Source organism: Helicoverpa zea, chromosome 19, assembly GCF_022581195.2.
Source record: "Helicoverpa zea isolate HzStark_Cry1AcR chromosome 19, ilHelZeax1.1, whole genome shotgun sequence".
Lineage (NCBI taxonomy): Eukaryota > Metazoa > Arthropoda > Insecta > Lepidoptera > Noctuidae > Helicoverpa > Helicoverpa zea.
The window spans coordinates 473,562-579,730 of NC_061470.1; the positions used below are offsets into that span (position 1 = coordinate 473,562).

Below are 106,169 nucleotides of genomic sequence, written 5' to 3' on the forward strand. Positions count from 1 at the left end.
GAACTGGTTCACCCGGCTTACAACTTGTAGGTATTACTTTTAAGTTGTGTCGTTTGAAATAATTATAGACAATCCAATAGGTTATTACTATTAAATGTTTTTTTTTTTAAGAATACTTAGGGATATTTAATGTACTTTTGCATACGTTCAAAGCAGTTTTTGAAATATTTATTCCATTCCAAAGTGGGACTAGTCAAAACGGCCTATTTGCAAGCGTCAACATCTTCTTCAGGTGTGCTGAAAGGTAGACCACGAAGAATTTGCTTAATTTTAGGGAATGTAATAAAATAGTTAGAAGCTTAAGTAAGGGCTGTCAGGTAGATGATCCAAAATTTCAACATTTTGGGAATTCAAAAACGTATTTGTTTGGCGGGCGGTGTGCGAACTTACACTGTCATGGTGCAGGATCATTCGACGTCTTGAATATTTTTTTCTTAATTCGGTGATGGCTTGTGGCAAACAAATAGTGGTATACTAGGCAGCGGTAACCGTTTTGCAATATTCTAGTATAATAGTGGCGAGGTGGCCACTGGCCACCCGTTGCCACAAACGAGGCAACCATTTTTTTTTAAGTGATTCTTGAACGAACGACTCTGGTCGGTTTTGGCTTGTCTTGGAAGACCCAGACAGTTGACTGCTGCTTGGAATATGGATCGCAAGCATATATCCAAGACTCGTCACCTCTGACTATATCATAGACATGCTTTGACTCTCCTCGGTTGAATCGTTGCGGAGTTTTGCGACATCAACTTACACGGGCTGTTCGTTGGTCGCCGCTAAGCAAATGGGGTATCCAACGAGAGATCAACTTTTTTACGCCAAGTTCTTCGTGCAGAATTTTTTGGATAGTGGTCCCTGAAATGCTCACGGATGCCTCTATTTCACAGTATGTTACATATCGGTCTGCGAGAATTAGTTGCGGCAAGGCGTCGATATTATCTTCCGTCATGGCGTTTTTTGGACGACCTTCACGTGGCTTGTCACTGAGGCTAGAGTGGCCACGCTGAAATCCTAAATATTAGCGTTCTACGGTCCTAAGGCATGGTGCTACATCATTAAATACAGAACTAATCTCTTCAAAGCACTAGTAAGTCGCGACAACCCCCTTTTAAAGTTCTAGAAAATTATCGCTCGCAAATTTTCCTTAGACATTTCCATTTTTACAACCGACCTGCCACGTTTGAATGGACGATACAATAAAACTATTCGACCATTCTTTTGTTTTCGAATTCTAAATTCAAGAAGATGAAAGTGGCATATATTTTTTTTCTAATAATCGCGGGAAATCAGCAAACGACAGAACTTAAAAGGCAGCCTCACGTATGTAACGAAGAAGACAGTGGGGAGATCCTCGGCACAGGACATAGCTCTGAGGTCTGAGGTCCTTGCGTAAGACAGGTGTCAGACGCAGCAGAGTGCGATACTTAGTATAAATATAAGGAAACTCGTCGGCGCAGCTCATTTATACAAAATGCACTAGCGTTTAGTGGTCAAATCTTAGACTGAGAAAAAGTAAACAAAATAAATAGTATTATAATATATTATTTTTAAATAGTGTGTGGTGTTTATATGTGTTTGTTATAATAAGTGTCAGTGATGGTCACATGGCTCCTGTTAATAGTGCTGGCGGTTTCCGCCGCCGGCCTACAACTCAATGGTAAGGCGGTTTACTGTCTTTTCGAAAACTCTATAAATGGCGTGTGTAAATATGTGTCAAAAAAGTAAATATCTGGTAGATATACAACACATATTGTGGTGTAAGTACTGGTAACCTTTAGAAAATAACTTCCGCGCCAAAGCTGAACTGCAGAGCTTGAGCTACGGTCATTCCACTCACACAATAAATCCATACAATAAAGTTTATACAGTAAATAGTGCCTTTCTTTTGTTTTTAATGTAAACGATAAGTTCTATTCAATTTCAAAGATTACCCCTGATCATCTTCTATCATTCCTATAAACGATTTTTGCATAACGTATCCAGTACCTATCCCCTTTTTTCGCATAATTTATTTTGTCCCAAATCTAACAGTTACAGTTTTTTGGCATACTTTTTTGAGACTTATTTACTACCATAATGATACAGTTACCGGCACGGATGTCGAGCCCTGACCTTCACCTGCGCACAAGCGATTTACTGCCTTAGTGCCTCATGCGTACGGGTGCGCAAAGCGATCCCCACTCTTCCGCCGAGAGCCCGACATCCGTGCCGGTAACTGTACTTTGATCGTAACTCACTCTCACTCGTCGAACTGTACTTTTTTAACTAATAATTAGCATACTTTCCTGATGTATAATGGGTCCTTTTGGCTATAAATTAATTATCATCCTACCACCTTTCTTTCCAAAAATACAATCAATACACGGCTTAATTACATTATCATTATCTCAGAGAATAATAAATAAATATTAATAATCATTTACAGAACCTACAACTCTCTTCGACATTAGCAATGCTAATTTGTGTGATCTGAAACCCAATTGTATGATCGCTTCCTCATACCCAGAAGCACTTGCGTTTAATAATTAATCCAAACGTAGGCAAATATTATTACCTATTACCGATAAAAAGTATTGCTAATCATTTCATTATTAAACACTAGTATTATATGCCACCCACTAAGGAACACACTTACAATAGACTATAACATTAAAGCGGCCATATTGTCCATTTCCCCATAGCCCGGCGACTGGCGGTGGCCACCCATCGCTTTTCCTGCAATGTTGTCACTTTACCGCTCATTGTGATCCACGCTTACCTACTGTCGCTGCGTGACCGCCAATATTACGATGCGGATATTTTCATTTATAACGATTATAGTAATCTTTTATTAGTTCCTAAATGCAGCAAGTAAACAATTCTTTTCTTAATGTTAAGTTAATATCCTAAAGTTTTTTTATTAAAAACATGGACTTGAAGCTTTGAAAATACTTGGATATTTTTATAAACTTTCTGTTGGAATCACGGAAGGCGTGTCCCAGGTGACGTCAATGTGACGTAAATCTAACCCATCATAGCCTCTAGACTTCTAGATAATTAGGTTTTTTTTTCATTTTATTTCTGTCTAGATGTAAATCTAGTTAATACGAATTTAAGAACAATAGTTAATGTTACAATGTAACTAAGTAATTATTTCATAATACGTGTTGCAGTTAAGTTAATTAAATAACAAGGAACATAATAAACACAATGGGTACAGACCTCTTATTACTTGATATAACATAAAAGAAACAACTACAAACAACATAAAATAATTACAAATAACATAAAATAATAAATTGTATTTACCTTTTGCGCCGACTGGGTGCAGGTAAGCACGACAAAAGAGGTTCGTAATAACGTTCAGGTTCACCGGTAACTCGTCCAAAACCTTTCGGTCAATGTCACGCTAAAAATACTTTCTTTTCGAATATACAACAAGTACATACAATAACTATAAATATGACAGTATCTGGTTATTACTATATTAAGTTATCAATCAATCCGGAAGAATGACCTTATTTATGTTATTTAAACATGACAAATTATTATAACTGAAACACTGAAGTTTTAATGAGAATTTTATTTGCATGCTGAGAACTTTTTTTTTTTACGTGCTGCTGATTTTATTTATTTTTTTGTTTTGGAATTTTATAGTGAATCCAAAAGTCCGGATGCAAAAGTTGGTGGCTTTCAAGCCAGCGGATTTTCGGATTTTTCGCTCGTTCATCCGGTCAATATTACCGCGTATTTCCATACAACTGACAGCTACCGGTTTGTACTACGGCACCCAAACCGCGCTCTTTGCGAAAACAAATCATATTCAAGTCATTGGACTTAATTATGTCGCTATTTATATCGCAACGTTGTGATAGCGTAGGTAGGTATACCGAATTTCATGTTCATCTTAACGATGATCACCAGAGGTATCTCTTCGTACATGGTTCATACTGATTTTATAGGTAGGCCATTTCTGTGTACAGCAAATACCTACCTACTGGATGGATTTGCTTTATGTACCTATATCATCGGTCTCCAGCCAACATTGAGCACGACATGCTGGTTAAATGTCCAAGAGTGGGGTGATAAAAAGGCTGATAATGATGATTACGTGTTTTAATAGTTGCAATAACGGTTGTTCCCAGACGAGGAGTACTTCTCTTTGCCGCGGCTGTACGCGCTGGACGACTGGGAGGCGTGCGCGGCGCGGCGCGGCACCTACTGCCTCGGCGCCTTCGAGCTGCGCGCGCACAATAACCCGCAACTCTTGCATGTCGCACGGGTAAGCAGACAGACTTAAAAAAAAACGTTATATGAATATTAATTAACTAGATATTGTCTAAACTATTTGCGCAAAAAATTAAAAATCAAACCAGAAAATATCTGCTGCCAAAAACTCCCCTCACTCGCACAAGACGTGCAGTAAAGGTGCGTCTACACGGCACAAGTAGCTTGCGCATGTTGAGGCACATGCGCGGGTTACATGCATTGTAAAAACGTGCGGGTCCACAGCCACAGCAAAATACCCACCCGCGTGGTTGTCACTTGTCACTTGCGCATGTTAACTTGCTTTAGCTGCATGCACCGTGTAGACGCACCCTAAATTAATGCATGAGAGGACATCACAAACATCTTAATAAGTAGTAAAGCTTTTGTATTTCATTTTCGTGATATCTAAAAGAATTCCGAATAATTTTGTTGAATTTTCATTGTTTGTTTTGTATTGTCTGGTTAAAATTTTTATAGGATTTTATTTAGACATCTTTATTTTTAAAGTTTGCATTGTAAACCACGTGACATTGGGTTAATGAATAACAAATTGTCATTACTAAAAAATGTTTTCTCATTTTCAGCACTTTTCCGACGGCCCATACCAATACAACCACACGCTGATCCACCGAGGACTATGTCTGTCCACCTCCTGCAAGCACATGCCCCCCACAACTCCTGGAGAGACGTTCAGCCGCTGCGTGAACAACTTGACGATCGCCCAGTATGGCCTCGGCACCAACCTGACGACCTTCAACTACTGCAGCAGACCAGGCAGCGAAGGGAAGCCGGTGGATACCTGGGACATGGCTTTCTTGTACATCACGGGTCTGATACTGCTGATGAACGTGGTGGGGACAGCTTATCATGTCTTCAGAGTCAAGGACACAGAGAACGAGACAGAGAAACGTAAGTGTTTTTTTTTATTATCTGTGTTTACACTAGCTCTTATTCGCGGTTATTGTTCTTGTATGAAAAAAACAAGTGCGAATCGAATTCGCGCATCAGCTATTACGTAACATTGTTTATAAATAAGCAAAAATGCAGGTTTTTAAACGAAAGCTACAATATATTATAATTAGCATAAAGTATATAAGTCGCCAACACAGTGTATTTTAAATGTTAACAAATATTATGCACATAATAAAGAGTGATATCTATAAATACATACTTAACATGATTCACACACACCCAAAACTTTTGACTTTAAGTTATAGGTAGGTGCCTAATGCCTAATTTATACATAAATTCCTAAAAGATAATTATGTCGTAATGTGCTCTACCTATTTACCATCATCATGCCAAAAGAAATATTTCATAAAGAGTATGTCAAAACAAGGGATATAATAATACTTAACTTGACGTGTTGTTATCATTTTCAATGTATAAAAAGGCCAAAAACAGCGTCAGTTATTCGACTCGAACTTCTGCGATAGTTGAGGTTCGAGCGAGCGGAGTATAATCACTTAGATCATTTCCTAGTTCATCACTCGCTGTTCAGTCGAGTCAGTTAAGACCCTCCCGATGGCAACTTGCGCACTGCGCGCGCGCCGACGTCGTGTTGCCGCGGTAACGAAACCATAGCGCGATCTAACTCGATCCCAACGCCATCTATCGAGCCAAGGGGAAGCTTGAGATATTTTAGTTCACACATTTTTCGCAGTCTTGAAATATCAGTACAAAACAGGGATGGCGAACCAATGGCACGCGTGCCCGTGGTGGCACGTAGCTAAATAATTTGGGCACGCCATTAATTTGCAAGTTTTCAATTGTAGTTATGACCATAACGACGTACTATTAAATATGAGTTATTCCCAATTTGTCATTATATAGTACCGATTGGTCACCAACTATTTTTTCCATACACCAAATCCCAATTGGTCATTCGAGCAAAATAAATAATGATATAAAGGACATTGTTCAATTTTGGCCTAAGAACCGATGTGAATATAAATTATACTATAATTTTTATTTATTTTTATATTGTTTGAAACATATTTTAGTATTCCACGGACACTTCAAATAAAAAAATTCCAAATAAAAAGTAGGGTCACAATTATTGATGCCTTATAAAATGTTTCCGTCGGCCAGTGCTGCCAGTTTCGGAAGTTTTCGGGATTTCGGTAAATACGGATCGAATTGAGAACCTCCTTTCCGAAGTCGGTTATTAAAATTAGTTGCTAACACTTTATTCATTTAAATACCTAAACTGACTAGCTAGAAAAAAACTAGTATTTGTATAATGTTTTAAGATGGTTTTGAGCGAAATCGCGAATTTCTAGCTTGGCACTCGAGTAGGTTTATAGTTTTCGTAATTGGCAACACTGGTGTACTTCAGTCAGTTTGCTAGAAGTCAGTTTGATAGCTTTGCGACTATCGTTTCTTTTGTGATTTTCTATGCGTTTCATGGTTTTATTCTAACAACTTTGGCTTGATTACGGACTCCGATTAGATTGCGTACTTGGTAGACTCGGCTTTGTGTGAAGAACTGGATTTTACTAGCATTTTCGGATATTGCTCTGTCTGTGATCGAATTTAGTTATATTATAATTACAACAATGGATGCAGAATATAGTATATTGTATAAATTGTGGATCTGCTGGAGGTTCTTTGGTATTAGAAAACGAAGATATACTTCGTTGCATACAACAATGGACCGTTCCCCGTATGGTAAGTGGTCTACGAAAGTGTTTTTCTAATTTTGATAAGAATGTTACTACCTACTTATGTTTTCATAAGCACACAATTTCTCGGTTTTCAAATCAATTGCCACAATTGCAAGTTACTTGATATTTACTAATGTTTTTTGTATTTATTATTACAGGTTGAAGCTCATGACCTTATATGTACGACGTGTTGGTCTCAAGCAGTCGAGCATAATAAGATGCAATGCACTGTTGGACGCAATTGTGTACTTTGTAAGAAGCTCCTACCATCAGGCATACTGTTGCAATTGTATCTTTGGGCGTAGAACAGTGGGCTGTTGTGCCCACATAATGACTATTATCTGGTATTTAAGCTGGGCGAGATACCAAAACTCAATTGAACCCCCTGCTCAGTTCTTAGATAATATATTATTGAGAAATATTGATGATTAAAAACCTTTAATTGAATATAAATATTGTTTTTATTGCACATCCTCGAAAACCTCTTTCATTGTTATTGGTAAACCTTACTTTAACTGTTAAATTATTTTGTGTGGTAATGACATTTTTAGTATGGTCTGTACCTTCTTGGTAATAGACCGCGGGTTCGATTCCCGCCTTATGGCATGTAGATAGCTAGGTAACTGTCTAATATAAAAGTAGTATCAATCATTTAAATAAATAATTCTCTATCGTAATAATATCGATATTTTATGAATTGTGGTGAATGGAACTCTTCCATTTTGGATACGTTTTATCACAAATCCAAAGTGGATTCACTATATATTAAGAAACGTAACGTTGAAAGCAAAAGCGTTTAGGTAGTTGTTTTTCATAAAAATTCTAAGCATTTATGAAAACTAGTCACACGCCCCGTCTTCGCACGGTGGCAATATAAAACCTTGGTGTTAACCTTCCTCTTGACCTACTCTATCTATTAAAAAAAAATAAAAAAAAATCGCACCCAAATCCATCGCGTAGTTTTAAAGATCTAAAGCATTCATAGGGACAGACAGAAAATGCAACTTTATAAAATGATCATTGTCAAAGAATTATCTTAAACTTGACTATTTACTATCTCTTTTCCTAGTATCTAGTAGAGTAGTCTTTTCCTAGATCTAGAAGAGAACATATAGAGCTGTACATAGTATTGTTGATATTTTGTATAGTGTAGTTTGATAACACTACTCTGATATTTCACGCAAGCTTGGTTATTTTTTATTTATAACCTCAAAATATTAACTTTTTTCGTAATTATTTTAGTTTCCTGAAGTGTCCGTTCGTGAAAACTTATTTCATAGGATTCCATATAATTTTAAGAGTTTATAGAAGTCACTTTCCATTCAAACGGTTCTTAGGCAGAACATGTATGGAGCCGGAACAATGTCCTTTGAGTTTCATTTCGTCACCCGCATAAAATTTCACGTAGCAGAGTACCGTCAGAAATAAAAGTGTTAGAAGAAATTTTAAATGAAAAGCTTCGATGTAGGTAAAGGCTTCTCTATTCTCAACGATCCCTGTGCTCCTGATTATCTTCTAAATTATTTTAAGTTATTGGGCAGTTCTCATAGCCGTAACCTGCGTTCCTCTGAGAATTTGTTGCTCGAAATTCCATGTCACCGCACCGGATTTATGGCTAATTCTTTTGCTGTATCAGCAATTAAACTCTGGAACGCTCTTCCCCTTGACATAAAAAAGGCACCCAGTAAGTATTCCTTCAAGCGTAAAGTTCGCCATCATTATTTAAACTCTTTACCTAATTGAGTCGTCGTCACTCTTATCGATTTGATATTTTATTTTTATGTATATATATATATATATATATTATTATGTATTAAGTATTTATGTATTGTAATATGTTTTTATTCATATCTATTCATGACTTTCTCTTTTTTTTTTTTTTTGTACTACCTATTTATTTTCTCCCTTTAACCCGATGGTTGACTGGTAGAGAATGCCTTGAGGCATTAAGTCCGCCAATGTACCTATTTTGTACATAAAGTATAAATAAATAAATAAATAAAGGTTTTAATAGCTCTCTTATAAATAATAAAATAATAAAATTTACATTAAAACACAGGTGAAGACAACATGGGCATTTTATAAATCCGAAAATGTGACTCGATACTTTTTGTACCGGTAACAAAAGTACCAGGAGCCCATAACTAGCAAAGAGATTGTATACATAAAAATATTCACAAACAAAAATAATTTGAATCTAGTCAGCAGTTGTGTTGCACATACTGCAGTTTTTTTTTTTTTAATTCAACCTTGTTCGTATAAACAGAACGTTTCAGTTCAATTATCTTCTTAAACTTCTTGTTCTTACTATTTATTTAAAATAATTTTTGCACATTGTACAACGGCGGACTTAACGCCTTAGGCGTTCTCTATCAGTCTACCTTAGGGTGGTGGTGAAATAGACAATTACCATCCATACACAATTAAGAAAATATATTTATTTTATTTTATTTATTTAAATGTGCTTAAGTTTTGGTCGCAAATTGTGCTATTTACTGTTTTTCCGGTATTCATTTTTACTAACTCAACAACCAACTAGTAGTGCATTTAGACCACATGTTTTTTTTGCTAATACCGATAATAGTAAATAGTTACTTACACAAAACAATAGAAACCGGATCATACTTTGTCCCTTCTTCTATATTTTGTCTCTTTCTAGAAAACAAAAGGCTTCTATTTTATTACCTGATTTTATATATCGTAAAATCGTGACACTCTTGACTGCTATACTCCTGTAAGTTATGCGGTCCTAGTACACGGTGGGCAGTTCCATGGACACTCGTTGATTGGTATATTACTCATCTGATTTATGCGATCCTGGTATTTTGGTTTTGGCTGTGCGTTGTGTGACGGCGTTGAAATCGCGATTTTATTAATAATTTAATTAATCTTGCCATATTCGGAAAAAAACATATACAACATAAATTACAATATTGTAAAGCTTTTCTTGTTGACAGTACTTTTTACAAAATAAAGTACGGATGACGAATTGAGACTAAGCAAAATAAAATATTTTATCGAATGACAAATCGGGACACGTTTTTTATGGATGCCAAATCACTAAAATGACGAATTGGGCATAAACTCTTAAATATTGCTCGTGGATTCAACCGGATCACAAAGGAACTACGTCCTATATTCAGAATAGAGCCTATTTTATTTAGAGATCTGAGCTGATGTTCAAATATGTTAATAGGCGAATCAAAAACAAGTCCCTTCTTGATAAATGTTTTACTTTTTCTGTTAATAGAGGGGTAAAGCATTGTGTTTTTTATTTAATTTGGCACGTAAGTCAATAAAGGTTCGCCATCCCTGGTATAAAACAATGTCGCTTTCTCTGTCTCTATATCTCTATCTATGCTTAAATCTTTAAAAATACGCAACGGAATTTGACGCGGTTTTTTAAATAAATACAGTGATTGACGAGGAAGGTTTATAATATGTATAATAACATTTAAATTTTATTTTTCTGTAGTGTGTTTAGTATCAGCATTGCACCCGTCCAAAGCCGGGGCGGGTAGCCAGTACCACTATCATATATTTTTACATAGGAATGAAACGTGAATGTACGATACATTTTTGCAGCTTACAAGCAATTAATGGCCTGGTCCGTCGTGGCGAGCTGGCAGCGCTTGACGGCAGATTATGGAGACAGCGACCCAAGGCTGAGCGCGCTTCAACCAGTGCATGGGGTCAAGTAAGGAAGACATTACTACATTCCTTTTGTAACTTAATTATTTTATGATACAGTGTTTCAGATTTTTCTGTATGTTTCAGAGCCTTGACGTTGATACTAGTGATCCTGGCTCACTCAGTTGTGGCCTACCACGGCGCGTATCTTTTCAACCCTCAATACTTCGAAAAGGTTGGTAATTGAACTCTATATTTTTGGCCTGATTGGTGAAATTGGTAAAATTAAAATAAACAACGATGCGATCTACAAAATTAAGTCTTAAAAAAATATATGAACAAAATGTATTGCCTCAAATGAAATCATTATCTTTAATCCCAATCATGCTCCAATTACTAGAGGACATAATTCAAAGTCAATCAATATCGTCCTCGTATCTTCCAGGTGGGTCCCCATGCCCCAGCTGCCTTCATGCAGAACGGTACCTCCATCGTGCAGACCTTCATGCTCATCTCCAGCTTCCTGCTGGCCTACAACCTGCTGCTGCAGTCAGACAACCCGAAGAAACAGCTCAGCATCACCATGCTGCCACGCTGTCTTATGCATAGGATCGCTAGGTTTGTCACTTATAAACTTTCTTATGGATTACGGTCTTGGGAAATGAAAAGGCAGCGAGCAGGAACCACTTCAGAATGGGTGTAACGTCTGAATCTGCACCATAGGATTCTTAAAAATAATCTACTTACATCAACGCGCTGTTTTAGATAGTTTACCGATGGAACTACACCTCAGAACGTCAAGGATGAACTTATGTGTAAACTGATGTCTTATAACCCGGTGTACATCTCCCGCCTACACTACACCACTAAGGCGGAGGACATCGTGGAGTACGTGCGCCAGAAGCTGAAGTACGCCCCGAGAGTGCAGCTGCTGGAGTCGCGCCATAACGTCAATTTCAAGGCGTTCGTGGTGCGAGTGCCGACGTGCTTCCTGCACCTCGTGTTGGACGAGAACTTCTGGCCACAGGACGTGGTGTTCCGTCGCTTCCGCGGACAAGTGCCACAGGACCGCACAGATAGTAGATAGTGCATTAAGTGAAGTGCTACTAACATAGTTTTAAGTTTTTATTTACTAACAATTTTTGTATAACATATGTATGCTATATAGTTTTAAGGTATTTATCTATGGGCCTTTGATGCCTGATAATAAAGATGATTTGATTTGAATAAAGATGATTTGATTTGATTTATAAAGATTACCTGCTTCATCTAAGTCCTTTTTTGTTTCCATTGTTATTGCAATAATTTGCAGACTCTTATTTACATAATACCTGGCCTGGTAGTGCTTATCAAATCAAATCAAAACATAAAAATAATCTTTACAGTTACCTTACCTCAAACCAGAATCACAACTTTCTAAATCAGTTGACACTACTGAATTGAAGGGATCAGCGAATTAGTTCAGTAAAATTCGTTTAAACTTAAATCGACGGCAACATAATTTCTAGTGTATAGCTATAATCATAATTTTTAGTGTACCTATGCAGATGATAGCTAATGCTTTTTTCGTCAGGATCTCCCCTCTGTACCTGTTCGTGCTGGGCGCGGCGACGTCGTGGTGGGCGCAGGGCGGCGCGGGCCCGCTGTGGCCGCCGCTCGTGCTGGCCGAGGTGGCGCGCTGCCGCCACAAGTGGTGGACGCAGGCGCTCTTCCTCGACAACTTCCTGCAGACACATGACAAGTGTCTCATTCATACCTGGTGAGTGTTTCACTGCTGTACTCCTCACAAGATGCAATTAATTACGAGTTTCACCGTTCTTTTCGATTCATTAATATGTATCAATGCTGATGCATCATTACAGCAGATTTGTGAGTTTTATTCGTAAGGATTATTATCTCTTTGCCCTTTATGGTTGATTCATCATCATCTTCCCCAGGTTCCTCACAGTGGACATGCAACTGTACGTGGTGTCAGCGATCCTGACGCTAGTGCTGGGCAGATGGCCGCGCGCCGCGCTGAGGGTCCTGCTGGCACTGACGCTCTGCGCCGTGGCCGCCAACTTCGCCATCATATACCACTGGCAGCTGCAGCCCATGGTGCTGCTCATGACTCCTGAGTGAGTAGGTCACACTACGTTAAACGAAAATAGGATCTCAGCTTCATCTTCCGAGCCTTTTCACAACTATGTAAGGGTCGGCTTCCAGTCTAACCGGATGCAGCTCAATACCAGTGTTTTACAAGGAGCGACTGCCTATCTGACCTCCTCAACCCAGTTACCCGGGCAACCGAATTCCCCTTGGTCAGACTGGTTGTCAGACTTACTAGCTTCTGACCACCCGTAACGACTGCCAATGATGTTCAATGACAAACTAACAACTAACTGATCGTTCCTCTCGTGTGTCCAGGAACATGCGGACCCTGTTCGTGGGCTCGCGCTCGTTCATCTGGCTGTACACGGCGCCGTGGGACAGCGCGCCCGCCGCGCTGCTGGGCGTCGCGTTAGCCTTCCTCCTCCGCAGCCAGCACAGCGACGGCTACCGGCCGCAGAATAGCCTGGTATGCTCATGCTAGTCATGCTTAGGTACATTATAAATCAACTGTCGCACCACAGGCGTCACTTGGAACTTGTACCTAATGTTGTATTAGTTAAAAAGTTGTTTAACAAGAACTTCAAGATCCACCATCAATTTCAGACAACTATTTATCGCCTTCATAAATTACTTTCTAAGTCAACCACAGCTTTAAGTGGTGAATAGGGTGATAGATAAAAGGTTTGCAAAGTTCTGCTCTGTATTCTTTGAAGAGTTAGGCCAAATTAAATGTATATAAACCCACATAAGGGTTCATCTACACGGTGCAAGCAGCTTGTGCATGTTGAGGCACATGCGCAGCTTACATGCGTTTTAGAAATGTGCGGGTGCGACTCGTGCATGTACCACAGCAAAACACCACCCGCGTGCTCTTGTCACTTGTTCCTGCTACTTGCATTGTGTAGATGCACCCTAATAAGAAGCAGACGCGTTATTTAGTCGCGTGTTGATTGTGTTCCAGTGCATCCGCGTGCTGTACCGCGTGTCGGTGCCGGGTCTGTTCGCGTGGGTGCTGGCGGGGCACGGCATGAAGGCCGTGGCGCACCCGCTGGCGGTGAGCGCGTTCGCGGCGATCGACCGCCCCGTGTTCTCCTGTCTCATCGCTTGCGCCTTGTACGGCTTCTTCAACAAGATTGACAGTGAGTACACCCACAGATTACCTTAATAGTTCTTCGTAAGTACAACTTTCAACTAAATGGTACCTTCATTGTAAAAAGTCAGTTCCATGGAAGATGTCAAAGTACATGGTTGGTTTCCGGATTAGGTACCGACATAATTTACTTTTGTCACTCTGGTTTTAAGCTTAATGGAATGTCAAAAACTTGCTCGCTGAAACCCCTTCGAAGTCTATAATTTGCCGTCAAAATAGCCCAGCGACTCGAGAGACATTATATTATTATCCTGTAAAATGAACCTTCTGCTTAAGCCACACTGATATTCCTCAGGACTCTGGTGGAAGTTCCTGTCGTGGCGCGGCTGGGCGGTGCTGAGCCGCATGTCGCTGTCCATCTACCTGATCCACTGGCTGTTCACCCTGACGCTGCTGGCTCAGCGCACCAACACCACCAGGGCTTCCGCCTTCGATATTGTAAGTTTTCAAGTCATCAGGAGTTACGAAGTCAAGGGGTTTTCTTTATTACACTTACATTCGGTTGGACTATGTATGCAGATGAAACATTGAGTGAGTTGGGACTCTCTTGAGGAATTAGTAGAATTTTTATCCCAGTTCAGAACGAAAATACACAGTCATTTGTTGCTTACAAAGTAATGTTGAACTGGCGTTAAAGTTTCGTATAAGAAGAGAATATCAACTAAATATATATTTTAAACAAATTAAACATATTATTACGTCTCTTGCAGGGTGGACACTGGCTCAGCACAGTTTTCCTGTCGTACTGTGCAGCGTTGCCCCTGCACTTGCTCATAGAAGTACCAGCGATGAAGTTCCTCCAGTCTATTAGTCCATAAGTACTAGAACTTCTATAATGTACATTACATACAGGTATTGTTGATTTCTCGGCAATATACTTACTCAGACTCCGACTTTACAGGGTAGGCCATCTATGCCAGGCTGGAAACTGATATCGATTTGTTTTTCTGACTGGTTGGCTGACTCTTAGAGCCGTGCTGTGTCTTCGTGATTGTTATCTAAGGAATATCTACCCAGACTAGAATAATATAGCATTTATAACGGGATGAAAATGTTTATAATGTCAAGAATTAGTACCGCTTAAAGCAGGAAAGCTAGCCTGCTTAAAGCGGCCTTTTTACTTAGGCATTTGAACGTCCGACATTAACGTCCCCACTCAGAAACATTTGATGGTCACTTAAGCCATTCCTTAGTGAAGGATTTGTATGACATTCCTGCCCGTTTTCACCAACTATCTCTTAACGTTTCCATAACTAAGTGTCACTTAGAATAGGGGCTCCCCCAATTATAAACGTTATAAGGGGCACTTAAACTTTGGTGAAAACGAAATTCGTATTAAGTGTTCCCTAAATGCTCGTAGGGGATCCCTAAATTTAGGTATTTGTTGGCGAAAATGGGCATCCGTCACTAAGGAGTGACTTAAGTAATCATTAAATGCCTCTGAGTGGGGACGTAAGTACTTACATATAAGTAAGTAAGTAATGCATATAATACCTACTGGTGTATAAAATGTAGGAAGCAATTCAGTGCATTTATTTAATAAACACTATGAGCATTTTTATTGTATGTACGTCTCTTCCAGACCTCGGGACTATAGAGTCCCGGATTTTTGGGAGGCGAACGTGGGGCCGAAGCCAACACGCTGAAGCCCTTTTGAGACAACTTTAATGAAATGGTGACACAAAACCGACGATTATTCCTGTATACACTATAGAAATGTACCCAAGGACAATCCCCGGTTCCGTGTTATACTATTGCTAACTGTGGATGAAAACTACTTGGGCTATTGTGATGGGATGCTATTGGACTGGTAATGGGGATAACTATGGGAACTATGGCACCTGCCGTTAACAATGTTTGCACACGTAAAAATGGCAGGTGGAGACTCGCCAACTCACTTACTGGGCCCCCGGGAATCACTGAATAGCAACAAGAGGGCAACAGGTACATGAGCGGCTGAAGGGTGAGGATACCTCGGCGGACTTTAAACGCAGATCACGCGCTCCCTGTGGGTCCAGCATCACCGGCCCACTCGCCACTTACTACGAGGCACCTACCCTCCGAGCGGGCTGCTAACCCTGCTCTAGCGACTCCACTCTGACCGGCCGATGAAGGCAAGCCAAGAGGCGGGAGACCTATCCCCCGTCATGCTTCACTCCGGCAGACCGGAGATGGGGGACAGTATACTCTCCCTGGAGCACTCGGGTATATAGCCCCGCGGGGTCGCTACTCCCCGCCATCCGCCTCAGATGCCCTGCGGGGCTTATTGTATGTACATATTATTATTATTTTAAACTAGCTGATCCCGCGAGCTTCGTATCGTTCAAACCTTCCCTGGACCTCTACAAACATTTTAAAACCAAAATTAGCTCAATCGGCCCAGCCGTTCGCGAGTTTTAATCAGACTAACGAACAACAATTCATTTTTATTTATATAGATAGATTACTCGATGACGATGAGCACATTATTATAAAAATCGGTACCTTATTGTGTATAAACTCGTAGCTGTAGATATGTAGGTATAGTTTGTAAGATAGGTATTATTGGCTGTGTAAGTGGTAAATTAATTTAAGATGGAAATACTGAATTTTGTAATTTATTGAATAAAAATAAACGAAACAATATAGTTTAATGAAAGTGCAGTTTTATTATGGTTTTATTCAACTCCAAATCAAAATATAACTTTAAAATGAATTTCAAACAAACCAGTGTTTCAATTTGAACTGTTTCTGCTATTATGTTTTACGTTTTCATCGCACACGTGAAATACTATCGGTCTATTTTTGAGCTATAATAAAAATGTAGTTAACTTCTTCGCTCTCTGCGTAATAATAATAATTCACCACTTGTGTGATATCCGAACGCGCCTTATTGACATTGACAGCGGACGTCAGTTGTCTGTCATCTCGTGCGTGACGTTTGTTCGTCTGATCACCACTCACCAGTTTATCAAGCTTCGCCAATATCTCGCAAATAGTTGTGATTGCAGGATCTGATCCTGCCAATATTGTGTTGTTAGGGTGCTAAAAGTGTGGTGAAGTGATGGGGAACCACCACAGTCACGAGACTAAGGTCGGTGGGGAGCAATCGGGCAGTGGCACCAGCACGCCGCGAGGCTCGCAGCGCGGCGCTGGCTCGCGCTCGGGCTCCGGCGGTGACTTGCAAGGCTTGGCGGAGGCCAAGGAGAAGGCGCCGCCGTCTATGGTGCCCGTGGAGAAGCTCGGCAAGGTGAGGATGCACTCGAGTGTGCGGTTAATTGGCGAGGGTCATCGTCAGGGTTACGTTGACGTTTCCTGTTGCTGTTTGTTTTGATTCGCGTTGATAACGATCGTATCGGTAAATCTCAGACGTTTGACAGATCGGGATTGGGTCGTCGACTGATTGAATCACGGAATGTTTTCAGAATATCAACGTGACTAATGTGTTAGTTGCTAAAGATTTGTAAATATGTATGATTGTAATGCGAGCGCTTTTTGGAGACGTCACGTATCATCGTAGTTAAGTGTTATTTATGAGTGCTAGATAAAGATGATTCATAAAGATTCTGCAAATGTTCTTTATCTAAAGCTGGTAGGTTTTCTTCAAACAAAAGAGAATGATCATGATCCTAACTAGGAATAAAAACGATTACACTTGGCAATGTACAAGGCTGTTTAGTGTTTGTATTGAAACAACAGAATGAATGTTGTCTATGACTTGTAAATATTGTACAAAGACTCCTGGTGAACTTGACCTTGGTCAACAGCCTCCTGAGGTTGTTGTTGTGACCTCAGGTGCCAAGGTTGTCTACAATTGTGGATTCATTTCAACTTTGCGAAATCATAATGATTTATGGCTAAGTAGAGTTTCTACTTAATATTGTAAAAAATGAATAAGTAAGTAGGTAATTATTTATTTATTTATATGCTTTGCTGTTTATTTTAAGTCATAAATTTACCCATGAGAAAATAAATCTTCTTATATAACTATGACATTAAATAACAATAAGTAGCTTGCCTTACCATTAAATATTAACTGCCATATTTTTTGGGAATAAAATGTTATTTCTTTATAAGTCAAAGTCAAAATAAAGACTATGAAAATTTCCAAACAGCGATAGATCCTATTAATAATTTGACAGTAAATCTATAAGATTTATGCTTGTGACCTCAATCAATGAGATGTAAGACAAGCCCCAGTGGAATGTTCCCGTCGCTCTATGATGTAAACTGTCAGTAATTGGCGCCCCAATCATAATTACATGCATTGAGTGTGAATATAGAGTGGCTTCAGCGGGCAGAATAACACAGAAGGTTTACCTATGTAAACAATAGTAATGTGAAAGATCTTAGGAAATCTTTTATCTTGAAGCCAATATATAAATTAATTAGCAACAAAACTTTTAAAATATCTTCTAAAATGTTAACGAAGGCAAAAGTAACTTTTTAGGTAAAGGAAAATATCCAGCTTCTGACTTAACATCAAAATATCCAGCTTCTGACTTAACATCAAAATATCCAGCTTCTGACTTAACATCAAAATATCCAGCTTCTGACTTAACATCAAAATATCCAGCTTCTGACTTAACATCAAAATATCCAGCTTCTGACTTAACATCAAAATATCCAGCTTCTGACTTAACATCAAAATATCCAGCTTCTGACTTAACATCAAAATATCCAGCTTCTGACTTAACATCAAAATATCCAGCTTCTGACTTAACATCAAAATATCCAGCTTCCGACTTAACATCAAAATATCCAGCTTCCGACTTAACATCAAAATATCCAGCTTCTGACTTAACATCAAAATATCCAGCTTCTGACTTAACATCAAAATATCCAGCTTCTGACTTAACATCAAAATATCCAGCTTCTGACTTAACATCAAAATATCCAGCTTCTGACTTAACATCAAAATATCCAGCTTCTGACTTAACATCAAAATATCCAGCTTCTGACTTAACATCAAAATATCCAGCTTCTGACTTAACATCAAAATATCCAGCTTCTGACTTAACATCAAAATATCCAGCTTCTGACTTAACATCAAAATATCCAGCTTCCGACTTAACATCAAAATATCCAGCTTCCGACTTAACATCAAAATATCCAGCTTCTGACTTAACATCAAAATATCCAGCTTCTGACTTAACATCAAAATATCCAGCTTCTGACTTAACATCAAAATATCCAGCTTCTGACTTAACATCAAAATATCCAGCTTCTGACTTAACATCAAAATATCCAGCTTCTGACTTAACATCAAAATCAGCTCAAGATAGTTTCCCTTTAAAAGTAATAGAACTACAGGCACACAATAAATCCAACAGTCAGTCAATCTTAGAACACCCCACATATTTGCCACGGGCCAAAAACTTAAAATCTAAAGCATCTGCTGTATGCAATCAAAAATGCGTTTTTTTGGCAATTAATGAAAATCTTAAGAACACTCAGTGATCAGGGACATATCAAATGAGGTTGATGAATATTGCAATTTATTTATTAAGATCATGTCTAGAATGCCTGTGCCCCGGTAGCAGGAAGGTGTGCTAAATGACATCTAATTTATCACAACAGAGCAAATAGACACATCCTGTACCAGATGTGTTGAATATTTCTGTCTTGCAGACCATTAATATAATTACTGTAGTGGTCTTAGTACAATGAGAATTATTTGAAATTAACTACTGAAAGTTTATGAGACGTTTCTTGTACTTCTGACTTCCAGTTTATTGAGCATTTAGTAGCTGTGTTGTGGATGGAAATTAAACTTTTTGATTAGGACAAATATCATGTTTGATGTCAGTGTTGCAATATTTTTTGTAATATGTATAAGACAACTTATATTGCATCTATGTAGAAAGTTACTAAAATTGTTATATTTTATGAGGCTTAATTTTAGGGTTCCCTACTCATTTAGCCACGCATTTAGCAGACAATTCTAATCTTCCCGGATGAATACATATGTAAGTTAATGTGGGTAAATGTCATAACAAGCACGAAATCAGATAATTAAAGAAGATTGGCCACTATTGCCAGTTCGCAACCCAAAACACGACGTCTTACCTGTGACCGTAATATTAGCACGCATTACTGCCGGCTATCATGTGACGGTATCACATGACGGCCGACCGCCGACTCCAATTGATACAGATGCACTAATTGTCGGCGACGCTGTCACGCAGCTAATTACTTTATCGATTATTTACATTCAATCGATTAATTTGTATAAGGAACTTAGTACGACGTGAAGTCTGTCTTTGCAAATGAATCGAAGATATTTAGCTTCGTTGCTGTAAGGAACTCATATAGCATAGCTAGCTGTTTCGAATAATGTGGAAGTTACCCTTTCTGTTTGAGGTGGTAAATCATCAAAGGACGGAAAGCGAGCCACTCATTACCTACGGCGGACGCAAGTCGTCTTTTGACACCTGACGCTCATGGTGTCACTCACTACTACCGGAGCTTCCGGGATGAGATGAAAACTATTTCAAAGCGTTTGAGCGTCTTCATGACGTAAAACTCGCAATAGTCCCGCGTTGTTCGCTACTTTAGCAGGTAATGGCCCAATAGCCTAAGAAAACCTGTTCTTTTTGATCCACCACTACACACAGTTCTTACCTACTACGACGCATTAACGCTCAGTATTTACCAGGAATTCTTACCGCCTGCAGTTCTACTCAATAAGTTAAAGTATAGATGTGGTCAGGACCGCAGAAGGCTTATACAGCCGTTGTGAACATGTCACATACATCCTACACACGGAAATTATTCGTTTTCCTGCCGATTTTAGATCCAACAACAAAAAATCTGGACACGTAATCGATTTAATCGGAATCGTGTCCACTATTACCTGCCATCACTATGAAATATCTTAATGTTTGTTAATATCGAGTAATTCGGCCGTGACAATCTTATCAGGCGTGCGTCGATAGATAGCCGTGATTCCATGCCCTCGCGACTGCCACTCACCACTCTGTTTATGTGGATAAATAAATACATTGCGTAAACTATACTCATAATAGTGGCACTAAGAAAAACTTTTGTAATCCAAAGAGTTAAGCCGTAACTCCGAGGTATTTTCAAGTTAAAATAACCGCAGAATCTATATGTAAAACAATCGTTTGAAACAATACAAGTGATAAAATATATAAACAATACTGAACCTTTTTGCGTGTGTTTAATTTTTTAAATAATAGATAGCTGTGAATGACTGAGGAGTAATAAGTAGAAGTCTGCGTGACAATGGATCAGTGGCAGAGCTTGGTGAAGAACATGCGGTTCTCCATTGTGGGCATACAAGTGAGCAGGATCAAGAACAAGAAAACTGCCTCTCCTACGTGTAAAGTACGTATATTTGCTGAAGACAGGTAAACACAAGAAGCTCGAAAGGGCAACTGTGAAGCTAGGAACAGCAAAATACATAAACGAAGTCCCAGAAGTCAAATGAATTCGTTAAAATCTGTCGTGAATTCAGCTAATTTAATTCCTCCCATAGCTTTTTATAGCTAGAGGAAATGAAACGTCAATAAACACCAAATGTATAATATTCCGCGCAGACAGGTGGCGTAGGTGCGGCCTTATTGCTTTTGGGAAACTTTACTGTTTCAGCTAGGAATGATGACGTTATCACATAAACAGTATTACCAATCGCAGTAAATAATTTACGTCAGTAAAATCTCCATTTCCTCAATAGTATGAGAGAAGTTTTTGATCCGTATCAGAACATATTCAGGACTCCGTTGAGCTCATAAGTCCGTTTTTGGCAGATTTAAATAACAAAATTTTGATATTTTTGTTCAAAATTGCTGTCATTATTATGTTTATCAACTAAAAGCTATGATGGATGGCCCTTAATCGTTGTTAATGACTGATAGCGAACCGATATTTGCACATGCACTCACTTAGATAAAGCAATACCATTCAGCATTGATTTTCAGACTGTCTGTATTTCTAAATCTGTATAAAGAGGTCAACAAGCGAACATCCGCAGAATAAAGATGGAAGTAGGAAATGATAGTTTAACACAGTTGCTCCACAAAGTGGCTTTCTCCGCTCCAGCGGTGCACGTTTCCACGGTGTGACGTCGCAATCAGCTGACTAGCGCGTTTCCATTGTTTGACGTGACGCCACAACATAATCTAGTGTAAACCGAACGTGGCGTAGCGTGCACTTGACATAAATCACCAATATCACCATTAAGCTATTAAGACGCTCGGATTATAAACAGATTAGGCTGTATGGTAATGGCTATCGGTAATGTGGAATATAAAATGTTTATTTTTGGATTTACCAGCTGAACTGGAGCGCCATATGCTTTTATTTTATTACAAAAAGAATATACCTACATCTGAAGATGTTTACACACAGTAGCCTTGAGTGCGGTCGGATAGTGGTATCGCTAATAAAAATTGGATAACTCCTGTCCGTCTAGGACACTACACTCTCATTCTTCGTATTCTAATAAATTGAAGATATCGTCCCGTAAGAGCATTTCAATATTCATACACTGTATGTTCTTTTCTTGATGTAGATTTAATGTATGATTACAACCTGTGAATCATATTCCCCACTAAACAACCTCCTCGGCGTTACACATTTTAGCACATTTGGAGTTGTTGATCTTGCGCGGATATACCTAATTGTTTGTTTACGTATATACACGTTTGTGCGCAAGTTGCGTGTCAGTTTGTATTGCCTGTAAAATATATTAACGCTCTATTGAAATTTTGCACTATTTTAAAATACGAGCCGGATATATGATGTTTACCTTAGTATATTGTATATCTCCTTAAGTAAATATGGAATTTAGAGCGTCACTAAAACAGGAAAGAACCTTGATTGATAAGACTAAGTTATGCTTTGTGATCCTACTTTATTACGAAGGACGGCAATCCTCTTGTCCAATCTCTATTTAAATGAAAACTGTTTGTTGCAGTTGCTGGTGCAGAGGTCACAGAAAGAAGATGGAGTTAATGGTGTCACAGAGAAATCCTTCACAGTGAGTAACAAACGTATTCTACCTAGCGATGACAGAACACTGTAGTTCTATAAGTACCTTGTAGTAGGATAAGTAAATCAAGTGCCATTCAGAGTGTAGTTCCGAGCATATTACGCATTCCCTTTGCGCGACTCAAGCGATGTTCTAAAAAACCATCCACTTTGGCAAGAACCACTATATACACAATATACTTTCAAATGGGCTATGAGAGTGAAGGAATAATGAGTGCACCTGTGTCTGCGCAAATGCTTGTGCAGTGTGCAGTTGTGCACTACAATATGTCCTGCGCAGTTGGCTAATCTCCTTATATGACAACAGCCGCCATAGCCTTACTTTCAAGACCCCTTGTCGTATTGTTGCCTGACCCACAAACCTCTGGCTGTGATCTCCAGAAGTACCTGTTCCCGATGTACCCGGAGCTGGCGCGGCAGTTCTTCCGGCACATCCACCGCGCCGCTAAGTGCAAGAACAAGCACATCCCGCTCACCGCCTTCCGACAGCAGTGCGAGAAGATCCTTGCCATGCTCGACGACGCGCTCATCATCGAGACATATGTCAGGTAACCGATGCATAGCCAAATAATCGAAGGTATATATACTAGTCAAAACAAAATAAGGGCCACCATGTTTTTTTAGTATTCTTATTAAGTTATTAAGTTTGGGGGTGGGAAAATTATTGAATTTAATTAATTGATTAATTTTTAATGTAATTAACTTAAAATTAATGTTTGGAATAAAAAACAAACGTCAATGTTAATTTTTTTAATAAAATAATCATTTTTTCTTAAAATTATGCATGACAAAAAAGGGTTTTCTTAAAAAAGTAAGTTTTTTTTTAGTTTTTTTTTTTACTTTTATCAATACCGTGTATGGCCTCCCCTCTTCTGAACACATTCTTGAAGTCTGGATGGCATACTCTCAACCAGGTGTCGCACCGTTTCTTCTGGAATTTGTTCCCAGCTGGTTTTGAGCACATTAATGAGTTGTGCTTCGTTGTGCACAGGCTGATTTGTGTTCCGAACGCTTCTTTTCAACAAGTCCCACATGTGCTCAATTGGGTTAAGGTCCAGACTGTTGGCGGGCCACGGTAACACCTGTATACCAGCTTCGTCTAGAGCTTCCCTGGTGGCTCTAGCTGTATGAGCGCGGGCATTATCGTGCATTAATTTGAATTCCGCACCAATTCTTTGTGCGAATGGCACCACATAGGGTCTTATGACCTGCACAATGTATCGCTGAGCCGTTACTGTGCCTTCATTGAGAATTACAAGCTCTGTTCTACCAGAAAGTGAAATTCCCCCCCACACCATTACATTAGGACCCCCAAATCTGTCACTTTCATGGATGCAAGCATCTGAAAATCGCTCACCTTCTCGTCTCCAAACCCTAATACGACGATTATCACTGAAAAATTTCACTTTGGACTCGTCTGTGAATAATACCGTGCTCCAATCACTCATGTCCCATTGCTGGTACTGCCTTGCGAATGATAATCGGTTTGCACGATGCGCACTTGTCAATGGAATGCGTACTACGCGCCTCCTAGAGAATTGTTGATCTTCATGCAACCGATTTCTGATCGTTTGGTCACTAACGCGGGTACCCGTCGCCTGCCGCAAGCGGTTTTGTAAGGAGCGAGCGGTAACAAATCGCTCTCTGCGGGCAGTCAGGCGTATATAACGATCTTCCTGTGATGTGGTTGCTCGAATCCTGCCTGATCCTCGTCTCCTGGTGACACTCCCAGTCTCTTGAAATCGATTCCAAACATTCTGGATCGCACGTCTTGAAAAACCTAGCTGCAGAGCTACAGAACGCTGAGAATGGCCCTCCTGAATCAATGTGATGGCTCTAGTTGTGGTCTGCAGGTCCATATGTCTTCGAATCCTCGGCATTGTTCTCTCAAAATGTTAATTCACGCTTAAACTTAGCAAAGTTTGTCTAATCACGAAGCAATCCAAAGTTGAACTGACTCAAAAGTTAAAAAATAAAGTCTTAAAATAAGGTAAATTCAAGTGGTTAAACAAAACTAACACATTCTACCCACTTAAAAAAAAGATGCAAGTGGTATTGTCGCATTAGTGTTTGTTAACACTTTAGTGAACACCACAAAAAAGAATTAGCCACTTAGGATCGCTTTAAAATTATAAAATTGAGTGAGACTTCAAAATAATCAAGTGGCCCTTATTTTGTTTTGACTAGTATATCTAGAAAATCTAGAAAATAACAATAATTCAGAGACATTGTGCAGACACAATTTCTCTGAATTATTGCTCAATATGGAAATATCAAAGACTAGCCGTTTTCCCGCGGTTTTACCCGCGTCCCGTGGTAACTACTGCCGGTACTGGGATAAAATATAGCCTATGTTACTCGTGGATAATGTAGCTTTCGAATGGTGAAAGAATTTTAAAAAACGGTACAGTAGTTTTTGAGCCTATTCATTACAACCAAACAAACAAACAAACAAAGTTTTCCTCTTTATAATATTAGTAAAGACTAGCTGACCCAACAAACTTCGTATCGTTTGCCTAAACCTTCTCTAGACCTCTACAAACATTTTAAAACCAAAATAATCCAAATCGGTCCAGCTATTCTCAAGTTTTAGTGAGACTAACGAATAGCAATTCATTTTTCTATACAAATGGGAATATTAAATATACCTGCCATTCATTTATAAGGTGGAATGAAGCTGACCACAGTGGGACCAGAGCAGAATTTGGTGCAAGATTTTTTACTCGGACAAACTTTGTAAAACTTTACATATATTAAGATGTAGGTAAATGCGTTAATAATAACAGTTGCAGATTAGAATCGCATGTATCCTATCAGAATTACGGAAACAAACATCCGCCATGACTCATCACTTAGCTACTTTGATGTCTAGACTTGTCGACTTTAAAGTACATACCTACACCTATTGCTAACTAAACCAACTAGGTAAATCATTTATAGAAATAATGTACAGTCTTTACATTTATCAGTTTTGCGTATAAAAACGTACACCTGTCTATTGATGTCCAACGTTACACCGTCTGCATTGTGCCTCAACATCTGTCAAATGGTTAAACTTACAACAATTGCCTTCAGTTGCTTTTGTTTCGCTTCATTCACTCTTGAAGACAATACGACACAAATAACTGCAAGGTCGTTATATCAGATTCGGTTTAGTTCGATATTTGTTCACTTTACAAGACAACAATGCCTTTTGCAAAAATTTTGGAATTCGCTGTCGCAAAAGAACAGACTGACCAGGTTGAAGAGGCTTACCTGGCTAGGACTAGGAAATTCGCCATGGCTAGTATAAAAAATTGACACACTAACATTAGGAGAACCCTAACGGGTCTCACTTGTCTTGACAGCAGAAACTAATGAAGTTTGAAGAGTATCAAAAACACGTAATGTTATACACGACAATTTATGCAGAAATAACAGATCCTCACATACATAAATCATGGCCTATATTAAGGCCGCTACGTAACATAAAATAAGAAAAAACAATGAGTAACAGCGAAAAGACGCCCTTATTTGTAAGCCTATTTATTACATGGGCGTGCTCATAACGCTCACTACGGTAGATCCGCCACAAAGGTTTTAAAACTATTAGTTCAAGTGTCCGTTCCGTTTGTCAGGATGTTCGCTGCGGAGACGGACGACAACATGGTGATGCCGGAGGGGCTGCGCAGCCTGCTGTACACCAGCTACAAGCTCTCCATGGACCACTACCCCGAGGGCCCGCAGACCTGTCTCATGGTGAGGTCACATCATTACAAATACTACTAACCAATAGTGTTTCCTCCTTCATATCATACATCTTTTTATCATCTATCTGTCCACTATGTCAAATGTCGATCCCCAATTATATTCAACCCTCTCTTTTTCTCTCCAATTTCTTCGGTGAATGCCAACATCACCTTTTCAACTGCAGTCCAATTGCCTCAACTCTTCTGTCTGATGTTTTCTCCTATACATTTAACCAACCCTGTTATTCCATTCCTGTTATATGAGCTTGCATTACTTTGAGGTGTTATGTGATACTATAATAGAAGTGAATGTATGCAGATCAACAAGACGCTATCGTCGGTGGTGAACGGGTGCTTCAACAACAAGGACATGCACAGCGTCGGCTTCGTGGTGCGCTGGCTCGAGGAGCACTGCCACAGGCTCATATTCCCTGTACATAGGTGAGGTATTTAGTTGCTTTTTGCATTGCAAATATATAATTTATTACAGGTACAGAAATTGGATGTATCAGGCATTTTTTAAACTAATTCACAAGTATATTATTGCAAGTTTTTTCATCCGCAACATTGCAAACCATGTGGCAGCACGTGTGACTTCATCTGTCAAATGAGAAGATAAAAAAAATAATTGGTGGATGTATCCCTACTAATATTATAAATGCGAAAGTAACTATGTCACTCACTTGTGTCCTGCAGCCAACATTTCAGTAGATGAACTTACCACTCGAGGAGACTATAAGTCGTACAAAATTGGTGTTACCGATGTGTTCTACGATATACTTTATTCTGCTGACGTCTGGCCAGTAAATGCAAAAATAAAGCCATGGATTAACTACAGAAAACGTATTTCCAATACTAAGACTAACGATACAGCAAACATGTCATCGGGTCAGCCACTGCCCTTTCGTCAACCAACAGCCTCACAGCAAATCTAAGAATGTTCAAATTATTAGTATTCTCTACCAGAATGTCCGCGGTTTAAAAACTAAGCTTCCTATATGGCGTAACAACCTCGCCTTATTTGAACACAACCTGGTTGCTGCTACTGAAACATTTCTTGATCCTTCGGTAGTGGACTCAGAACTGGAAACAGATGATTGGAACGTCATGCGTCGGGACAGAAACGCGCCCGGTGGTGGAGTTTTACTAGCAGCACGAACTCCTCTTGTACTTCACAGGAGAATGGAGTACGAAACCGACTGTGGCGAGGATTTGTGGGCATCCTTCACCTGGCACGGTCGTTCATATCTTGTGTGTACTGTGTACATCAAACCCAGCGCTAGTGACGCGGAATATATGCGTTGGTTTTGTAAAACTGAAAGTTTCCTGAACAATTTCAAAGGCTTTGTAGTTATAATGGGTGATCTCAATTTAAAAAGTGCTTCAATAAATGTCACTAACTACTACTGCTACTTTTTATCATTCTGTTCACTGGTAGAAAAAAATGCAATTTTAAATCAGCACGGTGGAATGCTGGATGTAGTACTAGTTCGGGAAGGCTCTCATGGGGTATGTGTTTCTAGTACGGATGGCATTGTTCAACCTGATGCATACCACCCTCCGTTGGAAATGGAGGTAAGAATAGAATCAGCTCATTATTCAGATGCAATAGAACCAAGTAACATAAATCCCGCGAAAGACTGGAATTTCAACAAATGTGACTACGACCAACTCTATTTGTTATTATCTGAAGTTTCTTGGGACCTGGTATTGCAGGCTACTAATGTCTCTGATGCTGTCAATGTCTTCTATGATATAATTTACGACATTTTTAATAGCTGTATGCCTAAAAAACGCCGCTCAAAGACCTCCAATAGAAGGTACCCTGTATGGTTCACATCCGATATAATTAATGACACCAAACATAAAATGACATTGCATACAATCTGGAAGCGCTCCAAATGTCATGATGACTATAAAACTTATTCAAATTTAAGAAATTCCTTAAATAGTAGGGTTGCGGATGCTTATCGTTCATACGTTAGACGTATTGAAAATAATATTAAACTCAATCCACGTGAATTCTGGCGACATATCAGTAGCTTACGGTCTAAGGGTGGGTTTGAACCTCAAGTGAACTACCGTGGTGAAAGTTTCACAGGTGCAGCTGCAGCTGAGGCTTTTGCAAAATTTTTCGCAAGTGTGTTTTTGACAGATGTACCTCGGTTAAATGCTGATACTGCGAATAGTTTTGATGTTAATCACAACAGCAACTACGTCAATATTTTCCACATTACCTCGGAGGATGTTATTAATGGAATAGATAAATTAAAGACAAGTAGTTCTATTGGCCCGGATTGTATACCAGCCCAGCTTCTCAAGTATCTAAAACACTCATTCGTCTCACCTTTGTGTCACATTTTCAACTTATCCTTAAATAGCGGACTGTATCCTCTACAATGGAAAGTCTCTCGTGTAACACCTATACCTAAAACTTCTAACAAACTGTCTGTAGAGGAATATCGGCCCATTGCTATATTATCTTCACCAGCCAAAATATTTGAAAATGTCCTTCATAAGTTAATTTACTCTCAAGTAGAAAAATATCTCAGTAATGCCCAGCATGGATTTAGACGTAAGAGATCCGTGGAGACAAACTTACTAACCCTAACTGAATTTATCTCTGTACAGTTAGACGAGAGAAAGCAGGTAGATGTGCTGTATTTCGATTTCCAAAAAGCTTTTGATCGGGTTAATAATGATATCCTGCTTTTAAAGCTTAGCACCATGGGCTTTTCTCCTAACTTGCTTCGGTTACTGGCCGACTACCTTCGTGATCGCCAGCAATTTGTTCGGTTGGGGATGTATGACTCGTGTGCCTATCATACTCGTTCTGGCGTAAGTCAGGGCTCAATCCTTGGACCATTGTTATTTCTCATTATGATTAATGATCTGCCATCTGTTCTCAAACATGTTAAATGCCTCCTCTACGCAGATGACCTCAAACTATACGCTAGTGTCAGCACTATATCAGATTGTGAAGCCATTCAGAGGGATATAGATGCTATATATGAATGGGGAGTTACAAATAAGATGACATTCAATCCCACTAAATGCTATGTCATGTCTTTCGGTCGCATGCGGCACCCAATAGACTTCAAATATACAATAAATGGCACTGTTATAATAAGATCGACCACCGTGAAAGACTTGGGTGTCGTGTTTGATCGGAAGCTGACATTCCATGACCATATTTCTACTGTTGCTAAAGACTCGTTTAGGCGACTGGGGTTCGTTCTAAGAAACGCACGAGATTTTCAAAACGCGCATGTCGTGCGGCTCTTATTCTCGACGCTTGTCAGAAGCAAATTAGAAGCGAGCTCTTGTGTTTGGAACCCGTATGAAGCCAAATATATACTAATGCTTGAAAAAGTCCAAAAGGCATTTTTGCGGTTCTTTTATAAATTTCGGTCTGGATATTATCCATATTTATATCCAACCAAATTTCTTGTTGGACATCTAGGATTTAATATGTTGCAAACTAGAAGAGCCTATGACCAGCTGAGCATCATGCTTAAAATATGTAGAGGGATAACAGATGCCCCTGATCTGCACAATGAGCTGATTCGTCTCTACGTCCCTAATAAGTACCTCCGAGGTCGAAAACACCGTCTACTTGCCGCACCTACAAGTCGCACAGTGGCCCGCGCCTCATCACCGGTTCCCCGTGCTCTAACTATGCTCAACGACCTCATGGAAGCTGAACCGAACTGTGATTTATTCGCTGATGATTTTAAAATAATAATGTGTTTTTGTCTTAGCCTATGTGAACGTGTTTAATTTGTGTAGTCTAATTTAAATTGTATATTTACCTTTTGTTGTGTTTTTAATATTTTATTCTGTAATATTATTAAGTTTTATTTTTATTATTTTATAACAATATGTTCTTTTGTTTTTCTTTTCGTTTTTTTTTGTTTATGTTAATGTAATTGGTGTGTAAACCGTTTTAACATAATAAATAAATGTCTGTTTGTTATGCTTTCACGTCTAAACCATTGAACTGATTTTAATAACATTTGGTACAGAGATAGAGTTGACCTTAAGAAAGAACATGTTCGCGACAGACGCATCCGTGCGCCGCGAGTGCAAAATCATAATGCCTGAGTGTTCGTGTATGCGCGTTACTATTTATACTCTAACAATTTTGTGATGAGGGTAATGAGCAAAAAGTGCCTTGAGCCGCGCCAAGGTATGTTTTTTACGTGCACCCTCCTTCTAAATAGTTATAGAATTGTGTTCAGATTTTGATAGTGATTTAATCTGTAAATTATAGTGTTTTTTGATAGCAAATTGTAATAGTTTTGTAGCGGTAACCTTAACCTACATAATTGTGTATAATAAACATAATAGTTCTGCCGTTTAAGGCCTGATTTGCCTATGTAAACATTTCTCGATAGCAAAAATCCTAGACTTTCATTAGTGAAATAGTGTTTAACTGAAAGCCTAGGTCTCAGTGTATAGAAAACAACTTAATTTATAGAAATATTGTTAATAGTTTAAGTTATAGAACAATAAATAATGTCTGTGTTTTGACTTTCATTTTCACATGCAAATTAACAATACTAGGGCTTAGGTCACATTGTTAGGATTACTATCGCCAGATAGCCCATGAAATGCCCTAACCCACACTGCCTTCCGTATCGAGATAACCCCCATAGTTTGTTTTTTATTTCGAGATAATCTTCATACAAGGGCTGGTTTCACATAGTTTTCATAGTTTATTCGGTTATAGTGTTTCAGCCCTGAAGATATGCAGGGTGTGTATAGCATAGTTCGGTGGCGCACTTCATGGGGGGTCTGACGCTATGTGTCCCATGATGCTCTCATGTACCATAGATGTGTAATATTGCTGTAAAATTGAAAGGTCAATAAAACTGAGGTTGGTCGGAGGGACGAGAAATCGAGGCGCTCGTTACGGTAAAGTTTCGAGCTCATTCGGTGCGCAAGCGCCGCCATACAATCGTAGTCATCGGTATAGATATTTAATAGTGCAAATAGTAAATAGTGAAAAAGTAAATAGTGTAATAGTAGTATACAGTAGTGCGTCGAAGCTCGTCCCTTCAAGACTCCTGAAAAATATATGAAGACTTATTATTTCGCCGGCATTCCTGAACCCACAGTAGCAGGGCGTACTAAAACCAGTCTAAACGTATTCTTGTTTCTGATATTCCTGTTTCTCGCCACATCGTAAATACAGTCCACTCGCCCAGACGTCCACGAACCAGCGACCGACGGGGCGTCAACGTCTCGAAGCCACCCATAGTACCTGCTTCTGAGCTACGTCCGTCCCGCACAGAACATAAGATAGTTTTTATCCCGGATTCTTGAAGAATTCTCTTGGAAACGCGGTATAAGCGAACACTACGCGGGCGAAGCCGCGGGCGGAAGCTAGTTAGCTATATTTTATAAAGGCATTCAAGATCTTCTTTTCAGCCCATATAACAAATATGTTTTTTTCTACTCCCTACTTAGATACTGCGTCCACATGCTAGCCACCCGTCACCGGGACATCGAAGCCTCAGTAGAATCGAGCGGCTCCGGCGCCGGCCTGGAACTAGGGACTCCGGTCCTGGAGCGTGGCAACTGGGCAGCTGGGAGTGCCCTGCTCCCAGTGTCCGTGGCGTGGCTGCTGGCGGGCACGGCGCCGGCGCTGTACTCGCGGCCGGTGGCGGCGCCGGGCGCGGGGCTGGCGTCGGCGGCGTGGCTGGCGCGGCTGGTGTGCGCGGTGCCGTCGCACTGGGTGCCACTCTATGCTTCCAGGGATCATGGCTTAGGGGCGAACCGGTTCTTGCATCATACGCTGGCGTATAGGTATGTGGGTGGAGTTGGTTGTAGTTTTTCTTTTGTTTTTTTTTTAATTGATTTGATATTTTTGCACTAATTCAACATATTATTTGTATGATTGTGACCAATATTTCCTCATCTCCCCATGTTTAATATAAACTGCTCTGTAGGTAATATTTTTGCATTTAACCTTCTAAAAATGCATCATGTTCCTCCGGGGACACTAACTTTTGAATGGGAATCACAGAAATTTAAACTTATAACGCCAGAAGACTTACAATTTTCCTTGCTAATAGCTTGGTAATTGTCATTATATTCTCTTGTCCTTCAGAGGTCCGACGCTGGTGCTGGTACAAGCCGGCACCCTGGTGGTGGTGATATGCGCGGCGGCGGAGTGGCGCGAGACGCACCAGTACTGGGGCTCGCAGGACTGCGCCCTGCTGCAGCTCATGCCCACGTCAGTATGCCCTGAAGATAGATCCAAGGGTTGACAAGCTCATAGGATACTGTCTTCGGAATTTTTATATAAACTTCTTAGGGTCCGTCTCGGAAAGCAGAGCCAATTCTTAACACATTGAAAATTGAGTATTTAGTATTTGAAGTAAGGTTTATTTTTGCATGCGCTCTTCTTTTGTCATTAAGAATGCTCGAATGCATTCGGTGTGAAATAATAAGAGGTATCGTGTATTTTTTCTTGACGTTTGGCTCCGATTGCATGCTTTTTAATGCTCGCGCAGCCGATCAGCTCCGGTCTGTGTGAAAAGAAAAATGCACGCCGATGCTAACCGACCAGGTCTATCTGAACGGACTCTTAGTGTGCTGATGCGCAAAGAGTATGGCGCAATATTTTATGATCCAAAGAATAAATTGCTTACCTAGGAGTTACATCCCCTTTAGTTAAGTAACAATAACACATCATGCTTTCAAATTGTACACTTAAAAAATATTGGTCTCACTACAAAAACTTAAACATGTGTCAAACACTTGTCTAAAAAAGTGTGGCTGCATAATGTTTTAGCCTCAATAATCTTATGTCACAACTACTATTTTTATGGCAAAATGTTCAATACAAGCTTTCTAATGTGCAGGTTCGCTGTGGTAGAGAAGGCGCCGAAGATGTTGTACCTGAACACGTGCATCCGCGGGTACCCCAAGGGGCTCCGCGCGGGCTCGGACCCGCGCAAGCCGCTGCTCAGCATACCGGAGGACTTCGACTCGCTCGTCTTCAAGGGGGTCCCCTACGAGCTGCAGTCTATTGAGGTAACAAAACTTATTTAATGACACAGGAACTTGTCACAAAGCATTTATTAAAAAAATATCTAAAAAACAGCACTTTTCGAACGTCAAAATTAGGTTAGTTAAAACCTTATGAACATTATGGAACACAATAAATGAATATGAAATTACATGATACAGCCCCCAAAGACACCCGCCCTTTAACATTTTCTACGTGTTTTTATTGGGAAGAAGTGTCAGTTTTGGCTGTAACCAAATTACTCAATTGCCTCCTTAGCTTAATATAGGTGTATACTGTTTTATTTCAAAAGTTAGATCTATTTCTGCCCATCATAAAGTAAACAAGTTGAAAAACCTATTTGTAAATTCATATTCTCTTATTAAATTCATAATTAAACCATGTATTTATGTTGTAGTTTACGTATATAAAACGGATGTAATATTTGAGCAGCCGTTAAATAGTCTTGAGACTGAAAGGCTTACATGTATAATCATCGGCAAGGATATTGAGCCCTGACCTTCACCTGCGCCGGAGCGATTTATTGCCTTAAGTGTACAGTGCGCAAAGTGATCCCCACTCTTCCGCCGAGAGCTCATTATCCGTGCCGATATATATATGGCTAAGGCTTACATGTGTATGTCCGCAGGTGTGGGGCTGCGGCGACACGGCGTCGCGGGAGACGCAGCTGGAGATCAAGAAGTGGCAGGTCAAGGAGGCCGAGCGACAACGACATGTACGTGCACTTTATACTTCCAAGCATTGGACACATAACAACCAAGTTTTATAAATTCAGTTCGGAAACTAGTTATACTTGAAATGCGCTTCTAAAATTCATGTTTCTACTCCACGGTGTACGGAACTACGGACGACTCGCGCTTCACTCGTTTTATTTTACCCTGGCGTAGCAAAACGCCATTTCAACTTTAATTCAATTTCAAAATCTTTATTGCAAACTTAGTAAGTAGGTATAAAAGCATCCTACCACTAAGTACGTGCTTAAAACTTAGTTGCCTGTTAAGGCATTGCAATATATGTACATATATTTTTTTTATGTTTGTTTTATAAATAAACCAACTTCAATTTATATCGATATAGCTACACCATATTTTCACATCACCAATCTAGTTCTCAAATTATATTTTTCAACTTCTAGGTGAAGCTGTCGGCTGCCGACTGGATCGAGCATCCCGACAGATACCTCCTGGAGCTGGCCGGTCGGCCGCAGTACAACAACTCGGCCAGCTAGTGATGTCACTCTCGGCCAACTAGTGATGTCACATACTCGGCCAGCTAGTGATGTCACACACTCGATAGTTAGTGATGTCACCTCGACACAGTGCTAGTGACGCGCCTTAAACCTCGGACTATACTTGTAACCACTTATATGTCGGTAACTCATTATTAAGGCATACGGTGGTATAGCCCAAGTGACTAGTGATGTACACTGCGGTATCGATAGTCGCAAGTGTTGAACGCTTTACTACGTAAGTAGCGCACAAATGTGCCGTCTATCATATCATACATTTGCTATTGTTTTTCGACCTTTCTATCGATTTTTATTCAGAATGTCTAATTTATAGGGCCCAAATTATCCCTTGAAATCATGTCTTATTTGTGCACTTTTCAACAATGTGCTTTAGGAAATTAAAGCCACAGGACCTAGTGGATCTATCCTACTATATATTTATGTTTAGCGGTGCTTCAAAACTTGTGTGAATTGTTTGTGAATCGAAAATGCACAGTCAAGTCGTTTATTGCACTTCTATGTTACAATCTTCGACACGTACTTATTGTTCGTACTTAAACCTTATTTATTTCACCTCTGTATCTATCAACTTAGTAATTTAAAAACTTTAATTCTTATTATTTAACATTGTCTCGCTTGTTTCCTCGAAACTAATAAATCTTTGCTAAATAAAAACCTTTTTACAGAAAATCATAATGTTGCTCAAAGAAAATTATATTTTCGTATGAAATCATTGCTTCATTTATATGTAATGTATCAGGCTGGGAGCCGAGGCGATTTTGAAGTGCCTTTTTCATATTTTATCAGTTTTTCAACGAAATCTAAAACAGGATTGATTTATCAGATTGAATTCGGCCTTAAAAATGTAGTAGTCTTATATTTTATGATAAGCCTTGCCTGATAGAAGAAAAATATTTTTATTGTAACACATGAATTATATAACAAGTTATTATATATTGAACTCATAATATTTGTATTTATAATTAAGTATGGGTTTGTATTCAAAGCCTAAACATTTTGATATTGAAGCTCACTAATATTATATCGTTATTATAAAGTACCTACAAGTTGCTTTTAACATGAAAATGAATTTGCTCATTCAACAGTCATCTACATAAGGCCTTTTAGATACAGATGCATTTTACTGTATGATACCAAATAATATAACTAACTGGTAGAATGAAAACATGTTTGATAATGAATAGAGCACGAGGTCATTAAGAAGCATTTGACGCAAGCTTCATATTAGTTGTATATCGTTCCTATTGTATAAGCCATATTCGCGAGTCACTTAGGATCTATGTAATTCTCATAAACGGTGTTTTGTTATATTATAAATGGACCAAAATGTTAAAATAATATTGTATTTAAATGTAAGCAGCCAGTTTACGTGTAAATGTAATATGTTGGCGTGAAACTAATCGCGATCTCAACTGTTTGGCGGAATACAAGATGGCCGCCACGAATAATCGTATTTTTTATGTTTTTGAAAATTATTGACGAGATCTTATAAGTTTAGTATGAATTTAGGCGTAAACCCGTTTTGTCATTATAACGAAGCAGTGAAAAATAGTAACACGAACAGCAAAGTTATTCTAATTTAAAGATTTTTCTCGATCGAAAAATCTCGATTAAAATTCGCTGTCGTTATTGATATTATAAGAGATCGCGAGTAACATATGATCGTGTTCAGTATAACAAGCTGTATTGCTATTTACATTGTTAAGGTTTATTGTTTTATGTTAGACATCACAGGCATTAGCTTGACGTAACACGCAGTCAGTAACATGCGCTTTGTAATTGTAATATAGGTGCTATTGAATGCTTTGTAGATAGGTAAGAATTTTGTGTATTATAAATGTAAATTATATTAATAAATGAAATATTTTATTATGGTCTGGTTTTGTTTTCTAAGAATAATGTGTCCTGCGTTTTTATCTTCCCTTACAACCTCTGTGGTGTTGTCCATATTCTTGAAGCGACAGTATAACTTGAAGCATAGTTTAAATGTTTTAATATAAATATTATGCAAAGATGCGTTGGCTTTAACCGTTAAGAGTACGGTATCCCCTATGCCTGTCACCAGGCAGAGGAAGTCTATGAGGATTTTCCCAAGTGGAAAAAAAAGTTAAAACACCAACCAATGTTTGAAATTCAGAAACAAAAATAAACTTTGTGAACGAAGTTTACATTCGTATTTGACAGTGACACGTTAAATCTGTCAAAACAACTGCCACTGTCACTTGTTGGCCGAGATAATCGTCAAAAATGATAAACAAACTTTGATTGTGATTATATTGGTTAGCAACAATTAGCTGCAGCATGGCGGTGTACGCGGCGCACTTGACGAGGACCCTGCAGGGCACGCCGACAGTGTTCCAAGTCACCGCGCAGGAAGCCCTCGGGGCCACCGTCAAACCGGCGCTACGGAAAGTTGCTGAGGTGAACTTTCAACCTTGCTTTAAAACTTTTTTGTTGAGCTGCCATTCATCATCTATAAGAAAATATTAAGATATTATATTAGTGTGTTTTACTAGCCCACCAAAATGTTGTGCGAATGGAGTTTGGACTTCAGTATTTCATTTTTTTTAATAGAATCAACTTTGGTGTTTGCTAAAGGCATTGAAAGAAATTTGTTTTGAGACTCTACTTAATAAGTAGAGAGAATATGTAACAGACATATTCACCAAGTATATTAGGTATAGCTGTCGATATTTTTCTGTCTTTGTAAAGAGTTATCTCATTTATTGTTCATTTTATCTTTACGGTTGAGATATGATCCACCGTAAACTTAGCCACTTATTAATTTCATGCAATAAAAAATTCTAAGGTTGGTCAGTGGGTTGTCGTAGAGTAGTGGAGTTTATGTTATATTCTAGTATTCATCATCATCATCCTGCCCGTATCCCAATTTTATTTGAGGGTGCACCATGTATTTCCTTCCATACTCTTCTATCTGCCGTCATTTTATGAGTAACATTGTAGTATTATCACTACATAGTATTAAAACGAAGTCTTTTTCTGTCCCTATGACCCTTTGTACGCTTAAATATGTTTTTAAATAGTTAGTGATTAAAGGGGAAGGTTTATATGTATTATAACATACATTAAATAGTAGGGAAATACTGTTATCCCGAGCAAAGCCGGGGTGGGTCACTAGTACTGAATATAATTTACACTTAATTTATTGTCTATACCTATTATAATTTTACCTAAAACTTCTGTTCACAGTACCTAGCAGCAGTATACCCCAACAAGTGTGGGTGGTGTGTGCGCTGGTATGACGAGGTGTTCCTGCTGTTTGACTCCTGTCTGCAGTACTACTACCTCAAACATTATGGTCAGTAACCCTTCACTTAATACACTATGCTGGTAAAAATTTGTTTTACTGTTAACTCCTTATTTATTCTAAAATTATTTGTTTACGAATTTGTGTACACCCACAATATACATAGAAACAACAGGAATGAAAGAATTTACAAAGGTAAAGTTATTTTTAAAGAAATCTCTTCCAGCATAACAAAGAAATCATGAAGTCTTGAATAAACAACTTAAATATCAAAACATTTGTGTTCAGTTAAAGTTCAGGCTATTGTGAAACACAAAAGTCAGAGAATACATTATTTATATTGCTTTTTTTAGCTGCATCATTCTCGGAAAGTTTCTATGACCTGATCCGAGTGCCGACATCTTCATCGAATGAGTTCAGCAGTGGACAGCAGCTGCCGGTGTACCTGGAGCGAGCCTCGCTGGCGCTGCTGGTGCTGCTGCCCTATCTGAAGGACAAGCTTGAGGCTGTGGTGGAACGCTGGAGAGAGGACGATGAGGATGGACGGTTGGGGAAGGTAAGACTTAGTTATAAGGTTAAAGTTATATGCAAATCTTACTGGAAGTTTTTTTTAAGGTCAAAGTTAAAAACGTTTATTGAAAGTAGGCTAGTTTTTAACACTTTTTGACTTCAAACTTACAAGAGGACAGTACCTTCAAAACGCCCACCTTTCACTACTTCCTAGTGATAAAGCCATAGCTGGGAAGAAGAAGCGGTGAAAAACAAACTTCCCAGCGACACAGCTGTCTATTACAATTTATTGAAGACCTAAATCTTTTTTTTTTTTTTTTTTTTTTAATTTATGTCCTGCAATCTGTCTGTCTTTCTGACTTGACATTTAGCTGGATGTTATGAATGTGGAAAGGGGCGTGCGTGTCATGCATCCAGTGATGCATACACCTGTGTTATTTACAGTAGATCTTGGGGTGCTTTTCTGTTCAGTCTTTTAAAGGTTGGGCCGGTTTCCATGAGTCCTTGTGCCAGGGTGTTGGGATGCTGAGAGAGTCTCTTTTTGTATTTTTTAAGTGTTTCTAGGATCTCTTGTTTTACACTCATTATTTTCAGATCACGGTGTATTGCTTCATTGGTGATGTACCAAGGTGCGTCTGCTATCATGCGCAGGGTTTTAGATTGATATCTCTGCAGTATTTCTAAATTCGAATTTGCGGCGGTGCCCCATAGTTGCAGCCCGTATGACCATATCGGTTTAAGGATACTCTTGTAAAGAATTAGTTTATTTTCCAGTGTGAGGTGAGATCTCCTTCCCAGAAGCCAGAACATCTTTCTTGTTTGTAGGCTAAGAGCCTTTCTTTTTGTGAATATGTGTTTTCTCCATGTAAGTCTTTTATCCAAGTAAATGCCAAGGTAGCGAGCATGGTCAGACTGAGGTATCTGTACTCCATTGAGTTTTACGGGGGGACATTCGCCATGTCTGAGGCTAAAAGAAACATTTATTGACTTGGCTTCGTTTGCCTTTATGCGCCAGTCCTTCAGCCAGCCTGATATGTCATCAAGACCTCTCTGTAACATTTCTGAAGCTCTGATAGGATCATTACTTGACGCAAGAATGGCTGTGTCATCAGCAAAAGTACCGATAAGTGATCCAGTTGGCGTTGGTAAGTCTGATGTGTAAATCAGGTAGAGGATTGGTCCCATGACGCTCCCCTGGGGTACTCCAGCGCTAGTTTGGTGTAGTCCAGATATATCTTCACCATGTTTTACATAGAAATGCCGTTGGGTGAGATAAGACCTTATAAGTATGTAAAAGTTGATAGGTAACGCATTCCTGACCTTGTATAACAGTCCCTCGTGCCAGACGCGGTCAAATGCTTGTGAAATGTCGAGAAACGCTGCGGAACAGTACATTTTATTTTCAAAGCTATGGTGAATTTTTTCTACTAGTCTGTGTACTTGTTCGATGGTACTATGTGCAGCACGAAAACCGAATTGATGATCAGGTAGAAGCTTTGCTTTTTCAATTTCAGGCAACAGTCTTTTTAGGAAGATGATCTCAAAGAGTTTGGATGTCACAGGCAACAGGCTAATTGGGCGATAAGACTTAACATCATCGGGGCTTTTGCCTGGTTTTAGTATAAGAATGATCTCTGCCACTTTCCATTGGGGAGGTATGAAGGCCCTTCGTAGGATAGCATTGAAGAGATAGCTTAGGAAGATAATTGCCTTGTCTGGTAGCTCCCTTAGAATTTTTGGAGTAACTAAATCATATCCTGGGGCCTTGTTTTGGTTTAGCTGTCTGATGATTCCCAATATTTCCTTATGTGACGTTTTGTTAATCGGTGGATCTAGTTGGAAAAGGAGATTGGGCAAGAATGTATGAAGTTTGGTCCAAATGTCCACCACGAACGAGACCTATATAATCAAATAGTCCACTTAATTTAGAGTAACTTTTACTAAGAAAGTGAAAAAAAAAACAATGCCAAAAAAAAGTTGTAGCCAAAAATGTATTCTTAATTTTCGGTAGTTTTTGTATGTTATCATTATTATTTTTTATTTTATTCCACTTCCATTTCCGCACTTTATCTAAAACTAAGATGAGCAAGACACATTTGCATATAAACAGCTCATATTTTTTTGCCCGATGGATGTACGAATCACTAACCAATTGAGGCGCCAGACGTGCTTGAATATACTCAGCGGTGCCTGGATCTAAGAAAGTTCGATGTAACTGGTGGTGTCTTCTCTCTGATAATGAACAATTCTATTTTGTCAGAAGTTACAGAAAGTACGAAAATCAAACATCACGAAATGTAATTGAAAAAATGGTGTGCGTTCGCGCAGCGGAATGTTGTTGAATTTAAAGATTTTAATTATGCAGATAATTAGTGTAAGACGTCCTATAATTGTGTATGGTAAATAAAAATTTGTGTATGCAGCCATTGTGGAGAAATTCACCAAAAACAGATTCCGCTGGGCGAACGTTGGCGAACGTTGTCCTGGCGGAACTTTTTTTAATCCATAGACTTTAGAAGAAAAGAGATGTGTCCGAAAATTAGTGTGTATTTGTGTATAATTGATTATGTATGAATGAAATCAGTGCATGCATAAACTTCGGAGAAATTCAAGTTTCCGCTACCCGAACGTTTGGCCATTAGCTAGTTTTCATATAAAGCGCTTACATAGAGAGCTGTAGATTTTTACATACGTTGTTTTGAATTTGTTTATATTTGTTTAAAAAACAGATTTAGAAAAAGTCGTAGGGTTTAAAAGATAAAAATATAAACGTAAAATACACTTATTAGGTCTTAGTTCTTAAAGTATGCAGTTTGGGGTCTAGATTTTCACGTTTACACAAACCTTGTAAGTGTCTCCAACATGTTGCCAAGTATCAATGATGTTCCGTTAGTAATTAAAAAGTTATAGGATATTTTACCATGAATAGATCACTGTTTACAAAGCAGTCGAATATCACGACGTTCTAAAGGAATTGCATGGTAAAATGTATGCCAATAATTAGTTTAATCATTCAACTATTCACTTGCAAAATTTCATGTCATTAAATTCAGTAATTAAAGAAAGACAATTATAATACTGACGGAGCATCGAAACCCTACATAATCCGACCAAGTTCGGATAGCTACAAAAAAGCGGCCGTGCCATATGTCTAAGCAACGTTCTTAACTTGGTAGGTTAGTATTTATTAATATGGTACAGTTGCGTACACAAGCGTTAGGAAAAAATAAAACAATTGTATTTCTTGATTGAAAAATATTTTTTTAATAATAATGCCACTATCTACGATAAAAATAAATCTTCAATTAACAAGTACTTCTCTATTTAAATATCCGTGTACAAAAATATTTTTATTATTATTACTTACATAAATTACTTAACTACGTGATTAAAAATAACGTTAATAAACGTTACGTATTTTAACTAAAATGTCGTAGATAGTGGCGTTATTATTAAAAAAATATTTTTCATTCAAGAAATGCAATTGTTTTATTTTTGCCTAAAGCTTGTGTACGCAACTGTACCATATTAATAAATATACTAACCTTCCAAGTTAAGAACGTTTCTTAGACATATGGCACGGCCGCTTTTTTGTAGCTATCCGAACTTGGTCGGATTATGTAGGTTTTCGATGCTCCGTCAGTATTATAATTGTCTTTCTTTAATTACTGAATTTAATGACATACAATTTTGCAAGTGAATAGTTGAATGATTAAACTAATTATTGGCATACATTTTACCATGCAATTCCTTTAGAACGTCGTGATATTCGACTGCTTTGTAAACAGTGATCTATTCATGGTAAAATATCCTATAACTTTTTAATTACTAACGGAACATCATTGATACTTGGCAACATGTTGGAGACACTTACAAGGTTTGTGTAAACGTGAAAATCTAGACCCCAAACTGCATACTTTAAGAACTAAGACCTAATAAGTGTATTTTACGTTTATATTTTTATCTTTTAAACCCTACGACTTTTTCTAAATCTGTTTTTTAAACAAATATAAACAAATTCAAAACAACGTATGTAAAAATCTACAGCTCTCTATGTAAGCGCTTTATATGAAAACTAGCTAATGGCCAAACGTTCGGGTAGCGGAAACTTGAATTTCTCCGAAGTTTATGCATGCACTGATTTCATTCATACATAATCAATTATACACAAATACACACTAATTTTCGGACACATCTCTTTTCTTCTAAAGTCTATGGATTAAAAAAAGTTCCGCCAGGACAACGTTCGCCAACGTTCGCCCAGCGGAATCTGTTTTTGGTGAATTTCTCCTCAATGGCTGCATACACAAATTTTTATTTACCATACACAATTATAGGACGTCTTACACTAATTATCTGCATAATTAAAATCTTTAAATTCAACAACATTCCGCTGCGCGAACGCACACGAAAAAATGAAATTGAAAAAATCTATAAAATGTTTTATTTGATTTTGCTATACCTTTTTTCTGGCATTATATATTTTTTTACTTTCATAACAAAAAATGTTCTATATTTAACGGGCTATCTAGCCATATAGGTCTCGTTCGTGGTGGACATTTGGACCGGAATCGCCCATTGTCCTTTGGCTTAGTTTTTCGTTGACTAGTGATGTTTTAGGGCTTGTGTCTGGATTTGGTGTGAATACTCTTTTCAAGTGTTCTGCGAATAGGTTTGCTTTTTCTGAGTCGCTCTTTGCCCAGTTTCCGGTCTCTTTTCGTAAAGGAGCTTGAAAGGGAGTGGGTCTCTTTAATATCCTAACTACTTTCCAGAGAGAATAGTCTGTTGCAGCAGTTGCATCCAGGTTTTTGAGGTGGTTTGAGATGTCTTCGTTCCTGTAGTTGTTTAGCAGTTCTTTTAATTCTGTTGTTAGTTTGTTGTAGATCTTCTTGTCCTCGGGATATCTAGTCTGCTGCCAAATCTTTCTGGCTCTTCTTTTATTTGCAACTGCTTCTTTAATTGTTCTGGGGTATCTAGTGGCCTTTTGTGTAGCATTTAGAGTAGGAGTAGCTGCCCAGGCAGATTGTTGTATGCAGTTATTAAAGTATTCAACAGCTTCTGTGATATTATCTTCTGTTCTAAGAGGAATATTAATGTCAAGATGACTGTTCACCAGTTCTCTGAAATATTTCCAGTCGGTATGTTTATTGTGCAACCGGCAGGGTGGTGTGACGAGGTGAGTTTTATATTTCAGTTCGGCTATAACAGGAGAATGGTCAGAGGAGAGCTCGAAGCAAGAGTAGCATTTAAAATAATGCGCTCGTATTCCCTTTGTTACGAAAAAGTCAACGAGGTCCGGTTTCTTTTTTTGATCAGACGGCCAATATGTTGGTTCGCCAGTTGAGATTACGCTTAGTTTCCCTTCTTGTATGGATTTGTTTAGTTCGCGACCTTTGGATGTCGTGATTCTTGATCCCCAGTTGACGTGCTTAGCATTATAATCACCCCCCGCGATAAACCTATGCCCCAAGCTGTTAAACAGGGCAGAATATGAATCGCTCTTTAGGTTATGTTTTGGGGGTATGTATAAAGCTGATATTAGTAATTCACCATGACAGTCCTTAATTACTATATTTGTAGCCTGTATAGCGTCGGTGCAGTATGAGTTTGTAACATGGTGTTTAATTTTTTCCTTGATCAGTACTGCCGATCCACCATGTGCCGTACCATCCGGGTGCATTGTATGGTATATTTTATAATTCGGTATGCTGAAAAATGATTTGTTTGTAAAGTGTGTCTCTGCCACCAGAAGAATATCAATTTCATTTGTTTGGAGGAACATTTTGGTTTCCAAAATGTGTTTTGACAGCCCGTTGGCATTCCATATAACTATTTTTAATGGGTCGAATTTTGTGATAGATTAGTCGTGAGGTTGATAAGGAGATTTGTTAGCGTGGTCATTTGTAACATGATTTGTTTGCACATTTCTAGCAGTTGTTGCATGTCAGAGTGGTGTGTTTGCATTGATTCCTTTTCAATTCGTTGAGTATTGTATTCTCCCTTGACGGCTTGTGCATAATTAATGTTTGGTTTGCGGGGGTATTCACATTGAGGCGGCTTATTGGACTGGGATTCTTGTGCGGTATTCTTCGTTTCAGTAAGGCTGCCTTCAGCAATTTGATTTGAGCTGTCTTTATAGGTTTTGCTCCTGAGAGGGGGGTATTTTTGTTTAACTATCTCCTTATAGATTGAGCAGCCCTTATAATTTGCGGGGTGGTTACCATTGCACAAAACACATTTTACTGAATCGGATCGTTCCTTGCGTGGGCACTCTGCTGAAGTATGATCTCCTGCACATTTAATGCACTTGGGCTTGCGGCGGCAGTAAGCTTTGGTGTGGCCGTAATGTTGACAATTAGCGCACTGTGGTATGCTGCGTTTAGGTCTTGGAGGTTCAAATACCACACAACAATTCAGTAGTTTTGTAACTTTATAAACTTCTTTGTTATTTGTTTTTGGTTCAAGTTCCACTATGAACATATGCAGGGCCTTTTTTGTGTTTTGTTGCTTGATGTTCCAGATGTTGGAGACATTGTGACCTAGTTCCTTAAGCTCATTGGTGATCTCTGCTAAGTCAACTGATGGGTGCATATTTTTAAGGACAACCTTAAAACTCCTTTCTTTCTTTGGCTTGTAGGTGTAGAATTCGGTTTTCCGGTTTTCCAATTCTTTTACTATTTTTCTATAAGTTTCTGGATGTTTAGGTTGGATTTTGACTTGTTCTTCTCTCAGTACTTTAATTTCAAAGTTATTTATTGCAACACTGTTAAGCATTTCCAATAGTGGTTTGATGTTGGAGACTTTGTCTACAAAAATGGGGGGAGGTTTATCTGGCTTTTCGGTTGGTTGAGGAGGGCTAGCTATGTTAACTTCTAAGTTTTCAAAACTGTTAGACGTTTCAATTGGTTTGCTTAGCCAATAGTTGTTAAGTTTGGTTTGTTTTTCGCTTCTTTGTTCATCTGGGCTATCACGTTGCCTTTTTTTGGAAGAAGTTACCATTTTGAAGCCTTCGTTCCTTTCGTCTGGATTTGGGCTGTTTTCATTAGTATTAGTATTAGTAGTTTCAATATTGGCTATGTATTGTATAGGTGTAGTAGCGGTATTGGCGGTTTGACTCTGTGATCGCGGTCTGGGGGAGAAGAGAGCTTTGTTGAACACTTGTTGTGTTAAATGTTTTTTCGGCTCCGACATCTCGGGTTTTTCTACCGATTGGGCCATTTTTATACGGAATTATTTTCTTAGGCCTGGCAACACTGGCTCGTAGCTGTGACAGTAGATGTCAGTTGTCATTTTGACATTGACAGTAACATTTCATGTGGAGCAGACAAAAGTTAATTCTATTGAGGGTAGATGTTAATTCACTGGGATAAATTGCACTTTTAAAATGTAATTTTTTGCCTGTTTTAGCTAGATTTAACGCTGGATAACGATAACGTGGCACTATTAACACTTTATTTCCACTTTTATCGCGTTCACAGTCACTAAATCACAGTTTTATGATGAAAAATTGAAAATATTTGGAGAGCACTTGTGCTTATGAAGCCGAATTGACAGCCACCCAAAAAGTGATTTGACCTAAATCTTGAAAAAAAAAAGAAATCTGAAAACTAAATCTTTTCTGCAGTTTTATGTGTGTCCTTGAGGATCTATTTTACGAAAATTTATCCTGTTTCGTCTGACAGTCTACACAAGACCGTCTCCGCCGCGCCGCGACCCGCGTGTACATGGTAGCACAGTCGGCGTGGTACTGTACACGACTGGTACAGCTGGCGCGGTACACGCGCGGGCGCAGCGCGGCGCACTCGCCGGCGCTGTGGGCGCTGGGCGTGGCGCTGCGCCCCGCGCCGCCGAGGCAGCCCTCCGAGCATACCTGGGGGGATCTGGTCACCAGTGTCGCTACTGGAGATATTGGGTAAGAGATTCATCATTATCTGCTATATTTTTATTGTACCACTGCTGGATACAGGCCTTTCACACAGAGGTAAATTTTTCATTAAATTGGAAACTAATCTTAATTAAGTCATTTATTAACTTACTATTTGAAACGATTTTTTTCTCTATAAATAATATGCAGGATTTTACCAGACTACAGTCTAATTTTAGGTAATTTGAAGTCGCATCCTCCAAGACCAAAAAGAATCTTATTTTTCCAAAAACTCCAAATATGATTTTGTTTAAAGATTTTTGTCCAGTTATCAACATACAACACAGCATCCTATACTTCACAGTTCGGCAGCAGAGTGCCTCCCCCTGCTGGGCGGCGCGATGCTGCGGGCGGTGGAGTACGGCGCGTTCGGCGTGCAGTTCCTGCGCTGGTGGGAGGCCGCCGCCGCGCCGCAGCAGGCCTTACCCGTGCCGCCGCCGCCTAAGGTAACTGACCTCCGATATTCAATATAATTATCAACACGCTTATTGGCTCAACTTGTAACTAACTATTATAGCTAAGAAACGCCATTCCAAAATCCAAAATGGTGGACTGGCTGTTTGAAATGCAGCGGACTTGTAGTTTCGAAATTAGCACGTTCAGACACTCAAACTCCACTTTTAATCAACTCTTCTATTGCTATAAATATGGTATATGTATTTATTATTTCAGCGCGACGAGCGTTCAGCACGGTTCCGTAACAAATGTCCCGTATGCCTGCAGACGTGGAAGATACCCACCGTGCTGCCTGTGTCCGGGTAAGTCTGTCATCTACTTTATCTAGGTACAACTAATTTTTAATTTAAGTGGACTCACCCATGATTGATGTGAATAAGAAGTTGATCTAAATCTGATGATCTCTTGTCTAGTTTTGCTCTTAAAAACAAATTAAATGACTAGCTTCAGTCAATGGTTTCACCCATGTTATGTGGGAACTAACTCTCATCCAGATAAAAAGAATGTAATCGAACCAGTTGTTCCCAAGATTAACGCTTTCAAGCCATCGAACAAACTCTTCACTTATATAATATCACATTACATGATGTGCAGTCTTTACCCAGCAATGTGACAAGTTCAACAATAACCCCATGTTTATCTGTGTGTGTCAGCTACATATTCTGCTACTCGTGTATATCGAAGCACCTGCGCAGTCACTCCGCCTGCCCACTCACTCGCCTGCCCGCCGCAGAGACAGACCTCGTGAGGCTATACCTCGACTAGTCACCACTATACTAGGAAATAAACAATAACAGTAAAATATGTGTGTGTGAGGAAATAGCCAGCGGAGGTGCCATAACGGAAACCCGCCTAAAAAAGTAGCGAGACAAAAAGCAAGGGACGAGGAACGTTACTATTTTCGCTTTTAGGCCTTCTTTGGAGCCGTATTTTTTTTTCTAACCAGTATACATGTCTCAAAGAACCCGAACTCGTTAGTTCACTTATAGTTATAACCTTAACTGATCGTTTTGGTAATTGCTTCAGTACGAATTTGAGCTAGAAGAAGGTGCCTGACCTACCTGAGATATGGCATCTCTGCTTATATTTCCTTACTACGTGGTTTGTACATTTAAACCATTTAAACCATTTAAACCATATATTTTGCTACACACACATGAACACAAAAAAATATACATTTACAAAAAAATACAGCGTAGCAAGGGTTCCATCTCAGTATATGATGTGCTAATGCACAGCACTGATTTTCAGATGGCCCCTGACTGTTGAGGTAACATATAACACATCTGCGCGCACACGAAATTAAAAAAAAAACAATGAAATGAAATTATATAAAAAAAAAAATGAAATGAAAAGCACTTATCCTTCAAAAAAAAAACACACATTAATCTGAATTTGACAAAAAAGAAAACATTACAAGAACTTATGATCTTAATATAATAAAAACATGAAAAATACTATGATAAATAATACTAGGAGGTATTATGACTGACATTATATTATTTGGAGGTTGTTACTCTGACTTCTGTTTATTTAAAAATAATATACTCAAATGTTTTTTCAAGGTCACCTGGGACATACTACTGCGAAGGGGAGGGGGTAGATCGTTCCATATCTTGGTAGCAGAGTATTTAAACCCTCCCTTATACTGAGCCGTTCTGTGAGCAGGTATAACTAATTTATTTGCTTCTCTCCTGCGGGTACATCTCTGCTGCACGTCCCTAACCCAGTCGAGCTTGTCGTACAAGTATGCTGGCCTTTTCTTAAAAATAACTTTATGTACCAGACACGCGAGATGTATTTTTCTACGAGCTTCCATTTTTAAGGTGTCTGTATCGTTAAGAAACGGCGTGACATGAGCACGCTTAGGGACAGGATAACAGAATCGGACGCACGCATTTTGAACTCTCTGTATGGCTTTTTTGGTTTTTTCGTACAGTCTTGGTCCATATACCGTGTCACAATAGTTAAACTGAGACAGTACTATGGATTCCACAAGCGTTTTCCGTATGGGTTCCGAAAGATATTTTCTAATATTATAAAGTGTTTTTAGACGATAAAAGGCATTTCTTATTTTACAATTTATATGTTCCATGAACCGAAGTTCATTATCCATAACTAACCCTAAATTAACGGCACTGTCCACTCTCTGTAAGACCTGACCGTGTACTTTAATTTGAACCGGTTGCGATGTAACTTTGTCACGCTGTATTTTGGTACCCATTAATATGTATTTCGTTTTATTTGCGTTCAATATTAATGTATCAATCGGATATATTATTTAAATCTTCATTAATGAGACCAATTGAGGTTACTGCATGTTCGGGTTTGAACGAGTAATATATCTGTGTGTCATCTGCGTACAAGTGTGTTCTGCAGTGTTTTATGTGTTTAGGGAGGTCTGCCGTAAAAAGAATAAACAGAATGGGACTCAAAATTGAGCCCTGAGGGGTTCCTTTAGTAACCTTTTGTAATTCTGATTGTAACGATTCTCCTTGTTCAGTAGTTATTTCCACATATTGACTTCGGTTAGTTAAGTAGAAACGGAACCAGCAACAAGACCCATCTGAAATCCCATAATATGAGAGCTTTGCTATGAGTAGGTCAATATTTAAACAGTCAAAAGCTCTTGAGAAGTCTAATAAAACAAGTGCGCTACACATACCTGAATCCATTGCAGCCACGATATCGTCACTAACATGTGCAAGAGCTGTTGCAGTGCCAAAACCACTTCGGAACCCTGACTGTATTTCACACAGTATGTATGTACTGTATTTCATTGTACAGTGATTAACTAGTCATACTATGATGATGTGTACATCGAGAAAAAAATCGACAATATAAATATTCCACCAGTATAGTTATCGGCACGGATAATGAGCTCTCGGCGGAAGAGTGGGGATCGCTTTGCGCACTGTACACATAAGGCAATAAACCAATAAAACGCTTCTGCGCAGGTGAAGATCAGGGCTCAATATCCCTGCCGATGATTATACCTGTGTGTGTTTACCGGCCAGTATACTAAGTTATATTCGGAACACACCCCTTATAATCATGTATATCAAGCATTTTGACATGTCAAGCTAATAAAGCTATTATTCCAATTGTAAGATTCAGTAGTTGTGCATAGTGTTGACAAGGATCTATTGTTTATAGACTGAATTATGTATGTAAATATTAAGATGTGTTTTATATAAAGTTAATATAATTATAAAAGTATTGAATGCCAGTTAGGAAATAAAAGGAGAAAGGTTCGTGATAATTTGGTGTAGGTTTGGCAAACAAGGTTTATTTTTGGTATACTAGGGCAGCGGGTTATTAAAACATTGAAAACGATAGTTTTCAACCTTGAGTTTTCAGAATTAAGGTGCAAATTCAACGAACCGTTAAGGTTGTTTGTATCTATACAATGTATTATATCGATAAATCTATTTATGGGCCTTACTGTGTATGATAATGTTAATGTACGATACTATTGTTATATATTTGTATATAATATAAGGAATTAAATTGTTACATTTGAAATAAAACACAAGGAATATTCAGTTTTTCATTTATTTTTCTAAGAAATAAGTAACAAATGTTTATGATGATACAAATACTTTTTGGTATTTTGTAAATCTTCTTCTTCTTTCTCCTGCCCTGTTCCCAAATATTACTTGGGGTCGGCGCAATATGTCATTTTCTTCCATTTTCCCCTGTCACTCGTCATACTGACACTCACTCCCTTCCTATTCATATCATCTTTCAGGCAATTAAATGTTGCTAGCCTAAAAATGTACACTTGTAGGAGCAAACAAAATTAAAGACAGTAGTAGAAAGTGCCTCTGAAAATTGTTTTTGAGAAAAAAACATTCTACTAATTATTTTACTCTTTAGTTTTTCTAAACTCAACTGTTTATTTATGCACTGTGTATACAAGTTTCCCGCTATGAGAAGCGTGAATGACCCAGTAGGTGTTCCTGCCGCCCCCGGCAGACTGGCCGCCAGTGCTCTACACTCGCGGCGCGTCTGCTGGGAACGAAAGAAAAACGTACCGAGCAACACATGCTTCTCATTGCTCTACTGTTGCACTCGTTGCTAATGACTTGGACAATTAACTTATAGAAACACATATTTTCTGGTCGGTTAACTAATAATAATTATGTGTGTGAACTGTGACGCAGAAGGCAGAAGCTTCGTAGTGCATCGTTGATTTTGTTTTGATATTGATGTGGTATTTTGAATGGCTACTAGGCGTGTCTTGCGATAATTTGTACTGTATGAAATGGTAGTTATTTACTTACTCACTACTCAACAATTGAAAATGTTGTCTATGTAATAACAAATTATGTAGTAATGCAGTGTATCTAAACATCACTTGCAGACTTGTTAACTAACTAAAGTATTAAAAAATTAATCCTAGCAAAATCAACATCAGTAGGTAGCTATTCCGTCACAATTCCTGTCGTGGCGAATTTACTACTTCTTCTACCCAAGAGCCAGCTCACAAGTACTCGATATTGTCGGCGCTGACTCCGTGTAAGTACTGGTGCGAGATCTGACGGCCGTTCTTGGCGAGCAGCACGAGGCGGGGGGTGGCGCCCCGCCAGAGAATAGGGGTGGGGGGACCAGCGGGTGGGGCGTCGATGGGGGGGAGGCTGCTGACGTAGGCCCTCAGCTCATCGCGGCTGGGGAAGGTGCGGTCACCGTACACGCCACAACCCTCAGGAATGTCCCGGACTTGCCACGCTTCTGATGTGTCGAAGTATCCGCCTTCACCCTGCAACATAGAAAAGTAATGTGTAAGCTCTAGACAAAACACTCCGTTGACTCAAATTCAATGGACGATATTGTTCTTTCTAACACGCTTAGGTATATTAATTTCACTTGTATGTAAGAAAATCTTAGAATCTTAATTTGACCTATTTCCCGGTCTTCGATTAGGATGAAACTTTACACGCTCTGAGTTCTGATGACGATACATGACTAACGTGTTTTTTAAGTTTTTTACACTATTATATTTTCAAACTGAACTTGCAGATGCTGCACCCTAATAAAGATGGAACAGGTATTCAATTTAGGTATTATTGTATAGCTTTTTGACGTGACAACGTCTTATAAATCGATGGAGCCGGCTGCACGCACGAAAAAACATGACTCATGCGGCGTTACCTCGCTCTGAGGCGTTACCTCGCTCTGAGGCGTTCCATCGCACAATCGGCCTACGCGTTCGGCAGCGTTCGACATCTGTCTCTCTCCCAATTGAGTGAGCGATGCGTCCGCGTAAACAGCTGCTTGAAAAGTGAATGTGGTGTAAATTGTTTATAGCAACGATAATTGCGACGATAAAGGTAATGATTCTTTCGATATTAAATATATGTTCAGTGATATATTGTCGAATATTCGTGCTTTCATAATTAAAATAAATAGCATCAGTCCGCTAGTGCAGCGATTGTAGGTTATGCTATAACAAAACTATAATAATAAGGTAATAGAACTATTTCACGATGAGTAAAAAATCAATTGCTTTACTATTCGATCGAAATAATTATGGACCATAGCCAGTGTTGGGCAAAATGAAATCTAACTACTGATTACTAACTACAACTACATATTGTAGTTAGTAATCAAAACTGCAAATTACATTAAATAATCGTAAAAAGTAGTTAAAAAATTTGATTACTAACTACAAATTGTAGTTGCAATCAAGATTACGAGATTACTTTTTATAACTACCTACACATTTTAAATAATCAATCGCGCGTTCATGTACTGACTTGTCGTTTGCTAGTTAAGTACAGTTACCGGCACGGAAGTCGAGCCCTGACTTTCACCTGCGCAGAAGTGATTTATTGGGTCCCTTTGGTGGTATGAAGGGAGCGCGGGGGCGGCGGTAAAGCGGTGATTGGCCCGCAGCGCATCGCGTCATAGCCGTCACTCGGGATTGGTTTTTAGCTGCGGTTGACGTACGTCAGGACGACGAAACACTTCGGGCCAATTTAATTGACACCAATTTTTATAAAATATATTTTTCTTTTCTTTTGACGTGACAACGTCTTATAAATCGATGGAGCCGGCTGCACGCACGAAAAAACATGACTCATGCGTCGTTACCTCGCTCTGAGGCGTTCCGTTTAAGGCTTGTAGGGCAAGCGAGAGCACGCAACGAGCGACAAAGAGGCACGATCGGCCTCCGCGTTCGGCAGCGTTCGACATCTGACGATCAATTTCTTATGACGTTGTCACGTTCGACTATCGTCAGTAAACCGACTTTACAGACAACCGTTTTTTTTGTAGCAGTTTCTTCAAGTTACAACAGACATGGTGTTAAATACTATGCATTTCTGTATGGGTATGGCGTACCTCAAAAGTAGACACAGCATAATGGTTCCCCCTCTTAGCGGTGACGAGGGAGACCAGCTCCCCCGCCTGGTTGACGACGGGAGTGCCGGCCACGTACAGGTTGGCGGACTCGAAGGTGGGGGCCAGCCGCCACTGAGCCAGCACGCCGTCGCTGGACACCACCAGCAGGCGCTTGCTGCGGTTGATGAACACCTGGAAAGACGTAATGTAGGTTTATGGGGATCGTTTAGTAGATACTAGCTGTTGCCCGTGACTTCGTTCGCGTGGAATAGTGACTTCCGGCAGATTTTTGGTTTGACCAATAGATGGCGCTGTATGTCGGGAATAAATTTTATTTTTGTAATAAAATCTATCCTATATACTTTCTCAACTTCCAAACTATGTCTGTACCAAATTTCATACGGTTCAGTAGTTTAGGCGTGAAGAAAAGACAGACAGACAGAGTTACTTTCGCATTTATAGTATTAGTTTGGATTTGGATATATCTAGGGGGCGGTTTTATAAATCTTTGAGAAAAATGTAGAAGAGAGAAATATTAGATAGGCCCATAAGTCACAAACAAGCTTATCTTTACAGATATTCGTTCTCAGAATCAATTCATAATTTATGCAAGATTAAACTTGTTTTGATGAACCACATAAATAAATGTACCTAATTATCCAGCTCGAACTAGGTACCTATATCCAGTTTTCAACGCTCATTCATCGGGAAGTCCCTGAGTAAATGCGTAGGTAGAGTGACACGCGCTCGTCCCAATTTTCTTAGTACTTATGCACAACATATGACGTAGGTATATGGTTTATTATAATTTTATGTCTTAGTGTAGGCATAAGTATTGTTCTGTATGATATAGTGTTTCTATGTTCCCTAGTTGCCTGAAGGAAAGCAATAAATAAATAGTATAAGCTTGTGACCCTTACCTTCTCAGCAGTATTTTCATCGATGCGTACGTAGCCGAGCTCCCCCAGCGGCGCCAGGAGTTGTTCCGTGAAGATGTCGCAGTAGTGGTGCGTCGTCTGAGACAGTTTCTCCACCTGCAAATATCATAGAAGACCTAAGAAAAGATGGATAGATTGCCTGAAAGAGGACTGAAGAAGGGACTCGGTGCCCGTATGACGAGTAACAGGGAAGAATGGAGGCGGACGACATATTGCGCTGACCCCAAATAATATTGGGAATAGGGCAGGAAGAAGAAACACATCATAGATAACACTGACTTACAGCTGTAGCATAGTCTATGATGTTTGGGTCGTCTGTGAGTTGCAACGATTTTTATAAATTGTGGAGCACGATCATGGTATGTGTTAGTCATGAATGACTCAAAGTTGCGGGGCACTACCTCCCATTACAGAAAGAGTTTCATACGGGCTTCATCATATTATGTACGTTTTCGAAACTTCATCTAGGAAACATAACAACACTCTTCGTCCTTCGTCCTTTCTACTAACAAAAAGTTTCTGGATTCTATGTCCAGGGGCTCAATACTCAGTACTCAATACTCAATACTCAATGACTTTATTGCATTCCATAATGTGTACAGGCTGGTGGGTAAAATTAAAAGAAACAATTATGGACCCTGTCGGCCACAGCAAAGTTAGTTTTTAGAGGAGAGGACGAAGAGAGCTTTTTAAATATAATAATATTGAATTAAATGTAGAAAATCTTATTATATTTAGATATTTGAGTAGGTATTATTTCTGTGTAGATTTATTTACATTTTACTTATTTATTATTTATTAAATTTATATTCGTTTATTTATATATTATTAATTTATATTATAAATATTCTATATTATGTATTAATCGTTATTAATTATTTTATTTATTTATATTTATTTATAAATTAGCTGTAGTTTTTTTTTTTTTTATTATTTATGACTCAATAGTAAGAATTTAATTAAAGGTATTGCACGGTAAGTAAGGTAAATAAATTGATATATTAAGTACTGCTTGTTTATTCCAGTTATCCTAGTTTCCCTCGTTGTATTTATCTTTGAAATATTCGTCAATTGTGTAGTAGCTTTTATCTAAGAGAAATCGTTTTAGTTTATTGGTAAATATATTATTTGATTCAGTGTTTTTTATGTATTCTGGTAATTTATTGTAGATTTTAATGGACGTAACAAACGCACTAGAGGAATGCATATTTAATCGTGAGGTTGGTAGATTGAGTCTGTTTCCATGTCTAAGTTTGTGTTTTGTTTGGATGTCTGCTCTTTTACTGTAGAATTGTGGGTGCTTCCTTACAAATTTGCAAATTTCAAATATATAGAGGCAGGGTAGTGTTTAGATGTTTAGTTTTTTGAAATGTGGTTTACATGATGCATGCATGATGATAAATGCAATACCTACGGGAATAAGACTGGTTAGAACTTAATTTACAATCTTGAGCACCGCTATTTATAAACGCCCTGTCTGTCTATACGAGTATAAGGTCTGGCAGAAGTTTCGCGAAGCATGTATACCCGTCACCATCAGTTAACGCATACTCATGGTCAGGGCGCTACATCGACTACATCCAGCTCATGTGACTGTACTTGTAGGTACAGAACAAACCATTACCTATCACTGGTCGCTATCACTTCCGTGAAATTAGTTTATCTAATGAAGGACATCATTTAACTAAGCCGATAACACTAAACAATTTGCTGACTCATCCCGGACAGACAATAGTCATGTGACTGGACTTTGACATCTTTGTTATTAATGGTCATGAGGAAACATCAGCAGGGTATGGTGCTTCAAACTCGATTATTGTAGACCTTACTGCATTTATTGATTGGGATCTGTCCATATTAACGAGAACAATTTGATGGAAAACATTTATTCCGTCAGCGACAGGCCACAAAACAAAGAGAAGAGTTAAACAAGAAATGAATAACAAAGTAATGGGAACCAGTCGAGCAACATTACAGTCTCACCGCCTCACCGGTGTGTGCACTGCGTAACGAGAGGCTACAGACTTGTTTGCGGATTTTACTTCCAATTATAGCGAAGTTAAAGGAAGGGTCATGTTTTTGTATTCAGACACGAGTCAATGAATAGGAGACGCATCAGCGCACTCGTCGCACGACGACGTTTACATAACATGTTTAGCTCATAACAAGTTCTCTAAATTGCATGCTGTTAGTGAATAATTTACCTAACAACAAATTACACAGATTGTGCGCAAAATTGGGCACAAAAATCTAAATTGAAACTATTATTATTTTGAACGTGTGGCGGCCGCGCTCAATGTCAACGGACGACAGCGGTCACAGAGATACCGATCTTCGACACAGCATTTAATTTGCAGTTGAATTCACTTTAATGTAGTGTTGGTGCGGCAATCCAGGTCGCGACATTGACGCATTGACGAGCGCCTTGAGCCACCGGACGCGATGAGGCTTACCCATGTTTCACACTTAGCTGTGGCCGCACCACGGGGTAGGTATGCTGCGGATAAGGCGCGACATTATCATCATTGTGCAAAGTAAACCTAGGTGTAAGGAAGTTACGGTTTTGAGAGAAGGAAGAGCCATTCTGCTTATGATTGAGACGATGCAAAAGGAATTAGGACAGGTCACATTTTAGTCTATATAAGCATATATTATGTCATCCCGCTGACATCTCCAATATTATTCGCTCTGCGGCATCAAGCGGTAATCAATGCTGCACGCGTCCTATGTGCGCTGCACTGCATGTCGTATGCCATATCACGTCAGAACCTATTCATACATAATAGAATAAACGTTATGTAACTACCCCGCGACATCGCCCACGTGAAGAAGTAATTACTGCTTCGCGCAGCATCACCTCATCTCTACTCCAGTTCAGATATAGGAGCTCACGTAATCGTTTGCTTAGCCTTACCATGTAATGTTAGAGGCGCCTTCAGTTCTACCGGATGCAGCTGTGTAGGTACACCCGACGCAAAAAGAGGAGTTTTATAAGTTTGACGTTCGTCTCTAACAATATAGGTGGTAGGTACCCTTGATTATAATATGGTGATGTCGTGTACATACCTATGTAAAACAAATCTACGCAGAAGAAATTCTGCTCTTCTAAATGTTTGTGCATGGGGAATGCTCAATGCTCAATCTCTTAATAATAACAAATTAGTTCATAGGCCATATTGTCAATATAACTGCACATAGATGAAAAGATCAAGTTACTTTAGTATTACGATGTCCGTCAGTCCGTCACACAGGCGGCGAAGGCTCGGGTATCAGCTATCATTTTGCAGCGCTCTGTTTACAAAACGTTACAAGTTTCGTTCCGTGTTTTTATATCTGCATCTACATTGTCAGTGAGAAACAAAACATGCCACTTGTTCTGTTGTACCTCAACTTTATATTTCAAATAATGTTGCGAATGTAAACTCACCAACTGAAAATTATTTCTGGGCCCCGATTCTCCTAAGTTAATAATGTCAAAATCGAATAGAAATCGAATCGCAATATGATCGTAATAGCAGTTTTAACCATATCGGGCATTCTGCTACTAATAAAAGACCAATCGTATTCGATTGACATTTGATTGGTGTGCGAGTGGTCTGCTATTTTGATGATTTTGGTCTATACGGTAGTTTGCTGTACAATCATTTTGCAATCGTAAATCATTTGCAGACAAAATGATTCATTATTGAATGACAGAAAAGGATAAAAAGGCTTATTTCAAAGAAAAAATAGCGGAATGCCACATACGCTTCAATCGTAATCGAGTCGGGATTGGATCTCAGTCGAATCGAGTCGAACGTCAATCGAAGGTCGCTTAAGTAAAATTAGGAGAATCGGGCCCCTGCTTATTCAACACAAGCGCCTGCAAAGTTTCTAGCCGCATTAGTACACTGTTATGATACAAGCAGGCGCTTCTATTTTGTTTTCTACTTAGCATTATTATAGCATTAGCATAAAAATAGGGTATAATAGGTATGTATAATTACCTACTCTACTACGTTTTTACCAACTTGAAAACGTTCTAGAGACAAAACAAACAGATGTGTGTACATCACGTCACGCTACCATACAAATGTTTTTCGACTATTAATTTCATGGATAAGAAGTTCTTTCGTATAAAAATATATATAAGTAATATTGCATTTATGATATATTTAAAAATAACTGAGGACTTCGAGATTGGATTCTGCACCTAACTAAACCCGAGGCAAACCAAATCATTTTTGAGCCCAACAAGTGTCAGTACTGTCAACAATACTTTTTTTTAGGATCTGTGTGGTCTGTCAAAATCAGCCAGTATAGTGTCAATGTCAGCGTCAGTCAAAGAAAACTGAAAAAGTACGTAAAAAAGTGAAAACATCAATTTCAGTTTTTCTTTTATATCCAAGTTTGTTGAATAATTTAATCGAAATGCGTTTATTAACATTTAGTTTCCTAAAGAGCTGCAAGTATAAGAAGTTCTGCAGCGTTTCTCGCAGCATCAGCACTGTGTTGCAGCCTGAAGTTTTACCAGCAGTAGGTAGGTTAACATTCAGATACATCCACTCAATCGTTTCTTGATTCGTGCACCAATTAGCGAACAAGTTTTGTACCTATATTTCTCCATTGAGTTAATTTTACCTATCTGTAGTAATTAGATAAATACTCTGACCAAAGTAGCCTGTTCTTCCAGGGTTCTCTACCTTCATACTGTAAATACTATTACATATTGAAGTAAAGTTACTTGTGCATAGGTGACCCGAACTTGGTGGAAGTGAGTCCGTCATGGAAGGAGAGCGAGGAGCCAGCTCTGCGCAGTGCGGTCTTGCGTGATATGCAGGTGTACCCTGACTTCATATCGGAGCGCGAGGAGGCCGCCCTGCTCACCGAGGTGGAACCCGTTCTCCGGAGGATGAGATACGAGTTCGACCACTGGGACAATGTTAGCAGCTGCTTACTTATTATGTACTTTAAATCTAAACAATGAAAAGCAGATGCACACTTGACTCATATTAGCCTGCGTATTTTATTAGTTGTTTTAATAAAAAAATATGTAAGTTTTCAGTCTTGCCATGATGTATTGTTTCTAAACAATGATGATGTTAATTTGAAATATTGTCACATTATATCTTTGTAGCATTACTGTTTTATTTTTAGTTTTTTACAGGTCAGCAAGTAGATAGTAGATTTGTCCATTAAATGGTTGCAGGCGATCCATGGTTTCCGCGAGACGGAGCGGCGGCAGTGGTCGCCGGAGAACTCGGTGGTGCTGGCGCGCGTGCGGGCGCTGGCGCTGGGCGGGGAGCAGGCGCAGGCGCTGCCGCACGTGCACGTGCTGGACCTGGCCGCCGCCGGCCACATCAAGCCGCACATCGACGCCGTGCGCGTCTGTATCTCTTCACTTGTCATTTCTGTCAATCATTCTTTCCAACTATCCCTAACTTCTCTTCGTAATGTCTGTGGTGCAGTTCTGCGGCGACGTGATCGCGGGGCTGTGCCTGGCGTCGAGTGCGGTGATGCAGCTCGTGCACAACGACAAGAAGCACCTCGAGCTCAACGCGCTGCTGGCACGACGTGCGCTCTATGTCATGAAGTAAGCACATTTCTTACTTAACAACCATGCCATTTATCAAGTACTAGCTGTTCCTCATCCAATTCCTGTGAGAATCGGATGAAATGTTTAAGTTTGATTTATTTCCACTTTCAATGACTAATGTAATAACCGTTTTACCTCGCAAGTGTAAAGTTGGTAACATTTGTTGTGTGCAGAGGAGTGGCGCGCTACGAGTTCACTCACGCGGTGCTGGGCGGCGAGCACAGCACGTGGCGGGGCGCTCGTCTGCCGCGCCTGCGCCGCGTGGCGCTCATCTGCCGCACGGCGCCGCGCCCGCACGACGCGCAGCCCGACGTGCAGCGCGGCGCCCTCACCGACCCCGACACGCCCACGCCTTAGCGACCCGCAACACTGCTACCTTATCCTACCAGTTGGTTGATATAGCACGGCATGTTTGTAAACATGCAATGCAACTGGTCGGCTGTACCTACAAATTGAAGTTTTCTGTGATAGCCACAGATTGCATAGGAATCCAGCAGAATGTGTAGGTTTGCTCCCCTACCTACTTAGGTATTCATGTGATATTGTCTAATGACATTGAAGTATTTTTTCACCATTATTTAGTATTATAATGTTGTTGTTATAATAAATTGTTATTGTTGAAACTTTGTTTTAATTAGCCTACAGATTACAATTTTTTTCAGTTTTTATAGAAAAAAAAAAATTTGAAGTTTTGTAGGGTAAAATAAAAGGACCTTATTATAAAAATTTATTATATTTATTTTAGAGTTTACTAAAACTATAGAAGCCATCAATGTGTAAGCATAAGCTTACAAGTTAACATGAATATATTTTATCCACATTTACATTGTAGAGGTTCACTTGAGTCCACTATATAGGTTACTAGTTTTCCCGCGGTTTCACCCGCAACCCGTGGGAGCTACTGCCCGCACCGGGATAAAATATAGCCTCCTATGTTACTCGCAGATTATATAGCTTTCTAATGGTGAAGGAATATTTAAAATCGGTCCAGGAGTTTATCCATTACAACCAAAAAACAAAGTTTTCCTGTTTATAATATTAGTATAGGTCAACATTTCATCAGGATTGTATTTATCATTCTTAGCAGGCACTTTTACCAGTATGGTTTTGTAGAAATAGTAGATATTTTACAAAGAACAGAGGAATATTGAATGAAACCATGCAGTCAAAGAGTGTGCCACGGGCAGTGGCGAGGGTCCCGCGGCGTCAGTTCAGTCCATCTGCATGAGCATGGGCTTCTGGTCGGCGTCGTCCAGCTCGTCCACCTCCAGGTACTCCACCTCGCCCTCCATGTCCTCCCCCTCCGGCGAGTCGGCGCCCTCGTCCTGCACACGCGGCACGTCAGTACACGGCAGAGCACGCGGCACGTCGTGCACGTGTGTACGTACCTGTGGCGCCGGCGCCGAGTCGCGGCCGCGGTGCACGCGCGCGTGACGCTTCATCGCCGCCACCGAGCCGAACCTGCGAACATGTTACTCATGTTTGACAAAGGCTATACACACACATTGAATGCAGGTAAAATGGCGCAGAGTACTGACGTGCGGCCGCAGTGCTCGCAGGTGGTGGTGGGCGCGGGCTCCTCGGGCGCGGGCTCGGGCTCGGGCTCGGGCAGGTCGCCGGCGTGGCACTTGCGGATGTGCGCCATGAGGTTGGTGCGCGTGGCGAAGCGCAGGATGCAGCCGTCGTAGCCGCACACGAACTGCTTGGCCTGGCGGTGGCGCAGCATGTGCGCCGACAGCAGCTCGGGCGTGTCGCACGTGCGGAAGCACTGCGCGCACACGAGCGGAGCCCGCGCGCCGCGCCCGTGCAGCGCCGCGCAGTGCGCCGCCAGCGCCGCGCGGTCCGCCAGCAGCAGCGCGCAGGCGGGGCAGCGCGGCGGGCACGCGGCCTCGTGGCGGCGCAGCTCGGCGGGCCCGGCGGCGGCGCGGCCGCACAGCTGGCAGGCCAGCGCGGCGCAGGCGCGGGCCGCGTGCTGGCGCAGCGCGGCGCGGCCCGGGAACTGCGCGCCGCACGTCCAGCAGCAGTGCGTGGCGGCGGCGGGGTGCGCGGCGGCGTGGGCGCGGAAGTCGGCGAGGCGCGGGAAGGACTGCGGGCACACGGAGCACTGGTACACGTGGTCGCCGCGGGCGTTGCGGGCACGCTGCAGCTCGGCGTCGTCGGCGGCGGCGGCGGCCGCCAGCGACTCGCGCTCCACCATGATGATGTCCTCCTCGGAGTAGGCGCCGCCCGCGCCCGCGCCGCCCACCACGATGAACACGTCGATCTTCTGAGTCAACTCATGCAACCTAATTTTAAAAACATTTACACTGGTGTTTATGCTGGTAACATTATATTGATCATAAAATAAATATGTCACTGGAAAATAACAAAACTCGTTGATCAATTTTATAGGTAGTTGACCAACTCTCTGAAAATTATAAATGGCAGTTGAAATGGACTATTTAACTATGTATTTTAGTAAGTTGATTAATTTACGACGCCTTACTGTTAAATCATCCGACAAAGGCGAGGTGTACGTTGATTGGTTAAAAGACTCATGTGCTTATGCTTATGACAAGTGCTGTCGACCAATCAGAGAAAAGTGTATTAAGTGATGGATAGTAGTGTACCGTCAAATAGTACACTGGACAACAATTGGCCCATTTGTGGATGATTTTACTTGTAGCAATATAGTTAATGGCTAGTAATAAAAGCTCCGACAAAAAAATAAGAATTGCCCTTACTCAAAATACTAAAGTTACTGACTAAAATACTGACTTTCCGACTACTTTCCTCCGAATAAAAATTACGAAACAACCGAATGAGATACTAAAGTCTTCGAAAAATAAACATCACTGTTTGTGGCTATAATACTTTTTTACCAGTATAAATTACGGTCTACTGAAAACTATGCTTTGTAATTTTTAATCTTTACTTGCCTACTAAAGCACGGTCGCCGAGCAGGAAGAATTTCGTACATTGACCTATTTACCTACTGACAGTGGTCACAAACATTTTTTGTCGTGTACTAGTAAAAAATATAGGATTTTTATATGTACCTACCTTGAATAACGGAAAAATGGCAAATAAATATTTTTTTTGAATTCTATTCTATTTTTATTCTATTCTATGACAGTTTTTGGTAATAGGTAATATAATTAGGTATTTTAGATTTGATGTTAATAAATAAAATCATTTTAAAAATAAACATTTATTATTTATTAATCAGAATCAGATTCCGTGGTATCAGAGCTGCTGCTTTCCTCAGACGACGTTTCACCTGTTACATTGATGATAAAAGAATCAATAGTTTTGTCGATATTATTGTCTAAACCACCTAATTTTATTTCCTCCTTTTTTACGTGGCTTATACAGTTTTTCCATTTTTCCGGTGTAATGTTTTTCAACGCCTCTTGGAGCAGTTTTTTTACGTCTACCATCTTAAATGTGGTATTATTTCTTGCCACGTAGCCCTTCACGTCTGCCCACACCAATTCAATAGGGTTCAACTCACAGTTGTATGGAGGTAATCTTAATACTTCCACACCAACTTCTTTCGCCATTTCATCTATAACGTACGATTGGTACTCTGTTTTTACACCTTTCACCTTTTCCAATAACTGAACATTGGTTTCTTTTGGTTCATAAGTAATCTTCTTAGATGTGAGCCATTTTTTAATATTTGTTTTATTCCAACTTGTGACGGGGGTTTCTCCTTTCGCCTTGAGTGGTAGCTCGCATTATCCATCACAACCACCGCGTTCGGCTCAAGTCTTGGCAACATTTCTTTGAACCAATTTTCGAATTTGGCGGCGTTCATTGATTCGTGATAATCGCCTGTACCTAAAAATTAAATACAAATACAAATGTGTTTATTTCCACAAAAAATAACCTACATTAAAGCATAAAATAATACACGTTTACATAAAGGTATAGGCAAAGCCTATTGCTAACCTTTGCATTCAAAAACCAATTCTGATTCCGGCACGAATCCTTCTTCGCCTCCAATATGCAGAATAATTAAGCGGTTGCCTTTAGACGTAGGATTCTTAGCGCCCGTCGACAGACCCTCTAAAAAGGCTTGTTTGCGTGACTTCACTGTAGTGTCTTCCCACACTTTGCCGACAGTGTGCCCTGAAAATATATTTTTTGTTTTATTATATGTTTAACCGTCAAATCCGTAGCGGACCCCAATCGGGGTCTGAACATCAATGTCACCGTAAGCTCGGTTTAGACCCCAATTGGGGTCTGCGAATCAGTCATACACTTTCCTAATTATTTACGCTCATATTTATTTTCTTTCCAATCAAACCACATTTGTGAGTACTAAATAAAATAACTAAATAAATTTAAATTATTATTACGCATTCAAACCTTTCATATTTAGCATCCCGTTAGAAATATACCTTTTTAAAATCCAATCGTAATTACCGCGAATTCTGATCGAACTCGCCATGTTTGTTTACATTAGTTGTTTTTTTAAATTTGAAGACGCATAGACAAGATGGCGACGGTGATAGAAGTTTTGCATCGAATGATCCGATTCGTTAAAATAAAGAATCGATTTAATAATTTTATATTATTTGATATTATAATATTACTAAATTGCACTTTTGTATACTTACCATAATCTGAAAATAAATTAGGAAAAGTAAAATGACTTAATTTATTTTGAAAAAAAATGCTAGAAAATCAGTGGTAGAAAATACGTTGTAGCCGGAATAAAAAAAATCTTCGGTTTTTAGGGTTTCTGAAGACGGCAAATGAAGACTTATTCTTCGGGTGTTTTATGTGCAGGATTCCTGTAGATCTGCCAAACTTAATGGCGATTCGTTACTTCCAACTTTTTAACTGAGCGGCAAAGCTATTTGACGAGAGCCGTAGTTAGGTGTAGTTATCGTAAAATTTTATGACGATTTTATTGTTTGAAGGGGCAAATAGTTCGCTGTTCATCGAAAGCTGGTCCAAGATGGAAAGATGGCCGCCGCCGACTTATTTTTAACCGACTTCCCAAAAAGCGGAGGTTCTCAATTCGACCGTTTTTTTTTGTATGTTTGTTACGCGATTACTCAGCCATTTATTTATCGATTTTGATGATTCTTTTTTTGTTTGATAGCGTGTACTTCCGAGGTGGTCCCATTATCATTAGGTCAGGATCTGATGATGGAACCTTGAGAAATCGAGGGCGACTTTCGAAAGTTGCAGAAATACATAGGTTGAAATCTTATCACTCAGGTGTTTGCCTGGTAGCACTATTCAACAGTGAAGGCTTTGAGCTGACCTGATGATGGAGACCAGTGAAGGTCGAGGGAACTCGACAACTGAATATTTAAACTTTCTCGTGTTTGTGCTTATATTATTCGTATTTACGAGGCCTCTGCAACAGTGAAGGAGATGGAGACGAGAGAAGTACGGTTGTCGAGTTCCCTCGACCTTCTCTGGTCTCCATCATCAGGTCAGCTCCAAACCTTTACTGTCTCATAGTGTTATCAGATATACATCTGAGTGTCAAGTTATAACCTTATCTATGCTTACAATTTTCGAGAGCTGCCCTCGATTTCTCAAGGTTTCCATCATCAGATCCTGGACCTAATAACAAATATGGGGAATATACCCTTTCGACCAAAAACAAACATCCAAATTGAGAACCACCTCCTTTTTGGGATTCGGTTAAAAATATTTGGTGACTTTAAAATCAATCAATTATTATGTCTCTAACCGACCACGGGACTACAGTCCCGGATTTTTGGAAGGCGAACGTGGGGCAACTTTAATGAAATGGTGACACAAAACCGACGATTATCCCTGTATACACTATAGAAATGTACCCAAGGACAATGCCCGGTTCTGTGCTAAACTATTGCTAACTATGGATGAAAACTACTTGGGCTATTGTGATGGGATGCTAGTGGACTAGGAATGGGGAAACTACGGGAACTATGGCACCTGCCGATAACAATGTAATAAATACACGTAAAAATGGCAGGTGGAGACTCGCCAACTCACTTACTGGGCCCCCGGGAATCAGTCGCTAAATCGCAACAAGAGGGCAACAGGTACATGAGCGGCTGAAGGGTGAGGATACCTCGGCGGACTTTAAACGCAGATCACGCGCTCCCTGTGGGTCCAGCATCACCGGCCCACTCGCCACTTACCACGAGACCCCTACCCTCCGAGCGGGCTGCTAACCCTACTCTAGCGACTCCACTCTGACCGGCCGGTGAAGGCAAGCCAAGAGGCGGGAGACCTATCCCCCGTCATGCTTCACTCCGGCAAGCCGGAGATGGGGGACAGTATACTCTCCCTGGAGCACTCGGATATATAGCCCCGCGGGGTCGCTACTCCCCGTCATCCGCCTCAGATGCCCTGCGGGGCAAATCAATCAATTATTATTATTGTTTCTCATCATCAAATAAGTACATACCTTTGGTAGTTACAAATTGCATTATATTTCAGAACACCCGCATACCCTCCGCCGAAACAAAAATGTTAGAATTGTTGAGAAATAATATAAGAATAAATTAAAATTCCGTAATAGGTAATAAAAATTCAATTAAAGTTAAAAATTATTACGAATGACGCAACACCAAAATAAATAATACATATAAAAATTTAATGCTAAAAACTTAAATATCTTTTTTCTTAACAAAAACAAATTGAACCTATAATTTAAAATTAATAAATAAAATTGAAATAAGTTGCTATTAAAAAATAGGTATATATAAAATTGGTATTCGATTATTTATAATAAATTTCCGATTTTGGTATCGAATGCACACCGCTGATTGAAAAAAAAAAAATACTCCATTCCAAACTCTACTTGTCTGTGACTTGACTGATCTTGTAAATTGTTCATTTTTATTGTGTATTTTATGTGCTGATTTTTTAGTTATTGAACATAAATAAGTGCACGAAATGTATTGCAACGGATTGAAAATGTTATAAATATGACGTTTGTGTTGTGTTTGAGAAAGTGATGCGATTACTTATTGGTAAGTTTTCACCAAATTTGAAATGCCTAACTTTTCGATAGACTTAAAAACACCGTAATTATTATCTTTTTCTGAATTAACTGACCCCATTTGACCTTTGCACGTTGTTGTCAAATAAGTGAGCTCTAAAGTTATAGTTAAAATACTTCTGATCAGGCATTACGGACTTAGAATTCATGTGTTGAAAGTTAGTACAAATTTTTGACTTCCATGTCGCGATTCAAAATATCCCGCCGAATCAACGGTAAAGTCATATGTCAAAATCTTGTCGAGCAGAGGGGTTAAATTGAATAGAAAAAATAAATACAATTTTAAAAAAATAAGAAATATGTAGTATAGTTTTTAAACTAATGAAATCGCGGGTTAAATGTAAATCAAATATATAGTCTTACCTGCATTCACCCAAGTTTCATCCAAGTAATATATTGGTCGTCCTTGCTCTCGAAAAGTTTTCATGTTTTTCAAATATTTTATACGCCACAATGCTATGTCATCTCTATCGATTAACGCATTATTTCTCCTTCGTTTGACATATTTAAATTTCAAATGTTTTAGAAGTTTTTTCAGCGATGTCAGGCCCATGCTTGGTAGGGATTCATCGGTATTTACTACCTGTAATACCTTTTTTGCTGTAGGTAACTCTCCTTTTAAATAAAAGCTATGCACAATTTTTCTAGTGCACGACTTGTCGAAATCATCTATCTTTTCAATAATTGACATGCGTTTTTTGGTGCTGCAGCTGGCTTGACAGTTTCCGTTTTAGTGTATTCGTTTAGAATACGGTACACCGCCGATTTCGAAATGCCTAAAATATCGGCCGTTTTATCTTTCATCTCCTGTTTTGAAGGATATTTATCAGCAGGCCAAGATTCTTTTACGTATTTAAAGACGTTGATAATCATCAACTTCTCACTTTCACTAAAGTGCGACATTTTTCGCTTCTTCCGCGGAGAAACAAAGTCTTTGAATGGACGCGAGGTAGACGGCCCCGGTTCCATTTTCAAAAAAACTTAACAATGTAGAACCGACTAACAAGAAAACTAAATAACGATAACTTAACAGTAATTTAACAAGAAAACAAAACAAAACACAAACGTCTGCAGAAACTATTTCACTACGAACAAATTGACCGATCACTAGCGCATCACGTTATGGAATGTCATCCGTTAAATTTTGATTTTTGAACAACAGATAAAGCGTCGAGTGGGCGTTATAGGCTTGACTCAAGGTAAAAAAAATGCTAGCATACAAATATAAACCTTACGAAAGCACACAAAAGGTTTGTAATTCCTGTTGCCCGCGGTCGACGCTACCGTGTGAGCGGGATGCAACTTATTCACGCGTGAGAGAGGGAGACAGGTAGAACCAGGGCAATGTACGAAATTCTTCCTGCTCGGCGACCGTGCTTTATCTATACATATAATAAATCTGTAACAAAACTGTGTCTGTACATTGAATATATTAAAAAAATAATAATTGGGTGGGGTTTAGAAACAATAATGGAGCACAAATCCAAAAAAAAAATTCTGTCTGTTTGTCTGTATGTCTGTTTGGTTGTACACGCTAATCTTCCGAACTACTGAACGGATTTCAATGATTCTTTCTTTGTTGTATCAGTATTAGGCCTGGTCAACATATAGGCTATAATTTATCTTCGAAACTTGAAGACCTGATGCAGAACTCCAACAGACCAACAAAACTATAAGAGATACAAAAATGGTGCCATGGCAAAAATTGTTTCATGTGATTGAGCATTTTCAGCTGAGATAATAAATTTTAAGATCTGGAACACCTGATGTGGAACCCCAAGAGCCCAGCTTCTCTGTACCATATACAGGTATGACGTTTTAGCAAAAGTTGTTCAATTTGATAAGCACTTTCTATTGACGTATAAACATCGAAGATCTAAAACACCTGATGTGGAACTTCAAGAGCAATACTACACTTGAAATGTATAGAAATAAATGTTATGAAATAGGTATGGTGAATCAAAAAAAGTAATTAGTCCGTCTTTTAGATAACCTTAAAATAATGGACACGTATTTTTTCTTTTCTCCTTCTCACAAACAAATAATAACGAAGATATAACACGCTTGAATTTTGTGTTAAGTCACTGCTTAGTACAAATTTTACATAACTAGACGTGGCGTCTGTTGCGTTATATCTCATTATTATTTTGTATGTCTCTTCCAGACCTCGGGACTACAGAGTTCCGAATTTTTGGGAGGCAAACGTGGGGCCGAAGCCAACACGCTGAAGCCCTTTTGAGACAACTTTAATGAAATGGTGACACAAAACCGACAATTATCCCTTTATATCCCTTCCCTTTATTTATTTTTCTTTTGCATGCCGTAAGGTAGAATGTGTTGGAACTGTGCATAAAGGACAATGGGCACAAATATATGGGACCTGGTATACCCCACCAATAGGAATGTCATATATATCATTGGATAGGCCTTTTTATGTAGGACAAGATTTACTATAACAGCTTTGCTGAAATGTTTGTCCGTTCTGAGATATAGATCAAAAACTGTGCTAAAGTTAGAACTAAGTAATCTATTGATACCTCAAGTTTTTAAAGGAAAATCTAAGTACTAATAACTTTAAGTCTTGTAAGTACTACTGTGCCCGTTAGGATCCATAATTGTTACTATTATGTAGCATTTCAACCTTTTATTGTACCAACTGGATGTTGGGCGTAGTGAGAAACCGCACCAATAGGAAAGTCATACATATCATTGGATAGGTCTTTTTAACTGGAACAACATTTACTATGACAGCTTTGTTCTATTGTTCTTCCGTTCTGAGATATAGATTACAAACAATCTTAAAACTGATGCTAATCAATACTGTAATCTGATTTTCTTTCATACAAGACTTACACTTAGTAGTTCTTAGATTTTCCTTTAAAAACTTGAGTTATCAATAGATTACTTAGTTCTAACTTTTGCACAGTTTTTGATCTATATCTCAGAACGGACAAACATTTCAGCAAAGCTGTCATAGTAAATATTGTTCTACATAAAAAGGCCTATCCAATGATATATATGACATTGCTATTGGTGGGGTATACCAATCTGCCCATTGTCCTTTAACATCTCATTTTGTACCCATATTCGCTGCAAAATAAACGATTTGTTTTGATTTGATTTATACACTATAGAAATGAACTCAAGGACAATCCCCGGTGGACGTCGTTAAAAAAGACAATCCCCGGTTCTGTGCTAAACTATTGCTAACTATGGAGGAAAACTAATTGGGCTATTGTGATGGGATGTTAGTGGATGACAATGTATTAGCTAATGTAAAAATGGCAGGTGGAGACTCGCCACCTCACTTACTGGGCCCCCGGGAACCAGTCACTGAATAGCAACAAGAGGGCAACAGGGACATGAGCGGCTGAAGGGTGAGGATACCTCGGCGGACTTTAAACGCAGATTACGCGCTCCCTGTGCTTCCCATGAGGCACCTACCCTCCGAGCAGGGCTACTAATCCTGCTCCACTCTGGACGGCCAAGCCAAGCCAGAGGCGTGAGGCCTACCCCCGTCATGGTTCACTCCGACCGGCCGGAGATGGGGGGACAGTATACTCTCCCTGGAGAACTCAGTATATATAGCCCCGCGGGGTCGCTACTCCCCGTCATCAGCCTCAGATGTCCTGCGGTGCCTATATCTCATTATTATTGTCGTTATTATCTCAAGAGCCTTTGTCCCAATTATGTTAGGGTCGACTTCCAGTCACGATGCAATTGAGTACCAGTGTTTTACAAGGAGCGACTGCCTATCTGACCTCCATAACCCGGTTACCCGCTCAACCCAACACCCCTTGGTAAGACTCACTACCCATAACGACTGCCAAGAATGTTCAATGATAGCCGGAACCTACAGCTTAACATCCCCTCCAAATAACGGTCATTGGTATCCAAAATATACGTAGAAAGTACATACGAACTTAGAAAAGTTGCATTGGCAGGCACTTGCCAGACCTGGAATCAAAGACGCACGCTCATACTTGAGAGATTGGTTCTCTACCCACTAAACCACCACGACTTCCACTAAGTCACCACGACTTTGTCATCTATTTAATGTTTTTTTAGGTAATAATACGTGTGATATTTTTGCCCCACACAACTTAAATGCGGACTAATTAGAATCACTACTTTTATCCCTATGGTCGCGTCTATTGCGGTTCAGTTCTCAGGGTTTTGTTTAGTCTGCTGTGCTTTTGCCGTTAAAGTACAAAAATTTAATATATGTAACACCTTTATAACATATGTTTTTAACAAATAAATTTATCTTTATCTTTATGGAACGTTTCTAATGGTTATGCGTATTCCGTTGTTTTCAAGTCAACGGGCCCTTAAAATTCAATATGAGACTATTCAGATCTTTGATTTTGCTGACCCCGTAGTCGCTGGCATAAGGGACAGGATCCCCGTACGAAGTCGCGGGCAGAAGCTAGTTAATTCATAAATTACCTTCCATATTTCATAGACTTAGCCATTTTAACTATAACATTATACTGAAAATATTATTCTCAGTGGTTAAACAATACTTTAAAAAATATAAAAATGTACTTGTAATAATAACTTTTACTTGAGGTCGAGGCTTTTTAAATGCAAAGACGCTCGACAACCGCGAGGTGTGCAGTCTCAGAGAATATTTTCTTAAAAGCGACGTGGGTATGCACCGTGATGTGGTAGCAGTGGACAGAGGACTCACCCCGCTATCGTTGGCAAATGAGAACTGGCGCAAACCTGTGGTATTAACTACCCATGATCGCAAGGAGGTATGGCACAGCAAACAGCTACACGGACGCTTCTTCGGGGCTCTTCATGGCCCCGATGTAGACTTCAAAGCGTCCGTATCTTGGCTATGCTTCGGTGACTTATTTGGAGAAACCGAAGGGTTTGTATGTGCAATTATGGACGAAGTTATCCTTACGAATAACTACCGGAGATATATCATGAGAGACGGGACGGTTGACATATGTCGGGCATGTCACCATCCGGGTGAGTCTATCAGACATATTATTTCTGGTTGTTCTCGTTTGGCTAACGGTGAATATTTGCACAGACATAACCAAGTGGCCAAGATCATCCACCAGCAGCTTGCTCTGCAGTAAAAACTTGTAGATCTTGAGGTACCGTACTACAAGTATGCGCACGACCCAGTTCTCGAAAACGACCATATCACGTTGTACTGGGATCGATCTATCATCACTGACAGGACTATTGCAGCCAATAAGCCTGATATAGTGGTGATAGATCGATTAGCGCGCCGCGCGATGATAGTCGATGTTGCCGTCCCGCATGACGATAACCTCGTGAAAGCTGAGAAAGAGAAACAAATAAAGTATCTTGACTTAGCGCACGAGGTTGTCGCCATGTGGAATGTCGACACGGCTATCATTGTGCCGATTGTCGTTACGGCCAATGGTCTAATAGCCAAGAGCCTCGACCAACACCTCAGGAGGCTCTCGTTAGGCGGCTGGATCAAGGGACTGATTCAGAAGGCAGAACTCCTTGATACGGCGCGTATTGTGAGGAGGTTTCTGTCTCTGGGACCCTAACCACCGGTACCTTGGACCCTGTGCCCGATATCGGTGGCAACCTATTTTTTATATTTTTAAATGTTTTTTATTTTTATATTTAATATTTAAAAATGTAAAATCTATGTTCAAAAATAAATAAATGACAAGAAAAACTTTTACTTGCTTCATATATCATGAATTTTACTTACCACGGGTATGCTTCGATATCGGTACTTATTTCAGGTTAAGGAAAAAGTTAGAATTAAAGTAGTATTTACGCTTTAATCTAAAACCAAGTAGATTTTGGTTTCCTAGAATATTTTTAACCGACTTCCCAAAAAGGAGGAGGTTCTCAATTCGGCCGGTATGTTTTTTTTTCTATGTATGTACCTACATCGATTACGCCGAGGTTTATAGACCGATTTACGTGATTCTTTTTTGTTCGAAGCGAAATAGCTGCCAGTTGGTCCCATAGTCATCAGATCAGGACCTGATGATGGAAACCCTGAAAAATCAAAGGCAACCTGCAACCTTCAACCTCAACAATAGAAATTATAACAGTTCATGTAAGTTGTAAAAATATGATTATTTTGTCAAAAACTCTGTTGTCCGTAACTTAGTAATTTTGTCAGAAGTTCAGTATTCTAGTCGGAACTTTAGTTTTATTACTCGAAGATAGTTTTTTTTTTTAGGAGAAAAAGTTATTTGAACCTGCTCATATTTGTAGTTAAAATTGATATTTTTGGTTGTTTATGTTTTGGATTTTTTGTCGGTAATTCATTATAATGCTGGTAAATAAGAATAATAGTCGGCCATAGATCGCAGGAGCTTAATTTGTTTTTCGGAACCATTATTATTATCCATAGTTAATTATGAAATTACGGCTAGGTACCGTATGTTGACCAATTAGCTAAAATTCAATGCGTTAGATGGTACATTTCAACTGCAGTTTATTATTTTCCCAGAATTGATCAACTACCTAGAAAATTGATCAACTTACGAGTCCTGTTATTTTCCGGTGAAAGATACATAAATTAAAACAAGCAGACAACACTTTTATATTATAAGTGTTGCAATTTACAAAGAGTTGTGAATCTGGGAAACCATTATTTACATACTAGCCATTTTCCTATGTTTTTACATGCATCCTATGGGAACTGCTGCCCATATTGGGATAAAATAGCCTAGTTTACTCAGGAAGAATGTAACTTTCTAACAATAAAATAATTTTTCAAATTAGTTACACATATTTTGGATAGAAATGAAACACAAAGACCTTCTTCTCAGTGCCCTGATCTTCTCACTGAGTGGTGGAACTCCTCGGGAGGAGAGTGCTGTGCTGAACTCATAGGACTCCATGGTGCGCCTGATGCAGCTGCCACACAGACGTCCTTCAGGCACCACCTGCCAGCAAGTACACAGTACCGACATGACACTTCTACAGTTCTTAACTAACCGAGTCCAGTACTGTCATTTACTAAAGCTAATGAACTGATTTAGTTTAACATGATTGGTTTTTAAGGAATACTTGTGAAAGGTATCATGATCATTCATTCTTAGGTTCCACAAGTCTTCCTCCATGGTTTTATAAATGACTATGGAAGAGAGAAGTATGATCAGTGGGTTATATTAGGGATGTTATTGACAGCACCTATTCATTTAAGGTATATGTGTTTAGTTGCTAATCAAGACAAACGGAACACTTTAAGTGGTTCTGTAAGTGAAAGCTCCATAGTTAACCAATACAATTTTGTACAGGACACTGGTTCCCGCCAACACTATACTTAGGTTATGAAAAAGTTATGTCTGTCTGATGCTTCAAGTTAGTTTTTATACCGTACCTTGCTGGAGTTGAGGTGCACTAACATGGTGCGCAGCGGCACCTGCATGGGCGGAGCGCCCGCGTCGTGCTCCTCGGGTGAGAGCAGCTCGCCGCCGCCGCCGCATACACAACACGTCTCCATCTCTACCTCCAACTTCATCACTTCGGCCGCCATATTTTAAGACATAAAACTTTACTGAACTGTCGCATGCAATGTTTATTAACCGAGATTTAAATTGGTTTTAATTCCTTATTAAGAATACAGAACAGAAAAAAACGGGTCAAAAACAACACCGCAGCTTCGGTTTTGATTTTTGACAGTTTTCTTGTTTGACAATAATTGACAAACGCGTCACGTCAACAATTTCATAGACAATTTGACTATATTTCAAACATTCTTGATTTTTGTTTATGTGTTCTAGACCAGCTTTTTTTTCTAAACTTTTCAAAATCCTTCTGGATTCCTGATTATAAAATTTTATGAACAGTTGGATGAGTACGTGGGCTTAGCGAATGATATTTATATGTTTCTTTTTTATGATTTGGCAGTTGACAAATGGTCATAAACAAATGAAAATCTTAAAAGCTATAAACGTTCAATAACTGTTGTCTATGGTTATGTTTTGATTGTTTATGCTGTTTTGGGGGTTATTTTTCGTAAACGAAATAAAATCCATTTTCATCTCGCATAATTTGAACTTATAGTGATCATTTTCAAGTGGTAGTGCTATTAAAACCTTGAAGATGTCGATTGGCGTTCCAATTAAAGTACTACACGAAGCGGAAGGCCATGTAGTGACCTGTGAAACGAACACCGGCGAAGTATATCGCGGGAAGCTTATTGAGGCTGAAGATAACATGAATTGCCAAATGACGCTCGTCACCGTGACGTATCGGGACGGGCGCGTAGCCCAGCTGGAGAATGTGTACATAAGGGGATCAAAGATCAGGTTCCTTATATTACCGGACATGTTAAAAAATGCGCCTATGTTTAAACGTCAAGGGAATAAGCCGACCGCAGGACGCGGCAAGAGTGCGATATTACGAGCACAGGGTTAGTATTATTTCATTAACGCGTATGTAAAGACCGTCTCAGTATCAATACCACTTGTTTGATAACAAAACATTTCTCTGTTGCTATGTGAAGTGATTGGCCTCTAGTGAGCTGATACTTCTACAATCCACAGTGACTACTGACTTTTCAAATCTATGTATGAATGAACAAAGTCAGCAATTTACTATTATTTTCTTGATTTCAACTAAACAACCAACTGTATCTGACTAAAATCAACATTAAAGTACTAGATTTTAGCAGTGACTCTTCTAAATGAGAAAATATAGATATTTATACAAACTTGATGTCTACAATCTTCAAATAGGTAACAATAAATGTTTACAAATGACAAGTGAAATAACTACTCTTTCTAAGTCTGAAGTCAGCCCTTTGGTCACGTTGGTTCACCCTCACCGCTGCTAACCCTCAGCGGGAAGGGTCATTAGATGATTTTTGATGTTGTTAAAAAAAAGCATTTTGGTCACAAGTTTACTCCACTAAGCACTTGCTAATAATGTAATGTCTTAATGTTCTGTGGGCACTTGGGCCCCATGGTCCTAAGGTTTCAACCCTAAATGGCTCAAATTGCTAGTGAGGTTTACTTACATCTTTGTGCCTTTTGTGGTTTTCTTTGGCTGCAGCCATTGATTTGAAAGTTTAACATACTGACTTACCATTTTTTTTAACGACGTCAAAAATCATCAAATGACCCCTCCCGTTGTGAGTTAGCAGCGGTGAGGGTGTGTCAGACTCTTACTGACTAAAAACCGTCGTAGGCCTTTTATGTACCAGGGCCGAGGTAACTCTTTCGAACAATCCCGCAGCCCCGGCAGAATACTGACTTACCCTGGCATTTATAATATTAATAAGGATTGTTGTGCAAAGACTAGTCTGAAAGCATAACCAAGACTGAAAATAAATTTTATTGTTGTATGATAGTTGAATGTTATTAATAATGTTGATGTGTATTCCAGCTGCCGGGCGAGGCCGGGCGGGCGGCCGAGGGGGAGGGCACCGGGGCGGCTGGCAGGGCGGGTCGGGACCATCGCGACGCTAGCCTACCACACCCGTGATAACATCTGTCTAGTTATAATATATAATAAGTAGGCTACTCTAAGATATCATTATTTTTAAGTTCTAACCAATGTACACACTTTCAAGTGGCATTGCCAAACTAGCTTCATAAATCCAAACTGTGGCCCTGTTCACTACTGTATAATTTGTGATGTTCAATTTGTGGTCATACTTTCACAGAAAGGTTAGTTTCATCCAAGTTAGTAGATAAAAACCCAGAATTGATCAGTGTTGGTTTTGGATCAGCATGCCAAATAATGGCGATATTTTATTAGTCAAATATGACTCGAGAGTATACCAATGTGGTTTTGGTAGCAAGTATGTCTTGTAAATGTGTGACAATTTTGTGATCAGACCAGTGTGTGTAAGATATGGAATAAACTCTTATAAAGTAATATTCTTATTTATTTTACGGGTTGTCAGAGACTAGATGCTCTGACAAGTAGTAGTTCTGCCATGAGGTTACCCAGGGTTAGCCGGTCCTCTATGTAAAACACTGGTATTCAGCTGCATAGAATCTGACCCCAACATGTGCAACATGCCCTTGCTGTCAATCAGACCTTTTGAGATGAGCCTCAAACATGCTCCACAGAATGTTATTGTATGGTTTTATTTTATTTATAGTCATCATCATCAGCCTATCGCAGTCCACTGCTGGACATAGGCCTCTCCAAGTGCACGCCACTGAGATCGATTTTCAGCTTATATATTTATATATAAGTATATTTATAGTAATGAGCGAAAACATAAACAACATTTATATTACGAATAGATTTATTGAACTGTACTATGTCATGGGAGCTGAACCTACGACAAAATAGTTCACCGCCCGGACGCACCCGCATCGCATGCGCAGGTGTGAAAACTAAGAATATTGCAGTGATCCATTTTGTAGTATTTCCTCAAGTAACACAGTGTCAATAGTACAAATTAAATCTTAATCATAAATAATGACACACACCCTAGCTAACTCACACCGTGGCCGGAGCCCTATCTATCTACTATCACATGGCGTCGAGGGACAAGTTATATATATTTCTGCTTACAGTCTGTATGTCCGTCGAGGCTAATTCTAGGATAGTAAAAATACATATCTATACAACTTAAGCTATGTTAATCAGTTCTACGTAACTTATAGTTACAATTCGTTCCGCGCGGACACGCGGGCACCGAGCTATGGCGACATACTCACGATGGCCTCACGTGCTCGCCGTGGTCAAGCTATCATTGCGAAAACTCTGTCAATACTTAGTTTACACTAAATGTTACAGATTTTTTCGCTCATAAATATTATTATTATTTTGTTACTCAACATTCCTTCTTTCTTTATTGACGAGAGCGACAATACTCCAATTGTAATTTACTCTCATGTACACACACCTAGTTAATTTAACTTAGAAGGCTCTATACCTTTGTGATTCTGCATACCTAGGCAACTGTTTCATGTACACCTAGTTTAATATTCTAATGCTACTTTACGCTCGAATTATGTGCATATGAAGGAGAAATATTTACACTTAGATCCGAGTAGATACCACATTTTTGAAAATCTTGAGTAACCGAGAACTGCTACATTTTGTAGTGCAGCTCGTAAACCGATCGCCGTCTAGGTCCAGCCTAGAATAATTTCCAATAGTTCGCCGTGACCGTGCAGAGTGTGGTGCTGCAGGGCGCAGGTCACAGGCTGGGCTTGTCGGCGGGCTTGGCGGCGGCTGCGGAGGCGCGCGGCGCGGGGCGGGCGAGCGCGCGGTGCAGGCGCTGCGCCGGCAGCTCCACCAGCAGCGCCAGTGGGAGCGCCGCCATGTACGACACCGCCGCCACGCCGAACCACTCCACGATCTGCCGGACACGCCGCGTCAGTACACAGGGAGGCACATGCAGGGCAGGACAGGCGGGGTGTACTCACCGCGGACTGGCGGTCCAGCATGGAGGGCATGAGGCGCGCCGCCACCAGCGACTTGTTGATGGGCATGTGCAGCAGCAGCGCGCCGAACGACAGCCGCGCCCAGCCCGCCCACCCGCGCCACGACAGCACGCGCCGCACGCCCGCTGCAACACCACACTTACTCACAACACAGCATTGTGTGAAAGAGCCACTATAGCCCTGAACCGCAAAAGGCGTTTCAACGAATACGACCCGTCGTGTAGAACTAGTGATCCATTATGAAATGAATGGACGTCACAAAACAAAAAAATCTTCGTACTTACTTAGACACACACTTATCTATTTTCCTTAGGAATAAGAAACATCGCCTCCTCACAAAATCTAACGCATTTTTAAAGTTGTCATCGTTTGTTTCGAAATAAACATTCTTTGATGGCAATTGAAAGGCGATGTCAATAAGTTGTACTCACAGTGCACGCCGTTCATGGCGCCGAGCAGCGCCAAGGCGACGAAGAAGGAGAAGACGGGGCGCTCGAGCGCGGCCAGCGCGGCGGCGGCCAGGCGCGCGGGCGGCCCGCGGCCCAGCGCCAGCGGAGACGCCGCCACCCACCACGCCGCCGCCGGCACGCTCGCCACCGACACCCAGCCGAACACCTGCAGCACCGCACACAACTCACTGCACCACGTTGCTTGTTCAAGTAGCGTGAAACTTGCCAAAGAAGAGAACTATACCTATACGTACATTACAACAGGCTTAAGAAAATAATGATGCTGAATAATTGCTGTTATTCGTACACTACAGACATATCACTTTTCCTAACCACCACGTATATTTTTTACACTTGCAATTATCTAGATAATGGACTATGATCAACGTCCTATTATTTACGTGATGCATTGAAGGCGTACGCTCTTTGATTGTAGGCATTACAGTAAAGTGCATGTTGTGTTCCGGCTCGGCTCCAGCATAATCTGAACGTGTTGGAATATTACAGGCATTAGCGAGACGTTACATTGTTGACACAAGCAATCACACACATCAACATGTATTATTACAAGACTAACGATAGGCTTAACATACATAGTTGTTAGCGTTATAAGATCATACATCCTGCATACAACAGCGAATTGCAATTGTTTCTGATGGTAGATAAATGTGATGTTGTCGTTGTCAATACTTGTCGGTTGGAAAATGGTTGGATAGCATGTCATTCATCACAAGCTTCTTAGTATTACCTACATGTAGGGCTGCCATCCATCCGGGTTTCCCCGGATTTGTCCTCGTTTGGAGGCCGTCCGGGCGGGGTTTCAAGAAGTGTCCGGGAAAAACCCGGACACTTTTCATGTAAGGAAGCACCTCATTGAATTTAAGTATGTATATGACAATAGTAAATGGATTACAAATTAGGTATCATTTTGTTTAAAAAAAATCGTACTCGTTCGGGGAAAAAATGCGATTTACGCCAAATGTCCGGGTTTTTTTATTGTTTGTCCGGGTTTGGCGAAATTCGAGATGGCAGCCCTACCTACATGCACTTCTCATTAAATAAACCAATAGGTAACATCCGAATGTTCATTCTTAGTGAATAAATATAAATACGGTACATACTGTTAAATAGGATGGTAAATAATGACGATTACAACATATCTTTCACGTCGCTTTATCACTTATGTATGGTTGAAACAATGTTCGTTTTGATTACGTCCATCGCTCAACAATGTAATCTGCCGGGCAGCTGCAGATAATACGCAGGAACCAGTTGAGGAATAGCCGATAGCGTGCGTCACGCTCGTTAGTTATTGCAAAGGGAAATGAGGAGGTCAGCATTGCAGAAAGATACGACACGATCAAAGAGAAAATAGCTTGGCTTATCTTCTACAGAAACTATAAATGCAGCTTGAACGCTGCTACTTCAAAGTTCTGAGTCTAAAACAAATGGCGAAACGCGAGTCACTGATGCACAGACTGAGCACTTCGTCAAGTCGTGAGCTCCAGTGTCACTGTGCTCTGTGTGACAAGCTGCTCTAGCGGTACCTTGTAGCGCGACAGCGGCACGTCGTGGTCGAGCAGCGCGTGGTGCAGGTGCGCCAGCAGCAGCCCCGCCAGCGCGCCCGGCACGTTGCCCAGCGGCGACTGGTACAGCACGTTGAACGACCGCTCCCCGTCGTACGCCAGCCGCACCGACCTGACCACGGAACATGCCTCAGTCAAGCAGCAGAGTCCGAACCCACAGAGCTAATGTTATAGCATCTTGGTAGACTTACTCAGGACGATGCATGACGTAGGTGGGCACGAGCTGCCAGGAGTAGGCGAGGCCGAACAGCAGCGCGATGGAGGCGAGCAGCAGCGCGCCGAGCACGGCCAGCGCCGCGCGCCGCCAGCGCCACAGCACCAGCGTCAGGGCCAGGCACGCCGCGTACAGCTGCATGTCCGCCGCCAGGTACCTGCACAGACAGGTCACAGCTAACACTCAGTGGCAAGGCCTTATGTGATGGAGTTTCATCTTAGATCTGACTGATATGATGATGATGATGATGTCCTCCTAGCCGATTATCGGCTACGGCGGCTGTTCTCATGTAAGGAGATTAGCCAACTACGCAGGACATATTATAGTGCACGAGCATTTGCGCAGATACAGGTGCACTCACTATTCCTTAACTCTCATAGCCCGATGGGATGGTAATCCGACACGACCGGAGAGAGATCAGGCGCAGGACCGACATTTACGTGCTCTCCGATGCACGGGTGTATCAATCACCAGCTTCCAGGCTCCGGGCTGCTTTGTGAAAGTCTTCTAAAACCCACAAGGCGATTTCGGCCCGACTCGGGAATCGAACCCGAGACCTCGTGCTTAGCAGCCGCACTTGCGACAGCTAGACCAACGAGGCAGTTAAAAGTTTTGACTGATATAGAATAAGATGGCCATAGTGTGTACTGACCAGGTCTGTATGAGGCACTTGTCGTCCGCGTGCAGGATGTTGTTGAGGTAGAGCAGATGCGTCCACCACTTGCGGCGGCACACGGCGGCCTCGCTGCCCACCAGCGGCGCCCACAACGGCCCGCGGCCCAGGCGCTCCCACCACGACGCCGCGAACCAGACCACCATCCAGTACGATGGAGACACCCTGCACCACAACAAATATATTATTTATTCAGATTTTTTACACTTTTTAAATTTTTCCCATTATAATGTGTGTGTCCCTGCCTGATGATCCTATTGAGCATGGTCTCCACGAAGGTGGAGAAGGGCGGCACGTGCTCCCCGCGGCGCCGTTGCTGCAGCAGCTTGTGCGCCAGGAGGAACGACGACATGATGAAGAAGATCTGCACCACCAGCGTGCTGTTCGTCATGAGGACCACGTCTATTGAGCCGCGGATCTGTGGATAATAACGACACTTTACGTACTTTCAATAATACCTTGCATACTTTTCTATTCCTTACAAAAACTGAGAGCAGACGAGAGGCTCTGGTCTGAGTGTGGTGAAGCGTGGTGACCTGTTCGTATATCCTGGTGTCGGTGAGGTAGGTCTGCGTGGTGATCCAGCAGACGTGCTCGATGATGACGACCAGCATGGTGAGTACGCGCAGCCCGTCGAAGCTGGCGAGGTCGGTGCGCGCCGAGCGCGGCGGCGGCGCCAGCAGCGCGCGCCAACAGCCCGGCAGCGACCACGCCAGCGCCCACTCCGCACCTGATCAACGAACAATTACGGGACTTTGAGAACGTGTCTTTGTAGCTCAGTTGGATGGCGGATTTTGTACATGTCAGCTGAAATGAATAGATACCTAAAAACTACATCTTCATCTGACAATAATTGGTCAGCCTGAGTAGCCCAGTCATCCATTGATATTTCGCAACTTGTACTAGTTAGTTCCAACCCCGGCGCTGCACTGGCTGCTCGGCTAATGAAAGTGCTCGCGCTGCGGTTGGACAGCGCGCAAACACGAAAGATCCGCACCCGACACTCCCGCGCAACAGTTACATCATATTGTTTACTCGACTGCCGACAGTCACGTCATCACCGGAACTCGCATTACTTAAGAGAACAACTTATTTGAATATTGTAAAGGTCTTGCTTTTGTTAAAGATATCACCGCGGGGTTCTGAACTAGAAAGTAAATAAAATCAGATTACTGATTATGAAAAAAAGTTTGTCTCAAGTACTTAGCAGGCTTTAACGTATAGTCAATAGCCTTTTTATTTTTTGTGGTAGGTACAGTACTTGTTGGGAAAGCATAAAGAACCGCATAGCAAATCATAGTTGGAAGTATTTTTTGTGGTTAACAGCACGAATAAATAACTAGTGATTGCTGCAATGAACGCGCGCTGCCGACTGCCAGGCAGGCGAGGCAGTAGTTATACCTAGCAACTTGGAAGAATACTGAGCGTTGTTATGCATGTTATTATTTATTGTTATTATAAATTGCTGTGAAAATTAACTCAAGTGATGTGCTCTTGTATGTCTAATACTGAGTAACTTTGTTCCGTAAGAGTCAGTGAAATGCCACCAGGTATACCATTTATAAATATCTCTCATCACACAGAACACGATGTCCTGTCTCTACAATGTGTGTGTTTACTCTTGCTACCTGCTGCGAGTAATACATCAGATTTTTTGTCATCAGTCTGTCGAATTGCATTACACATGCGCAAGCGCCGCTGCGCCACTGACCCGAACGATAGCTCAATGTGTGTTTACGCAAATTTCTTTATTTCCAACTTCTGTATTTTACGTAAAATTACCTTAATTACGTACATTATGCAGGCCGTTTAGTTATAAAACCCGTAATACTAATATATTTTCAAAATAATAGCTATATAGTGAGGGATTGACCGTAACGTGACGTAACGTAACCGCTGTAATGACACTCACCAGGGGCCCGATTCTCCTAAGTTAATAATGTCAAAATCGAATAGAAATCGAATCGCAATATGATCGCAATAGCAGTTTTAACCATATCAGGCATTCTGCTACTAATAAAAGACCAATCGTATTCGATTGACATTTGATTGGTGTGCGATTGGTCTGCTATTTTGGTGATTTTGGTCAATACGGTAGTTTGCTGTACAATCATTTTGCAATCGCAAATCATTTGCAGACAAAATGATTCATTATTGAATGACAGAAAAGGATAAAAACGTTTATTTCAAAGAAAAAATAGCGGAATGCCACATACGTTTCAATCGTAATCGAGTCGGGATTGGATCGCAGTCGAATCGAGTCGAACGTGAATCGTATGGCGCTTAAGTAAAATTAGGAGAATCGGGCCCCAGACCAATCGCACACCAATCAAATGTCAATCGAATACGATTGGTCTTTTATTAGTAGCAGAATGCCTGATATGGTTAAAACTGCTATTGCTATCATATTGCGATTCGATTTCTATTCGATTTTGACATTATTAACTTAGGAGAATCGGGCCCCAGATCCCACACAGGCTGTCATCAAACTATTAGCAACAATGACTATGTTTACCGGTTCCCTGAACACAATAATGTTAGCTATTTTACCAACTATTTGTGCTTTGGCAATACCGCCATTATAAGGCGTTAAGCAGCAAGTTCGTGATAGTAAGCTAACAGTGACAAATCGCACTTTCCACTGTTAGCAGTAGAATGAATCATCTGTTACTGATGCATTATCTTCATTCTATAATAATCAGAAGTTTACTTGGTGTGGTGCGGGCGGCCTTTTTTGTCTAGTCGTAGGGAGTATATAAAAGAGGTACCTTCTAAGAAGTAGTACATAAGAGAGTAAATAAGAAATACATAGAGATAGTACATAAGGTAACCTCAACATGGTTTTTACATTCCTCTTTCCATTTGATCCTCTTTAACAAATAGGCAGATCATCAACCTATCAGTCTCAAGTTGTCAATAGACCGTGAAAATGTGACGTGACAAGTAAACTAGGGTTGTGAGCCGTCAGGGGCCACTCCGGTAGATATTACCTAACAGCCGCGTGACGAGCGATCGGATGGTTTGCTGACCTGTCGGAATTTGGTAATCAAGCTTATGGTCGACTAGTTGTTGGCGCCGACTTTGGAAAACAGCTGTAATCTGCAGAACTGCTGTAAGATATATGTTGCATGTCTCATTTTGGTGTTGTAACTATGTTTAGCTAGTATCGACTATTTACCTAATCATAAATAACGTCTGACGCTCTGAGATGCATCCCCGTGCATCTTAAATGATCCATCATAGGTCACCGTGACCTCTTCAGGCATAGGATTATCACTCTTTTTGTGATGGCTTTAGTTAATATCCGCCATCTAGTTTCGGCGCCCTATTTGTTAGAAGTCAGCACGTCTTCTGGGGCCCGATTCTCCTAAGTTAATAATGTCAAAATTGAATATAAATCGAATCGCAATATGATCGCAATAGCAGTTTTAACGCATATCGGGCATTCTGCTACTAATATAAGACCAATCGTATTCCAACGACATTCGATTGGTTTGCGATTGGTCTGCTATTTTGGTGATTTTGGTCTATACGATAGTTTGCTCTACAATCATATTGCAATCATAAATCATTTCTAGACAAAATGATTCATTATAGAATGACAGAAAAGGATAAAAACGTTTATTTCAAAGAGAAAATAGCGGAATGCCACATACGCTTCAATCGTAATCCAGTCGGGATTGGATCTCAGTCGAGCCGAGTCGAACGTGAATCGTATGTCGCTTATGTAAAATAAGGAGAATCGGCCCCCTGGTTGAAGTGTTACCTTTCCTGGCGTGTTCTGGCAGCGTGAGGTCGAGCGCGGTGCTGACGGCCGCCAGCGCCAGCAGCGCGGCCAGCACGCCGGCCAGCGCGCGCTGGCTGGGCGACAGCGGAGACTGCGCGGGCGCGGCGGCCGAGCCGGCGCCGGCGCAGTAGTCCAGCCGCAGCAGCCGCGCCGACAGGTTGTAGCGCGACCACGTGCTCGCGTTCACGCACGCACTGAACCTGGGAACATAAGCGTAGCTATGTGAACGTTGACAAAAGTCAAACGTATTTGGCCTTACTACAAAAACTTAAACATCTGTTTTACACTTGTCTAAAAAAAATGTGGCTGCAAAATGAGCCATATGTCAACGTCATAATCTGTCATTTTTTTAGACAAGTCTTAAACTGATGTTTAAAAGTTTTTGTGGTAAGACGGATTGTGTGAATTGTGTCTATCAAGATGTCATTTTCTTAGGTGCTGTTTTTTAGGGGGATTCTGTCAGCGCAGTTTGTAATCAGAATTAAGCAGTTCTAAAAGGATTAGTAAGGCTAAGATGACTTGACCAAGTTTACCAATTAAAAAATACTTTGTATATAAAGACACCGCCTATGATTATATAACACGTAACAGTGCCACTAATGAGCTATATTCAGCTAATGATAACATTAGTATGCGTAAAACAAGCGCGGCGCCACATTACAATAAACATTGATTACGAAAACTTATAGAAGGGCCATTATCATTAAATATTTGGGTTAAACTGTTACTCTTCACTCTCACTCTCGTCACTAAAATACTAAAAAGAGGAAGATTTGGTTGTTCATCGATTAGGCTCCAGAACTACTGAACCGATTTGATAGATAGATAGATAGATAGATCATTTATTTGTCATAACATGAGTATCATGCAGATGGTACAAAGAAACGTGGCAAAGTACAGACATGTTTGGCCTTTCGGCGTACAAATATAAAGATGAGTTTACATTGCAATGTCAAATGTCATTAATTAAATTATCACAATTGAATAATTATTTCACTGTTAGGAAGCTACGGTATCTGCGCTGAACATGGGCTATGTTTTATCCGGGTGCGGGAAGAAGTTTCCCCGGGACGCATGTTGTCTGCGCCATACCTACGCCTAGTGATTTTTAATAGCAACAAGTTACACTTTGATGTGATACTATCAAATAATTATTTTTTTGTTTTACGTTCACCCGCAAACTTTTTATATTACTCACTTCTATATTGTACACGGTTGCGTCGCCAGAAAATCTATAATTTCATTTTGTAAAATATCAAGAATTCAGATTATTAAACCTGTATTGCGAAGAAACTGAGGTTTTCATTATTAAACTTCCAAATGTCCACCACTGGACATTAAATGGCGACCGTGACAGGACGGATTTGCAAAAATTCGGATCGACTACGAAGACAAAGGAATTCTCACTAAAAGGAAATCTACCAAAGATTCATCGTGGAGGACTACAGACGCAAGAACACTATAATAGAAGACAACTAAGCCAGCCAGGTCGGTCAGAAGAACTCGCCGCGCCCAGCCTTAGCTTCTACTCCGTCGAGGTTCACCGTCAGCCTGCCACGTCAGTCCGAGAATTTCGTCAACATCTGCGAGCAGCTCGTGTACCTATCAGTACCACAGCCACCAGCGAGGACCAGTGCAGCCAGAAGCAGCCGTCTCGCCTATCAGTTAAGTGCCATTCCTACGATTTACCCTAATACCTGAACCCATTTTTCCTATCGAAAAGGTCGCTGTTTGGTACACTCCACTTGTGTATTTCATTAGTTTAACAAAATATCTAGCAATTTTAAGGCTTATTTCAAGTAAACAATCAGTAAATCTCCTAAAATAGTACAATTAAAATCCATAATTTATTGTCAACTACCTACGTAATCATTTGTAAAATCATAAATTCATTAAAATAACAGTAATTTCATGAAAATAAGTTCACAAATAAATAATACTTGAGTATCTAAACACCTATTAGTAATTACATTCCCGATATTTTCATTCTGCTAGGTAATCTGAAGGCCTAAACTTAGCCACCCTCCCAATAGTGCGTGTCATTATTCTAGTTCACATTATTTCAAATATTTTGGCCGACTATTCCAGGGAATTCGGCGCCGCCCGACGTTGACTACCGCTAGCCGCGTTCGGGTGACGAAGCGTCTGCGCTTCGCCACGCGCCGCGCCGAGCCGCCGCCGCGCTGCTGCCGCGCTGTTACCGCGCTGCTGCCGCGTGGCTGCGTTCGGGCCCCAGGTGTCGCCGAGGGAGTATCAGATAAGAGTTGAACATATAACTTTATTCCTTCATTTTGCATTAGTGTGTTACTGTTTAGATTACTCAATCACCTATAATACTTTCTTAAGTACTAGTTTGTCGTTTGTTGTTGTTACATACTATTAATTAATAAACAAAATGTCTTTAAGCGAAGATAAAGACAGTAATGCAAAACAATTGAAGGAGCTATTTGCTAAACGTAGCTCGGTCAAAGGTCGTTTAACGAAATTTAAAAAGTATTTAGATGTAGTATGCTCTTTAAAATTATCAAAAACCCAAATTAAAGAGTTAGAAATTAATATTGATAAAATACGAGCTATGTCTAGCAAATTCGATGAACTACAGGCTCAGATTGAGGTTATTAATTGCGATAATATGGACTCTGAGATTGATGAACGTGATGGAATTGAGCAGATCTTCACCTCACATCTGGCAATTGCTGAAGAGCAACTTGACAAGTATAAGACTACTTCTCACTATTCTGATTCGCACAATTCATCACAATGTCATCACGATCAGTCAACTCATTGTCATCATGTTGATTTTAAATTACCACAAATACAAATTGCAAAGTTCGATGGCGCTTATTTCCGCTGGCTTGAGTTCCGAGATACCTATTTGTCGCTTATTCATAACAATGAGCGTATCAAGCCTATTCATAAGTTCCATTATTTGGTATCGTATCTCGAAAATGAAGCTGCGCGAATTATTTCTAATTTAGAGATTTGCGAAACTAATTATGAAACTGCATGGCAGCTTTTGTGCGATCGTTACGATAACAAGCGCCAGCTTATAAATCAACACCTCAATTCATTGTTATATTTTGAATCGACACAGCAACAACACAAACGTGAATCAGACAAATCACTGAGGTTTCTAGTTGACCACGTAACAAAAAACTTGCGAGCATTATCAAGCTTAGCTAAACAAGATGAGCTGCTTGATATGATAATTATCAAAATTCTTATACCTAAGTTAGATAATCGTACTGCTATGAAGTGGGAAGAACACCGTAATAGTTTGTCCGATCTCCCCACTCTAAAGGACTTCAATAAGTTCCTAACTGATCGCGCTGATGTGTTAGCAACTATGTTCCAAAACAAGTCTGACACACCCAAGGCTACACAATCACGCCAAAATAATAATAATAATTCTCGTAGCACTAAGTCGTTTTCATCTACAGTTCAGAACACCGGCTCTGTCACTAAGCAGTGCGTTGTCTGTAAAGGTGACCACTGGATTTACGATTGCCCTACATTCCTAGCGAAGAGTGTTCAAGAACGACGAGACGAAGCATTTAAGTTGCACTTATGCTCCAATTGTTTACGAACTGGGCATCGTGCACGTGATTGCAAGTTGGGTCCCTGTCGTGAGTGCAAGCGTAGACACAACTCACTCTTGCATTTACCTAATTCTAACAATGCTAGCACAGGTAATACTAGTACAGTCAGCAGCAATAGCACTAACACAGATCGCGGTTCAAGTGAAATATCAGTTAATAATTCGATTAGTGATAATTTCGTAGAAAATCATATTCTTTTGTCAACAGCCATGGTAAACGTTATCAATCCTCAAACAAACAAGCAATTTCGAGTGCGTGCTTTATTAGACTGTGGAAGTCAGTCCTCATTTATTAGCCAGTCACTCATGAACAAGTTATCATTACAGGTATGTACTATAAATACTATAAACGTTATTGGTATAGGCAACAACTTAGCGGAACATGTAAATAAAAGTTGCATTGCCCGATTAAATTCATTTAGCAACGACTACAGTGTTGTACAATCATTTTATGTGTTGAACCAGTTAACAGGTGCTATTCCTAAACAATCTATAGATATTAGTCAACTTAATATCCCACGAGACATACAGTTAGCTGATCCCAATTTTAATCAGCCTTCGGCAATAGACATCTTGATAGGTGCGGACCTATTTTGGGACCTATTAGGATGTGATCAGCTAGCATTAGGTCATAACATGCCCAAGCTACGTAGCTCAAAGCTAGGTTGGCTAGTCGCCGGCCCTATTTTTCCAAGTTTAAGGAATCGTTCGTTACCAAAGAGTATTCCGTGTCATGTTTCAATCAGTGATAGTGACGAATGCAATAATTCCGATATTAATTCTCAATTAACAAAGTTTTGGGAACTGGAGCTAGTTCCAGATAAGCAATATTTTAGTAAAATTGAGCAGGCTTGTGAAGACCACTTTTATCGTAATACTTACCGTTTAGAATCTGGCAGATTTTGTGTTAGGCTGCCTCTAATTGATAGTCCAGATTGTTTAGGAGATTCTTACGCAATGGCCAAGAAACGATTATTGTATTTAGAAAAACGTTTCCGTAAGAATCCAGAATTAAAGTTACAATATTCAAATTTCATTCAAGAATATTTAGAGCTAGGCCATTTAGAGGAATGTCCGATTATAAATCCCGTTCCATCCTATTATCTTTGCCATCATGCAGTGTTTAAACAAAACAGTGAAACGACAAAGACACGTGTTGTCTTTGATGGATCGGCACGAACTTCCTCAGGTTTCTCTCTGAACGACCTACAGATGGTCGGTCCCAATGTTCAAGACTCAATCTTTTCTATTTTGATTCGAGCTCGTCAGTACAAATACATTTTGACAGCCGATATTGAAAAATTCTTTAGGATGGTTGAACTAGATGAAAAGGATCGTAATTTACAATTAATACTTTGGAGAAGTGATGAGTCAAATCCTATCAAAACTTTACGTCTAAAAACCGTCACTTATGGTCTCGCAAGTGCTACATATTTAAGCACCAAGTGTTTGTCAGTATTGGCAGAGGATTGCGATGATCAATTTATAGGTAATATTATTAAACACGATCATTATGTCGATGATTTGGTCACTGGATCCAACTGTGAGTCCGAGCTGTTATACATTCAGCGCAAGGTGTCGGACACTCTAAAATCTGCAGGGTTTAAACTACGTAAATTCAGGTCGAATTTACCAAGTATTTTGTCATCATCGGTCATTGATCAAAATGACAAGGTTAGTTTAAGCGGATCCACTAATACTTTAGGATTAAATTGGAATCCTAAAACCGATACTCTTCAAATATCAATTGTAATTCCCAACAAAGGTGATGTAGTTACCAAGCGATCTATACTGTCTACATCATTCAAGATTTTTGATCCTCTCGGTATTCTCAGTCCATGCGTGATTATACCTAAAATGTTACTTCAGTCCTTATGGCTCAATAAAAAGGGCTGGGATGAACCGGTTAGCTCTGATATTTTGGAATCCTGGAACAAGTTTATTAACAATTTAAGTTTTTTATCAGATCTACAGATCCCGCGATTAACGCTATGCGAAGCTCCTAGTTATATAGAAATACATACCTTTAGTGATGCTTCCCAAGTCGCTTACGGTGCATGTGTGTACCTGCGGTCACACAACTTAGCTGGTGATGTAAAGGTTAACTTACTGTGTGCTAAGTCTAAGGTGGCGCCGTTGAAGCCGACGACAATACCGCGTCTGGAGCTTTGTGCTGCTCTGTTGGCTGCAAAATTGTGCAAGACAGTTACCAGTTCTCTACGATGTGAGGTTGATCGTATCATTTATTGGTGCGATTCTAGCGTTGTCCTCAGCTGGTTGAATGGTAATTCTGCAAAGCTAAAAACATTTGTAGCAAATAGGGTTGCCGAGATTAATGAACTTACCGATAGTTCGTCGTGGCGGTATGTGCCGACTGATCAGAATCCAGCTGACCTGATCTCAAGAGGCGTAAGTCCAGATCAAATTACCAATCTTAATTTGTGGTGGTCAGGTCCAAAATTTCTAATACAGCCTGAATCTGATTGGCCCTATTTAAATAAATTAATAAATGAACCAGACTTACCTGAGATGAAATCCACTTCCGCTGTTGTCCAGGAACCTGTAACAGAAATTCTAAAAATAGATAAATTTTCATCGTTTTTAAAATTAAGACGCATATTTGCGTATGTAAATAGATTTATACATAATATTAGACATAAAAATCCTAAAGATAAATTATTTGGTAAATTTAGTGTTACTGAATTAGAATCATCCTTTACTAGCCTATGTAAAATTGCTCAGCAAACTTCATTTGCTGTAGAGTACAATATTTTGTTAAAAAATAAAAATTTAAGTAGCAAATCATCTCTCTTGTCACTTTCACCCTTTTTGGATGATGACAAGGTGATGAGAGTCGGTGGTAGAATAGAATTATCAAATTATAATTATACTAAAAAACATCCCATACTTTTACACGCCTCTCATCCACTCACCAAATTATATTTCAAACATGAACACTTACGGAACATGCATGCCGGGCCTCAACTGTTGCTGGCCTGTGTAAGAGAAACTGTGTGGCCTATAAACGGTAGGCACTTGGCCCGCCGCACAGTACATGCCTGTGTCAGATGTAGACGTATTCAAGGTAAAACATTAACTCCCATGATGGGAAACTTACCTGCACAGCGCATCACACCTGATTTTCCATTTCGTACTGTTGGCGTTGACTTCGCTGGTCCGTTCCTCACGCTAAATAGAAAGGGTCGAGGTGCACGATTAACTAAAACCTATTTATGTTTGTTTGTATGTTTTCGCTATAAATGTGTGCACCTGGAAGCCGTCAGTGATTTGTCCAAAGACGCTTTTATTATGACATTACGCAGATTTATATCGCGACGGGGCAAGCCAGCGGAGATATTTTGCGATAACGGCCGCAACTTTGTTGCAGCTGCTAAGGAAATAGGCAATTTTCTTAAAACCAATCATGAGCCTGTAGTTGATTTTGCTACCAATGAAGGTGTGAAGTTTGTGTTCTCTCCCACGTATGCTCCACATTTCGGCGGCATCTGGGAGGCTGGCGTTAAATCCGCGAAATACCACTTAAAACGCGTTATGGGAAACAATCATTTAACATTTGAGGAGATATGTACCCTTTTCACACAAGTGGAAGCTGTACTCAACAGTAGACCTTTATGCCCACTCTCCCCTTCCCCTAACGATTACCATTTCCTAACTCCCGGTCACTTTCTGATAGGGCGTGCCTTAAATGCATTGCCTGGTCCATCGCTCGAGCACGAGAACCAGAACAACCTTCAACGCTACATGAAGCTTGAACAAATACATCAACATTTTTGGCAGCGCTGGCAAAGGGAATATGTAGCAGAGCTACAGCAGCGCTCAAAATGGCGTACTAAATCAGCATCCCTAAAGGTCGGCGACTTAGTTCTTCTCCATGAGGATAATGTCCCACCACTCAGTTGGCGAATGGGACGAGTCAGCCGCCTGTTCCCGGGGACCGACGGAGTCACGCGAGTCGCAGATGTGCAAACTACCAGAGGTTGCTTCAGGAGACCTCTCACTCGGATCTGTCCCTTGCCTACATCTTTACCGGATGAAGACTGATGTAGTTGAAAGGAGTCTTTCAACGGGGGGGAAGATGTCTGCGCCATACCTACGCCTAGTGATTTTTAATAGCAACAAGTTACACTTTGATGTGATACTATCAAATAATTATTTTTTTGTTTTACGTTCACCCGCAAACTTTTTATATTACTCACTTCTATATTGTACACGGTTGCGTCGCCAGAAAATCTATAATTTCATTTTGTAAAATATCAAGAATTCAGATTATTAAACCTGTATTGCGAAGAAACTGAGGTTTTCATTATTAAACTTCCAAATGTCCACCACTGGACACATGTGAAACGGCGTGAAACATCTAATCCTATATATGTTCATAGAAAAGAGTTAAACGCACGCTCCACGCGGTAACGAGCGACTTGCAACACAGGTGGGCGTCTCAATTCCGATGTTTGTATTTTTTTATATTTTAAATTAATTGTTATTTTCTCGTCATAATTAACACAAATCATGACTTGTGATTATATCTAATTACAAAATGTCATAAATAACAAGCGTGGCAGATGGGTATGCTAACTGTTGGCACATCCTTTTTTTTTTTTATTTATTTATTTATTTATCAGAAACAGCTAATTTTATCTTTACAGGTACTTAACCTAATGATGATGATGATGATGATGATGATGATGATGTTCTCCTAGCCGATTATCGGCTACGGCGGCTGTTCTCATGTAAGGAGATTAGCCAACTGCGCAGGACATATTATAGTGCACGAGCATTTGCGCAGACACAGGTGCACTCACTATTCCTTAACTCTCATAGCCCGATGGGACGGCAATCCGACACGACCGGAAAGAGATCAGGCGCAGGACCGACATTTACGTGCTCTCCGATGCACGGGTGTATCAATCACCACCTTCCAGGCTCCGGGCTGCTATGTGAAAGTCTTCTAAAACCCACAAAGCGATTTCGGCCCGACTCGGGAATCGAACCCGAGACCTCGTGCTCAGCAGCCGCACTTGCGACAGCTAGACCAACGAGGCACTTAACCTAATACGACAAACTAGTTACATAATATTCGAAATCTAAACACAATATCACAAAATAAAAATAACACTACCAAAGTTTGAAATTACATACTACTTATAATATAGGTGGCTCTTGTGAACTCATTCAGCGAACAAGTAAACAAATCGACCCTACTCGCCACTGTGTTAAGCGTGCGCTAGGCGCGCGTCAGTGGCGCTCGCTGCAGCAGGTTGGTTTTTAGGAATCGTCTACTATTTTTACTTCATATATTATGTTGTCTGGAAGGCTTTAGTTTTGTCTCACGAAGACAGTAAGACAGCTTTCGAATCAAGCTTTTTCAAACGGTATTTTTTTTTTTTTTTTGTCGGGAAACCTTTTTCACACACGGTCGGTTAGCCCCATGGTAAGTTATTTATTAACTTGTATTATGTGTGTGTATTCAATACTAAATTCCATACATTTATTGGGTATGTGTTTAAGCATCAAAAAACTCCTTATCGCTGCCCACCGGGAGTGTACCCAAGAGGCTGGCAGCATAGCCACGTTGGATTAGTTGTTAATCTAGAAGGAACAGTGGTTGTATATTACCAGTCCTGCAGCCGCTCTGTGCGGTGCGGTGCGCATGCGCGCGGCAGGCACGCGCCGCGGTGCACGCGAGTGTGGTTGAAGTTGTCCACGTAGTTCGCGGAGTAGCTCTGAGGGAACAACAACGTTTGTTATTACACGCAAGTAATTAACGTGAAGGTGTTTGTATCAAAGGACATGAGATACAGTTGATAGCACAAATAATGCATTGCGAGTACAATTGATAAGACTACGCAGCTAACTCATGTGACATAAAAGTAATTATGATTTTAACGTCGAAACAGTTGCTAACCCGCAATACTATCTAGACTGGCTAAAATGCTAGAAATATCTGACATTACCAGCAGGTGACAGGAACTAATCAGTAGCCGACACTGGGTTAGGCTAACCGCTAGTTAGCCGCGTTGCCCAACCGCGACTCGAACCTGATTCCTTGCAGAGCCTGCGTTGAGCAACACTTGAGCAATCGCGCTCTAAGGTCATTGACATTGCCGGTAACTTTAAGCGCTTATTTATACAATTTATTAATTAATTCGCCGTGGCTATAACTAAGAAATCTATTCAATCACCGCATTATGTTTTGATCTACACGCTTTTCACTGTCGAGCGTGCTTCTGCAGCAATCGAAACAACAGTTCAACATCAATCGTGCATCTATGCGCTGATACCATTAGTTCCAACAATGCCAGTTACACTAACCAAATAGGCCTGTTTTTTTTTAGTATTTCAAACAGGCCTTTAAAACGTCAAGGTAGTTGCACGGTTCCAAGAAGTGGGTATCATGGAGAAGAACCGGCAAGAAACTTATAGACCTCCTAGCCAGTCCTAGCCCCGGTGAGGCGCAGGCGAGCGCGGGTCATCGACCTCTGCAGGGCTCCTCCAGTCCCTTTCACTGCGAGCTCCCTAGGCATAATCATAGCTCTATTTCGAGGAATTAGACAAACTGCTCCGGTAGGGCACGCGAACGTTTAGAAACATCTAGGTGTATCATTGGCATATGTAAAGATGCTAATGATACATCTATGATGCCAATGATCTTCGAAAGATGTCTAATATTGAAATGAAAGATCAATACCTACCTCTGGTTACCAGAAAATGTTAAACAAATGTTCAATAAGTAAAATAAAAACCGCTTTTACTGACAAGTTAATTTTTAATGTGCTAAATCTATGAATGAATAAGATCCTCATGTTAAGAGTAGGAAGCCGTTGTGATGAGCACCAAATAAACAAGGCAGCACAGACTTACAACTACATATGTTTGAGTCGACCGATCACTCTCTTCAACTTCAAACTACACAAACTACTTTAAAAACAAAAGGTTTGCATTACGTAAACACCATTCAGCGTGTAGCCCTTATTAAGATTCTGGCAGCGTTGCACTTTCGCCATCACGCGATCATTAGAGTCATTAGTGAAACAGTGAAGACGTTCTGAAGTCTCTTGGTGACTTGCTCTACAATACACGAGGCGTGAGACGATTCTGACCTTCACCTGTTTCACTCACATCTACCAACTGTTCTGAGGATGGCAATTAAACGTCTTTTTCTTTTCTCTTTGGATTGCATTGATTTACTGTTTACCTATCAGTTGCATTGTATAATTTTATCAGCTTGCTATTGTTATGTAATATAATTTTTGTGAAAATATTACATTTTAAAAAGAGTGTCTATGGAGTTTCTTGCCGGCTCTTCTCCATGAGACCAACTTTTTGGAACCGTGCAATTAATGTGACGTTTCATAAGAGCCTGCAAAGGCCTATTTGAAATAAAAACGATTTGATTTTGATTCGATGCTCCTGACATGACATGAATCTGATAAGTCTGACATTTTCACTATAGCGTAACGTAGTTTCTCAAAGACGGTTATTAAGCTAGATCGCTATTACAAAATAAAACCGCAGATATATAATCTATTGCGGTAACTCCAGAATTAGTTCAATTACATAATGTAATGCTATCAGAGCATAATGCCTATTATTTAGAATGTTAACGAGATTTTGATCCATTTCCTCATCAGTTCAATGTTTGCTTGTGAGTAATATATAATTTGATATTTCAGAATTCCTTTTAATGTGTCTTCAGCTATGATTGTTACAAAACTTTACAAGTGCCAATAGAACCATTAATCAGTGCCAGAATTAATTAAAACCTTAGAGGCTACGGGTAACATTTTGTTGTGACTTCATCGTCATCATCATCAATTACTGCGGTCATCAGTCAAAAGAGTTGTAGACGTGACGACGTGAATACATGCTAACTGAGTTATTACCTTCTACGTGACAGACGCGTGGCCCAGTTTCACATGTTAACTAATTGTGAACATGTCCAAGCTTTTCAATCTTTCAGTATTTTGGTTGTAAGATGTTGACTAATCTACTTTCATCTCACATGCTAAGATGTACGAATGTACTGACATGTTCATGAGCTAGCTAGACTTGTATTGCATAATGTTATTTTCCTTTTTGAGTCTAGACTCCAGTGAAAAGATTTGAATTTTAAGATTTCTTGAATTATAGAGAAAGCAAAAAAAAAACACCTAATTAGGATTGTCTAACACAGTTATAATGAGGTGTATTTGAGGTTTGCATGTGTGCGTTCTGAATGATATGCGACGAAATATAATAAGTTACAATAAAAATAATAAAACTTAGTTGTACGTATGAAAGTGAGAGTACAGTAGGCCACGCGAAACATACGAGAGTTATTACTATTGCGATAGTTAACGACTTGACTAATGACAAGTGCGAATTAAACGATTGCCTACGAAGATCATCACGGCAGAGCTGATGATCTGATGATTCCAAAACTAATAGCGACTTCGTTCTACTTCACCATATACTTAGGTATTAAAGGCTAGCATTACGAAACTTACTGCGATCCAAAACGCCGATGCTAAAGAAAGAATTGTTGATACCAGTTCTTTCTAGGTCAGATTATTATCAGTTACCGTACCATTGATCATTCAAAGTTCTAAAATTGAATGCAATGTGACTCCTGAGACAGGCAATGTGACTTCAGGAGTTCAGGGGGACTTCTACGTCTCAGGAGTCACATTGCATGTTTCTCAGGAGTGCCTGTAGGTAGATAAGTGAGTCCTTGGTGTGTGACCACTTGGCTGTTGTCCTAGTTACCTCCATGAGGTCGTAGAGCACGTGCGGGCGCTGCGCGGGCTGCAGCTCGAAGCTGCCGAGGCAGTAGGCGCCGCGCGCAGAGACGCAGCCCGCCCACTCGTCCAGCTCGAACAGCCGCGGCATCGAGTAGTACTGCTCATCTGCAACAACACGTGACTTCCTCATCTTGCACAAAGCTTCCGTGAACTTAATAAGCCCCCTACAATCTTAATTATCATCATTCTCCGGCCCTTATCCGAAATTTAGTTGGGGTCGGTGCGGCATGTTTTCTTCTTCCATACTCTTCTATCAGCCGTCATCTCAAAAGAAACATTATTTCTTGCCGTATCGACTTTCACACACACCACTCCCTACAATGGACTTATATGAAAGTACCTTCTGTCAAAGTTCTGATTCTCAGTTAGGAAAATAAATGGAACAAACATCTCGATAACGCCAACAGTCCACAACAAGAGAATTCGAAAAAGAGAACTAACCAGTATTTGAAATAACTTTCTTCAGAAAAGCAAATGTTTCAAAAAACACGAACAAGTGCACAACATGATTATCGATGTACTAGGCGAGCATGAGTAAACAGAAGACTATCTGATCGACGAGAACTCAGCAATGTACTCCGACAGTGCACCGACCAGTGGCAGTGTTCGCGAGATGTTGCGATTGACACATTGTCATGCTAATCCGCCTTTGTATGCGGCTTCTGAGCTTTGCCGATATGATAATTGTGTTGTCCCGAGTCCTGAGCATTGTTATTGTGTGACTTTATAAGGTTACATTATACATAAGCGTTATTTATGAGGCAGGTGAACCTATCACCTGCACCTTAAATAAAAACTAGGCAGCTTGTAGCTAAAACTTCGAAGGCTAATTATAATTAGCCCTGTTATTACAAGTATACCTACAGAAAATTGGATACTAGTAAGTTAAATAAACTCAAACTCAAACTCAAACTCAAAATCGTTTATTCAAATTAGGCTGATAAATCAGCACTTTTCGAACGTCAAAAACAAAAGACAGCCCCCAAAAACGCCCGCCCTTCACCACTTCCTATGTGTTTTTGCTGGGAAGAAGAAGTGGCGCAACAAACTCCCCAGCAACACATGTCTGTCTGTAAGGTTTGAAGAACCAGAATGTATACAAAACAAGTCAAAAAGTCATAAAAATATCATTATCACATGATAACTATTATATAAAATTAAAAAAGGAAAAAAAAAAAAACAAACTGAACACAAGTAGGCTAGCACACAGATTTACACCTATAAAGACTAAGTACTCAAGCATTTCTTATAGTCCATTAAGTGTATCTAAAGCCTCCTGTTAATAAAATAAAAATGTATTTTAATATAAGCATAGAATCAGCGTGCCCACCTACATGCGCATAGATGTTTACGTTGTAGCTGTACAACACAAACAAGGTGTACCTGCTAGGACTACAGTATTATTATTTTCTTCAAAAAAAAAAAAAAAGCTAATAGAAAATCATACTAAAATTGATAAAGTGTCAATAGCCATCAACACGACCTGGTACCGCCAGCAGCACCCGTTCACGAGTATAACGCGAGGATCAGCCATCGCCCCCTTCGCACATTTTTGAGGGAAGGGGACAACCCGACCCCCAACGCTACCGCTGGCCATACCGTCTAAGGGAGCATGACGTGCTTGCTGCTATTCAACAAAAGTAGAACATGTAAGAAATGCTGCAGTCACTAGCAAGCCATAAAGAAACAATGGTAAGCAAAGTTTAACAAAACTTCCCTAAGTAAATAAAAATAAACTCAATTATAATTCAGAATTAATGTCCGAAGTAATGTCAATTAATGTAAACAATAATAATAAGTTAATAATTTAGTTAAAGTGATAACAAGAATGAGCTGCCTCGCGTTCAACTTAGCGACCAACTATTCTTATCATTTAAATAGTCATTAATGCTATAGTAAGCCTTCTTTGAAAGAATTGACTTTACTTGTAATTTAAATGCGTTAAACGGTAATTGTAGTAAAGTTAGAGGTAGTTTATTATAAAAGCGAATACCGAGCCCCAAAAATGATCCATGAACCTTATGAAGTCTGTGAGTGGGTACACACAGTTTGTGCTTGTTTCTAGTGTTAATACTGTGAACATCGCTTTTTTTGGTGTACAAATGAATATTTTGCCTAATGTAAAGTATATTGGCAAAGATAAATTGTGATGCCACAGTAAGAATGCCTATTTCTTTAAAGAGCTCTCTTAGCGAGTGTCTACTACCTAACCGGTATATCGCACGAACAGCTCGTTTTTGTAATACAAATATGTTTTGAATATCAGCAGCTTTGCCCCACAGAAGAATACCGTAGGACATAACGCTGTGAAAGTAGCTAAAATAGACTACTCGAGCTGTTTCTACGTCAGTGAATTGTCTTACTTTTCTGACGGCGTACGCAGCTGAGCTAAGCCTTCCCGCGAGGCCAGCTATATGCGAGCCCCACTGAAGTCTGCTATCGACTGATATACCAAGAAATACTGTGGATTTGACAGTTTCTAGAACCTCGTTACTTAATATAATATTCGGGCCTAGGTTTTTCACGTTCGGTAGAGTAAATTTAAGGCATTTTGTTTTCTTCGCATTTAAGACCAAGTTATTAGTACTAAACCAGTGTGTAACCAACGAAAGTGCACTGTTTACGTCGTTAAAGTGATCCCTATTTCTGTCGACTTTAAAAATAAGTGAAGTGTCATCTGCAAACAGTACAACGTCACAGATATTCTTCAGATGGTATGGTAGATCATTAATATATACCAGGAATAAGAACGGACCTAATATTGAGCCCTGTGGCACACCTAATTGGACTGATAAACCTGATGATTTGACGCCATTGACATCTACGCATTGCACTCTGTTATTTAAATAGGATTCTATTACGCTAAGAGCTTCATTTTGGACTCCGTAGTAACGTAATTTACGTAGAAGCGTATCGTGGTGCACACAATCGAATGCTTTGGAGAGATCACAGAATACTCCAATGGCATTCTGAGAGTTTTCCCACGCATTAAAAATGTGTTTTAAAAGAGCTACACCAGCATCTGTTGTCGAACGACCTTTTGTAAAGCCATATTGTTCACTATGAAGGAGGCTATTAACATTGAAATATCTTTGTAACTGCTTGAGTACTAATTTTTCGAATATTTTACTAAAAGCGGGTAAGATGGATATGGGTCTAAAATTATTTACATCCTTCTTATCGCCTGATTTAAATAAAGGAATGACTTTACTTAGTTTCATTAGGTCGGGAAAAACTCCGGTTTCAATACATTTATTAAATGTGATAAATAAGCTGACCACCCCTAACCATATACAACATGTCACAATATACGATACATGTCTGTAGGTGATACAATAATACAATTGCATGACATAGCAACAATACGCAACGACCCGGTGAACTTGCGGCGCATGCGTGAACTCGCACATCCTCTGCGCGCGCGCACCGGATACTGAAAGGTCAATGTGAGCAGGAAACTGCTGAATTACATGCACTTTGCCATCTACATAATATAATTACATTTGTTTCATCAATTGTTTTGTTTTCTAATTTATACTGCAGGCGAAATAAATGACAACGAATATTATAACCAACCTATGTTCAGCAGTGGACGTCCTATGACTGAGATGATGATGATGATGATGATTATGAACTATTGAACTAATGAACTAGCTTCTGCCAGCGGTTTCACCCGCATCCTGTGGAAACCTCTGCACGAACCCGGATAAAAAGTAGCTTATAGCCTTCCTCGATAAATGGGCTATCTAACACTGAAAAAATTTTTCAAATCGGACCAGTAGTTCCTGAGATTAGCGCGTTCAAACAAACAAACAGACAAACAAACTCTTCAGCTTTATAATATTAGTATAGAAACTCGAAAGGTATAAATCCCTCCTAAGCGTAGGTAAATACAGTAATTTATCTAGGTGAGTAAAACCCTGGGTAATAACTGCCATTAGCGGAGGTTTAATATAAGTAAATGTGAATAGGAAAGCTCGTTAAGCTGTAGAAATGGAAAGCGACACTATAGCTCTTGTCTACAACACATATTACACTCGACACTTTCCCGAACGAGGGAAATTGCTCAGTGGGTGACGATGTCGACCCCACTGGCCAGACACTACTGTGTAGTGTGTGGGTATTAAGTATTTAATGTACTTCTTCACCTACATAACGAATAAATAGTAATAAATCAAATGAATGGAGATAAATATATCGGGATAGAGAACAAAGATCGCGATTTATAAAAAATCGTGCCGCGTTTTTAAGTTCGCTGGAAAAGTGTTGACGCTTTCGATTCACAGATTGTCAATAAACATAAATTTTGACCCATAGCATACTTTTGTGATTGTTATACTGATGGCGTCATTTAAACTGGTAGTTTAGTAAATAAGCTATGTTAGAAAAATGATTTTTCGAATAGATTTTTCTAAGGCCGGTGTGGGCCGTGAGATCGGAAGCAAGACATGAATTAAGAATTCGAATATGTATATACTATCCCTATATGGAATAATGGAACCTACATTATAACTTTAACTTGAAAATAACGATATCGTATAGAACCTTTTCTAAATCAACTATTTCTCTCTTTCTATAGAAAATTCACAAACAAATGTTAGGAAATCAATAGTTACCGAATAGTAGACAAATATAAAACTATGGTGTTATCTCCAAACGGTTCGTCCGACTAGACCGAGTGACCCACAACGCGCATGCAATCACGCGCATGCGTGTTGACCAACGAAATAGGTTCGTTGCATTCGGAGCCGGTTATGTAAATATGAACTATTTTTACAATGTAAACAATTTCGTTGTTGTCATGTGTTTCTAAACCACGATTTTCACTAACATTGGTTGTTTATGGTGACAAAGTACCTAATAGATATTTCATGTTTACTTAAATATCAGGCATTCTTATCATCATGTCATGAGCCCGCGGGCTGCGGCCTCTTCTCATACAGAGAAGAAATGAGAGTCACGGATATATCAAGGATAGGTACATTTTTATTGATACACTAGCTTTCGCCCACGGTTTCACCCGTGTCCCGTAGCCCGATGGTGACAAAAACTATCTTAAAACCTCCCGGGTCTAAGTTACATCCCCTCTCATTTTCAGCCAAATCGGTCAAGCCGTTTTCATGTTATGTCGTGACAACGGTAAGCGGGTTTCATTTTTATATATATAGATAGATATTTGTCTAATCTGGAATAGAACTCGCCTCGTACTTGAAACATAGGTGCTTTAACGCTAGGCACTACGATTCTTGCGTTGTTGGTAATAACTTATTTAATTGTAAATTGATATGGTTTTGACTTATATTTGCAATATCTTTTTGTTAGTGGCATTTTATCCACCCTCGATAACTTCGCCTACTCTATCTAAATTGGCAACTTCGATCCTGACATAACTTAGCTCACTCACGTAGGTCATCAAACTTATAAAATATCTAAGCGTGAGATTTATGATCGTCTGTGTTATGTGCATGAAATTCTTATGAAATAACCTTTGGGTCACTGCAACTACGGCTAAGTATTAACAAATCGATATAAAGTTTTCGAAACACGATTAATCTCAGCATGTCATGTATGAGCAGTATATAGTGGACTAGTGTAATACATAGTTAGCAAAGCGGGCGGTATTCAGCGCAGGCCTGTGCCCGCAAACTGTAACACTTGCTAAACCTTACCCACTTACTGCAATACGCTGACTTGTAGCCAGTTCAGTAGCTCCGACAACTATATGCTTTACTTATCGACCGCATTCGTTAATCCGGATAGATTTTCTACATTTTGTTAAAAATATACAGTTTTGTCTGACATTTGAGAATTTTGATGAATATTAATCACCCCCTAATCTACCTCGGAAATGCACCGACTGCAGAAACGACCTCTGCATATGTAGATACGGAATTATATGGTTAAACCCACTCTTATTTGTTAAATCCATGAACTTGAATAATTTCTACGGGAAGATAATGCAAGCAGCCATATCTTGGGAACAAACTATGAAGAATTTAGAACTTAAGTGCAATTAGTTACGATATTGGAAGTGTTTAAATGGCAAAGTTATAAAAGTCCTAAAATTGTAGGCAAGGGACGACAACATTACCTTTCAATACAATTTCAAACCTAGGCGAATATCATTATCAATCTGCAATAAACTGTCAATATGAAGCCCAACAAACAACTTTGATAATATTCTCAAGACTTAAGACCCTTTTGGGAAAATCCCTTTTACCCTTTCACTCGCAACCAAACCAAGAAACCGCAGCCGAACTTTCCAAAGGCATAAACCACTTAGTGAAATTATGGGGGAACACTGGACACTGCACTGGAAGCCGACCCCAACATTTAGAAAGGTTGGGAGATGATGGGCACTGCACTGTACCGGTGAGGTCGAAGACTGGCTCGGCAGCGAGAGCGCCGGCCGCCGCCAACAGCAGCGAGAGCGCGCGCGTCGGGCCCATGCTGCGCGCTGACTGACTGCCCGGCTGCGCTCGCGCCGACGACGGTGTCCAAATGTTTACAGCTGTCAATGGGTTACCTAATGTTGATTGAGATGACGATGTGACAGCAGTGCAGACAGCTAATACAGAAAACGTTTTCGGAGATGCGATGGTGGTGGGGTTATCGGATGTTAGGAAATGGAGGAAACTTATCAAAAGAAAATACTTAGATACAACTTATTTATTTAGAGCAGTGTAATTTTGTGAGTGCATATTATCTACGTAATCACCATTACGCATTAAGTAGGACAGGTATATTTTCTCTTAATTTAACCATGCTGTGGTTTGATAGGGACTTCATTTGAGAGAAGCTTATCATAAATCTCTCGTTGCACAATGATAATAAAAGCAATTGCAAAAACTGCGCGACTGAGAGAAGGACAACTGGTAACAAACAGTTGCAATTTTGTTAGATAAGCCGAGACCTAACTGCAATTTGTAATGAAAATTAGCACACCGGACCAGATGTTAAAATCTAAATGCAGGTGACAATATATCATTCGTTTCTGGAGCATTTCATAAGAGCAGTGTTGTGCATGTCGTGGTGGCCTAGTGGGTAAAGAACCAACCTTTCGAGTATGAGGGTGTGGGTTCGATTCCAGATCAGGCAAGTACCAATGCAACTTTTCTAAGTTTGTATGCACTTTCTAAGTAAGTATATCTTCTTAGACACCAACGGCTGATAAAAAAGGTGAAGGAAAACATCTTGAGGAAACCTGGACAATTAAGTCTGAAATCACTAACCCGCATTGAGCAAGCGTGGTGATTAATGCTCAATCCTTCTCCTTGTGATAGGAGGCCTGTGCAAAGCAGTGGGACGATAAAAAGGCTGTAACAGTAAAAACAGTGTTGTGCTTAAGTGACAAGTTTCAAGTGAAACTACATTAGTGAAGCATGATGAATGGATCGTACAGTCAATAGGTTGCTTGAGATGTTTCACCGCACATACATAGGTTTAGTTGTAGACAAGACCGATGTTGATGGACTGGTGGTGACATTGAATAGCTCGGGATGATTGATGGCAGACTAAGATGTCCTAATGAGATGGTGTTGCAACTAAAAGAACTTAAGCTTTGACAGTTATTTATTCAAATACGTATTTATTACCTAGAACAAGGGCATGCTCAATAGAGTTTTTCGTAAATAAAGTTTTTTTTTTGTAAATATGATTAATGTCTCCATTTAGCTATGCAACGAGTATTTGTAGTCGTACATACATTTCAATACAAGCATAAAGAATATGTGAATGTCTTTCGGATGACATTCGCGGACATCATCATCAAGGTTTCCCTAGACGACAACGTAAGCATCAGTTTTCAAAGTGTATTGAAAAAGAAACTAAACAGTATGTAAAATACCAAAAATGATAAAATTATTCAACTCAAGTATACCGGACATAGGTCCGATAACAAAGTAATGCATACAATATGAACTTTTCCTAACGCACAGCGTAATGTGGTAATAAGTTATCAGTTTGTGAGAGTACCCATAGTGTTACATAGTCGTAGTTATCGCGGGCGATGACCCCGGCTATCATACTCATTAATGAGTAATATTGCTCTAGTTATTATTTTATTTCGTTTACATCGAATTCATGAGATTTCAGTAGATATCACATGGTTGACTGGGAGAAATTTTAAAGATTCGTGAACGAGTTTTACGAGAAAATGACAAAACTGACCGCCTTGCCGAAACGGCGCAGCGGCTGTCTGATCAGCTGCGAACATAACATACTATTGTGATTGAAAGCATGCAATAAACATAGATCTTTTAGTTTCAGCCGTCTGTTGCAAAATTATTCACAAGTTTCGCTAAGTAAGTGCTAGTTAAGCTAACTAGCACTTACCAATATAAAATATCTGTGTGTGCAATACTGTGACAGACATATTTCTGTTAGTACGTATGTGTAGGGCTATCCTCGCACAACATAACTAGCTGGTTACGCTTAGACATGACAGTTACGTCAGTCGGCTGAACAACTTCCTTATTTCTAGTATTTAGCACCAGGAGTGTGTGTCCGTGTGTCTGAGCTCATGCAGCGTAAACATTCTAACCTTAGGTGGGTTAACCTTCCTTACTTTCACGAAAATATTGTCATGTTTCTCTAGCGTTTGGTCTGACATAGAATTGCTAATTTTTCATTACATAGAAGGATGTATTATAATATTCTATTAGTTCTCAGTGCTGAAGGTACATACTTAAAATTATTACTGACTGACCTCGTCTCAAATTCCTCACAGCTTAAGTTCTAATCCTTTCAAACTGAACGGCAATATTTCAAAATAAATATCGAGCTGTTCTCATGTTCAACCGCAGCACCGAATATATATCTATGGGCTGATGTAGCCTGAAAATAGAGGCGTTTTGATTTGATTTGTATTCTC

At 39.9% G+C, this 106,169-nt stretch overlaps 9 protein-coding genes across 11 annotated transcripts; 6 read left to right on the forward strand and 3 right to left on the reverse strand.

Annotated features, from left to right (window-relative positions):
• The first annotated feature begins 1,473 nt into the window (after positions 1-1,473).
• LOC124639607 (O-acyltransferase like protein-like) lies at positions 1,474-14,603 on the forward strand. The gene is made up of 12 exons (XM_047177049.1): positions 1,474-1,657; positions 4,125-4,261; positions 4,833-5,157; positions 10,500-10,611; positions 10,692-10,779; positions 10,990-11,162; positions 12,118-12,303; positions 12,482-12,661; positions 12,951-13,101; positions 13,597-13,774; positions 14,081-14,223; positions 14,496-14,603. Exons 1-12 carry the CDS (start codon positions 1,597-1,599, stop codon positions 14,601-14,603), a joined length of 1,842 nt encoding a protein of 613 aa, XP_047033005.1. The 5' UTR covers positions 1,474-1,596.
• Positions 14,604-16,678: 2,075 nt separating this feature from the next.
• LOC124639422 lies at positions 16,679-36,667 on the forward strand. Of its 2 annotated transcripts, none has more exons than XM_047176778.1 (10): positions 16,679-17,014; positions 22,706-22,768; positions 23,161-23,327; positions 26,397-26,517; positions 26,827-26,948; positions 31,980-32,318; positions 32,623-32,748; positions 33,380-33,551; positions 34,175-34,261; positions 34,682-36,667. In XM_047176778.1, the coding sequence occupies exons 1-10, from the start codon at positions 16,829-16,831 to the stop codon at positions 34,772-34,774; spliced, it is 1,476 nt and encodes a 491-aa protein (XP_047032734.1). In that variant the 5' UTR covers positions 16,679-16,828; the 3' UTR covers positions 34,775-36,667. The 2 variants fall into 2 exon arrangements, with proteins under 2 accessions (XP_047032734.1, XP_047032735.1); XM_047176779.1 differs by lacking the exon at positions 16,679-17,014 and adding an exon at positions 20,699-21,114.
• Positions 36,668-37,016: 349 nt separating this feature from the next.
• Positions 37,017-50,498, forward strand: LOC124639467 (peroxisome assembly protein 12-like). Its single transcript, XM_047176843.1, has 8 exons — positions 37,017-37,216; positions 38,006-38,114; positions 38,417-38,619; positions 46,256-46,485; positions 46,802-46,943; positions 47,170-47,255; positions 47,607-48,062; positions 49,739-50,498. Exons 1-7 carry the CDS (start codon positions 37,097-37,099, stop codon positions 47,716-47,718), a joined length of 1,002 nt encoding a protein of 333 aa, XP_047032799.1. The 5' UTR covers positions 37,017-37,096; the 3' UTR covers positions 47,719-48,062; positions 49,739-50,498.
• Positions 50,499-50,838: 340 nt separating this feature from the next.
• LOC124639608 (poxin-like) lies at positions 50,839-54,341 on the reverse strand (the record flags this gene model as incomplete). The annotated part of the gene is made up of 3 exons (XM_047177050.1): positions 50,839-51,715; positions 53,299-53,490; positions 54,219-54,341. Coding segments are annotated over 3 exons (591 nt in total), but the record flags the coding sequence as incomplete, so codon positions are not given.
• A 3,933-nt stretch (positions 54,342-58,274) lies between these two features.
• On the forward strand, positions 58,275-60,434 carry LOC124639411 (alpha-ketoglutarate-dependent dioxygenase alkB homolog 7, mitochondrial-like). Its single transcript, XM_047176760.1, has 5 exons — positions 58,275-58,755; positions 58,970-59,157; positions 59,425-59,601; positions 59,684-59,808; positions 59,985-60,434. Exons 1-5 carry the CDS (start codon positions 58,647-58,649, stop codon positions 60,166-60,168), a joined length of 783 nt encoding a protein of 260 aa, XP_047032716.1. The 5' UTR covers positions 58,275-58,646; the 3' UTR covers positions 60,169-60,434.
• A 94-nt stretch (positions 60,435-60,528) lies between these two features.
• On the reverse strand, positions 60,529-74,510 carry LOC124639410 (zinc finger protein 668-like). Of its 2 annotated transcripts, XM_047176759.1 has the most exons (5): positions 74,157-74,508; positions 73,592-73,719; positions 61,350-62,096; positions 61,200-61,272; positions 60,529-61,136 (listed from the first exon to the last, which is right to left on the reverse strand). In XM_047176759.1, the coding sequence occupies exons 1-5, from the start codon at positions 74,310-74,312 to the stop codon at positions 61,023-61,025; spliced, it is 1,218 nt and encodes a 405-aa protein (XP_047032715.1). In that variant the 5' UTR covers positions 74,313-74,508; the 3' UTR covers positions 60,529-61,022. The 2 variants fall into 2 exon arrangements, with proteins under 2 accessions (XP_047032715.1, XP_047032714.1); XM_047176758.1 differs by having other exon boundaries at positions 60,529-61,272; positions 74,157-74,510.
• A 222-nt stretch (positions 74,511-74,732) lies between these two features.
• On the forward strand, positions 74,733-76,660 carry LOC124639412 (small nuclear ribonucleoprotein Sm D3-like). The gene is made up of 2 exons (XM_047176761.1): positions 74,733-75,191; positions 76,166-76,660. Exons 1-2 carry the CDS (start codon positions 74,882-74,884, stop codon positions 76,246-76,248), a joined length of 393 nt encoding a protein of 130 aa, XP_047032717.1. The 5' UTR covers positions 74,733-74,881; the 3' UTR covers positions 76,249-76,660.
• Positions 76,661-77,021: 361 nt separating this feature from the next.
• Positions 77,022-103,793, reverse strand: LOC124639579 (O-acyltransferase like protein-like). The gene is made up of 12 exons (XM_047177011.1): positions 103,668-103,793; positions 97,263-97,402; positions 94,134-94,240; positions 84,878-85,098; positions 81,648-81,841; positions 81,357-81,529; positions 81,091-81,276; positions 80,416-80,595; positions 80,186-80,336; positions 78,621-78,804; positions 78,172-78,314; positions 77,022-78,104 (listed from the first exon to the last, which is right to left on the reverse strand). Exons 1-12 carry the CDS (start codon positions 103,744-103,746, stop codon positions 77,943-77,945), a joined length of 1,920 nt encoding a protein of 639 aa, XP_047032967.1. The 5' UTR covers positions 103,747-103,793; the 3' UTR covers positions 77,022-77,942.
• Positions 91,030-92,808, forward strand: LOC124639578. Its single transcript, XM_047177010.1, has one exon. It carries the CDS (start codon positions 91,344-91,346, stop codon positions 92,556-92,558), a length of 1,215 nt encoding a protein of 404 aa, XP_047032966.1. The 5' UTR covers positions 91,030-91,343; the 3' UTR covers positions 92,559-92,808.
• Positions 103,794-106,169: the final 2,376 nt, after the last annotated feature.

Excerpts from the sequence above, each read along its gene's own strand:
- LOC124639607 (XM_047177049.1), top strand. The coding sequence starts at position 1,597 with ATGGTCACATGGCTCCTGTTAATAGTGCTGGCGGTTTCCGCCGCCGGC. Across the intron at positions 11,163-12,117 it reads CTTATGCATAGGATCGCTAG|GATCTCCCCTCTGTACCTGT; the intron begins GTTTGTCACTTA and ends TTTTTTCGTCAG. Across the intron at positions 12,304-12,481 it reads AAGTGTCTCATTCATACCTG|GTTCCTCACAGTGGACATGC; the intron begins GTGAGTGTTTCA and ends CATCTTCCCCAG.
- LOC124639422 (XM_047176778.1), top strand. The coding sequence starts at position 16,829 with ATGGGGAACCACCACAGTCACGAGACTAAGGTCGGTGGGGAGCAATCG. Across the intron at positions 22,769-23,160 it reads TCACAGAGAAATCCTTCACA|AAGTACCTGTTCCCGATGTA; the intron begins GTGAGTAACAAA and ends TGTGATCTCCAG. Across the intron at positions 34,262-34,681 it reads AGGCCGAGCGACAACGACAT|GTGAAGCTGTCGGCTGCCGA; the intron begins GTACGTGCACTT and ends TTCAACTTCTAG.
- LOC124639467 (XM_047176843.1), top strand. The coding sequence starts at position 37,097 with ATGGCGGTGTACGCGGCGCACTTGACGAGGACCCTGCAGGGCACGCCG. Across the intron at positions 38,620-46,255 it reads AGGATGGACGGTTGGGGAAG|TCTACACAAGACCGTCTCCG; the intron begins GTAAGACTTAGT and ends TTCGTCTGACAG. Across the intron at positions 47,256-47,606 it reads ACCGTGCTGCCTGTGTCCGG|CTACATATTCTGCTACTCGT; the intron begins GTAAGTCTGTCA and ends TGTGTGTGTCAG.
- LOC124639411 (XM_047176760.1), top strand. The coding sequence starts at position 58,647 with ATGCGTTTATTAACATTTAGTTTCCTAAAGAGCTGCAAGTATAAGAAG. Across the intron at positions 59,602-59,683 it reads CGCACATCGACGCCGTGCGC|TTCTGCGGCGACGTGATCGC; the intron begins GTCTGTATCTCT and ends TCTGTGGTGCAG. Across the intron at positions 59,809-59,984 it reads CGTGCGCTCTATGTCATGAA|AGGAGTGGCGCGCTACGAGT; the intron begins GTAAGCACATTT and ends TGTTGTGTGCAG.
- LOC124639410 (XM_047176758.1), bottom strand. The coding sequence starts at position 74,312 with ATGGCGGCCGAAGTGATGAAGTTGGAGGTAGAGATGGAGACGTGTTGT. Across the intron at positions 62,097-73,591 it reads ATCAGGGCACTGAGAAGAAG|GTTGCATGAGTTGACTCAGA; the intron begins GTCTTTGTGTTT and ends TTTTAAAATTAG. Across the intron at positions 61,273-61,349 it reads TGCGAGCACTGCGGCCGCAC|GTTCGGCTCGGTGGCGGCGA; the intron begins GTCAGTACTCTG and ends ACATGTTCGCAG.
- LOC124639412 (XM_047176761.1), top strand. The coding sequence starts at position 74,882 with ATGTCGATTGGCGTTCCAATTAAAGTACTACACGAAGCGGAAGGCCAT. Across the intron at positions 75,192-76,165 it reads TGCGATATTACGAGCACAGG|CTGCCGGGCGAGGCCGGGCG; the intron begins GTTAGTATTATT and ends TGTGTATTCCAG.
- LOC124639578 (XM_047177010.1), top strand. The coding sequence starts at position 91,344 with ATGAGAGTCGGTGGTAGAATAGAATTATCAAATTATAATTATACTAAA.
- LOC124639579 (XM_047177011.1), bottom strand. The coding sequence starts at position 103,746 with ATGGGCCCGACGCGCGCGCTCTCGCTGCTGTTGGCGGCGGCCGGCGCT. Across the intron at positions 81,842-84,877 it reads GCCAGAACACGCCAGGAAAG|GTGCGGAGTGGGCGCTGGCG; the intron begins GTAACACTTCAA and ends TTCGTTGATCAG. Across the intron at positions 81,530-81,647 it reads ACACCAGGATATACGAACAG|ATCCGCGGCTCAATAGACGT; the intron begins GTCACCACGCTT and ends TATTATCCACAG.